Below are 144,179 nucleotides of genomic sequence, written 5' to 3' on the forward strand. Positions count from 1 at the left end.
TAATATGTGCTAAAGAAGGTATTTCAAATCTCTGGGGAAAAAGAAGTTTATTTTATAAATTTTGTTGGGCTCACTAGAGAGCTGTTTGAAAACAAAATAAAGCTGGTTAATTCACTGTCTCTCAAAACCAAAACAAATTTCAGAATGATCTGAGATTTAAATGGAGAGGAAAAAAAAAGAATCCATTCAAGTCCTGTAAGAAGTATATGTGATTAAAAAAAAAAAACTTGGCGTGGTGAAAGACCTATTAAAACATAACATAAAACCCAGAATCTATGAAGAAAATCATAAATTAGACTCTAATTTAAATAAAACTCTTAAAAATGCCCCTTCTGAAAAAAAAAACTTAAAACAAAATCTAATGTGAAGTATTCCGATTGTGTTTCTACTCAGCTATAGGCCACCAAGCGTTTGTCTCCTTCACCCCGCAAAAAGAGGGCCACATTCATCTCTTGTTTCTCAACTTCATCTTAACTTCCTTAAAGGTATACTAGATAAAGCAGAACACTGCCAATATTTTTGAAACCCTTTGGGTATCTCAACTCCCTAGGCTTCGTCCCTTCCATCCCACTCAGAACTGACTAGTCTCAGATTTTGTGTTTCTCATTCCTTTTCCTTTAGTTTCACCATCTATTTATGTATGCCTAAATAATATACTCTTTAGGTTATCCTGTTTTTCATTTTTATATAAATCACACCATACTGTATATATGCTTTTGTGGTTTATTTATTTTTTTGTCCAAGTTTATACATGTAGCTGTAGTTCATGCATTCTCATAGCTGTATGGTGCTTCACTGTATGAATTTATAATTGTTTTCCTGTTTTAATATTGATAGACATTGGGATGTTTCCACTTTTTTGTTATAATGAACAATGTAACAGAACATTCTTATTTGGTCTTCCAGTGCACAGGGGTAAGAGTTTCTCTGGGGAATATTCCTGGGTTCCTAATTGCTGGGTAGTACGGTACACACACGCTCTGCCTTTCTAGGTAGGTAAGGCTATAATTTTCCAAATTGGTTGTATCAATTTATACTCCCACATTCTTGCCAACATCTGGTTTTGTCAGACTTGCACATTTTTACCAATCTGGTGGGTATAAAAATGTATTTCATTATAATTTTAATTGGCATCTTCCTAATTTCTAATGTATGGAGAGCTTTTTTCATGTTTATTGGCCAGCCCGTCTTTCAGTTCTAGGAAATTCTGCCATCTCATTCCTGCTCTCAGGCTGGCTCTAAAATTAGACAAGAGAAGCACATATCTACATTTTGTGATATACTATTTCAACATTTTCCAAATATCTTCCTTATCTGTCAGCCAATGCCATTTGTGATGAGTACCTGTGGCCTAGTTTTCCCTTTTCCATTAGATTATCCTAACAGTTTAGCCAGTCATAGAGAAGGCACAGGGTACCTGTGCGTGTGCAAGGATAAAAAGCAGGATGGGTGAGTTGTGGCATTTGGGAGATGGGAACAGAATGCCTCTGGGTAGTCTGAGAATAGCAAGAATATTTCTAATCCTTACAATAATTCTCTAAGATGTACATTATTATCATCTCTACTTTACAGGTAAGGAAACTGAGGTTAAAGGCCACAGAACATCTTGGGGTGCCCAAAGGAGAGAAGGTCAGCATGCAATAATTCAGGAAGTCCTTTATTCATTGATTCATTTTTCACTGAGTACCAGTTTGAGAGCAGAGAATTTTATTTGGCATTGGAGGTATTTGCCATTGATGTGGCCTCTGCCAATCTATTATATTGCTCACTGGGGATGGATTGCCTGCAGCCATAGAGGGAAGTTAATGTAGTAAAAAACTGCTTGAATGGCAGTCAGAGAGACCTAAATCCCTCCCAGTTTATGTCCCCTCACCTGAATGGCCTTGGGGCCCTTACTGTACAGTATAGAGAGGATAAGGGCAATGCTCCCTCGTGGAACTGTGTCAGCTCTGCCTTCTGAGTTGGGTGACTCAGAGTGGGCCTCAGTTTTACCATTTGTAAAATGAGAATAATGGTAGCACCTACCCTGGTGTATTAGTTCCCCATGGCTGCTGTAACATTTCCACAAACTTGGTGGCTTAAAACAAAGAAATTTATTCTCTCACAGCTCCGGGGGTCAGAAGTCCAAAATCAGTTTCACTGAGCTCAAGTCAATGTGTCCAGAGACATAACAGGGCTGCTCCAGAAGGCTAGGAGAGAATCCTTCCTTGCCTCTGCAGTTTCTGGTGGTTGCTGGCATTCCTTGGTTTGTGGCTGCATCACTCCAATCTCTGCTCCAGTGGTTACACTGCCTCCCCTCTTCTGTTTTTCTCAAATCTCCCTCTAACTTCCTCTTATAAAGATACATGTGATTGCATTTAGGGCCCCCCTTTTTTAAATTGGTGGTTTTATTTTTTTTTGAATTTTATTTTTTGAATTTTATTTATTTTATACAGCAGGTTCTTATTAGTTATCCATTTTATACATATTAGTGGCCCATTTTGATAATCCAGAAGAGTCGTTTCATCTGGAAATCTTTAACTTAATCTGAAAAGACTGTTTCCATTTAAGGTAACATTTACAGGTTCTGGGGATTAGGGCTTGATATATTTGTGGGTTGTTATTGTGCCTATTACACTGAGGGTTGTTAGAAGGAGATCTGCTAAGGCTGGCAGAGAATTGAGCCCAGCATCTGCCAGTACAGAACGACGAGTAAATGTCAGTCTCTTTGCTCTTTTAAAAAAGACGTTTCTAAGGAAGCCTCCCTAATAGGGCTGCTGTAAGGTTCAAAAAAGCACAGTTGTAACACGTAGCAGGGTGTAGGAGATCAAGGAATGAGATAAAAGCAGATCTACTAACAGTTTCTCTCGCTCCCACTACTTGGTTTTGCACAACCTTCTATCGGGGCCGCCTCAGACCCCGCCTACTCACACTCTCACCCCCTCCCAGGAGGATTGATTCTCCACCACGAGGTCCCGCCCCCTTACGCACTCGCCCCCTCACCCCGCCCCCCTAGCTTGGCGTCCTCCGTCCGTAGTGTGTTGGAGGCGTGAGGGCTTTCGCGGGCTGTTCATTTTATTGCCCATCAAATCCTAGCCCATTTTATCCAATTCTGTCTCCTTTTTCAGCCTATAGTTTATTCACCCAACGAAGCTAGATTTACTGAGGTTAGTGGTGGCAATTTACCTGCTTTCAGTTGAGAAAAGAGAGGCGGAGCTTTTGGAAGAAGACTGGCGATATTCAAGACAGCCCGACGAAAGGGGCCGGGTCCTACACACCTCGGTCGCCAAGCCCCGGCCAGCTCGCCGCGCCCAGGCCAGCACGCCGCGCAGGCGCAGTGGACCGGACTCGCCATGCCGACTGTCAGCCTGAAGCGCGATTTGCTCTTCCGAGCTCTGGGCCGGACCTACAGTGAGTGCCTGTCCCACAGCCTGGGCTCTGCGCCTCTCCTCAGAGGCTGGGACCCCCTGCAAAAAGGCATCGTGGCAACGTTCATGCTGCCGCGCGGTTTTGGCCTTGGGCGTTCGAGTTCTAGATAGAGACGGCATAAAGTCCCCGGCGGCCCTGCTGGGCCGATGTAGCCTCTGGGAACCGGTGTCTCCGCGGGTGCCATTGCATCACCCGCACGTGATGGGCTCACTGTGTCATTCATTCAGCGATATCGAGCGCCTGCTGCGTGTCTGATGCCAGGGGATAGAGTAGGAATGAAGCTCCGGGTTGCCTCCCGAGTGTAGTTCATTAAGTGCAATCAGAAGAGCGCTGTGGGAACTCCATTTGTGAGCAACAGGGTGTGTGTGTGTGTGGGAGGGCGGCCTTCTTTCCTAGTTTTACTTTTATTCACGTTTACTGAGCGCCTGTTATGTGCCAGGCACTGTTCTAAGTACTTTGGGAATACAGCGGTGCACAGGGCACATAAGGTCCACGTTCACATTCTGGTGAAGCAGGCAGATAATAAAACCAGCATGTTAATAAGATGATTTCGGATAATGTTAAGTGCTAGCAGGGAAACAAAAAAGATATTGTGCTAAGAACAGCATTAGATAGGGTGGTAACGTGGGCTGAGCCCAGAGTGACAAGGAGTCTTTACTTGGTGGGTTTAGTTTTCAGGCTATGCTTCATCTCTTCAGTTTTAAAAACACTATCATTAAAAAAAAGGGAGAAGTATTAAGTACGATTATCAGTTACCCTATACATGTAGCAGTTGAAGTGATATCTGCCGTGTCCCATATCATCAGCTTGTGATAATTGGTTTGTGAGAGCTGTTTTTGGTTTTAGGGCTCAATATAACAAAAGCCTAGTCGGTTTAACAGATACTGCTTCCTACAGTAAGATATTACTGTGAAAATAAAATTAGCTTTTTAAAACGTTTCTTAAGGTGCATTTTTAGGTACTATGTGCAGTTGACCCTTGAACAATCCAGGTTTGAACTGGGTGGGTCCATTCATAGAAGGAATTCTTTTCAACAGTAAATACTAACGTACTACATAATCCATGGTTGTTGAATCCTCCCATGTGGAACCCAGGAGGGCCAACTGTAAGTTACAGAGATTTTGGACTTGGTGGAGGGCTGGGAACTCCTCATCCCTGCCTTGTTCAAGGGTCAGTTGTATTCGTAAAGTGTTAATCTCTCTAGGGTTCTGCCCTAAGTCCCTGAAAATAGAGGTAATGCTCTTGTCCTCTAAACAGGGCTCTAATTCCCTGTACTTTTTATTTCATACTATTTTATATTTTTTATCCATCCTTCTAAACCATATTCTCACTAATTGTGTATGATATACCTGAATTACACAAGATGGTGTGTAGCAAAAATTTGTTCAGTACATCTATGATCAGTTCCCACCTGTGTATCCATATCTGGGAAAGTAAGAAATAAGTCAGGTTTTAAAAAAATGATGATTTATAACCTGTTTACTGTCATCTGATGTTTTAATATATTCTCTAGATGCCTCCTCCCCTTTTCCATACTGAGAGAGATCAGGTAAGCTTGATTATCCATAAATATCTGTCGACTACTGACTCATTAAAATTTCAGTCAGGAAGATTGATGTTGAGGTGTACTTCAGATGGGTCAGAAGTAATACTTATCATTAGTTTATATTTCGCATGTTCTTTCTTGAAATCTTTTAAATGTAAATTAGGTTGAGGTCAAAGTTGGAAACATGTTTGGCAAAGCATCTCCTTTGCAAGCAGTGTGGATCGCCTTGTTTCTTGCCCCCTCCCCCCTTTTCTGTCTTCCTCTTTTTTTTCTTGTTTTCAGGTAGTGTCTCATTCACTCTTTTCTATCCCCATTCCCTCTTTTTTTTTCAGTCCCTGTAGGGCTTTCTTTTTGTCTGTCCTAAATTCCATTGTTTCATCAGTAATTGCCTTTCACCACTTATTTGCTTATCAAGGATAAGCAAAGGATATTTTTCAGGCTGCTTTTATTCTGTTCATTTTGCTCCTCTGGGGCAGTTTTGTCTCCTTAGTCTACCTTTTTTAATTGCCTTTCTGCTCAGGTGTTTTCCTCTTGCCACTCGTCTTTTTGTTAACTGGTTTGTTTTCACTGTACTTCAATTCTGGCCCTGTTCTGCCTTGGTGTAATTGCTGGCAATGCGGCCAGAGCCACCTGTGTATATCATGAACCTTGAAGATGTAGTTACTCAGGTGTGTCATTTTGTTAGAGGGAATCATTAATCATGATTTCATTGTTGATTCGTCAGTCTAAGTGCATGAAATACAGCTGAAAGGAATAAAACAAATTGTATGATAATTAGGACTCAGTTGAGGATTCAGTGTATTTTAATGATTCTGCACAGTTTGGTAAGTAACCATTTAGTTATCTATTACTGCATAATTAATTACCCCCAAATTTAGCAGCTTAAAACAACAGTCATTTGTTATATGTTTCTGAGGCTCAAGGATTGGGAAGTGGCTTAGCTGGGTGGTTCTGACTCACCTGGTTGTAGTAAAAGTGTCAGGACTCTAGTCATCTCAAGGCCTAACTGGGGCTGGAGAGTCCAATTCCAAGTTCACTCAAGTGCTTGTTGGCAGACTTAAGTTCCTTGCTGATTTTTGGTCAGAGATTTCAGTGCCTCCCACCTGGACCTCTCCATAGGACTGTTTGCAACATGGTGGCTTGTTTGTCCCAGAGTGGGAGGTCCAAGAGAGCAGGTAGTTGAGAGAGTGCTCAAGATAGAAGCCACAGTTTTTTACTAACATCTTGTAAGGGATACACCACCCCTTGTCATATTCTCTAGGTACATGGACCAATTCTGGCACCGTGTGGGTGGAGACTACAAAGGGTGTGAATACCAGGAGGCAGGTGTTCTTGGAGGCCATCTTGGGGGCTGACTACTGCAGTCTGCCCTCTGGCCCCCAGTGATTCATGTTCCTCCCACATGCCACATACACGCCCTCCCAAGGCCCCCGGAAGTGTCATCCCATTACAGAAGCAGCTCAGAATCCAGAGTCTCATCAGCTAAATCGGGTCCAGTTGTGGATGAGGCTCTTCGGGTGTAGTTCCTTAAGTACAGCTGCTTGAGTAGAATTACTCTTGGCCTGAGAGACTAAAGAGACAGTTTATCTGCCCCACCTGCACCTAACGTACAGTGGTAGGACAGGCATAGGACATTCTTCTTCAAATGGGGAAAATGGGAGACACAAAGGAGTTATTAGCCCATGGCAGTTCTGAAACCGAGCTGGCAAATGTTGCATGTTCTTGATCAGATCTCAAGGCCTGGGATCAGTGTCCATGGTTCTGCCCTACTTTCTAGGCTCTTGGTTCCACACTCGGGGTGATCCTCGTTATTTTATTTTTTGGTGAAAGAAAGCACGTGCTTTACAGCTGATTAGTTTTCTTGGTCTACTTCCCACTAATAGAATTTTGGGGGCTCAAAGACTTCATTTTGTCCCGTCTCTGTCCCTTTCAGCTCCAGCTTGCCATGTTTCTGCTTTTTTTGTTGTTGTTGTTAAACTTTGTGGGTCTTTGGTCAGTTTTGCTGGTTTCCACTTCAATAGTCAAAAGACACACCACCCACAGATGTCTGAAATAAGCTGTTTTGTACCTTGGGCTTTTGCTGATACAGTGCTCTTATTTAAGCTCAGTTGTGTGACTGAATAAATTTGTGAGACACACCTTTATTTTCTTTATGTGTAGTGCCTTTTGTCTGAATGAATAGTGCCTTTGATTTTTACTGCGTCTTAAGATTTTACAATCATGTCCTTGATTCATCTTTCGACCACGTTTCCCTGGAAATACTCTGGATTTGCTCTTTGATCAGAGGTCATTTTTTTAAACATCTTTATTGGAGTATAATTGCTTTACAATGGTGTGTTAGTTTCTGCTGTATAATAAAGTGAATCAGCTATACATATACATATATCCCCATATCCCCTCCCTCTTGTGTCTCCCTCCCAGCCTCCCTATCCCACCCCTCTAGGTGGTCACAAAGAGCTGAGCTGATCTCCCTGTGCTATGCGGCTGCTTCCCACTAGCTATCTATTTTACATTTGGTAGTGTATATATGTCCATGCCACTCTTTCAGTTCAACCCAGCTTACCCTTCCCCCTCCCCGTGTCCTCAAGTCCGTTCTCTGCGTCTGTGTCTCTATTCCTGTCTTGCCCCTAGGTTCTTCAGAACCATTTCTTAGCTTTTTTTTTTTTTTTTTACATCTGGGGAGGCTGAGGATTTTTAAAACCATTAGGTCCTGGCTCCTTTTTGTTTAATAGTCTTTCCTTTAGTTCATCTCTTCTCTCACAGTCTAAACCAGGCGACACCTTCAGCACTGGTTGGAAAGGTTAGTTAAGTCACCCGGTCGAGCAGGTACCTTTTCTCCAGTCCCCGTAACTGTTGGCAACAGTGTCGCTAAACTTTGCCTCTACATAAAAAAGGATACCCCTTCTGTCAGTTTCCAATAACACTTCCTCACTTTCCTTCATATCCTCACCTGCATCCTTATCAGAGATTGAGGCTTCTGTTAACAGCTTTGTCAAGGCACTTTAGGTTTCCATTGACACTCTCAGGGCCCACCTCCTGATTCAAAGCCTTCCCCATGTTTTCCCGTGTTTTGTTATGGCAGCGCTCTCTGTCCAGGGACTGAAGTCTGTGTTAGTTATCTGTTGCTACATAACAAATTACTCCAGTACTTAGGAGTGTAAAACAACAAGCCTTTATCATTTCACACAGTTTCTGAGAGAGGAATTGAGGGAGGAGTGGCATAGCTGGGTGATCTGGCTCTGGGTCTTTCGCCAGGTTGCAGTCAAGCTGTCATGTCAGCTGGGCCTGCAGTCATCTCAAGGCTTGGTTGGGCTGGAGTTTGCTTCCCAGCGCACTCATGTGGTTGTTTGAGACGTGAACGGTGTGAGTACCAGGAGGCAGGGGTCATGGGGGCCTCTGTTATTTCCTGCCCTAATGATACCCATTCACCCACACCAGGGACCTGGGAGCCATTGCACACGCCTCCTGCTCACTCACTGTTCCCACCTCCCAGTCAGTCCTTGAGCCTTACAGATTCTGCCCCTGACGTTTCGCACATTCTTCCTTCTCCCTCAGACTCACTGCTGGCTGCTTTAACCAAGTCCTCACTGTCTCGCTTGTCTGTGGCAGTAGATTCTCTGTTCCAGTTTGTCCACCACCATTCTTTAAAATGCAGGTCTAACCGTACTATTATCCAGCTGGAAATGCTTTATTGTAACTCCCCGTTGCCTCAGGCAGGACAGAGGGCAAATCCCTTGGCATCTTGAGCTGACTTCTTTCTTCTTTTTTCATCATATCTCTTCCGGACATGAACCTCACGCTTCATTCATATGGGACGTCCCAAATTTGCCATGTGGTTGTCTCGTTCCCCACAGTCCCTGTCTAAGGAATTCATCCTTTCTGTGAAGCCTTCGCTGACTCTCAGTGGAGTTGATTGCTTCCTTTGTGCCAACTCGGTACCTTGCACTTACCATAACTGTATTTACTCATCTGGTTTACTAGAGTAGGGCGTAGTTAAGGCAAGAATTGTATTTTATTTATCTCTGTAGCCCTGGCACCTAGTACAGTGCCGACACATAGGTGCTCAATAAACGTTTGTTAAATTGAAGTTCAGTGTCAGGAACAGGAATCTTAAGATCAGCTTCTTACTAGAATATACTAGTAATGATGGTTTGTGTTCAGTTTTTGGTAACAAGGAAACCCTGACAATGCTGTATCAGGTGGCAAAGCACAGTAGGGTATAACTTAAAAGTAAGGAAGAGAACTATTAATTATTGCAGACCTACTATGTTTCAGGGCACTATGCCAGGCCCATTATCTGCATGAACTCACTTAAGTCTTTCCAACAGTTGCATGCTACAAATAAGTGGCTGTAAAATGCTACTTTATGGATGAGGCATAGGAATCAGAAAGTTTACATGAAGTGCCAAGCTCTCAACTGGTAAGTGGAACAGTCAGAATTCGAACTTGGATTGATCTGGCTCCAAAGCCAACTGTCAGGCCACCTCAGAGAATTTTAAATGATAGGATTTATATGACATTATTCCTTTATGTTGGATCTGTGATTTGGAGCCTACTTTACATTGGATCCCTGCTTAGCAAGTTTTTTTCTTCCAAGTAAGTGTAAACTCCCTAGTGCAGGTAACCTAATTCTGTAGCTGATAGTACATGAATCAGCCCTTTTTAAAATAGTTTTGGTTTTCTTAAAAAATGTTTTTTGGTCAAGCTTTTTTTGTTTTTAAATGGAGATATCTGATGCCTGATATTTAGTATGCTTGGTATAAGATGATTAAAAAATGCAGTTTATATGCTATTTTCATTTGTACTGAACAGATTAAAATTAGCAATCTCTTACTTTTTTCTAGCTGACGAAGAATTTGATGAACTATGTTTTGAATTTGGTCTGGAACTTGATGAAATTGTATGTATTGGATATTTATTTCTCTAATATTCTGTGTATAAGTTCATTATATTTTATCTTTGTTACCTTACGGTTAGATCAAGATGGAACATTTGTGGGCCGTGGTGCTTTCTGTGTTAAGGGGCTAAGCTCTGGTTCTAAGAGTGTTACCTTGTGTAAAATCTCAAAAGGGGTTCATGCCTTATTCTGATGCAGTACCCTCAAGTCATCAGCCTAGTGCTGTGGAGGTGGATAGACCCTCTCAGGTAACCCCAGAATGAAAGCAGTCTCCCAGGCAGTGAGGTGCCATTTGCAGATAACCAGATGGAAGGGGTCCTTGAGCAGTGGGAACTTTGCTTCAGCCGGAATTGCTGTCTCCTTGGCCTCTGGCTCCCCCTCCTTCACTTGCTCTGCGTCCCACCCCACCTTCCCCCGTGCCTATTTAACCAGCGTTAATTCATTCTTCATTTATTACTCTATACATTCATCTTGTAAAATGATCTGCTACTTTTTGAAGAATTGCTTGTAAAAATGATTTTGAAACATTTTCCTGGTCTTTTGATTATATAATGATTAAAATGTTGAAAAAATAGCTTTATTTACCAAATATATTATTAATAATGATAATGTACTAGAGACACTGTACTTGTAACTAAAAAGATAATTTAATATGTCTCTGGTAATTAGTATTATTTTTTACCCCAAGCCTTCTTGATCTGTTCTGTGTTTTATAACACAATAAGGTTAAAAAAACCCTCAGACTGACAAAAACCTATATTGTTCTGCCTTGTTTTTCCTGTTGCTTCTTAACTAATGTTGCAGAAAGTTTTTTTATATTAATGAGCATCCATATGCTTAAGAAGTCACCTGAGATCTCTGTAGTTTATATTAAATTGTTATTTTTATTAGAACTCAAAATTATGCTTGAGGCTCTGTGATATCTAAGAGCATTGGACTGGATATCAGAAAAATGGAGTAATAGTTCAAACTCCCACATTTACTAGCTGTGGAACCATGGACAATTACATTGCCTCTCTGGGCCTCCTTTTCATCTGTGAAATAAGAGGTTTGCATTGTATGATCCCCATAGATCCCTCTGGCTCTGAAATTTCTGTGGTCATCGATTGGCATAACATTTTTGTTAGCATTGAAAAACCCGGTCTTCACATATGATCTTTTTTTTTTTTTTGCTGTACGCGGGCCTCTCACTGCTGTGGCCTCTCCCGTTGCGGAGCACAGGCTCTGGACGCACAGGCTCAGCGGCCATGGCTCACGGGCCCAGCCGCTCCACGGCATGTGGGATCTTCCCGGACTGGGGCACGAACCCGTGTCCCCTGCATCGGCAGGCGGACTCTCAACCACCGCGCCGCCAGGGAAGCCCCACATATGATCTTTGTATGAACTGAGATACTGAAAATGGAAGAAGGCTTAGGCAGCTGTGTCTTTTTTGCAAAGGAATTAGGCCATTTTTTTGTTTGGATGCCTTCTTTTCTCAAGTTAACCACATTTTCTTCCCTTCTTTATATGGGTCCCCCCCCCGAAATCCAGCACCCGCATGAGGTGACTTATCTTTCTTCACTAAAATGTTAGCAATTTTATTGACCCCTTTAATTGAACTCTGTTTAAATTCTGATTTCTCCTCCTACCTCTTCCCCCATCCCCCCATTTCTTTTTTTTTTTTTTTTTTTTTCCGTACGCGGGCCTCTCACTGTTGTGGCCTCTCCCGTTGCGGAGCACAGGCTCTGGATGCGCAGGCTCAGCGGCCATGGCTCACGGGCCCAGCCGCTCCGCGGCATATGGGATCCTCCCAGACCGGGGCACGAACCCGTATCCCCTGCATCGGCAGGCGGACTCTCAACCACTGCGCCACCAGGGAGGCCCCATCCCCCCATTTCTTTTCTCCTCTCCTGCTCCCTCCTCTTCGTCCTCTTCTTTTTTTATTATTAATTTTTCCCTAATTTAAAAACTTTGCCTCCTGAGTTTGAGATGGCCAGTGGAGGTGTTCCTTGGAGCCCACAGTCAGTGAGCACTGTGATCCCTGTGCAGTCCAGCATCACATGGACTCTGTGATTCCTCAGGTGTGGCTCGGGCACGTAGTGCTGATTGACAGGAAGTGAATTCTTCTGCATGCTGTGCAAGTGTAGACTATAATTCTTTGAGCAATAATTTGAACTCATATTTTGGCAGTGGGAGAGGGAGAGCATCATGTAAAACAAAAATCATCACATATTTTGATAGGAATTTGTCAGTTATTTTAGCAGGTTATTGGTGGTAAAAATAGGAGTTCCAGTTAAGTGGGGATTCCAGATAATTAGTGGGTAACATTAACTGTTGGAATATGGCTTTTAAGCATTTTGATTGAAAATTTCTTCAGTATACGTACAGTTCCCTGCTGTAGTAAACATGGAGAACAGAATTTAACTTCTTGGCAATGGTTGTTTTTAAGAAAATCTCTGTAGTGTGGTTATTGAGATAGTCTAAGCTTTTTGCTACTGCATTAAAAATCATTCTAGTGGTATTTTTCTCTCTTTTTCCTCTTGTTTGCTTTCATTCTTGCTGCTCTGTACCTTTTACTGTCATTAGATTGCTTCCCATCATACCTATAAGCCCTTCTAATTTACACCACAGCTTCTGATGATCTCTTCAAATGTTTCTTTTTTTTTTATTAGTCATTTATTTATTTGGCTGCGCTGATGGTCTTAGTTGTGGCATGTGGAATCTTTAGTTGTGACATGAGGGATCTAGTTCCCTGCACAGGGATCAAACCCGGGCCCCCTGCATTGGGAGCATGGAGTCTTAGCCACTGGACCACCAGGGAGGTCCCCTCTTCAAATGTTTTTGCTTGTTTTTATAGTATTACTCTCATTCTCCTGTTGCTTGTAGGCTTAGGTGCCCATAGGATTTAGCTTTTTAGAGTCATTATCTTATAAAAAGTTGCATATCTTTTAATTTTTTTTTCTTTTTTTTGTTTGGCCGCGAGCTGTGGCTTGTGGGATCTTAGTTTCCCCACCAGGGATCGAACCCAGGCCCTCGGCAGTGAAAGCGCAGAGTCCTAACCACTGGACCTCCAGGGAATTCCCACCATAGCTTTTATTTGGTGAATTCTCTTTACTTTGTCTCATTGACACTTTTGTCGTTGTTGCCCTATGTTCTTTTTGGTGTTTTCATTTTCTTTTAGATCAGGGATGGGCAAACTTTTTCTGCCAGATAGCAAGCTTTTGAAGGCTGTATAGTCTCTGTCACAATTCAGCTGTTGCAGTTTGTAAATAACAATAGGTAAAATGTAAATGAATAGGCTTGGCTATGTTTCAGTAACACTTTATTTACAAAAATAGGTGGCAGGCATGATTTGGCCCACTCCTTGCTTTAGATGGATTTCTGCTGCTCTGGAAAGAACATGAATAATGCAGTTACTACTTTATAGGGCTACTTTTTCAAAAGAATTTGGATTTATTTAGTTTTATTTTAATTTTTGCGTTTGTTTTAGACATCTGAGAAGGAAATTATAAGTAAGGAACAAGGTAATGAAAAGGCACAGGGGGCCTCTGATGTTGTTCTCTACAAAATTGATGTCCCTGCCAATAGATATGATCTCCTATGTCTGGAAGGATTGGTTCGAGGACTTCAGGTCTTCAAAGAAAGGTAAGGGAATATGTTCATTAAATACCTGGCTAAGTTGGGTTTCTTTTTTCTTTGCCTGTCATTATCAGCAACCCTGTTTAAGTTTCTAGAAAAAAACCTGTTGGACAGGTACACAGCTTTAGGTCTGCGAGGGATGATTGGAGCCTTTAGATTGTAGCCGTTTGAAAATTTGCCTGAATATTGAGTCATAGCCTTTCATTTTGGGAGCGTATTTTAAAGCTGGAGTGGTTAATGATTTTATGGCATCATAAAAAGCTTTTTAATGGGTTCATGTGAGTTCTTTAGTAATCCAACTGGCGTAGTTTGTTGGGTTTGTTAAAGGCTGGGAGAAAAGTAGAGGTGGTACAACTATATGCTCTTTTCTTAAGAATTCTGAGGAAGCTTGGGAATGGAGCCTCCTAACTGGACAACTGAAGACCTTATGATGGCTGTGGGCAAGTTAATTGACTTTGCTAGTTTCAATCTCCTAATATATAATGAAGAATATTTTTAAGTCCTCTTCCAACTCTTCATGTAATACATATAGAAAATGGTGAACGTATGAAATGAAAAAGAGGTGAAACAGTAAAGCTATCAAAAATAATTATTTTTGGTTTTGATTACTTATTCATTATCTAGTCAGTCGCAAAAGAGTAAGAGCCTCAGGCTGATGGGCTAGACTCTGGAACTGTGAGGCCTTCGGATGAGTGATGGGTGTTGGTGAAAGGATGATAATTAGGCATTTGGTTAATGTGGTTAAAATTTGGGGGTTGACCCAGTTGTTCTCTGCATGACAATCAGATGTTTATATTTTAGGGTCAGGGATAAGCCCTTACAGTGTGTTTCCCAAACCTGTCTGATATGTATTTCTGTTTTTAATAGGCACCTCGTATGATTTTTATGATGAGACTGAATTAGGAAAGTGACTTAAAACCTTTGCTACTCAAAGTGTGGTCCATGGGCCAGCATCATCTGTAACACCTGGGAACTTGTTAGAACTGCAGAATTTCACCCTCTACCCAAGACCTATTGAATCAGAATATGTGGTTTAACAAATCCCCCAGTTGACTGTAGGCATGTTGAGGTTTGAAAAGCACTGACTTAGAACAGTAGTTCCCACCCTCTTCTGATGATAACAGTTACCTGGACTGTGCCTTCAGAATGTACTGTCTACCAGGCCTTTCCCTTGAATATCCTGATTCATTAGGTCCAGATGGGACCAGGCCATCTGTATTTGTCATAAGCCCTATTTTTCTTAGAAGCTCAAACTCTCATGGTTGGAATAAAACTTCAAGGTGATTTAATCCAGCCCCTCAGCTGATGTTTAAATGCCCCCTATACAGTTGCTTAGTTAAAGGTTTTCTAGCCTCTGCCGAGACTCCAATGATAGGACACACATTACCACGAGGCATCCTAGCCCATTTTTATTTTATTTATTTTTTTACCAGATTTATGTTATTCATTTATTTTTGGCTGCGCTGGGTCTTCGTTGCTGCACGTGGGCTTTCTCTAGTTGTGGTGAGCGGGGGCTGCTCTTCGTTGTGGTGCGTGGGCTTCTCATCGTGGTGGTTCCTCTTGTTGCAGAGCATGGGCTCTAGGCATGCGGGCTCAGTAGTTGTGGCTCACGGGCTCTAGAGCGCAGGCTCAGTAGTTGTGGCGCACGGGCTTAGGTGCTCCGCGGCACTTGGGATCCTCCTGGACCAGGGCATGAACCCATGTCCCCTGCACTGGCAGGCAGATTCTTAACCACTGTGCCACCAGGGAAGCCCCTAGCCCATTTTTAGACATCTAGAAATGTTAGAAAGTTTATTAGGTTTGGGTTTTTTTTTTTTAATACTCAGCCTAAATTTGATTTGCTGTAACTTTAACCCATTGTCTAGTTCTGTTCATTTTGTATACTTTCTATACACAGAATAAATTAGTTTACTGAACGTTTTGGTTAATAATGAGCAAATTTGTTTTAATATTTTAGGGTAAAGGCTCCAATGTATAAACGGGTGATGCCTAATGGAGAAATCCAGAAATTGATCATCACAGAAGAGGTAATAAGGATCCATTCTTATTTTTCTTTTAAAAACATCTCTTTTGTGTATATCTCTATAAGGTGGGACAAAGGTGACCCTTCTGCCAAATGTAGTTTTCTTTGATCACTTGCTAAAATGGATGTATATTTAGCCTCTGGCTCTTAAAAATTGTCATTTCGTTTTTTACCAAGAAGTGAAAGGGAACACAGCATTTGTTTTCCATGAATAATTTTGGAAAATAACATCCAAATGTTTGGTTAAAATACATTTGCGATATAATTGTTTTAATTGTGGTATATTAATAAAATTTAGAAAAAATCTTTTGGGGAAAGGCTATTTTGGTAGAAAGATTAACTACGAGCAAACTACTTAAGGGTTAATTTTTTTCTCAGTAATTCGGTAAATTTTCAGAGATCTTGCTGAAATGTAAATTGCATGAGGACAGTGACTTTGTCTCTTATCACCACTATATCTTACTGTTGATTGAATGAATGAATATACACTTGCTTGAATGAAAATTTGCGACAGCTAACTTTCTATTACAAGATGATATTACAAAGAAAAGCCTTAATATTTACCATCTCTAATGATATAACGAATTTCAGACAGCTAAAATACGCCCGTACGCTGTTGCAGCAGTTCTCCGAAACATAAAGTTTACCAAAGATCGATATGACAGCTTCATTGAACTTCAGGAGAAGTTACATCAGAACATTTGCAGGTTTGTGGTTGCATCTTTTCTTCCTTGCCTCCCGCTCTCCTTCCTGTCCCTCCTCCTTCCCTCCCCTTCCCTTTTCTCTTCCTCTTTCCCCCCCTCTTTTCTTTCTTCCTCCACTGTAGACTTTTTTCACAGCATTTCTAAATTAATCATATGTGGGAGTAACAAGAGTTTAAAGTTAACTAAATTTAAATTTAAATAAGTTTAAATTTCACCAAACAGCTCTTTGTTACTGCTTATAGACAGTGTATCCATGGAGAAATAAGAGATATATTTTGAGTACTATATAGAGAAGAAATACCTAGTCCTAGACATTTTCTTGGGTTTTGTTTCTTGGTTCAAGTCATTAACAGTGGATTATACTACTAAATATTAAACCATGGTAATTTGAAGCATGACTTATTTTAAAAATAGACAAAAATTTTTGGCTTGATCTCATTTTTTGAGTGAATATAATTATAAATTGACAGGTGAAACTTGAGACCTTTACATAACTGAATTTTCTTATTCTGTCTTTGGCATTGCTACACATCATTTCCCACACAGCCCCCTGTAGTGTGGTGATCTTCAAACCTAATAATTGCTGAACCCCCTAAAGGTCGAGGAAGGTAACAATGGGAGTCCTTGAACTAATTTCAGTATTTCAAAAATCCTAATAGAAAATATATATTTACTGATGATAAGAAATGTCAGCCTTTAGCTAACATACCAAGTTTTTTTTGTGTTGGTACTAAAATATATAAACGTAAGTTATCTCATGCTAGTCAAAGATATGATTAACAGTTACATATATCTTGAGTAAAAATGGAAAAAATTTTTTTATATTTTAATAATTGCAGTAGTTGCAACTTGGTAAACTATGGAAACTAAAAGAGGCTTTTGTGTAAGGGGTGGTCTAGAGACAGGGTTGGGGGGACCTTGGGCGTTTTCTTCTGGTGTGAAAAATATTTAAAAAATTAAAATACTTGTGGTTAAGCTCACGAGGTTTCTTTTTCTTGAAACATTTTTGCATACATCATAGAAGAAACTTTTTCTCAGAAATAACATTTATTCCAAGTTCCTTTATAAAAATAATCTATTTGTCATCTTGCAGATATGTTATTCTTGAGCAAAACAATAAGAATTTAAATATAGTTTCAGAATATAGGACAAGATTGAGGATTTCTGACAAGCACTGATAATAGCTAGGAAGTGCTTGAGCCCAGTTATCTATTCTGGTCGTTTGAAGAATCTAATTTTTATCTATATTGGAAGGCATTTCCTTAATTCGGCTTTAAGCTCTGTTTTATGCAGTATTCCTGGAAATCATGAGCTTTTTCTAAGGGGAGAATAAATCACATCCTAGTACTCTGGTGTGCCAGAGTCAGTAAATCCTAATTTGCATTTTTCCAGAGATATATTTATTTCATTTAAATTATAAAATTTATTGGCATAAAAGTTGTTTATGATCTTCCCTTATTATCCTTTAATATCTGTAGTATCTGTATCAGTATCACCTCTTTCATTCCTGTGTCTTCTCTCGTTTTTCCCCTTGATCAGTGTAGCTAGAGATCAGTGTACACATCAGTTACTTCAGTGTGTATCATTGTGTATCGGTTTTCAGAGAACCAGCTTTTGGTTTCATTGACTTTTCTCTGCTTTTTTCCCCTATTTTTCTGTTTTCATTGATCATGCAGTGTTCTCTCTAGGGCTAGTTAGTCCTTACTGCTGAGGCAAGACTTTGTTCCTATTTATCCATTGCCATATGAAGAGTGAGGTTTTCAGTCTGTGTGAGCACTGTTGCCTTGGTTGGTTCTTTCCCTGGCCTTGGCTGGTTTCCTCACATGCACACACTGATTAATGCTCAGCTGAATTCTTGAGGAGGCCCCTCTGCAGATATCAGAGTTCTCTGTCTGAGTAGCTCTGTCCTCCCCAGTACTATGCAGTGAACTCTAGCCGTCTTGATCTCCCTAGACTCTCAGCTGTGTCTCTTCAACTTAGGGAGTCCACTGGGCTCTAGCCAGACCCCGTTTCCTGCCCTGTGGCTTGAAACCCTTCCACGCAGTCAGCTGGGCAGTCGTAGGGCTCGCCGTATCTGTTTCCTGTCTGTCATCTGCCCTTCATAGCCTGATCTCCAGTGCCAGCCATGGAAACTGTTGTCTTATGTGTTTTGCCTTTTTTGTGATTGTATCAGGCAAGAGAGTAAATCTAGTCTTTGTTACTCCATCTTGGCTGGAAGGGTCCATTGAACTTTTTACTTCAGTTACTTTATTGTTCATCTCTATAGAGTCTGTTTGGTTCCTTTTTAAAAAGTTTCTTTTTTTTTTTTGGCTGTTATTTCCCTGTCTGTTCATTATGTGTATATTTCCCACATAATTCTTGAACGCTTTTTGTAGTGGCTTTTTTGTAGTAGTAGTGGTAGTAACGTTTTAAAAATCTGGTGATTTGAAAATCTGGGTCATCTTAGCATTGGTTTTTATGGGTTGGTTCGTGTGGAGTATGTCATGTTTCCCTGTTTTCATATGCACTGCTTTTTGATTGCATACAGAATATTTTGTTATGTAAGAGGCTCTTATTTTGCTCTTTTTCTCTGAGAAGTGGTTTCTGTTGCAGGCAAAGAGTCTTGAATACTTAGCCTGACTCAGTCTCGAAAGATTTGGCTAGATGAGACCTCTGCATTTGGCAGCAGCAGAATTTTCTGCCCAGTTCTTTGAGCTGCTGCTTTTTCACAGCAAGACTTTAATAAAATTTCTGCCAGTAGAATAGGTAAAATCTTGATTTTTGACTATTTTTTGTTTTCATATCTTTTTATGTTTGGGATATTAATCCTTTTTCTGTACCTACGTTGCAGACCTTTGCTCTCAGTGTGTCTTTTGACTTTTGGGGTCTTTTGGTTGTATAAAGTTTACAGTTTGGATATAGTCAAGTTTGTCAGTCTTCCTATATGACTTTTATGTTTTGTGTCTTAAGAAGGGATGTTCTGCTCCACAGTTTTAAGCATTGTTCTCCTATATTTTCTTTGAATAATTTTTATGGTTGTGTGTGTGTGTGTGTGCGTGTGTGTGTGTGTGTGTATGTATGTATGTGTAAGTTTGCCTTTTGTTTTTCAAAATGCATAGCTCTTTGATTAATCCGGAATTTGTTTTTTTGTGATTGGTTTGAAGTTGAAATTTAGTGACATTTTGAGGTGCTGTTTCAGGATTAAGAAACCAATATTAATGTCCAAGAAAACATGGACTTTCTTACCTATGAATTTGTCAATTATTAATTTATCTAAACTTACTGAACCATGTATATTTCTACCTATGCTAGTATATAAACATGTAACTCATTGAGTAAAGTAACACTTCCTTTAGGCTTGTCAACAACTCTGTTCAATTTACCCGTATTTATTAAAGTTCTAGTCACCTGTCTTGGAGTTTGATGAAAAAAACTTTTTTTTTAATTTGTTTTATTCAGTATAGTTGGTTTACAATGTTGTGTTAATTCGAGGTTGACCAAAATTTGTTTCTTACAAATTTTAAAAACTATGTCATGGTTCATGTAATATGGACTTTAACACATTCCTTGATTACTAATGATTTTATCCATTTGATATTTAATTGTGGTTATGCATACGTATTCGAATATATGTACACATAGTCTAAAACACGTTTTAAGAATTTTTAGAACATCATTAATTCTGACCAGTTTTCTCTTTTTGAGTTGTCTTTTGGAAAGCTTAGAGCCAAATTTGTGACCCTCTGTGATAAGACAGTAAGCTTTGAAATTCTAATTTAGTATCAACATTGTTTCTGGCTTTGTTTTATATCCCTACTTCTGTTTCTTTCTCTCCTACTTTGTATCTTGCTTTAAGTTCCTAAAATTACCTGAAATCCTTTACAGATAAACTGTAGAACAAATGAAATTAATAGCTCTTGAAATTTCCTTACATATTAAATTTTAAATATAACTCACAGTTCTTAAAACTAAATAATTTTCATTAATAAAGCAATATAGCTATGTGACAGGAAATTTAGGAAAATATGGAAAAGCCAAAAAACACAGGAGTTTTTTGGTAGTTTATTCTAATTTAATAAAAGATTTCTGTTTACTTGAGGACACTGGAGGAAATAGATTAAAAGAAGGTAAAGGGTATGTTGACTTTGAAAACGTCCTAATATAGTACTAGGGAAAACATAGTGGAAGGGATTTACTTCAGCTGCTGAAATAACGTGTTTTAAGTAGCTTTATATTTATATTTCTCATAATTTTTAATGGTTGTAAAGGTGCTATATAGTAGTAACAGGCTATTTTAGAGAAGTGTCTAAAAATAAAAAACCTATACTCTATGTTATCTTTAGAATTTCTGCTTTGAGATATTCAAATCGTTTTCTGTTTCTCTTTCTCTCTGTCTCTCCACATTTAGGAAAAGAGCCTTGGTTGCTATTGGTACCCATGACTTGGACACTTTGTCAGGCCCATTTACTTATACTGCGAAGAAACCTTCCGATATCAAATTCAAGCCTCTAAATAAGACCAAGGAGTATACAGCCTGTGAACTGATGAACATATACAAGGTAAATGTTCTTTTATGTTAATGTAATAGCTCTGGATAAATCATGAAATTCCTCCCAAATCAAGTCTTAATTAGGGCAATAAAATGAGTGCTTGAAAAAATAACAGCGTCTGGGCTCCAACCCAGAGATACTGATTCCTTTGATCTAGAGTGAGGTCTGAGCATAGTATTGTTTATTATTACTTTTATTTATGTATGTATGTATGTATGTATGGCTGTGTTGGGTCTTCGTTGCTGTGCACAGGCTTTTCTAGTTGCGGTGAGCGGGGGCTACTCTTCGTTGCAGTGCGTGGGCTTCTCATTGTTGTGGCTTCTCTTGTTGTGGACCACGGGCTCTAGGCACGTGGGCTTCAGTAGTTGTGGCATGTAGGCTCAGTAGTTGTGGCTCGTGGGCTCTAGAGTCCAGGCTCAGTAGTTGTGGCGCACAGGCTTAGTTGATCCACGGCATGTGGGATCTTCCCGGGCCAGGGATCGAACCCATGTCCCCTGCATTGACAGGCGGACTCAACCACTGTGCCACCAGGGAAGCCCTGTTATTACTTTTTTATCCTCTCAGATGTTTTTAACGTACAGCCAGGATTGAGAACCACTGAAGCAGGTCATACCGCATTGTAATATTCATATTTAGGTATAACTAAAAACTCATTCAAATATAAGGAACAATGAGATTTAGCTAGTTTTTTTGTAGCATGCACTATTAAAAAGCGTCTGCCTCCCGTGATTAGCACTTTAGAGTCCAGCAGTGAAAATGTATTCAGTAGTCACTTTAAATTGCATTTAACAAATAGTAAAAGAAGTGGGTATCATTTGGAAAAAGCAACTATTATCATCGACCTGATTTGCAAGTGATTTCTTCCTATTTATCTAAATAGTTTTGTATGGTTTGTGTTTTGCTTAAGGTGATTCAGGCTTACTCTGCAAGTCAGAGTTTTCAGTCTTGAAAAACGATTGCGGTCTTATCTTTCCCCAGTAGGAAATGAGGCTGTATAAGGATTCTGAGATATTAATTTACATTAGAAAATATTATACATTTAAAACTTTGGGGGCTGTTTTATTGTTTTTCTGAGTTTTCCCCCCTCTTTTTATGCTAGGTAGGTATGTAAACTAATTACAGTGACAGAAATAAAAAGCTAATTTTGTTTGACTTATTTTTTTTTCAGACTGACAACCACCTTAAACATTATTTACATATAATTGAAAATAAACCTCTGTATCCGGTTATCTATGATAGCAATGGTGTCGTCCTTTCAATGCCTCCAGTCATCAATGGTGAGTTATTTCTTAAGCACCATAGGTTTTTTGCTGTTTCCCTCTTATTCTTTATCATTTCTGTGGAATTCTCAGTAGACTTGACTGAATCAATCAGATGACTCAATCTGAGAATCTCAGGTCTTTTGTGGATTTTATTGTAATAGTTCTTTTCATTCATTTTTCAATATTTTACTGGTGATTTTTGTGTAATTTTTAAATGTATACATATTTATAAGTTTATTATAAATATTTTCTGGTGCTAGTCTCTGGATTCTGTTATATTCCTCCAAAGGGTGTTGATATTGTGGTTTTAGCAGGTAATTCATTTAGTTAAACTTAGAGTCAAATTTTGTCTGGCCTGCTGTTTTATAGTTAAATTAAAATTTTAAAACTGAATTTTACCCTCTTAACTCCTTTCTGAAGCTTTTGTTGAAGAAGCAACTTGAACATATTTACAAAATTTAGTGATGTCAGAGCCATAGATGTTTGCCCTTCTGGAGGTGAGAAGGGGGTTCAGTTGACTCATGATGGGAAGGAGAATCTTTTCCTCCTCACGATCTTGGACTCTAGTACTTATAGTGGGCTTCGGAGTGAGCCAGATCCAAACCCAAATCTTAGCCTTGCCGCTTAATAGCTGCAATCGTGTTCAGTGAGCTTAATCTCTGAATCTTAGTTGTCCTGCCTGCAGCCCTGTCATAGATCGTGGTGAAAATGAGATGAGACAACTTCTGTTAAGCACCTTACATATGGAATGCACTCAGTAAAGCCTTGTTTTTATTTTATCTTTATTCTCCAGCTTATAATGGGAGCTTAGAATAAAAGTTGTATATCTCCTTACCTTACCTCTGAGGTGTCAGCTTATATTATGTTCTAAATTAAAATGTAGTTTCTGTTTTGTAGAGCTTTTTCGTGCACTTTTATTTCTGAAACGGATTGTTTTGTCATTACTGTTTTGTGTTTGTTGTAGGAAATCATTCCAAAATAACAGTAAATACTAGAAATATATTTATTGAATGCACAGGGACTGACTTTACTAAGGTAAATACAACTTTTTTTCTATTTTTGTACTGTCAGGGTAGATTTTTACTTCTGGGCCAAGACCATGTGGCTAAACTTTAAAATATGTTTATTTTGTAGGCGGGGACATACTTTAGCCATTTAGAAAATTAGGAAGATGTAGCTATTCTGTACTTTGGTTAAGGTGCTTTCATTCAGTTGACAAATGTTTCGTGAGCACCTACTATCTTTCCAGTGCCATGAATTTAATAATGAGTTACATGTTCTTGACTTCAAGGAACTTGTCATCTTGTGAGAATTAGCCAAATACATTACTGTAAAACAGAGAATGGGCTATACATTGTAATGCCATCTGTATAAAGTGTTCATCTTAGTTGGCTTAGTTTGAATGCTAACTAATTTCATACCTTTGTGTACTTGATAAAAAAAAATTAAAACCAACTGGCTATCAAGTTTTATTTAGCAAATTGATAAAGGGTTTGTACACACAAAGGTGTCTAGAATATGTAGAATACTAATCGTTCAGTCACTTTTCGTCCCCATATATTAGATTGGATTGTTACGAAAGCTTTTTTTTATGTCATATTTTTTCTTTACAAATGTTAAGTAAGCCATAGAGTGAGGTGGCAGTTAAGCACATTAAGAAAGGTAAACTTGAATGGCAGAAGGCTGGAGTATAGAAGCAGGGCAGATAAATGGCATTCACATATGTCTTACAGGATTGGAGATCCTTGTAAGATAGTTCATTTATAACTCTTATATACCATATGTGCCTGCAGAAATATTGTCAGGGTAATAATATAGCTTTTCCTGTTAAAAACTTTTTTAAAATTTGCATATTAGGAGACCTTGGATGTCTTTTCTGAAGCTTGTAAATGAATAAAGTATATATAAAAGCAAAGCATATATCCCAATAAGGTTACTGTATTTTTTCTTTTAATTAAAAAAAAAAAATTAACAAATCTATACGGCCTTCACTGTGTACCAGGCATCGCTCTATGTGTTTTATACACACACACATTCATACTCTTAATCCTTATATTAACCAAATGAGGTAGGAACTTTTATTATCTCTACTTAACAAACAAACAAAGATACAAAGACAGTAATTAAGTAACATGCGCAAAATCAGACTGCTAGTAAGTGCTTGGGCCAGGAGTCTGGCATCTGGCTGCAGAAACTTATGAGCCTGAAAAGGTTTACTGCCATATTTAGCCATCTGTCTTTCTTGAAATTTGCTCAGCCCAAGGGAGGGGGTGGGGAAATAGATGATTTGTCTCAGTCATGGATTGTAACTGTCAGAGAACCGCATAAATGCAGAACACCTGAAGATAAGGTCAGGGCCTCTCAAGCTCAAGAGTTTTTACTCCACTTCTTTCTTTAAAATTTATATATACAGATACAGTTTTAGATGTTTGGAGACTAAATTATATTAAATATTCATTCATTTCCAGCTGATGGAAGAAAGTATATTTATGGGTTACCATAATATTTGTTTTTTTCCTTTGCAGGCAAAAATAGTTCTTGATATCATTGTCACCACGTTCAGTGAATATTGTGAGAATCAATTTACGTAAGTTCGTTCGACATCTTTATCGATGATGGCCTGTTGTTCTGAAGTCAGAGCACTAAGGCCTTGTGCTTAATATAAAGATGAAATATGTGGTTCTTGTAACTAGAATATATAATCTCTTTGGGGAGCTAAGACATGAACAAATAATATATAAAGTAAAAAGTGATAAGTACCTTAAAAAGTTTCAGTGATGTTCTGGCCGTTTGTAAGGGCAAGTTACTGCTCGCTGGGGCAATCTGGGTAGACCTCATGGAGGCAATGAAATTTAAGCTGTATTTAAGGATTTGAGACTGAACATGGAGAAACAGCAGAAGGAACAGCTAAACAAAGATAGAGAATCATATATAAGAGTGAAGCATGTATCCTGTGTATACTTATAAGACTACTGTATTTGTTCCAAAGCTAATTTTTTATTTAAAAAATTGCTTATCAAAACTATATGGCCCTTACTGTGTACTAGCATCATAGTTTATTCTGGAGTATTATAATTCAAAATAAATGTATAACTGTAGAAAGCATGACTGACATTGTATGGGCAGTGTTGGTTATTTTTTTAAATTGATTTGCATTTTAGTGGTTGTGTCAGTCAGCTTTCATTGTGTAACAGCGTGACCTTGCTAGAGCCTGGAATGTGTGTGTCAGTATTGGCAAGGTGTTCATCAAGGATGCATGCTTTGCAGGACTGGGAGATAAACTTATCAAGTGGGTGCTGCCTGAAGAGACATGGGAGCCACAGGAAATGGAATAGTAATGTTGTGTATGGGAGGATTAATCCAGACAGCAGTGTTGGAATGTGAATAGATTGAGTGTGTTGAGGCTGCAGTTGTAGACCAAGTGAAAGTTTTGTTAACCACACACATTTTTAGAATTTATGGCCCTTTTTTCCCCTTAAGTTTTATTTTATTTATATTTAATTTTATTTCTGGCTTTATTTTTGTTTTCAGGGTTGAAGCAGCTGAGGTAGTTTTTCCTAATGGAAAATTACATACCTTTCCAGTGAGTATAGAAGAAGTGACTTGATGATGATGATGACTTTGACAACAGCAGTAACATTAATAATAATAGCTATAGAGTGCTTTTGGTCTTTCTATCTGTGCATCCACCCACCTACATGCCAGGCACTATACTGTATGTATTCCATGGATTTAATCCTCACATTAACCCTATGAGGGTGGTTGCTATCATTAGGCCCTTGACCTTGAGATGTTAAATAGCTTGCCTATTACTATTCAGTGGTGGAGCTAGGATTTAAGCCCAGACAGTCCCAACCTACTACATTAATACCACAGCATTATATGGCCATAATTCCTGTGGTTTATTTCCTTATTAACTAGGTACCTAGGTAATTTATAGTTTCACCCCTTTTAAGGTTAGTCAGCCCTCCAAACCACTGGGCTGCCAGGGAAGTCCCAATAGCAGTTTTTTTTTTTTAATTGATTTTAGTTGCTGTTGTCAGTTAGCTTTTGTTATGTAACAAACCACCCCAAGGTTTACTAACTTCAAACAATGATCGTTTGTTTATATCATGATTCTGGGGGTCAGCTGGGTAGTTCTGGTCAGGACTGGCTGGGCTGATCTCTGCTAGGCTCCAGCTGGTTGGTCGGCTAGCAGCTGGATGACCTGGGATGGCCTCACTGACATGTCTGCGTCTTGGCAATGAGGTGAACAGGTCAAGTGCCTCTCATCCAGCAGGCTAGCTTGGGCTTCTTTACATGGTGGTGGCCGCACTCAGGTGATAATGATGCTTCTGCTCTGAGAATTGCATTTTGAATAGCAAGCCCATTGTCCTTACCTGAGTCCACACAGGTTTTTAAATTTATGGCCTTTTTGCTAGTGGCGGTTACAATTTTGAGAGTAATTTTGTGATAAGAAATACTCATAGGTATGTTTCCAACATTGCTGAAAAGCCTGGACTTTATGTGTGTTTGTTCCTGTCTCACATGGTAGAGTTACGTACTGTTTGAAGGAGAGTGAGTACTAATTCATGAGATGCTCCCAGCCTGACTGTCTCCTGGAGCAGATTGATAGCTAGGACTGGGTCATAGTTGCTTTTCCCCACCTGAAAAAAATGGTAGGAAAGGAATGAGTTGATAACACTCTTAGATTTAGTATGATGGATAGTACAATATGGCACATGAATTATTCTTCCTTGGTCATAAACACCTACTTGCATGAGGTGAAATTGAAAATCTTCAGCAGGATTTGTAAGCATTTTAGAAATGATGTAATGCACTAGTGTTTTGCTGAAGAGAATGGTGATTGACCAAGTAAAAGAGAAAAATGTTTGGCATTTTATAATATTTCCAAGCAGTTCCAGTTGTCTAGCAAGTAGAATGTTCATATATGAATATAATGTAGCAAATAATGTCCTGAAGCGCCCTGAGTTTATTTTTGATATCTGGCTCTAATGACAACTTCTTGGGAGGGTAATGAAACCACAACAATAATGAATTGAATTAGAAAGAGGCTAATGCTGTGTCTGGCAGGACTGATTTCAGCTTCTCAAACTCTTTTTCTCTCTAAGGAACTGGCTTATCGAAAGGAGATGGTGAGAGCTGATCTAATTAACAAAAAAGTTGGGATCAGGTATGCTCTGAAAACTTCATTTATTTCTTTACTGTTGAAGAGAATTCAAGAATGAAGTACACATATGACTACTTAATTTTCCCTGAGAAAATGCTTGGAGAGAATTTTGATATCCCTTCAGAGTAATAAGTGACAATAGAACATTAGTTAGGATGTCTGGTGTCTATTGGAATTCACAAAGACAGGTTTCAGGTAGTAGCATATTTTAAAACAAAATATAAACATGTTTTAAATAATCCAGTGAAGTTTATGGTTTGTATGTTCCTATTTCAGAGAAACTCCAGAAAATCTTGCCAAGCTTCTGACCAGGATGTGTTTAAAGTCAGAAGTCATAGGCGATGGGAATCAGATTGAAATTGAAATCCCTCCGACCAGAGCTGACATTATCCACGCCTGTGATATCATAGAAGATGCAGCTATTGCTTATGGATATAACAACATTCAGATGACTCTCCCGAAAACATACACCATAGCTAATCAAGTAAGGTTGCACCTTAAATAAACATTCCTTATTGTTAGAAACTGATTATTGAATGCCAGGAAGGCTTCGAGAAAAACAGAACATAGGAATTAAGCAGTACTGGCCATGCTCTGCTCTGAGAGGCATTTGCTGTGGAGAGGATGCAAAACAGATGCCTGATTGATTAGAGTACGTTGAAAACCTGTGATGACTAGTTCTTTGAAGAAAGACAGGTTTCGAGTTTGGAGCCCTTTTTGCATCTCCAAGTAGGAGATTCGTTTTCTGATCCTGGGCCTGAAGGCAGAAGTGGTGTGTGGGAGAGGTAGAAGCGGGGGGTTTGTATGTCTGGGTAGGAGTGTTGGGGTAGTGAGGTGATGGGGAGAGGTCTGTGTGGTGGGGAAATGGTGGGCCGAGCAACATACTAGGATGGAAGGGTGGTTTCCTTTAAGTGACAAGTTTTCTATAAATCTCTCTTTTTTATTCTAATTTTAAAAAAGTGGGAAATTTTATTGAGGTGAAATAATTTCTTCCCCCCAGTTTCCCCTAAATAAACTGACAGAACTCCTGAGACACGACATGGCAGCTGCTGGATTCACTGAGGCACTTACCTTTGCTCTGGTATGTTGTACATGTTTTTTGTGCCCTGCTGATTGTTTTCTTTTAATCTCCGAATTACTTGTTCTGTGATTCCTTATATGAATTTATAAAAAGTTATAAAGAACACTTTGTTACCTGAGATTGTGTAATTTCTGGTAAAGAAATGAAGATTTCTTTTTTTTAGTCACAGAAAAGCACAAAGGACTAAATTTTAGAGTTTCATGTAATTGTTGAGGGTTCACAATGAAGTTCATAACCAAATTTATTAAGTTAGAATTTTTAGTCTTAATTTGGTTGTGGCTGTACCCACTAGATGCCGCCCTGGTTAAGGGCTTGTGGACTGCTCCACGTTAAGCCTGTTTCTTTGTCTTTGAACATGTTCACAGACATTTGCTTTGAGTTGAAAAGCTGACATGAAAGGCCTAAGTCAGGAAATGAGTTTTATTACAAAATCAGACAGAAATCTCCCTCCCCCAGCAGATCGAGCATTTGAAGATATCGAAATGTGTCTGCAATTTGTAGTTTCTTTCTCTCTCTTGCTGAGCTGTGCTCTGGTGCCCACAGTGTACTTCTTGACTATTCAAGTCCGTTTCAGCTTAACGATGTAAGGCAAAACCCAAAACAGCTAGGAAAGCTCCCCCCAACGCAATTCCAGCTCTAAACGTCTCACTCTTTTAAGGTGTTTACAGAAGGCAGTGGTGGGAATCACGACCAGTGCACAGAGGGCTGGTGAGGAGATGTAGCCTCTCTCTACGTCACTTTATTGAGCCTTTGTAATTCATAGAATGTTCTTATTGGAAGGGACCTTCCAGATCTAGTTCAACACCTTCCTTTTGCTTTTTTTTCTTTAATATTTTTTTAATTAATTTAATTTTATTTATTTTTGGTTGCATTGGGTCTTCTTTGCTGCGAATGGGCTCTCTCTAGTTGTGGTGAGCGGGGGCTACTCTTCGTTGCAGTGCGAGGACTTCTCATTGTGGTGGCTTCTCTTGTTGTGGAGCACGGGCTCTAGGCGTGCGGGCTTCAGTAGTTGTGGCACATGGGCTCAGTAGTGTGGCTCTCAGGCTCTAGAGCGCAGGCTTGGTAGTTGTGGTGCACGGGCTTAGTTGCTCCGCAGCATGTGGGATCTTCCTGGACCAGGGCTCGAACCCATGTCCCATGCATTGGTAGGCGGATTCTTAACCACTGCACCACCAGGGAAGTCCCAACACCTTCCTTTTTCTGGTTTAGAAATCTTTTATTCAACAACATTTATGGAACATCTGTTATATGCCAGGCACTGTACCAGTGAGGAAGCCCTGGAGGCTGAGAGAGGATAAGTACCCAGCAAAGTTTACACAGACAGCAGGAGAACCATGACCAGAATCTGGCCTTTTGACTTCTTGCGGAGTGCTTTTCTGTTATGTCAGACTGAATGCTAGGTTTGAGGACCATGTCATTCATACACAGACCACATATGCATATGCAGTCAGGAGCAGCAGTGATTTCATGTGAACTGATGTACAAAAAATAGCACAAGGAAATGTATTCTGTTTTTCTAGAAATGTATTCTATTTTTTATAATTAAGTGGCAAAGGAATTGATTTTGTAACTGTGTAGCCCCATGCATCTAAGGGGGAGCACGTTCTCTGCCTCCTGACAAGTAGCTACTCTGCAGAGAGAGTTTGTCTTCCACAAAGGGCTTTACGTACATGATTCCATCTCTCAGTGCAGCCCTGTGAAGTAGGTGTTTCTGTCTTACACAGCAGTTAATTGAGGTAACTTGTCCCACTTCGTGCAGCCAGTTGGCTGTGGACCAGGGATTCCAGCACAGGTCTGTCTGTACCCCAGGCCTGTGACTGAACTGTCCCACCACGAGTGCCAGAAACAGTCTGTTCAATTGCCCAAGGTCACTTCAACACTTTATCACAGTGGGGCGGGGCAGGGTGGGGGGTCAGAATTAGGTGCTAGAGAGTTTCAGATTTGTAGTAACAGTTTTCCTATAGGAATTTCAACATGAAAGGTATTTATAAAGTTACATACTTTCTAAGCAAACCTAAACATCACTGAGCCTTATATCTAGTTTTGCACAAGAGTAACGGCCCTTCTCTTCCTAAAACCCAGCCCTTGACTTCGCAGGTGTAAGTAATTCACATCATCATCATGATTTTTGCTGTATCTGCATACCAGTTGTAATATTTTCATTTAAATTAGCTCACTTTTAAAACTAAAAACCTACTTCAGCCTTATTTAAGAATAATATTTGTAAATATTATGGGCTTCGTTTACTTATTCTATTTTTTATAACAAGTAAATGTGTTTATTTAAAATAAACACATAAATGTTAACACTTATAAACATTTCATCCTGTATACCAGCTACTGCCACTTCAGGATACCTGATTTAAATTGCTTCTTACCTCTATCCCTTATGGTCCATCATCATGATAAAGTGCAAGGTCATTCAGATACCTAGCTGTGTAGCTATGTGTCTGTGGGCCCTTTTTCTTTGATACAGACAGTACTAGTTCTGTTTGAGAATAGATCGCATCATGTAAATTGCATTTCCTAATTGGTCACATTATGTCTAAATCTTGTTATTAAAACTCCTCCATGTTATGGAGGAAAAAATGGTTATTCCCAGCATGCCTGCTGCCATTCTCCACTGCTGCAGCTATGGCGATGCAGGGAGGTCTTTGTTGCTGTGCCTGGATGTGTCTTCAGAATCCTTCCTGAAAGAGCAAGGCAGAAGTTGTTAGAACTGGCATTGGCATCTAAACCCATTCTTTTTTTTCTAAGTGAAATACAGACCACTAGTCCTGAGGACAGTTTTCTATTTTCCAACCTAATGTTGGAAAATAGAAAAGAGTAACTGATGGTACATCAGTTTTCATGTTAAGTTTTAAACTCTTACAAATGTTAACATTAATATATGTGATAATTGGGGCTTCCCTGGTGGCGCAGTGGTTGAGAGTCCGCCTGCCAATGCAGGGGACACGGGTTCGTGCCCCGGTCCGGGAAGATCCCACATGCCATGGAGCGGCTGGGCCCGTGAGCCATGGCCGCTGAGCCTGCACGTCTGGAGCCTGTGCTCCGCAACGGGAGAGGCCACAACAGTGAGAGGCCCACGTACCGCAAAAAAACCAAACAAACCAAAAAAACCAATATATGTGATAATTGTTTATTCTTAATAATGACATTAATTATCATCATTAATATTTTTTGATCACTTAGTTTGCGACAGGTATTGTATTTGCTTTATCTCATAGTCATTAAATAAAGACTTGCTGTATCTCATAGTCATTGAGTTTTATTTTCAGAATTCTGCCTACCATCCTGGTTTTTGAGGATGACAGGCATCTTTCTCTTTTTGGTGGGTGAGTGCTTAGGAGTTTGCTCATTACCCAGAGCTTTATCAAGCACATCTGCATGGAAGTTAAGTGACATAGTTGAGGCCATGTGAATTCTGCTCTTAGTCCCACCATCCTGTCACAAGTCAGTACAGATTTTGCAGAGGTTACAATAGTAGTCAAAACAGAAAGTCATATGAGCACCAAGGAGGGAGAATTTCTGACTGGAGTCATTAGGGTTATTTTTATGGAAGTGGTGCAAGAGATGTCTTTTAAGTAGAATCTTTCAGGGGGCGGGGTGGCAGCAAGTCGGGCAGGCAGGGCATTTCAGGTGAAGGTAGGGAAAAGTGCACAGTTCAGGGAATGAGTAGGGGATTGTAGGAGACTCGACTGGTGAGGTCAGTGCGAGGCTAGCTTAGGGGGGCCCAAGTACAGGTTATACCAGCAGCTCCATGTGAAAAATGTACTTTAGCTCTGCATCATGGTTAGAACTCATTGTAAGAGAATTATTAACGTTAAATTGCATCTGCTGTGGACCTGAATTTAATTGATATATGTTTATTCTCAGCTTATTCTTAGCTTACTTTATATAATCTACATTGCCATGAGGCCATCAAAAGTTGTTACAGCATTAAATACTTTTTTATATTGGATTTAGTCATTGCTTTTCCATATTGATCTATTTTTGTGTATTTCTTAGTGCTCCCAAGAAGATATTGCTGATAAACTGGGTTTGGATATCTCTGCAACAAAGGCAGTCCTCATAAGTAATCCTAAAACAGCTGAATTTCAGGTAAGAGTTTTAAGTAGTTAAGAATCTGGGTAAAAACTGAGAGGCAGTGCATGAGTTATGAAAAGTCTCTTCAGTTATTTTATCTCAAATGGCAAAATCATAGAGCTTCTTTAGAATTTCTTCTTGGATAGGTTTATATTTGGTTCTTACATACATTGCTGACAAAAATTCTTTAAATATTTTATAGTCTTTTCTTGATTAACCTTATAGGTGGTTCTTACTTGCTTTGTGCTACCTATACCTAGCCCAGCCTTTCTTGTCTGAACTTTCCATTTCACAATTGATTTTTTTATTTAATACTATTTTCAGGTTTCATCTCTTTTCTATCCGTTTGTAATAAGTGAAACTACACCTGTTCCCAGTACCTCCATTAAGTCTTTTACTTTGAAATAAGTCGTTATGCCAGTTCTGGACTATGCTGACTGTGCCTTTCATTGTAATTGTCTAGTTTATTGGCAGTTTCATGTGGAGGTTAGGAATATTTAAATGAGAATGATACTCCTTTAATAGTAAACATTAAGTGATTTACATGATAAATTCGGACCTTAACTATAAAAAGAGAGCATTTCAAAGTTATAATACCTGCTTATTAATGACTTTGAATCGTCTTATCTCTTTCATATAATAAGCTCATTCTATTTTCCATGTATTTGCATTTCAGTGTTTTTTTAAACAGGCTTTAGAGAAGATCATGTCTTCTAGAATCAAGGGGAATCTTAGAATTGGAAGGAAATGCTTTTCAGAAAGTAAATTATAAAATAATACATGAACTTTGATTTGAGATAGTTTCTTTGGATCTTGGTTTTCACTTTTGTAAAAGTAGTGTCTGGATTAGTTATAAAAATTCTGAAAGTTCTAAAAATGTTCAGATTTAGATTTTTTAAAGTTAGATTTAATGTATAGAGCTACATACTAATGTGGCAGATTAGAGCTAGACTAAAGAACTAATTGCTAATAATATACATCAAATACATAAATTCTTTCTCCATATTCAGTGTCAGAACTTTGAAGAATCTTTACGCTAGTTTAGAAGGATTGTGATAATTTTTATATTTTGATTTCTGATGCCCACTAGCTTTTCTAAGACGTCTGAGGTGTTCTCTTTAATAAGAGATGTTCAAATTCATTTGGATAGAGAAAATTTTCAGTAAGTCTTAATGGATCTTTTTTTCTTTTTTTTGCGATACGCGGGCCTCTCACTGTTGTGGCCTCTCCCGTTGCGGAGCACAGGCTCCAGATGCGCAGGCTCAGCGGCCATGGCTCACGGGCCTAGCCGCTCTGCGGCATGTGGGATCCTCCTGGACCGGAGCACGAACCCGTGTCCCCTGCATCGGCAGGCGGACTCTCAACCACTGCGCCACCAGGGAAGCCCTTAATGGATTTTTATTTGAGTTTTTTCCAAGTGTTTCTTTTTCTCCCAGTTTTATTTCTCAAGCTTGATAGATTTCTTACAATGTGGTAATGTTATGTTCTTTAGGGTTTACATCGTATCTATTTTATATAAGTGGAAGGAAAACAAATCAGAAACACATTAAATGTCACTCTAAATAGCTGTGGCTCAGCACACGTAAGACTCAATATTTCTGCATTAAATACTACCTAAGAGGTGAGAGTCTGTCTTTTAGATTTGACAGATTCTCTATTTTACTCCTCCTTTATGAACAGATACATCCTACCATTACCAATGTGGCTAACAGGTTTATATTTATTTATGGTTAAAATAAGTGTAAGTTGTTCATGATCTTGTATCTCAATTTGTTGTCTAAGCTTATTCTTTCTTTTGCATAATTCTTAACTTTGGGCTATTTTATGGTAGTAGTTATACTAGAGAATGGATGAAATAAGAGAAATGTTATTTACTGAAGTATGTAAAATATTACTATAATTATTGTAAACATAATTACAGAAAATTACCATATCCCCCTAAATTAGCAATAGTATTCCTTAATACCCTCAAATATCCAATTAGTGTTCAAATTTTCTCAGGTGTCTTTTTTCAAATAGTTTATTTGATTTGGGGTTCAAATGAGGTTCATACATTAAAGTTGATTGATGTGCTTCTTAAGTCTTTTAATCCACAGGTTGCTCCTCCAACCATTCATCTCTTTCCCTCTCTCCCCCTCCCCCTTTCACTTTGTGGAAGAAACTGGGTCACTTATCCTGTAGAGTTCTCACATTTAGGATTTTGCTGACTATATTCCTGTGGTCCCCTATATTTTCAGTAAATTGGAGCTAGATCTAGGAGCTTGATCTTATTCAGGTTTAATTTTTTGTGTTGCTGTGAGTTTTTAAGTAAATAAATCTTATCTATAAAATAAAGTGAAAAAAAAACCTAAAAAAGTCATCTACAAAAGTGGCTTATTTCCATTCTAATAAGTTAAGCTTTCTTTAAACATTGTAGTTTTGTTTTGTGAATGGTTTGGACACTTTCTCTCTGGTTGGGAAAGTGACCCATATTTCAGAAAGCACTGAGTTGAAGGCTAATAGCAGCTTTCTGGTAGAGTGAATATAGTAGGAAAGGTGTTCTCTCTTTTTTTTAAAAAATATTTATTTATTTATTTGGCTGCTCTGGGTCTTAGTTGCTGCAGGTGGGCTCCTTAGTTGCAGCATATGGGCTCCTTAGTTGTGGCTCCCGGGCTCCTTAGTTGTGGCATGCGGACTCTTAGTTGTGGCATGCATGTGGGAGCTAGTTCCCTGACCAGGGATTGAACCCGGGCCCCCTGCATTGGGAGCATGGAGTCTTATCCACTGCGCCACCAGGGAGGTCCCTGTGTTCTCTTCTTTCCTCAACACAATCTAGCAAGTCCTTTTAAGGACTTACTGTTACATATGCAGGATCTGAGAGGGGCTGTTGTTTTAGCCAGGGTGGGCAGGGCAGGCCCATGTAGGACCATGTAGACCTTTGAGCAGAGACCTGAAGGAAGTAAGATAGCTACATACAAATCTAGAGGAAGAATGTATGAGGCAAAGGAAAGAACACGTGTGGAGGCCTGGGATGGGATCCTGATGGCTGCGTGTGGCTGGAGCACACGCAGTATGCCAGGCGGAGTAGCGGGCGTCGGGGTTGGAGAGGGGGCTAGGGCCAGATTCACATAAAGCCCCATGTAGGGCATGGGTTTTATTCAAAATCTGATGGAAGTCCATTGGACGTTTTTGAGCAGGAGAGTTCCATGATCTGATTTAGGTGTTAAAGGGTCACTCTGTGGGGAGAATAATAGATCATAAGGTGGCAAAGTAGAAGCAGAGAAATCATCCTAGGAAGCTCATGCAGAGTCTGGGCAAAAGATAATGGTGTTGGAGTCTGACTGCAGATGTAATACCGTTGCTCATAAAACCCTTCTGGTAACATGATGTGTTGAAAGCTAACATATCTCATACAGCTTAGAATGAGAAATTTATTTCACAGACAAAAGCAGGGGAAGTTTTGCCCTTTTTTTTTTTTTTTAAGAATTGGAATGTGTATTTGTATTTCTTACGAATATTAAGAATGAAATAACTATACGTTTTCCTATTTGTTTTGGCTACTAAGCTGAAAACTGCCCATAGCAGCTGTGTGGTTTTTTAGTGCCTACGTGTTTGTGTTCTGTTTTTCTCATTGTCCTGGTATTTTAATTGCATTTACATTTTTTCCCTGGTCCTAGTTTTTTAAAATTTGGTTGATTCATGTTAAAACTGTTTAAATATTTGTATTTCTTGTAATTTACTTCAATTACTTTGTGAAATGAAACAGGATATGAAGTACTGGAATTAAAAATTAAAAATGACTTGGATGTTTAGGCATTGCAGTTTCCAAAAGTGTCTTCCTGTGAGACCATGATTAACCAAGTATGTCTGGTTCCTATTTGGTCAGTGCAATTTCATGTCTTCTCCTGTAGGTGGCACGCACTACCCTGCTTCCTGGCCTCCTAAAGACCATAGCTGCGAATCGGAAGATGCCCCTTCCTCTGAAACTGTTTGAAATCTCTGACATTGTAATAAAAGATTCTAGCAGAGGTAAGAATGAGTCACCTTTGATTTGTATACTTAAAGCATTTTTTATTATGAAAACTTCAACGGTATATAAAAATAGAGGAAATAATGTAATTACTCCTGTGATTCCAGCACCCACCTTCAAGAGTTATCAACTCACACATGGCCAGACTTCTTTCATCTATACTCCAACCCACTTTCTCGTATTTGTTTAGTATAAGTCTTAGACATCACATCATTTTATCAACAAACACTTTAGTTTGTATTTATGAAAGGTAAGGGCGACCACTATTTTTTTTAATAATCCAATGCCATTATTATATCTTATCATCAAATATCCAGCTAGTGTTTGAATTTTCCCAATTATTTCATAAGTTTAATTTTCATGACTGATTTATGTGAATCAATCCAAGCAAGGGCCAGACATTTGATTGCAATATCTCTTACTTTTAATGGAAAGCAAATTTTAACAGAGAATTTAATAATATTTATGAAGAATCCTATTAAAACCTCAACTTGAAAAGCACTATGGAGTATTTCTTTTTTTCTTGTGTCATGTGATTTATATGCATATCGTTTTGACGTACTTGATACCTTACTACTCTAGTTTAACAATGATTGTTCATACTACTGTTGTACCAGTGATTGTAAATGTGTTTTACCATTTTTTGCTTCTTTTGAGGATGGTCTGGACCAGTTAGTACAGCAAGTTGCTTTGTCTAATATTTGGAATGTAGCTGTTATTTAATACATTACGTATTTAGTAAGTCCTTAAACCTGATTGCCAAGAAAGCCTGTCTCGTTCAAACTTTTCCATGTCTTCAACTTATGTAAGTCCGAATGACTGTTCGAGCTGCATCTGTGGTATCTCTTGGTGAGCAGTGCCCTCAAATGACTAAATTACTGGCAGTATTTCTTTGATTCCCTGGATTTAACAGTTGAAGTCCTAGCAGTATTTATTCAGTCTTACTCCAGACTCTGCAGAATTCAGAATGTGTTCTTTTGAATCAGTTGACAAAAGAGGGGGCCTTTTCCTCAGTTTCTCCTGAAGAGGACAACATGGCGTCATTCTAACTACTAGAAAGTAGCCAAGAACTATTGACTGTAAATCGGCCTGTCTTAGGAAATAGATTCTATAAAGGTACCCTGTGGACTGTCCATTGCAAACCTTTCAGCCTAGGCTGGATTCCATGTGCTCCCAGTATGCAGCCTGTCTTCAGTTAACAGTGTCGTGTCACCTTGCATTTGTATGCTGCTTTTTGCTTCCCCCCCAAAATTTTTTAAGGTACTTTTTCTTTTTTGATTGTTAAAACATCTCTTGGAGGCAAATGGGACAAAATATTGTCCCCATTTAATATACTGGAAAATTAAGACAGAAAAGTGGTAATTTGCTCAAGGCTGCATAAAATAAGGGACTTAGAGCTAGGGCCAGAATTTTGGTCTCAGTGCTTATATCCTTAGAGAATAAAAGTTCTATGTAGAATTTTCCTTGGGTGATAAATCTGCTGTAATAGAAATCAGAAAACATTTTCAGTGCCAGCTGCAAATAGTTTTGAGGGTTCTTATACCTCAAATCATCCATTGGTATAGATAACTGAGAATTCGTTGTAATTCCAATGTCAGGTTTTTCTATTAACTTTGACTTGTTACCTTTCATCCTAGTTCTTTGAGTTTTATGTTGTTTTGATCCTTGGTGATCCTTTCATATTTCTAAATATAGGATTAGGTTAATTACTCGAGATTTCCTCAAAAGTTCTGTAATACTGTTTCAGCAATAGGACTCTTCCCTAATTGCAAAGGCTCCCTGCAGGGCCGGGCATGCTCACAAGCAGGCAGCTCAGAGCCTGGACGGTGAGGGTGAGGCACGAGCTGCGGTCCCCACAGTTGCCCAAGGGAAGGTTTCGCTGTAGGCATGGAACACCACTTTACTGTATTGCAGTCCTGGGTAGAGGTGCCTTTGCTGGTTTTCTTTTCCTCTGTGTTTCTTGGGAAGGCCCATGATTGAGGTTGAAAGAGAGCTATTCTTTTTTTTTTTTTTTTTTTCTTTTTGCGGTATGCGGGCCTCTCACTGTTGTGGCCTCTCCCGTTGCGGAGCACAGGCTCCGGACGCGCAGGCCCAGCGGCCATGGCTCACGGGCCCAGCCGCTCCGCGGCATATGGGATCCTCCCAGACCGGGGCACGAACCCGCATCCCCTGCATCGGCAGGCGGACTCTCAACCACTGCGCCACCAGAGAGGCCCGAGAGCTATTCTTAAATACAAGTGCTATAGGCCATCATTTAACAAATCACCCTGGTGATAGTTCCAGAAACCCCATCCATATACTTTTTAATTCAAAGATTTGTCTTTCTGCTACACTTTGTTTCATCAGGAAGAGTAGTTCTTATCTCTGTAGCAAACCTCTTTTATACCTGATTTTAGTTGTGATTATTCTGCTCTGTTTTCCCCATCAATCCATTTTTAACTGATAATACTTTTGCCTGTTGTCTTACACCATCATGGTTTATTGTTTTTCTTTAAAATTTTCTGTCATATCAACGGGACTTGAGTAAGAGCAGGTAGATGCACTTAGTAAGTCTACCATCTTGAAAACATAGGTTTGCTTTAGTTTACGTGGAGTGTGTTTCCTGTTTAGGTAGGCCTGGATTTTATTTCATAACAGAAGAAGCTTTTCTGATGGATTATTCTAAATATGGACCTGTGGTCTCCCTGCCTGTCATCTGGTGTACAGAGAGGACTCTGCAGGAGAGGCAGCCCAGCACCGCGGTTCCATGAGCGACTCTGCAGCCAGAGCGCCTGCGTTTGAGTCATGGTTCTGCCATTTACCAGCTGCTTAACTTTGGACAATTTATTTAATTTCTTGGTGCCTCAGTTTCCTCATCTGTACAGTGGGAATAATGATAGCACTTATTTCAGTAGACTTGTAAAAATTAAATGTATTTTGAAAAGTTCCAGCCACGTAATAAGCACCGTTTGGTGTTTGCTCTGACTATCAGCATATTAGCAATCCCTAAGGCCCAATACCTAGCTTCTTGGTCTCTGGAAATTTTCTTTGAGAATTAATTGAAAAACCTTTGCTGGCCATTAAAGGGTTAATATCACCTTGCTAAGGCACTTGGGGCTCATTTCTATCCTAACTTTGAACTTAATTGGTTTTTCTTCTGTTGTGCACTATTTTTTTTTTATTTTTTTTTTTAGGAAAAGAAAACCAAAACATACTAATGTGGGAATTTACTTAAGAAAGTAGGAGTGTTGGGTTTTTTTTTTTTAATTTATTTTTTATTTTGGCTGTGTTGGGTCTTCGTTGCTGTGCGTGGGCTTTCTCTGGTTGTGGCAAGTGGGGGCTACTCTTCGTTGTGCGCGGGCTTCTCATTGTGGTAGCTTCTCGTTGCGGAGCGTGGGCTCTAGGCGCACGGGCTTCAGTAGTCGTGGCACGCAGGCTCAGTAGTTGTGGTGCACGGGCTTAGTTGCTCTGCAGCATGTGGGATCTTCCCGGACCAGGGCTCGAACCCGTGTCCCCTGCATTGGCAGGCGGATTCTTAACCACTGCGCCACCAGGGAAGTCCAGGAATGTTTTTTGAGCAATTCATCACCCACTTCTTTTCAGTGAATTGAGCGTATATGTTTTTACCGTCTCTCAAACCAGGAACCATTTTTCTGTTGGATTTACAGTAGCCATTTCCTCCTAAATAATGAAACAATTTTGAAGAAAAAAAAAATCTAGACCATCAAAAGTGAAATGACAGAGCAGTTTTTTAGGGACTATGAAAATGTCCCAAATTTTCACTAGTGAGGGCAGTACTCGAACTGCTGGTTTTAAAAGGGGTGGAAATGTATGGCAAGACAGTCTCATTTGTTGTACTGGGAGGAAGTATCTTTTTTTTTTTTTTTTTTTCTTCTTTTTTCGGTATGCGGGCCTCTCACTGTTGTGGCCTCTCCCGTTGTGGAGCACAGGCTCCGGATGCGCAGGCTCAGCGGCCATGGCTCACGGGCCCAGCCCGCGGCATATGGGATCCTCCCAGACCGGGGCACGAACCCGTATCCCCTGCATCGGCAGGCGGACTCTCAACCACTGCGCCACCAGGGAGGCCCAGGAAGTATCTTTTAGTTCCTTTTCTTTGCCAGGGGCTGCTTGGAACATGAGAGAAAAGGTTGCCAAGGGAGTGTACAAGGCGCCCTGATAGCACAGAGAAGGGAGTGACAGCTGCCACTAACTTGTTTCGTAACATTAAGGAAAACCCAACACTCTCAGCCTCATGGTTTTGTGTAGGCAAGTGTATCTTCCAAAATGGAAATGGAAGAGGAATCTGTATTGGATTTCAATATGCCTTCCACAAATTCTGTCTGACTTGCGTTCCTGTAAGAGTAGACAAAAGTCTCCTAGCCCGTGTTTTTGTGCTTGACCTTATCGGACAGTTTCTTAAGCTAATGTGGACTTTCTATCTGGCCATCCATGTCATGAGGCTGTCAGGCTGCCCGGTGAGGGACTGAGGCACCCTCCTCAAGTATGAGGATTTCCACTCTGAGCCAGACACAGTCCTGTTCTTAGAGGCTGAGCCAGTCACTGCATTTATTGAATTGTAAGATCTGAAGTTGCTGCAACATTTTAAAAAATTAGTCATGACTCGAGGGACAAAGCTGATTTATCCCTTTTGTTGGGCAGAGTGGCAGTGTCTTTGGAACGAGAAGTTGAATGCAGACTCTGCTGTGGGGTAAATTTTCAGCTTTATTATAGCAGGGAAGTCCAGTAGAGGCTGTACAGAAGCTATCAGATCGGGCTGCTGTGTGAGTAACTGGTTGGTTTCAGTTGTTATGTTTGTCTTTTCAGTGTGGAGGAGAAACTATCAACAAAATAGTAAAAATTACTTCAGAGGAGCAGTTGTGAATTTCTAATCTTCATGCCCAGAAATGCAACTATATTTTGCAAAGTCCAGCCTTCTGGCTTTTTATTAAACGCAGATTGAATTCTGCCATCACAGTTTATTCCACAATGGTCACTGAAGCTGCCAGGATGCCTAAAAGCTCACAAAAATGGCAGGAGAAAGTGCATCATGGGGTTGAATCTGAGTTTAAAAGGAATGATAGCCTAAGAAGGAAGACTTACTTTGGCTTCATAAGGCAAGTATATAGGGTGTTTTAAATTTAGCATGATACAGTCATCCAGTTGTCAGTTTGACATTTATCGGTGGAGAACCCCGATAATCTTACTGCCCCTTAGTTTTAACTACTGCATTTTAATAATTTTAAAACTGCTGGTTTTTAATAATTATTGTATTGCTCAGGTTGTTCCTGCGTCTCCAGAGCGTTGCTGCAGCCCTGGAACAAGCCACCTTTCCTCTGTCCCCCAAAGTGCTGCTTAATTAGTTGCTAAAATTTCTCATTCTCCCTGAAACTTTTCTAAATCTGAAAGATCTACTTCTTACCTTGCCTAGTTTGGATATGGAAATCTAGAATTTTTTTAAAACTTTTATATTTAAAGTTAATTTTTTTTAACTTTAGTATATTTAAGATTCTTGTTCTTTTCTCCTCCTGGCACCATGGCCACATAGAACAGCTAATTCACTGTTCTTTTATGATTTGGTTTGTTCCTCTGTTTGCTGTCGGTTTGTACCTTTCATGTATCTCTCTTATTTTGTAACCTGCTAAACTCTAGGGGCCCAGTCTTCGTAGTTTTTTGTATAATTTTTTGCTTGATAAAAAGCTCAATGAAAGCATTTTCATTATGAGCTTGTGAAATACTTCAGCTCTAAGAAATGGTCCATTAATTCTGCAGCCATTAAATAATGGAAGATTATCTCACATCCACATGTGGAATGTGGCTTTCTGAAGAGAGCTTATGTCATCAGTCTAGATTAGTTTAATTTTACTACTTCATATTTTTGGCATGTAGAATTTCCAATTAATAATCCAAAAAATATGGGTGTAAGGAACATTGACATTAACAGTATTTGAAGTAGCATCATTCACATATGTGATGGCATCGTAACTGTGTGAATACCATCATTTTGAATATAGAAAGTTATTTTAGTACGTTTCGTTCACATAGTTAAGATCTGCTAACATGAGTATAATGTGCTCTGTCATGCATTGAATATCGTACTTTTTTAATAGATAAAAATCCATTCCAGGTTTATGTTAACGAAATAAAAGCCAACCCACAAGGATGTAACCTTTTCCTTCATGCATTGAGAAGGTCATAGATTTTTCCTCACATTTGTTTCTTGGCTTTCAGCATTATTTAAAAGAAGAAAAGTCTTTACCTCAGTGCCATAATATAGAAGTGTTTTAAGGAAAATTGTTCTTAGGTTTTATTATGTTTGTTTTTAAAATTGAAAATGTATTTGTAATATCTTTAAGAACTTTCACAAATATGTATTAAGAGTAATTCTGTTGTTTTCACATTAAAAAAAAAATACACATATCCAACTTCTCCCAAATCCTACTCTTAGAATTAGTTGCCAGACATTCTATGCATATGCAACCGTATGTTTTACATTTCTCTATATAGCCACAGATACAGGTAAATTCTTTTTAGTGTTTACACAAATAGGATTATGCTTTTTCTGTCTTCTGTACTTTTTTCCTGTGAACACATTCTGTCCACCTCATTCTTTTTTTTTTTTTTTTTTTTTTTTTTTTTTGCGGGCCTCTCACTGTTGTGGCCTCTCCCGTTGCGGAGCACAGGCTCCGGACGCGCAGGCCCAGCGGCCATGGCTCACGGGCCCAGCCGCTCCGCGGCATATGGGATCCTCCCAGACCGGGGCACGAACCCGTATCCCCTGCATCGGCAGGCGGACTCTCAACCACTGCGCCACCAGGGAGGCCCCACCTCATTCTTTTTAATGGCTGCATAGTATCTCATTATATGGATATACTGTAATTTATTGACTCAACTATTATGACGACTGTTTAGATTGTTACCAGGTTTTTGCTAAAATATGTCTATTGTAATGAATATCCTTGTACCCTTATACAAATATGTGTTTTTAGAAATTGAATTGGTCAGTCCATAGGTATGCATATTAAATGTTTGGCTACCTTGTCAAATTCTCTTCTAAAAAGGATTTTTTACAAATTTGCAGTCCTACCAAGAGTGTGTAAAGGTTCCTGTTCTCCCATATTAGATCTAATTTTTTAAAGTCTGTGTCTTGACAGGATTCTTATAGCTTTTGTGAATCATTAGGCCTACTCTGAATTTCTTCTGAAGATAAGTAAAATTTGTAATATAAGCTATACTAGTCTCATGGGTACCAATATTAAAGAAATTTGTTAGATGGAATAGACTAAAAATCAAGGTGATTTTTTCATTTTCTGAACTGGCCAGGCTATTATTCTCAAGCTCAGTATCAGCCACCAATTGCCCTGGGAGCTCTATTGGTTTCCCAGTAGGCTTTCTCCTAGCATCTTTTTTTTCTTTTTTTAAATTTATTTATTTTATTTTATTTTATTTATTTTATTTTTGGCTGCGTTGGGTCTTTTTTGCCGCATGCAGTCTTTTCTCTAGTTGCGGCGAGCGGGGGCTACTCTTCATTGCAGTGTGTGGGCTTCTCATTGCAGTGGCTTCTCTTGTTGTGGAACACAGGCTCTAGGCACGTGGGCTTCAGTAGTTGCAGCACGCAGGCTCAGTAGTTGTGGCTCACGGGCTCTAGAGCGCTGGCTCAGTAGTTGTGGTGCGCGGGCTTAGTTGCTCCGCGGCATGTGGGATCTTCCTGGACCAGGGCTCGAACCCGTGTCTCCTGCACTGGCAGGTGGATTCTTAACCACTGTGCCACCAGGGAAGTCCTCTCCTAGCATCTTCATTTGGGCTTCTCGGTGAATGTGAGAATAGAGATGGAAAGCTTCTCTTGAAGACTCTTATCCTTTTGCATTCTGTGCCACTTACGATAACATTGCCTAACACCCCTAATTTGCTTTTAATCATTGGTACTTTGGTGAGAGAGAATCTACACTAAGCAGAAGACTGTTTGAAAAATTTGAGTTGTATGTGATAGTCATTTACTAAGGGACATCACATATCACTTTTTTTCCTTTTTTCTTCTTTTATAAAATCACTTGGCGTGTTCTTTCAGCTTCCAGAATCGTAGCCAGCCACCCCTTCTCTGGGTGGTTTACATCAGCCTCTCCGGGCAGTACTTTGAAGTCTGTGAAAGACACTGGTAATTTAGGCTGACATACTTGGCAGGCCTGTTTAAAAAGCAGAATTGTTTGATGGCATGACACAAGAGGTCTGTTAACTGAGTTATAAAGAACTGAGGCATTTTCAACAAACCCTAGTTTTGACATGAAATTTAAATAGTTCTTATTTTGCGGCATGCAGTCAGTGAACTTCCTGTGATGTAATATGGTCTCTCAGTGCAAAATACTAGGAAGTGGGAATTTTATTATGCCTAGCAGTTTCTCCAAGGAGAAATTCTGCGTGGAACTGAGTATGTGTTTATTTTCTCTTTTAATTCAATCCAGCTAACTCAGAGGGAATGTCTTAGCAAGATGTGAGGAAGCAAGTCTAGAGGGAATGGTAGCACTTGGAAGAGATGTGAAAAACCAGCCAATCAGTGGTGGGAGCTGGGAGGGGGCACCTAAATAACATATTTAATCTAATTCTTATGGTGGGTTTAGTATAAAGCCCTAAAAGTCAGTGGCCTTTCCTTAAAATACTGCAAAATTGAGTTAAAAAATATATAGCTCATTATTGTATATGCGTGTGCTGTAAACATCCTGAAACCTTTCTTGAATGGAGTATAATTTTTTAAGTCCTGTATTTTTTATTGTAACTTCATTATTCTGATCATCAAAATCACTTAATTTTTTTTTTAATTCTAAGTCTTTAAACCAGATGTTGCTCCTCTTATCAGAACGGCAAGTTTTACATAATTTGGAGATCAGGACAGAAGTATTCCAAGGCAAAGGTTACCAAAACAGAGCTTCCAGTTTGTGTTGCTAAGCTCTCTGAATGATGGCATTACTGTTGGACTCTTCTCTCACAGCAAAAATGGGACTACAAAGTGGTTTCAATACGTGTCTGTGTGTTAAAGTGGAAGCATGTGACACCAACAAATGGGTACCACATGGCAGAGATACCCAGGAGCAAGTCTGTAATATGAAAGGGATAAATTAGTTTTGTTTCATTTCATTTTTTTCCCTTCAAGGGAAGGGGGGTGGGGAGAGGGGTTGAGCAGGGAGGGAGAGGGAGAGGAGGGGGAGAGGAGTGTGTGTGTGTGTGTGTGTGTGTGTGTGTGTGTGTGTGTGTGTGTGTGTGTGTGTGTGTGTGTGTGTTCCTACAGAGCAATCAGGCCCCTCATTTTAGTTAATGCATGTGGTTGATTTAGTGACGTTTGATGCCTGCCTGGTTTTAATATTAATCTTTATTCTGACACCTCCGATTATAGCTTTTAGGTACCACATTACTTTATTCTTGCACATGGAAATGATGGAGAGTGAGAGTGGCACAGTACTCACTTTCCGACACCAGCTGGCTCTTGTGCTGACTTAGAATGTGGCCACTGTCTTGTCCTGGCCTTGTTTAATGATTTTTTTGTGTATGCTTAGCTTCCTTTCCAGGCTTTATTCATTTATTCAGAAAATAATTGTTGAGGGTTTAGTCTGGGCAGGCTGTATGCTGGCTTTGACCTCTACCCTCTAGGGATACCTAGAGTGGAGTGCTTTGAACATAGTGGGTGCTAAGAAATGTTACATGGCAAGAACAGTTATTTCTCTATGTATGTTCACTCCAAAGTTTAATTCAGAATGTACTTCCCATGAGTTACAATACTGTTGATGGCTAGAAACTTTAGTTAACTGACTTCTTAAAATAATTTATTTCAGTTGCTTGACTATAATTCTTAAATATGAAAACTTTTGAAAATGAAAACATCTGTGTATCATATCAAAAACATTTCAAGAATGCACATCTTTGACTATGCTAATATATTCATACATAAGCTTGCCCTTATATTGTTTATTTTCATCTAAATCCTTCAGAGATTTAGAGATCTCATCTAAATCTTATAGAGATTTAGAGATTTCTACTGTATAGTAGAGAGGGCATGGATTTTAGAGTTAGACAGTCCTGGTCAAATCCTGGTTTTGTAACTTATTAGCTGTGTAATTAATTACAGTTATCTCCAGGCAGTTAGCTTGACTTTGGGCAAAACCTTTCTGAACTTTTGTTTCCCCATCTTATTTTCCCTATCCACTTTATAGGTACAATAAAACCTAGCTTACATGAGTGTCTTGAGAATTAAGATGACAGATAGGTTGATAGAAAGATACTAAGTTCTGGATACTAAGTTTCCCTTTCCTTTTACCCCATTTATTGGCTAACTTTTATATTACTAGCAGTAAAATACAGTGTTTTAAAATACTCATTTGTTTATTTGGATATCTGGAAGGCAAAAGACATTCTATATTTTGTGCAAATTATAGTATGGGAATAAGTCTGTGGAAGAACTTTTGCTCAGTACATGCTAATATGAAGCAGCTTTTTATTTTCAGTTTGTTCTCCCAGATAGACATTAGTTTGTCCTTTCTCTTTTCCTGATTTGAATGGCAGAACGAAGCCAACATTCATTTATTGTTTGTGTAGAGCAGTGGTCTCCTCCAGAATTTATTAAGGGGCCACAAGTGTATCTTCCTGTTAAAAAGTTAAATGATCTCCACTGAATTTGAGTCTGTCTTTATATGCTATGCATTTCTTTCTTTTAAAAATGAGTTTTACTAAAAATAGAACTACCGTACGACCCAGCAATCCCACTACTGGGCATATACCCCGAGAAAACCATAATTCAAAAAAGAGTCATGTACCACAATGTTCATTGCAGCACTATTTACAATAACCAGGACATGGAAGCAACCTAAATGTCCATCGATAGATGAATGGATAAAGAAGATGTGGCACATATATACAATGGAATATTACTCAGCCATGAAAAGAAATGAAATTGAGTTATTTGTAGTGAGGTGGATGGATTTAGAGTCTGTCATACAGAGTGAAGTAAGTCAGAAAGAGAAAAACAAATACCGTATGCAAACACATATATATGGAATCTCAAAAAAAAAAATGGTTCTGACTAACCTAGGGGCAGGACAGGAATAAAGATGCAGATGTAGAGAATGGACTTGAGGAGCCAGGGAGGGGGAAGGGTAAGCTGGGACAAAGTGAGAGAGTGGCATGGACATATATACACTACCAAATGTAAAATAGATAGTTAGTGGGAAGTAGCCGCATAGCACAGGGAGATCAGTTCGGTGCTTTGTGACCACCTAGAGGGGTGGGATAGGGAGGGTGGGAGGGAGGATTTATGGGGATATATGTATGCATATGGCTGATTCACTTTGTTATACAGCAGAAATTAACAACATTGTAAAGCAATTATACTCCAATAAAGCTGTTTAAAAAAAAGTGAGTTTTAAATTTTTGTAACCATCACTGCGGATACAGAACAGTTCTGTCACCCCCAAAACCCACATGTCCCATGTTGTCACATTTTATCCCCCACATCTAACCACGGGCGACCACTATCTTGTTCTCTGTTGGTATACTTTTGCTTTTTCCAGAATGTCATATAAATGGACTTACATTGTCCACTTATATTGCCTTTTAAGACTGGCTTCTTTCAATTAGCTTCATGTCCTTGAGGTTCATCTAAGTTATCAAGTCTCCCTTATTGCTGAGTAGTATTCCATCGTATGGGTGAACCAGTTTATCTAGTCACCCATTAGAGTTCACTTGGATTATTGCAATTATTTTTTTAAAATATTACATTGTATAAGTTTGTCCTGATTTTCAAAGTAGAAAAAATATACTAATCAAGGAAAAATGGGAAAAAAAATATTCCTGCCCAAACAGAACCTCTATTAACATTCAGGTATATTTCTTTACATTCTTTTTCCTGTGCATGGAGTTTTTTGGCTTGTGATTATATTTACATAGCTGTGATTCTTCATAAATTGCTTTGTTTTTCATGTTTTAATTGTGGTATGTATATATGACAAACAATTTAAAAAGATGATAAAACAAACATTAGTGTAACCATCCAAGTTAAGACCCTTCCCCATCAAAACTACCTTCCCTTTACCTAGAGCAATCACTATCCTAACTTTTGTGATAGTCATTCCCTTCTTTGCTTCATAGTTGTCCAACCTGTGTATATTCTTGAGATAATATAATTTAGTTTTGACTATTTTTGAACTTTGTGGCCTCCTTTTTTTTTTTTTTTTTTGCGGTATGAGGGCCTCTCCCTGTTGTGGCCTCTCCCGTTGCGGAGCACAGGCTCCGGATGCGCAGGCTCAGCGGCCATGGCTCACGGGCCCAGCCGCTCCGCGGCATGTGGGATCTTCCCGGACCGGGGCACGAACCCGCATCCCCTGCATCGGCAGGTGGAATCTCAACCACTGCGCCACCAGGGAAGCCCTGTGGCCTCCTTTTTTTTGTTTTGTTTACTATTGTAAGTATTCTAGCTCTATTATGATAAATCTTTATAAAGCTGCCTTTTAGCTGCGTAGTATTCTGCTGAGTGAGTGTGCTGTACTTCATGTAGCCATTTCCCAATTTGGGTTGTTTCTAATTTTCACTATTGGAAATAATGCTTTATGTAGAAGTAATATCTTTCTACATGAATCCATTTTTGTATTTAGAATTATTTCTTTTGGATAGTATTGTAAATAAAAGAGTATGAAATTTTAAGGCTCTGAAAAATGTTGCTAAATTCTTTACCAACTCGTACCACGATGAAGCCTTATTGTTCCTGGGCCAGCATTGAGGGTTTTCCGCATCTCCCCCCAAGTAAATCACTTCAGGGAATTTAATGGTTGAAAAACCATCTTATCTCGTCTTTCTGAGGTTGATTGGTTCTACGTTTTCTAATTGGTTTCCTTTTTTGTTGATTTTGCTTGAGTTTATGTTTTGGGGTAAATCAGCTTCTTAAGTGATGGTCAGTGTAGCCTTGTGACCAATTCTTTTATTTTTTTTCAGATGTAGGTGCAAGAAACTACAGGCATCTCTGTGCTGTTTATTACAACAGGAATCCTGGGTTTGAGATAATCCATGGGCTTCTGGACAGAATCATGCAGCTACTTGATGTGCCTCCTGGTGAAAAGAAGGGAGGATATGTGATCAAAGCATCAGAAGGTGAGACAGATCAGCTGAGTCTAGAGTCAATGATCCCATAATGAAGAGGCGAAGCCCTATTTGTGATAAAGTTTTTTTGGTTTTGATTTAGGGGGGAGGTGAGAGATAGAGCTTCATATCAATGAATTGTCAGTATTTTCTAGAAATATCCTTTTTCCCTCCAGCATTTTGAGAAGATGCTTTTCAGAGCTTTTGTAGTGCCACACAGTATACTTTTGTTCCAGCTGAGTGCTGGTAACCCCTAGTTACTGGCACCATCAAGTCATGGCCAACCCACAATCCAAACTGGAAGCTGAGAGAACCAAAACTCATGACTTGTGCTCAGAGCCTCCTGCCTGAAGCCTTTAAGGCAAAAGAAAAAAGGGAGACATTGGAAGTTAGGCTAACTTAATTGTTTATATGCTCCTAAAATGCTAAATATAGGAGTAATGCTAAACTCCTAAAATGCTAAATTGTATTTATACTCCTAAAATGTTTCTTGTTGTCTGAGGAATTCTGAAATTTTTGCTTTTCATATCCCTATAGCTTGAATCAGTATTAGACAAGAAATCCAGAGACAACTTGAAGGAAACATTTTACCACTTTATTTCCACTGTTTACCTGACAATTTTATAACTTTTTTTGGCATCTTAAATTTCTATTGGAACGTTCACTTTTTTAAAAGTGTTATTTAGCAGTACTTATGGTGGTGTGAGGTTTGGGGGGACATATTTTTGTTTTCCCCTAGTTTTATTTTTCTTAGTCCTCAGGGATGGTTTTTTATTGTTGTTTGTTTCAATTTTTTTTTTAATTTGGAAACTTCTTTGAAAATGCAATAACCCTAAATATATGGCCTTTTTAGGTTGAAGATTTGTGGAGTTATCTTTTTTTTTTAATAAAAGTGAAAGATTAAATATTGCAGGGAGTTACCGTTTTCTACCACATCTCTCAGTAATCATTCAGTAAAGATATGTGTGATGCTTATAGAATTTTAGAGTGTTGGAACTGGGTCTTAGAGTTCATTAAGTCCAGTTCCTTGATTTGACAAGTGAAGGAGCCAAGGATAGGCAAGCTAAGTGGGTTGGCCTGGGTCACACATGGGGACCCCAGGGCACCTGCCTCCCAGTGTTCTTTCCACAAGACCAAGTTGCCTATCTTTATAGTGGCTTTACATTTTACTCATTCACCAGTTGACTCTTCTGGAATTTCTGCTTTAAGATCTGGTCATCCAAGTTAATGGCAACCTGAAAGCTGATGTGACACATTTTTTTTAACCTTCTTTACAGAGTCTTTTCTCAGAAATTTTACTTCATATAGAGATTAGCTGAATAAAAATCTGTTTCCTGAAACAGATTATGCCATATATATGAGATATAATTTTTTTTCTTATTTGAAATGTTGCAGAGAGCTGAAATGGTAAATTGGAACATAATTTGTTGTGGATATGATACTTTTATATGTAACTTTTATATTAATGATGTTTCTATAAGCCATAAACCAGTGTCTTAATATTATGACTCTCCTGCCTCAGTAAGTTCCTTAGACATGTTTCTCAGAAGCCTCTAAGTTCCCCTGTCATGAGACAGGCTTCAAGAAGACAGAATAAGTAGGACACAGATCCTGCTGTCAAGGAACCTACAGGGGGAATGACCACTGCATACCAGCTTTCACAGTAAGCTGCTAAGGCAAGTGCCTTGAAGTTTCCAAAGAGGGAGATGGTGCGGTTTCTTAAGAGCATATGGGAAAGCGTTAGTGAGTTTCTGGAAAGTGACATAGGCCTTCAAAGGAATAGGTGGGAGACAGGGGAAGCAAGGCAAACCACCAGAGCAAAGGCAAAAAAATGATGGGAAACATAGCCTAGTGCAGTTTGGTTTGACTACAGGGTGAGGAAGAAGCTTGGGACTACATTTAGAGTCCTGAGTACTAAAATAAGGAGTTGTAGCTAATTAGCTGGAAAATATTGAAGCTGCTGCTGCTTTTTTTTTTTTTTTCCTTAAACGAGTGATGTAATTAGATCTGTACTTTGAAGGAATTAATCTGGCAGCAGTATGTAGGTTGGGCGGCATGGAGAGTAGAGGGGAAGAGAATGGTTGAAAGGTGTTATAGTGAGAATAAGGACTTGACTTTGAATGTCGGCCAAGGCTATACCAAGGAGAAGACTGATTTAAGAAACCTTATGAAGGTAGAAGCTACAGCATTCAGCATTTGGAAAAGTTCCACCTGGAACCTTTTGTGCCACTCGGAACCTTTTAGGATACAGCTCATATGTGTTGATCTTTTTTTTAAGTTTTATTTTCATCATTCTAAACCTATGATATTATAATTTTAATCCTTTTATATTTTAGCACCAAAACAATATAATACTTAGTACTTAATTTCCCTATTATGTAGATGTCTTATCATTTTGGCTTGGAGTGTGTGTGTGGGGGGGGGTGTTTTGAAATTAGAAAATACATTCATAAACTGTAGCCACTTACGATGTGGTTGTAGGTCTTTATGTTCAGTTTTTTAGGCCAAATTGTTACTGGTGTTTGATTTTGTATGAGGACAGAGGCCATTTTGTGTTTCCTTTTGAATTTACTTTGGCTCTCATAGTAGAATATTGTAATGTTATATTTTAATTATCTATTTTGATTACGTAATGACAAATATGATTACCTTTTTTAAAATGGTTAAAGAAACCAAGACCTAAAGAAGTAGCTTGTCAAAATAAGTCAGCAGTAAGGTTGGTATAAGTTCTTCATCTAAAATTTAATTCATATATAATATGTATATATATATATCTCCTAAGTAAATCCCTACACAGGAATTTGGTTGCTGGGGCATGTTTAGCTACGTCATTTTCTCAGATTTATTGTTATTTTGCATAAAGCTTTTTCTGCTTCAAGAAAAGGTCTTCAGAGTATCAAAAAAGTCAAGAAGAAACAGATTAAGAGCTACCGTTTCCTGCCATTCTTGATTACTGAGTTGTCTTCTATTACTCTGGCATATGGTTTACCTTTTAATAATTAAAAGTCCGTGGTGGCTTTGCCATTATAATTGAGCTAAGTCTGTTCACCAGAGAGTCTTGCTAATGTCAGTTCATTGGCAGATATACCTAATCTCTCTCTGTCCTTTCTAATGAACACCACTGACTTCCTTTTGTGCTGCTTTGTTTGGTGGTAGAGAGTGGAGCAGAACTTGATTCCCTTTTGAGAAACTTGGCCCTGTCCACTGTGAGAGAAATCTGGTAACTCATTTCATTGATCATCACATTGATCTCAGGGAGTTCTGTTGACATTGGCGTGTAACCTGGCTTCTCATGCAGACAGCAGCCCTCTGCAGCCTGTGGATCTCTGAGAAGCACTCCCAAGTCCTGTGACTGCAGCCACAATTAGAAGCCATGGTCACTTAGTCTCACAGAGTTTTTATTTGCTGAGCGCCCTTGCAATTAAGAACACAAGGTGAGCTAGAATGCCACACTGCTTATAGAATAAGGGCAGTCGTTGAGTAGAAAAAAGAAAGAAGAACCTTTAACTTTTTAACAGACTGTAGAGCATTTTGAGCACTTGGAACAACTCATCATGTTTTAGTGGCATTTGATCGGATCATTACAGCATATGTATACGCTTTTTTTCAGACTTCTTTGTTTTTGTGGTTTGTTGCAAACTAAATTATGTATGTTAAAATGCATTTATCCTTTTCAAAACCACTTCTGGGCAAGGAAAATTCGCAACATTTTTGTGTTTAGAACGGTTATGTGGTTCCTGGGCAAATCAGTGGCGAAAATAATTTCTTAGGGAAGGTAGTAGGCTTTGTGTGGGATTGGCTGCATTGACTTGAGTGTGTATTTTTTCCCCTTGAATTTGTTACTATTTCAGTTTTGTTTATTCACAAATCTATGGAAAATGTCAGTTTAACCTGAGACAAGATTCCTGATGGAAAAACAGAAGTTTTAGTACTTTTAGTTTTGACAATTCTAATTTTCATGCTGCTCAGAATTCATTTTGTGAAATGAAAAATAACCTTGTAGGTAATAGGCACATTTAATCCTGCACCATATGTACCCACAGAGGTTATTTAGATACCTTCTGTTACAGCATCACCTAATGATCATTGACTTGACCTGTAGGTCATGACCTTTTTCCTCTTTTAGGACACCTGTGAAAGATTTCAGATGCTAAAAAGTACGGGTGAAATTGTGATGTCTCCCCAGCCTTCACACTGGTTTTTAGTGTAACATGAGCTTGGAAATATATGAGAATATGTATTGAACAGCTTGCTGGAGTAAAGGGTTCCGTTTATGGTCTGATTTACACAAAAGTCTAGGCTGGAAAAAAGGGGGGATCTGTATAGTGTCTCCACATTTTTAGTTACCATCAGCAAAGACATTACTCTGTTAAGGCACCACATTGAAAAGAAAAAAGGTTTGGAAGTTTTTAAGCTTCTGACCTTATTACTCTGTGTAAAAAATGTCCTTAATCCTCTGATTCTCTGGTTCTTTTCGGTGTTTGAGGCAAGCTTTCAAATACTACAATTTTTGTTACCTTCTTTGAAGGCTTTATTAAGAGCAATATTAAACACATCTGCAGTGATCACCACAGCGGGATGACATGGGGCCACAGTGCCCATTAAAGCCTCAGCAGTTATCATGATTCGCGTAGCCCTGTATTGTTCTTTAGTGTGTTTTATTTCCTTGCCTCACTCTCATATGTGTGAGGCAAACTTCTCTCCACTCATGCTCACCACCTCGTGCTTTTGGTGTGCCTTGGTACCCACTTGACATTTCAGTACTCAGGGTCGGAGTGCGTGCTCCACAGCAGGTCCCACTTGAATGACTTGGTCAGCTCACTTTCCCATCTGATAGGTCTTGTAACACAGTGTTTCTGAACTTCTTTTTTTTTTTTTTGCGGTACGCGGGCCTCTCACCGTTGTGGTCTCTCCCGTTGCGGAGCACAGGCTCCAGACGCACAGGCTCAGCGGCCATGGCTCACGGGCCCAGCCGCTCCACGGCATGTGGGATCTTCCCGGACTGGGGCACGAACCCGTGTCCCCTGCATCGGCAGGTGGACTCTCAACCACTGCGCCACCAGGGAAGCCCAGCATGCATCTCTTAATCCCATACTCCCAATTTATCCTCACCCCCTTCCCCTTTGGTAACCATAAGTTTGTTTTCTATGTCTGTGAGTCTGTTTCTGTTTTGTAAATAGGTTCATTTGTACTATTTTTTATTTATTTATTTATTTATTTATTTTTTAAAATTTTTAATTTTTTTAATTTTTTGCGGTATGCGGGCCTCTCACTGTTGTGGGCTCTCCCATTGCGGAGCACAGGCTCCGGATGCGCAGGCTCAGCGGCCATGGCTCACGGGCCCAGCCGCTCCACGGCATGTGGGATCTTCCCGGACCGGGGCATGAACCCATGTCCCCTGCATCGGCAGGCGGACTCTTAACCACTGGGCCACCAGGGAAGCCCGGCACTATTTTTTAGATTCCACATGTAAGTGATATATAATATTTGTCTTTTTCTGTCTGACTTACTTAGTGTGATATTCTTTTGTCCATCCATGTTGCTGCAAATGGCATTATTTCATTCTTTTTATGGCTGAGTAGTATTCCACTGAATTTATATGTCACATCTTCTTTATCCATTCATCTGTTGATGGACATGTAGGTTGCTTCCATGTCTTGGCTATTGTAAATAGTGCTGCTGTGAACATTGGGGCGCATGTATCTTTTCGAATTAGAGCTTTCATCTTTTCTGGATATATGCCTAGGAGTGGGATTGCTGGATTATGTGGTAATTCTATTTTTAGTTTTTTAAGAAACCTCCATACTGTTTTCCATAGTGGCTGCACCAATTTATATTCCCACAATATGACAGTGTAGGAGGGTTCCCTTTTCTCTACACTCTCTACAACATTTATTATTTGTAGACTTTTTGATGATGGCCATTCTGACCGGTGTGAGGTGATACCTCATTGTAGTTTTGATTTGCATTTCTCTGCTAATTAGCAATGTTGAGCATCTTTTCATGTGCCTGTTGGCCATCTGTATGTCTTCTTTGGAGAAGTGTCTATTTAGGTCTTCTGCCCATTTTTTGTTTGGGTTATTCATTTTTTTTTGTTTTTGTTGTTATTGAGTTGCATGAGCTTTTTGTATATATTGGAAATTAATCCCTTGTCAGTCGCATTGTTTGCAAATATTTTCTCCCAGTCTGTAGGTTGTCTTTTCATTTTGTCTATGGTTTCCTTTGCTGTGCAAAGGCTTCTAAGTTCGATTAGGTCCCATTTGTTTGTAGCTTTGTGTTATTGTCTGAATGCACTACTCAGTTCTGATCTTACATATGTAGGTTTGGTTTGCCTCAGGGAGGAGCAGCTTTACACGCTGGCAGCACCCTGGTTTTGGCACACTGGTGCGCTGCAGCGACCGCTCTCCTCTGAATTCCTAGAGAATGATGTGTTCTGGTACACTAAATATTAACCCCCTAAACAGTCAATTCAGCTTTAATCCAGAAGGATTAAAAGGATGGATGGGTGGGGCCTCCCTGGTGGCGCAGTGGTTGAGAGTCCGCCTGCCGATGCAGGGGATACGGGTTCGTGCCCCGGTCTGGGAGGATCCCATATGCCGCGGAGCGGCTGGGCCCGTGAGCCATGGCCGCTGAGCCTGTGCGTCCGGAGCCTGTGCTCCGCAACGGGAGAGGCCACAACAGTGAGAGGCCCGCGTACAGCAAAAAAAAAAAAAAAAAAAAAAAAGGATGGATGGGTGGAGAGAAAAAGAGGTACACATATTGAATACATCTCTAGGTAGGGTTGATAAATAAGTGCTCCTATCTGAAAAATGTGCTTTTCCCCTTGAGGTATTCACATTTAGTATTTCCTTTTCTTTCAAGGTGTAGGATGAAGGCAATAATTTTTACCCCCCCCCTTTTTTTTGAGAATTGATGGAAGAAACTCCTATAATGTAAACACCATTTTATTAACTTTTTAAAATCTTGAGACAGTTACGAGCTTATTAAAACAGGTGCAGGACAAAAAACTTTCCTGAACTGTTTGAGAATAAATTGCCAGCCTGTACCCCTTAATACATTAGTGTGTATTTCTTACAAACAAGGACATTGTCCTACATAACCAAAATATAATCGTCAAAACCAGGAAAATATTATTCACGTTAATGTTAACCCCATCTAATCCTTTTACCCTGGGCAAGTTTTATCAGTTATCCTTTATATCAAAGAATCACTTATTGCCTTTAGCTGTCATGTCTCATTAGCCTCCTTCTGGAGAGTTATAGAATAGTCTCTCCTTGACTTTCATGACCCTGACACTTCTGGAGATTATAGGCCAGTTATTTTGTAGTGTGTTCCTCAATTTGGGGTTGTCTAGATTCAACTTGGGCAACTTTGCAGGAATGTTGCAGAAGTAACGCTCTCTTCTCAGTGCATCCTGTCAGTGGCACCCGATTTCCACTTATAGCTGATAATGTTCACTTAATCACCTGATCAAACTAGTGTCTGCTAGGCTTCTTTACTGTCAAGTTACTCGTTTCTCCATTATCATCAGTAAACATTTTGTGGGCAGGAACTTTGAAATCATGCAAATGTTCCATTCCTAATCAGTCCTCCTATTTATCTTAGTATGGATTCATTATTTTCTGTTTTATTCAGTGTATCTTAATCCATTATTCTGATTCTCACGTTGTCCTCACTTTGGCCAGTGGGAGTCCCTTCAAGCTGGCTTCTGTATCCTTTTAACATGTTCCTATTATTCTTTATTATTGTTAGCACTCTCTTGCTTTAGGCACAAGAAGATATTCAAGGCGTATCTTGATCTTTCCATTGTCCCATTTCTCCATCCTGGTTCCTTTTAGTGGGGAATGATGTCTACAAGTCAAGATGTAGGGTTCTAGTTGCACACAGACACATACATATACTAACTTACTCCTATATCTATACATATTTTAAAGACCATAAGCCCCCAGCAATACCTCCATTCCAGTCCAACACCTTAGGGTTCATACCAGTTTTCTCCCCTTCTGTATTTGTACCTCACTTCTCCAACAGTGAGGAACCTGGTTCCCGTGATTCATAATTTATCCACTTACTTGCTCATTGCTCCTGTTGGTAACTAAACTCCATCTTGTCCCCTGCGTGTCTGCCCTGCCCATCACTCACTCTCAGTCTCTGACTGCCCCCTCGGGGCTGTTCCCCTCTCACCTGTGCATGCCCTCCCTGCCCCCTTTAGCTCTGACACCCAGTGCCCACACTTGAGTGAGAGGATTTCTTCCTTCCTCAGCCCCTTTAGGGCTGGATTGTTCTGGAAGGGAAGGAGAAGACTTTTTAAGTCTTGAGAAGCTTTTATTGGTAGGGAGGTTCTTACTAAAATGAAAGGGAGAAAATAGTTGTATATGGTGATGCTTTTTTGGATGTGGGTGATAATATAGGAAATATATTTCTGGGCTCATCTTATATAGTTTCTGCCTCAGACCTGGAATCAGCTATATTGCCAAGTGGCCCTGGTTCCTTTTAGTGAGAAATCAAATTTAGATCACAGTCTAGGTGCTAAGGTTGCTCATTGCTACTGAGTGAGTCATTGTTTCTAGGACTTTTTGGTACGCAGAGGAAAACCTTTTTAAAAAAAAATTTTTTTTTTTTAAAGAAAAGCCTTGAGTTCATATGGGTAGTTCCAATTTATATTCAGGATTAGAGGATTTTTACTTAATATGTTTGTCTTTATAGTTAGCTCTTTTTCTTTACATTGAAAATCTTGGTTCCTAATGAATTTACATTATTACCTATTTATCCATCTTTGTTTCAAAATATCAATATTATTGCTAATAACATGATTGTTAGAAACAGTTTAGGCTTTATCTTCAGTTCTTTTTGTACTTAGAAAATATTCTACAAAATAAAGTACATTTTGACCAACATATTCCCAGTATTTCTTTTTATCAGGCAAGACTGTAGAAGCCTTAAATAACTAATGCTTGCACTGATGTTTTAAAATATTATATTAATTCACAGTCTGCTTTGTTTAAAAATTAGAAATGCATATTTTACTGTGGACTTTGGGGCAGTGGGGAGGCAGAACCTAAATCGAACATCCATTAGGTATCTGTCTTCTCTGGAGTTTCTTTCATCTGCCAGCACATTTCTTCCCTCCCCGTTATGCTGCCTTTAGAGAGACAGTCTTCAGTATATTACAGCATTGCAGGAATCCCACAGATTGACATTCATTTAAAGCATTCCTGCTACTTCTATATAAATGATAGGCAGACCATCTGACTTCATTGAGGTCCCAGTTGTGGTTTTGATCTTGATGGATTATTTTACTTTACATTAGTGTTCAGTAGCTGTGGCCTAATCTCCGCCTGCTTGAGAAATAAATGCCAGTAGTCACTTGGGTGACGTGGGCAACCCATCCCCCTCCTGGAAATACCTCTGAGCACCTGCTGGCCCTGGTGGGTCGTGGGTCAGGAACGTTGTCTTCCTGCTGAGGGTTCTTCTAGGCCAAATAGGCCACATACAAGGCCGGCAGCTCGCCTTCAGACCCCAGCCCTCCACACTTGCAGCCTTTGCGTCTTAGTTGTTCCTTCTTCTGCTCCTCCCCCTTCAGGACCCTGTACTCTCATTGTTCCCATTTTACCCTTTAAAAAAAAAATTTCTTTTCAGGAAAGCATCTGACTTGAAGTTCAGTTGATACATATCAGTGTGAACTTAAGACATGCTTTAATTTTTGGCATTCTTTCTCATTGTGAAAGGAGAAAAATTTGGTCCCTTTATGAAAATGTCAGGTTATTAGCTTTAAAAAGGGTGGGGCAAATTTAGTGGAATAGAAAATCCTCTCCATCTTCTGAAACCACACCCAGTTGACAGGCGCGCGCGCGCGCACACACACACACACACACACACACTTCCTTATGTGAAAAGAGCATGTTTGGAAGAGGTGAAAGAAGAAACGTGGGAAACAGCAACATGGCCCAGTATATTAGCAAATAGGTAGACATTAATTACCTGCCTTTCTTTAAACAATAAACCGTGTGACTGTAGTTACAATAATTTTATTTCTTTTGAATGATGTTGAAGCCAGCCCATAAAGAGTAAACAGTTGAGCAGAAATATCAGATAAAATGCCTTGCTCTAAATGTCTCCAGAACTTCCTGTTGTCTGTTCTGTGAGACCTGTTTTGATGTGTCCAATATTCATCAGTAGCTGTTAAATATTTTATCAATGTTGTTTTTGCAGCCACTACACTTTGACACTCTTCTTCCAGAAGGGAAGGGTTTCTGCTTATTCTGTTAATCCCTAAAGGCCCCTAGCTTGTTTGTGAATTGCATTCTCTGAACAAAGATCTCCTTTTGGAATTATTTTCCTGGGCTGCATTGATGCTTCCCCCCCCCCCACCAGTGGAACTGAAAAAAAAGGTAGTAAGTAGTTGGTACTATGCAAGGGCAAATTTTTAAAAAATCAGTGTTGTACAAAATAAGATCAGTATAATCTTACATTAAGTTTGTGGTTGGTTGGTACAACCATTGCTAGAAGTCCACTGTTTAACATTTTGATATGTAATTGAACTATACAATAATTGGCATTGTTTTACTTGTGTGGTACTATCTTTGGCAAAAGGAAGAAACCAAAAAAGAGCAACAAGTAACATACATGTTACAGGAGCCCTATTTATAACAGTGGATAATTGGAAACAACTCCAACATAAAATACTTAAAGAACAATTTGGCAAACTACTACATATAACTATAATGGCATATAATAAACGTGAATTATAAACTAAGTTGAAAAAGCAGATGTTAAGATGGTAGAGACTCTAATTAAAATGATAGGGAAGAATACATTTTGTTGAGCCTTAGGAGGCATGATCAACTGTGATGTAGTAACCGTAACTCTTGTGTGTTGGGTCAGGTCCTTCTGTTGTGTTAGCCCATGTGATTTAGGACTTAATCCCTTTATGCCAGTTTCTTCATCTGTAAAATGGGGATGATAATGTCTGTCCTGTCTGTACCACAGGGTTGTTGGGAGAGGCAGATATAAGAAGTTGGGACAGCATTTTGGAACGGGTGATCACTCTCCAGAGTACCCTCTGGGTAGATACTAGGTCTGCCCTTCAGAAAATCAGCATTGGATAAAAGAGTCACAGACTGGGGTTCAAGAAGCAACTGGGTTCTCAGCTCTGCTGTTACCTGGCTGTATGGTTTTCTTAACCTCTTTGGTATCCATTTTCTCATATTAGAAATAAAGGCATGGACAAAATCACTGCCAGGGTCATTTCTAGTTTGAAGATTCTGCAGGAGTTTATTTTTTTTTATTTTATTTATTTTTTTTTTTTGTGGTACACGGGCCTCCCACTGTTGCGGCCTCTCCCGTTGCGGAGCACAGGCTCCGGACGCACAGGCTCAGCGGCCATGGCCCACAGGCCCAGCCACCCCGCGGCATGTGGGATCCTCCCGGACCGGGGCACGAACCCGCGTCCTCTGCATCGGCAGGCGGACTCTCAACCACTGCGCCACCAGGGAAGCCCTCTGCAGGAGTTTAAATGGTTCAGAAGCAGTCTCTGCCTGAGGGTCTAATGTAGCAGCTCTTTTTCTTCGCCCTTTTAGGTGGTGTCACTGTGGTGCTTATTTATCTGTTTAAATTATTCCAGTGTTGTTTCAGGAATCTGGAACTTATTCTTTAAGGATGCCTGTGTTATATGGGATTTTTTTAAATGTAGTTCTGTCTTCCCTGGAAAGCTCTAGGTTTTGTCTATATCATGTTGTGTTAATAATATTGTAGAGCATACTTGGTTATGTCCGAAGGCTAGAGGTTGTCAGTCTTTTTTTAAAGGTTTTGTTTATTTAATTTTAAACCAGAGGAGGTTTGCAAACATGAAATGGACAGCTTGGCCAAAAGTTTGAAAACACCATTCCCTAGGCCTTCTGTGCCTCGGGGCCACACACAGAGGTGGTCACTCTCTGGCCTGTGCTATTGCTTGCTTCGGGCAAGTCCCCTAATCTCCTTGTGCTTCACTTTTTCCATCTGTAACTTGCCTGTCCTTGGGGCTTGGCCAGGGCTGCACTGGGACCAAGTCACTCCCTTTACTGGGGATGGAAGGAGATGAGTAGAAAGCAACATACTTTGTTTTCACAATCTCATTATTCTCTTCTTTGTCTTCTACACTCCCTACTTGTCTGCTGAAGTTTAATTCTGAAACTACAGCACATCTATGATAATGACATGTTTGAGGTTATGTTTATTCCATGCTGGCCAAAGGTCTCAGTTGAGTAAGTTAACTAATTGTGAAATTACAGATGCAATCTCAAACACTCAACATTTCCATTCTTTCCTTTACTTAGCCCTAGAATAGTCTCCTTATTATTGTTGTTTTATTATTTTACTATAACTGTGGAGAAAGTGTTGATAATAAATTGCTTATATTTGGTTGGAGAAATTGTCCTTTAAAGGTTTTTATCAGATGAAAGACTGGGAAAGACCCATTTTATTGACCCAGGAAGGCAGGATGATAATCCATACCTTTTATTTTTGAGTTGTTATTCTATATCTGTCCTGTGAACATTTAGGAAATGTGATAATTTGGGAGGAAATGATTCAAGTGCCAGACAAATGTAGGATGGTGGCATTATTTTGGAATAGGAATTTTCAAAACAAGCCAATAGACAGGGCACTTGTTAACCTAGAGTTAAAAATCCTTTGGTTTTACACAAATTAATTTGAGACAGATTTAAAATTGCAACTAGATGTATCGTGTTTAAGTTCTCCTAATTTTTTTTTTAAATATAAACTTTCAGGGCATGTATTGCTTTTTTTAAATAAATTTATTTATTTGTTTGTTTTTATTTTTGGCCGTGTTGGGTCTTTGTTGCTGCGTGGGCTTTCTCTAACGGCGGCGAGTGGGGGCTACTCTTCGTTGTGGTGCGCGGGCTTCTCATTGCGGTGGCTTCTCTTGTTGCGGAGCACAGGCTCTAGGCATGCGGGCTCAGTAGTTGTGGCTCTTGGGCACTAGAGCACAGGCTCAGTAGTTGTGGCGCACGGGCTTAGTTGCTCTGCGGCATGTGGGATCTCCCCGGACCAGGGCTCAAACCCGTGTCCCCTGCATTGGCAGGCAGATTCTTAGCCACTGTGCCACCAGGGAAGCCCCTCTCCTAACATTCTTGACCCTCTTCAGGTTATGAAATATGAGTATGCGTGTATGAGAGACAGATAGTTAAGATCAGACTTTAAACTGGATCCTAAGGGCTTCCTCCCGTGAGCGCAGGCTCCCTCTGAGTCCGTGCAGTGGGTGTAGGGGGACCCGGTGCTCCTCTCCCGTCCAGTTACCTCCACGTGAAGGGTTAACAAAGTCTGCAGGTGTGTTGGGATTAGCACTGTAAAGTTGTGTAAGGGGTTTTTCTTCCTTTTGATCTTCAGAAAGGGATGAAAGAGAGCCATTAAACTCAAGGGATTAGGTCCCCTCTCTTTAAAGACTTTAGGTACCATAAATATTTCACTTCAGATATAAGGTGAAGACTTGTATATATCTGGGGGGAAATGGGTGTTTTGTATTACCAGTTGGAAATTATTCAGTCTCCATTTACAAATTAAATGGTCTTTGCAGAGAACTTCTCTTCCAACCCGGAGTGTACTAAGATCTGGAAACAATGTGTGTGTTTATATCGTGGTAGTTGTGCCAGTTTTTCCTCCCTCATATTCCTAAACCTTTTCTTTTTATAAGCTCTTGTCTTATCTACATTGTGCCTTTTCCACCCTGGGTGCTCCCTCATTCCACTGAGGCACTCCAAAACTCCTGGTTCTAAAACTTAGAGAACAACCACCCTTAAGAATGATACCCCGCTCACGTTATAAGTGTGTGGTCGGAGTTTTTTGGGTTTTTTTAAAGCCCTATATATATATTTTCCTTTAAATTAACATTATTTAGAAAAGGAAAGTGAGGTTGATGCGCTGGTGGCACAGTTAGTTATGGTTACTACAATTTCAGAAAGTGGTAGGAGACCAGAAGAAAGTCCTGCGTGGGAAATTATCATTGCAGCCCCATTCTACTCTTGGCCGGTCACCTACTCTGTCAGTTTCACTCCACAATGGAACAGTGGGTTTTATTTATTTTTTTTCCCTTTGTGTGATTTCCTAGGATGGGTTACTGGACGGAGGAATGGATAATTTTATATGTATCTAATTGTATTAGAATTAGGGCCTCGGGGGAGGAAAGGATAGGGTTTGGGTAGAGGCCAGCCCTAGAGTCAGCCTATTAAGTGATTATTCCTTCCTCCCACCCCATAATACATCATCAGTCATTTAGAACAGATTTAAAACACATTCTGTTGGCCCAGTGGCTTACTATATTTACATAATTCTGCATTTTGTGTTTCGTCCCGGAATTTGGGGACTTATGTGTGGTTATTTTTATTAAAGCTCATGATGATAGCTTCTATTATTGGCCATGATGTATGGGATACACTGACATTCCTTCTCCAGTGTTCCCCACCCTCCTTTTAATTTTGTTCTTTTTATTATGGAAAATTTGATAAAGTACCAGACTGAAGGCAGTTACAGTATGTGGATTTGAACCCCAAAGTATGTATTAGTAATGTGAAGAAAGGGAAAAGTGAAATTGTATGAGTGGGTAATTTTTAGAGATGGATTAAATAAAATACCAAATGAATTAGTTGAAAACAGTCAATGGCAGGGGTTTTAAAGATTAAGGAATTAAGCCTTATGCTTGATAACACCATGGAGCTTTCAGATTAAGGGTCTGCTCAGTTACCGCCTTAAGCTTCTACTTCCGATGCTTCACAAAATTATAGGAATAACTCTATGTGTAAAGCTTATCCAAACTTTGGGCTTATAATATTACTCCAAAAGAAAGACGGGGGCAAAAAGAAACTGTGAAAGGTGTTTGGCAACGAGCAAGAGAGGGAGCTCACAAACTCTTTGAAGGTCAATTAGCCAGAAAATGTGCTAAAGACTGGGTGCTGTGCTGGATTACGGGCCCAAGAATTGCCCCCAAGGTCCTCAAAGTGGTCCTGCCGTTTGAGCACAGAGAGACAATTATAGACCTTGAGGAGATGCTACAAAAGCTTTAATTAAGGGACTTACTTACACCCCACTAAGTTCTGGAAATTAAATTCTTGTTTGTGCTTAACTGATGTTTCTTTTGTCTGGGTTTCCACATGTACTTCAACAGAGGACACTATTTTTCCCAAGTCTGTTTTCCGTTCGAAGCCATTTTGCTGTGACGGATACCAGCAAAGCTGAGGGTTTAAACGGTATAAGGAGCTAGGTAGAAAAGTGGGCTGAGAGGCTTTTTGCTGGAGAGTGTTTTGGGCACAGGTTGAAAATTGTAGTCTTTATGTACCTTGGTACAACAGTAAACCAGAACTCTGTTTGGGCCTAAATGCGTGATTAAAAGAAAAAGAAGGTACTTTGTAGAATTTGAATTTTAGAAATCCCATTCACAACGCACCATGATTTCCCTTGAATTGGCAGCTTTATGACTCTGGACACAGCAGGATGCTCTTCTCCAGAAATACTTCTGTTTGCTAATGAGAGAAAAGTCGCCTCTGGCTACCATCCAGGTCTGATTTTTTGTAAGCCTAGACCCATATTTAGGTTCCATTCAGATGTGACTTCTTTTACTTCTGGAAAGACTCTGATTTAAGTTGCCTTGGTCCTAACTAGAGCATTGTGATCACATTGATGTGCTGAGCTCCCCTCCTGCTGATGGGGGAGATGCTCTCATCTTTGAACTCGGGCCTAATTGCTGCCTTAGTGGGGTGTGTTCCCTTTTTTTTTGTTAGTGAAGCAATTCTCTTTCTCTTATCTGCCCTTCTTTGAAGCCATTCACTTCTGTCTGCAAAGTTTGGCTTGAACCATAAAGATTTTTAAAAAGCACTGAGAAATGCTTATGTTCTAGTAACTTAAAATTGTCTTTCTGTATTTCTAGTTCACATACAACATCCGTCAAGTGGTACGGTTGCTCTCTGTACCCGTTACAAACTTGAAGGCACTTCTGTGTGCCTCTCAATTTATGTCTGAAGAAGAGACCTTTAGCCTTGCTCTAACTCAACAGAGGCATCCATCAAAAAATCTTAAGACCTTGTAGAAATGAAAAATGGCAAGAAAGTTAAAATCGTCATCACAGGTTAAAATGTGCAGTTTTCGGCAAAGAGGAGTTTCTACGGAAGTCGCATTATTGGGCTTCATTTTCACATGTGGATGGGAAGGGGAGCGTTAGCATCGGATGAGAGGACGGAGGACCCCTTTGGTGCCTGCTTCACTGGGAAGCAGCTCCTCTGTGGGGAGGGCCTCTGACCCGGGGCAGTTGAGGATGCTGTAGTGACTGGGACGGGTCTGTGCTGGGCTGAGAGCTTTTGATATTTGTGTCATTCAGAATGTTCCCACACCTGGATATGTTTTAAATAATGCATAATACGAATTTCAGTTCTTTTTGCTTTTCTTTGGAAAGGGAGAAAATTCTATTTAATGGTATGAATATTTTTGTTTGTGACCAAGTATTTAGCTGGTTAGTGAGCTTCAGCAAAGTTTGGTGCCAACTTCTGGAGAGAGGTCCAGCTGGCATTATCGTGCTTGCTAGCTGAAGAAGAACGTGACTGAATTTTGCTAAAAAAGCTCTGATTAAAAAAAGTTGCTTTATGACGTAAAAATTCTAAGTTCTTATCTCTTGGGCTTTATTTTGCTAACACCGTCAGAGCTAGCACATGTGGCTTAGATTCTAACATAGTTTGGTTTTATGCTTCAGTTAAAATGGATCCAATCAAATTGGAATTTGAAGACAGATAAAAAGGAAGGATTTGGGTACAGTGAGGATTCTTAAACAGAGCAAGGTTGTCAGGGAGGTTCTTGCAAACTTCCGCTCTGAATGGCCTTTAAAAATAATCTGGGTCTTTTTCAGACAGTGTAGTTTATTCAGATATAATTCTGTACAAGGGGTGCCAGGGGTGATGGAATAAATGACTTTGGGGCAGCCCTTTCAGCTCTGATTCTTGCTTATACCACTTACCACCAACACTTTTACAGACTTGTCATGTGAATATTTATTTGGTGGGAGAGGGGGGTGGTCTTTTTTTGGGGGGGGGCACACTGTACGGTATGCAGGATCTTAGTTCCCTGACCAGGCATTGAACCCATGCCCCCTGCATTGGGAGCACGGAGTCTTAACCACTGGACCGCCAGGGAGTACAACTTACGTGTTTTTTTTTGGTCTGGTTTTATCTTTTAAGTTAGGTTTTTTATTTTGACAGACTTAAAACATGCCATCTTTGTCAGATTTAGCAATATTTGTCTCTCTCTTAGGCTATACATTATCGATGCAGTATGGTTTCTGTATTATTTTATTTGATCCCTCTCTCCAAGTGTGGATTAATGCACATAGCCAAACAATTATGAACTTCAAATGCAGTTCACTGAAATTTTTGCTTTAATAGTGAAGCAGAATTATTTAGTTTGCGGGCATGTGAGAAACAGGCCACGTTATAATTCAACCAGGTTGCTTTGGGGTTATTTAAGAATGACAGTTAAAAATATTTTTCAGGAAAACATCCTCTGTAGAGTCATCCTGTGTCTCTGTGGTGTGGCTGGTGCTGACTTAATGGTAGCGCGCGCGCACACACACACACACCCCCCGCCAGTTCTGTGTTTCTTCCTTATGCTGACCTTGGAGCCATTAGTAGAGACTCAGAAGTTTACTCTTCCATAAATAATGCACTCACTCTGAAATGGCGGGCTGGAGGCTTGTGGCTCAGCCTTTTATAGTTCACGCCAGTAGATGTTTTGGTTGAATCAGTCAGGAGCTGTGGACCTAATCCCTTTACAAGTTGGTGATGAGAGAAATGAGTCAGCATTGGTTTTAACCTCAGTAGAGTATGGAGCGTTGATGCATCCCTGTGGCACTGGTAACTTAGTGACTATGCAGTGGGCCTGTACGTTTGTCTGCTTGCTTGTTTTTAGCTGTTTAAACCTCAAGAACTGTTACTGGGTTAGTAAGCCATATCCATGCCTTGGCACCCAGATGGCGAGGGAACCTTCTGCCTGTCTTGAGTAAATCAGAGGTCAACCCAGCCTTGTTCTGGGGCTAGCCTTTGCTGTGGGTTTACAGTAGATGTGCCAAAACTGCTTAGGAAGTTCTCTTTCCCACGGGAATGTGGGTCACGTTCTGGTACAAGGCCTCCGCCTGCCGATGACGGTGCAGCTCGTGTTTCTCTATGGAATGAGGTAGAAAAGAGTGATGTTTTGAATAGTAGATGAATTCGGTGTATGCTTTTAATCCAGCAAGTATTACTATGGAAAAACCTGTTTCAAAACAGGTTCTTCCCAGGCAAGGTCGTTGGTTTTACATTTCATTTTTCCCTTTGTCCTCTTTAGAGCAGTTCCGCGTCGGCACACTTCCCAAGTCTTCTCCCACCTCTGGTCCTTCAGCCTCCTTTTCTTCATCCTGCCTGGACTGCTGTGACAAAAAACACAGGGCCCTGATTTTCATATTTGCCCCTAAACTTTTCTTTCCTTATAAGAGTGTCTTCGTGTAATAGCAAATGCTTCTTTTTAACATCTTTATTGGAGTATAATTGCTTTACAATGGTGTGTTAGTTTCTTGCTTTATAACAAAGTGAATCAGCTATATGTACACATATAGCCCCATATCTCTTCCCTCTTGCATCTTCCTCCCTCCCTCCCACCCTCCTTATCTCACCCCTCTAGGTGGTCACTAAGCAGAGAGCTGATCTCCCTGTGCTATGCGGCTGCTTCCCACTAGCTGTCTCAAATGCTTCTTTTTAAGACCAGAAAGTGTGAGGGAGCAGTCTTATTTCATGGCCAGTAGTTTAAAGAAGAATAGTTATTTTTAAAGTAGACTAGTGAGCTTTCAATGTTAAATGTCTATTGACTTTTTTTTCCAGGAGAAACGTTGATTTTTCTCTCCCTGTTTTTCAGGCCCTGCATTCTTCCCCGGGCGATGTGCTGAGATCTTTGCCCGGGGTCAGAGCATCGGGAAGCTGGGGGTCCTTCATCCTGATGTTATCACCAGATTCGAGCTGACCATGCCCTGCTCCTGCGTGGAAATCAACATTGAGCCGTTTTTGTGAAGATGGGTCTCGTGTGGTTCTCGCCCCGAGGGTCCCTCTCTCCTCCTAGGTGCCCTTTAGTTGTCCCCACAGTAAGTAAGTCCACTTGTGCTTGTGCATTAATGTTGAATAAAGTAGAAAGCAGTTTCTGGCTCCGTGGGTGGTACTGCCATCCCTGCATCAGGCCAGCTTGTACTGCACAAATGCGGCATCTGCTTGTCCATGAGAGCCCAGTGGGGGGCCAGGAGCTGTTCTGAGAAACAGAGAAGCTCTCCACACATCAGAGCCTCTCACCGTCACCATCACGTCTTCAGGACAGAATCCTGTTCTTTTCCCTGATGAAACGAGATAGCTGATTAGAGCACACGTACGAGATTAACTAAGAACTTTTTGTTCTTATTTTCTACGTTTGATGCATGTTCATCACTGGGAAACAGTAACAGCATTTTTAGAAAACTTCTAAGAATTAGTGATGGTCTAATAGTTGCAGCCTTTGAAGTCATCTTAAACTGAAAGAAAAATCTACACGTATTCAAAATATTTGAGGGTGCATCGGTATTGGCTACTCTGTCTGTGATACTCAGAGATGGGGTTTGTGGACACACAGCACAGATTCGTTCTGCTAGAAGAGTTAAAAGGGATACACTGGTACCAGTGCACTATGAACGTTAGGAAACAATGAAAACTTATTTTTGCCCCAGGCCATCCATTTTATTGTTGTCAGTGTTACAAGATCATGGTTTTAAATAATTAGTAGATCTCCTAGTCTCTGTCTTATTTCATAGGGAGGTATTAGGTCTCTCCTTCTCTGAAGCTAAGCTTCTGCCAGTCGGCCTTGCCTGAACCTCCTAATTTACTTTAATACTTTGATCTAGAATCCTCCAGTAGGTACCGTGTATTGAAAAAAGCTGGGTGTAATGTTTGAGAAAAGTTCTCGGTTACTGTTGAGATGATATGAAACACAGTAAATTGTAAAACAACTTCAAAGTAAGTCCCCGTAGAAGTAGCTAGTAAGGATAGACAAGAATTATGTTTATGGAGCTTTTGCTGCACCTAATACTAAGACTATATTACTACCTTGAATCAGGGCAGCAATGTCCAGCTTAGCAAGATTTGTGAATGTACAGACTGCCATCTCTTCCTTCCCAATCCCATTGTAAGCTGATCCTTGCATTTCAGTAATGAAGTGAGATACGCCCATTAAAAATAAATAATGCTTGTCAAAAGGTTTGTGTCCAGCATTCATAAAGATTTCTTATAGCTTAAGACAACCCAGTTTTTAAAAAACGGACAAAAGATGTGAACAGACATTTCCCAAAAGAAGATAAATGAAATAAGCACATGAAAAGATGCTCAACATCATTAGTCGTCAGGGAAATGCAAATAAAAAAATATGAATTAAAATGGCTAAAATTAAAAAGACTGACTATATACCAAGTGTTGGTGAGACTGGAACTTTCATGTGTGGCTGGTGGGAATGTAAAGTGATATGGCCACTTTGGAAAATAGTTTTGCAATATGTTAAATCATGAAACATACATCTGCCATCTAGACATTCTACTCCTAGGTTTACTCTACTCATATGGTCATACAAAGATTTTTATGCAAATGTTCACAGCAGTGTTATTCAAACAGATGAATGGATAAACAAGTTATAGTATATCTATACTATGGAATGCTTCTCAGCCAAAAAAAAAAAAACAAAACTACTGATACTCAGAACAACATGAGTGAATCTCAAAACACTACACTAAGTAAAAGAAGCCAGACACAAGACTGGTGTCACACAAGTGATTCCATTTATATGAAGTTCTAGAAAAGTCAAAGGCAGATTGATTGGCTAGCTAGAGCCCGTGGAAGGGAAATTGACTGCAGAGAGTTAAGAGGAAACTCTTTGGGGTGATGGAAATATCTATACCTTAATTAAGGAGGTAGTTAAGATGTAGGTTACACCTCAGTAATGCTGGGAGAGAAAAATTAATGCAACATGTTGTATTTTAATACGAACACCAGCAGATGCACACATAGGGTAAAAGAGCATGAATTTTAGAATCGGCATGTCTGTGCATGATGGCTTACTGGTCCACTACCATTAGTGAGACATCCTCCGCTAGTTTCAAGTTCGCTGTGATTGAAATCAGGGTTTGTGACTCATGTGATAGCCATTGTTGAAGTGGGTGGAGCCATTAGTCCTGTTAGCAGCCAGCTACCCGGATAATTTTTGGATGGTCAGAAACAACTTGTAATGAAAAACCCAGTGATACCTAACTGTATATCCCAGCATGAAAGGGGAAAGATCAACTCCATCCATCATGTGGAGGTTTCTGCCCTCTGAAGCAGGAAACAGCAGGAAGAATAACAATATCGGGTACATGAGAAGAAGAAGAAACGAACCTTCGGCTTATGAGTGGAGGCTCCACAGCCAGATCGTCTTACACTCGTCCCCGTGAGGCATTTGAACTGGAGCCAGAGCAGTCTGTGGGCACTGCCTGCCAGAAAGCTTTTACTGGAGAAGACACACCTATGTAGTAAAAACTGGGAGCCCTCGTGTTAAAAGAGAAATTAGATATAATTGATTCCTGTTCTAGCTTACAGATAACTTCTACAGCCTGACATTCCTGCATTACTCTTCAGTTTATAAAGTATTTTCACATGTGATTTTGTCTCAACATTTTAATTTCTTGGTTTAACAATTGTAGGAGGGAGTTAGAATAGGGATTCTCCCTGACTTATAGGATGAGAACAATTGACAGAGAGATTCATAATGTGCCCAGAAGTCACATGGCTAAAAAGTGGGTTTGTGACACCTAGTAAGAGTGACATAGAGCCCATGGATCACTCAAATGTTTTGCATCATTTACCTACTTACCCAAATGTTGAGGTTTTCTTTTTTTTTTTTTTACCAGTTTTGTTTTTTATATATAAAATACTAAAAAACACAAAAAATTAAAACTTCACTACTTTAAAAAATTGTACAAAGTAAGACCATCCCAACCTAACTTACCCTTCCTCCCACAATCCTCTAAAGTAACTAACCATTGTTAACAGTTCATGTGGTTTCTGACATTTTCCTTTTTAGACAGTCAGACCCATACACATGCTCACAGTTTTTGGGTCATGCTTTACTTACTGGTTTGCAGTAACTTTGGGTTTCTATTTTCTATAGTGTATATCATGACATTTCACTTAATATGTCCCATTTTTCCAGGCCTGTACCTTTAGACCTACCTACCTTTTAAATGATACAAAATCCTATTGCATGGACGTCCATAATTTGTTCAGCTGTTCCTCTGTTGATGAACCTTCTGTTGTTGCCAACTCTGCAATTACAAAGAGTGCTCCAGTGGACTTCCATATGCCTCCCCCTAAAATAGGACTGGCTTAGGGACCATGAAAAACCATCCCTAAAGATGCAAGACTATAACTATCCACATTTGGTATTCTCTTAGATATTTGAATACCACATTGGAATATCTTAGATATTTCTTAGATGTGACTTTTGTTCTTGAGCAGTATATAATCTCAGTACGTTAGATTTCTCAATGCAGGGCATATGAAATTCTGCTATTACCTTTTACATAGGAATAGCCTAACTAGGAACCAGCTCGCCTAGCCACTGCTTCTGCCCTCAGTAGTGATGGGCTCATCACACACAATCTTTTGTCTCAGTGTTAGCCTCTGTGCTTGGTGTTTCCTGTAAATGTCACTGACCCCAGTGCTTGGTATTGACTTGGCTCTTTTGTCTGTTTCATCCAAAAGCAAACAGGTGGCCTTAAAGCAATACAACTGCCTTCAGCAAAATATTTCCTCTAAATAAGAAAAGCATTTGACATCTGATCTTCTGAGTTGTGATTTATTATAAGAAGCTTGAATAATTTTATGTATATACTTTTTTAAAAAAGTAGAGGATGGGGCTTCCCTGGTGGTGCAGTGGTTAAGAATCAGCCTGCTAATGCAGCAGACACAGGTTCGAGCCCTGGTCCGGCAAGATTCCACATGCAACAGAGCAACTAAGCCCGTGCACCACAACTACTGAAGCCCACGCACCTAGAGTCCATGCTCCGCAACAAGAGAAGCCACCATGACGAGAAGCCCACACACCACAACGAAGAGCAGCCCCCACTCGCTGCAACTAGAGGGAGCCCGCGTACAGCAACAAAGACCCAACGCAGCGAAAAATAAATAGATAAAATAAAACAAGCAAAAAAACAAAACTTTAAAAAAAAAGTAGAGGATGGCATACGTAATCAGATTCAAGGCAGAGCTCACCTCTGGGACAATCTGTGAGCAGCTCCCTAAGGCCCCTGACCAGAGTCCACGTGGGGCGATCGGCCTCCTTGGACAAAGGCAGAGGAGCCACGTGGCAAGTACCTGACAACAATCCGGGTGATTTTCATTTCCACTACCGCCTGCTTTGTTTTCGGGTTTCCTGCCCACCTTCAACTTTCTAGTAAACAGAAAGGATGACTGTAAACATGTAGACTGTGGGTTGAACAAACACCTCCAGCAGAGGGTTTAATTGGATTATGAATGGCTAAAGCCCTGTTTCTCCCCCCTCACGTGACCCGTGCAGTGCAGTAAAAATATACTTGAGGCCTGCACTCAAGTTCTTTACTCCTCATCCATAGGTTTGGGCTTGATTGTCTCTGTTTAAGGAAATCAGGAACATGACATGTTCTGCATTAGAACACATTTTGAAAAAGCCCTCCCCCACCCCTTCCAGGTGTTAGGAGGCACTGGCATGAGAGAACTGCTCCAGCATTTGAATTATAGGACTTGTCAGACATGCAAAGCAAATCTGCTGTTTCTTTAAGACAGAAAAGTGAGGATGTTGAGGAAATGCGCCTGCTTGGTTGCAAACCTGGTAGAAAAAAAATTTTCTTACATTCCGCCCACCCCTAAAATGAGTACCTCCTTAGAGCCAGCAAGAAACCAGTTGTAATGGAGGCAAACCCGTGTGGACATCCACACTGGTGCTGGATACATGGGTGAAAGGCTACTCAGAGACGGATGGGACTCACTGGAGATCTCTTAGCTGTGATTGCCGGGCACAACATTTAAACATGGAGCACTGGCGGTGAGCCTGCGGCAGATGAAGCAAAATAAGCCAGACAGAAAGGTGCCCCAAGAGCAAACCATGCTGTAGGGAGGAGAGAGTGTGTGTAGGTGAGACAACCTGTGGGAAACACGGCACCACACCTGTCACGGGGAGGCCCTGGACAGGGTTTGTTCTGGAGCATAATAAAAACAAGCACGGATCAGCTGGACCTGACCTCCTCTCGTCTTCAAGTTAGTTCAGCGTCTTGCATCCTAGTTGATCCATACATGTAGTCTTTACTTCCTTCTTCCCAAGAAACATTTTCCTCCTCTGCTTACCCATCTACAAATCCAAATGAAAGACGTAAAGCAGTGGTTTTCAACACACTAGACATCAGGCAACGAAGGCCAGTGATTCCCCGAGAGATAGAAAAGAAACAAGGTGAGGCCTGTGATTCTCCAGCTTACGGCCTGGAGAGAGTCCAGGCTGTGGTGCAGCGCTGGGGTCCCAGGTGGAGGTCGGAGGTCTCCAGAAGTTGAGGAGACAGAGCTGGGAGTCCACAGAGGCCGAAGCGGCTAGAGTTGGCAGGGAAGTGGGAAGAGCTGAGGAGAGAGAGGCAGAGGCCCCCGCCCTTGAGTCTTCCGTTGAACACTGCCAGTGCGTGCATGTGAGGGAACTGCTCAGTTAGAGGAGACCGCCTGTAACATCCACAGACGTGAGGGAACCGCCCTGGGAGCCCACACGAGGTGGGCCGGAGCTAGCAAACCTCGGAAACTATGGGGAGAGTACCCAGAAGGGCTTTGCCTCAGAAGTCGGGAGACCAACTCGAGACTAAGCGTTACTCTGGTTCAACCAATAAAGCTTAAAAATAAGGTCCAGAAGAATCAAACTATTTCCAAGGAATGAACTGCATCCTAGAACAAAGAATATGTATAGTGATAAAAAAAAAAAACCCAGCACCCAACACTGTAAACTTCACAGTATCTGGCATCCAATAAAAAAAAATTATCAGACAAGCAAAGAAAGTGGCAAATACAACCAATAGGAAGGGGAAAAGTGAATAAAAAACAGACTGAAAAATTACATAGCTGATAAAATTAATAGACAAGGATATTATAACCCTACCCCATATCTTTAAGAAGCTAGAGCGAAGATTGAACAAGTACAGACGTGGAAGATGGATATTTTGAATTTCTATCAATGAAAAAACTATGATGTTGGAGATAAAGTAGAAAGGGATACCCTGATGAAAATACTATTACCTATTTAATAGCAGCAGAATTGATTGACTCACATCATGAAGAATTTACGTTAAGCTGTGGTTTTATTCCCCCACAGCAAAAATAGTTTTCCAGCCAAATATTTTTATCAGTACGTAATTAAGATGGCTAAAATGGTCTGTGTTTAGTGTGCCCTGTGCACAGTTTCCCCTGTCACAGGGTCATCCACCTGGTTCCCACGAGACACTGCAGACTGGAAGCCCAGGAGATCCTGGCTCCTATTTAGGCTCACGGATGCAGGTAGATGGCATGATGGCAGTACCAACGGTCACCCTGCCCCACCCGCAGTGCTCTAAGGCTGGCTTTGTGTGCATTGAAGAGGCATTGACATTCTTTGAACCTCTCCACTGAGAAAGAATCTGGCTTGTGCTCCAACCAAGGGGACCCTGATGTCATAGCAAGAGAGTGCCAGCTACAGGTACCAGCAGGTGTGTTGAGTGTGTGCAGCAAAGAAGCGTCCCAGCCGGAACTCCAGCTACATCCCTGCTTGTCTTGGTGGCTTTTGCTTGCTATACAGACAGGCGTGGAAGAGGAAAAAGGATTTTGGCTTCGTATAGATCTCCCTTGTCTCATGAGGCTACAGTTTTAAGAATTTAACATTCTATTCATGGTCCACATTCAGCTCTCATTCTTCTTTTTTTTTTTTTTTTTTTTTTTTTCCGTACGTGGGCCTCTCACTGCTGTGGCCTCTCCCGTTGCGGAGCACAGGCTCCGGACGCGCAGGCTCAGCGGCCATGGCTCACGGGCCCAGCCGCTCCGTGGCATGTGGGATCCTCCCAGACCGGGGCACGAACCCGTGTCCCCTGCATCGGCAGGCGGACTCTGAACCACTGCGCCACCAGGGAGGCCCTCTCATTTTCTTAATATGCATCCTGTAAATAGTCGAGTCTGCGCTACAGGTGTGCCCCATTTGAAGAAAACAGTGCGTGCGTGGTGTATCCCAAATAATCCATTAAGGAACCTTATGTTTACAGAAATGAAGAATTGCCATATGATTTTCAAACAGCAAATCCCTCGATGCACTTAAAATTCACATTTAAACAATCAAAACACAGGCAGCTTTTAGGGAAACATCTATCCCGTAAAACGAGATACGTCTACGCTCACATTCCACTTGGTTCTGGTTAATCTCTCTCTTACTAGAGAAACAGGGCTTGGTTCTTGATCATCAAAGAGCAACATGGAATATTTACAGGTCCTGGAAAGAGCCAGGATCATGAAGAGGGAAGAGGCACGGGCACCAAGGGCACAGACTGAGTCCCTCGCTGCCGTCCCATCTGCTGAGAGACGGCAGAAGGGGAAGGCACCCACGGGTAAATATTCGAATGAGGAACAGTGAAAGGAGACGAATCACCTGTAGATGTCAACTCCCCTGGATGGTCCCATGTGGAGGCAAGGAAATGGACTGAAGAGCTTCTTCGGCTTCCTTCCCGTCTCGTGATTCGGTTCTGCAACATCAAAGCCTCTTGCTCACCGTCTATCCCACCCCTGCCACCACTGTTGTTCCCACACACACTCACCAGCACGGGTGTGGTCTGTCTTCTCTTTGTTAGAGCTGGAGGCTTTTGGAGAAGTGTCTCTGGCAAGCTGTGCCCTCACCATGGAGTACCATCTCATACCTGCTGTGCATCACATCCCTGTGCAAACCCCATCTGTTCTTTAAGCCTGGCTCACACACTACTTTTCCCACGAGCCTCCCTTGAGTCACAGACCTCAAAGCTGGAATTCCTCTCTCCCTCTTCTCAATTCACACTACAAAGTTATCTCTTCCCTACAGCCTTAACACTTTGGGTCTTGGATTGTAATTTTCTGAGCCTGAGTCTCCTCTCTGGAGAGAACTCCACAGGGCAGATGAGGTCTCATCCGGCCTCAAGTATGCAGCATATTAGGTATCATGAAATACACAGCATTCAAGGCACAAATAGGTCCTAGCCTCAGCCTTGCAAATAAGAGCGTCATCAGCCTTTGGCACCATTTCAAATAGCAAGGGACGCTTAAAGGCAGAGCATATCGTTGCAATGATGTGAATATGAAATGCGGTCATGTCCGTTTTGTTCAGCAGACAACATACTCATCTGTAAAGCATACTCATCTGTTTTACTTACCTTTACCAGCCTCACCTTTAACATTTACCTGTCAATACATAGTGACATTTATCTCTAAGTATGGTAAGAGGATGCTCTTTAGTATCAAGGAGTTGAAGGAGGGTAATTAAGCATGCAATCTTACCCCTTACTTCCTGTTCATCACCTGTGGCTGCTATGATGCTCACCAACATTTGCACGTGACTGAATCATGACAGCGATAGAGAATTGTACAGCCTCCTGTTTATTTTTGTTGCCTCTTTTCAACTCAGGTCGCATGAACCCTGAGGATCTGGGGGAAAAAGATCTAGGAAAAAAAATTCCAAGGTAGCAGAACACTGGCTTTTAAAGCATTTAATCTTAAAGAAAAATGATTTTATTTTAAAAAGAATAAATTTACATATGGTACATAAGCAAGACAGCTGAAAGTTTCCAAAATAGAAACCCGGAGCCTATGGCCCCGAAACACCACATGCTTTGGTTACACTCGGGAAGCATGAGTCGCCTATTTGGGCAAGAAAATCCTGTGCTACACTGTGATCTGCAGGCACGTGGAGGGACGATTTCAGCTGTTTAGGGTTTTTAGTTCATGGTCTCATCTGCGTTTTTCTTTTGCATATTCTGTTATGGTGCAGGTCCGAGCAAAGCTGGCCTGAGATGGCTGTTTAAAATGACAGTCACAGGATGATGTCCTGGTCCAGAGAGGTGGTGGGCTGGGGGCAGGATGAGGACCGCCAGGAACAGGGCGTGTGTTCTTCCTGGAGGGGCCAACGACCCCGAGGGCTCTGCTGGCACCGTTTCCAAGTTCAGGACTGGCCAGACCGCAGGTCCTAAGCTTAGATTGGATACATCACGGTGAGCTGGATTCTGAAACTCTTCATCTCCAGGACTCCGGCTCAAGAGAGAGGCTCTGGACCAAGCCTGACGCAAGCCAGCAGGGGGCAGTCTTTCTCCAGAGAGAAAATCCAAAGGTCAGAGACAGAAGGCATAGTCTTTGAAGGGGCAAGTGTGTGTGTGTGTGTGTGTGTGTGTGAGAGAGAGAGAGAGAGGGAGAGGGGGAGAGGGAGAGAGGGGGGGAGGGGGAGAGGGAGAGAGGGGGGAGGGGGAGAGGGAGAGGGAGAGGGAGAGGGAGAGAGGGAGAGGGAGAGAGGGAGAGGGAGACTCAGAGAGACTGAGAGGGTGTGAGGGTCTAACAGTGAAGCGCTGTGTGAAGTGAATGAAAAGGGCTGGCCAAGCTGCGGTTTGAATCAGGTAAGGACTTTTCCAACCAGTTTATAAGCCACGGAAACTGGCTGAAAAACTAAGCTTGGCCTCACCAATATGCACATTTTATTCTTCAGATGCTATAGCAAGAGACTTTGAAAAGCGACCAACCATGACAAATCCATGGGTCTTTCCTTAACGAGCTGTGGCTAACATATTCATCCTCAATCCAAATTGTGTAAATACAGCCTTAACTATATAATACAGCTGATCGCAATCCTATTGTTGGGACTTAAAACGAAAGGACAGCAGTAAAATGTACACACACAAATGAATCACCCACACCCATTGCTGTGACAATAATTATGGCCCTTCTCAAAAGATACAAGTGGAAAAGGCGGATCCTTTTGCTGGTTGGCTTCAGAGACATCAACTAAAATCATTTCGCGTAAATATTAGCACTGTGACCTCGGGTTTGGCAGCCTGTGGGGTCGGAGGTACAGGGAAGTGCCCCATGCACTGCATTGTGGGGCGGCCTAGGGCAGGGGTGCCCGTGAGCTGGGGCATCTCCCCATCACGGTGCCACAAATACTGGTCAGAGTAGGATCTAAAAACAGGCAAACGGCAGGTCATTTTGACCCCTGCCTTCTAACTATGAAAAATGTCAGAAGAGGGGCTTCCCTGGTGGCGCAGTGGTTGAGAACCTGCCTGCCAATGCAGGGGACACGGGTTCGAGCCCTGGTCTGGGAGGATCCCACATGCCGCGGAGCAACTAGGCCCGTGAGCCACAACTACTGAGCCTGCGCGTCTGGGGCTTGTGCTCCGCAACAAGAGAGGCCGCGATAGTGAGAGGCCCGCGCTTGCCACAACTAAAGAAAGCCCTCGCACAGAAACGAAGACCCAACACAGCCAAAAATAAATTAAAAAAAAAAAAAAGAATTTGAAGGAAAAACAGGATGTCTTACAATTATTCTTTTCAACAAACTGGAGCATTAAGTCAAATACTAAAGATCGTCACAACCAAAAGGCCAGGGTGCGTATTCAAAATCAGGAGAAACGGGTGTTCAGTTTTCACACTGGATGCAGAGGTAAGGGCTTAACTCTCCAGGCAGGCTAATTTTCCCCCAAAGTGTGTGCATGGTGAGGATGCATGAGGGTTATAAATCGTTGGCTTCAGCAGCTCAGGCACGACCCGCAGAAGACACTGTGTTAATTACATGTTGATACTCACTTTTAAGAACATTGTTGATACCTGTTCATCCTCATTCTTAAGAACTGAAGAGGAGGGCTTCCCTGGTGGCGCAGTGGTTGAGAGTCCGCCTGCCGATGCAGGGGACACGGGTTCGTGCCCCGATCCCGGAAGATCCCACATGCCGCGGAGCGGCTGGGCCCGCGAGCCATGGCCGCGGAGCCTGTGTGTCCGGAGCCTGTGCTCCGCAACGGGAGAGGCCACGGCAGTGAGAGGCCTGCGTACAGCAAAAAAAAAAAAAAAAAAACTGAAGAGGAGCCCCTGCAGGGGGTTGTCTGCATAATGACCACCTTCCTAAGTCTAAGGACTCTCCTGAGATTTAAAGGGTGTTGTATTTGGTTGGCTTGTTTTCCTAAGAGAGGCTGATGTTCTTGCATTAATTACCCTTAAAATTGCTAAGAGGTAAGAAAGAGGTGGGAAGATGGAAAGGGAGCCGCTGATTCTATTCAGATGAGAAAACAGATTTAGGAAAAGTAACTAAGTGGAGGAACAGTGTTAGGGAGGGAGGCCTATTCCCTCTGTGTCAGGCCCCAGGAAGGATTGTGTTCATCTGTTCTTCTACTGATCCACTTTCACAGACAGACGACACTGTCTTCCCAGTTTGTAAGGAAGCAGAAAAGCTGAAGAAGGGCAGAGGGCTTGTCCCAAGTCACTCTGATGCAGGAGAGAGCAGGACAGTCAGAGGGACCCAGATGAGGTGAGAAGGGAGCAGCCAGTTGGGTTCATGGGTCAGAAGAAGATAGAAATGGTGCCTGGAATCCTGCAAAGTGTACAAACGAGGGGGAGAGGATCCCTATTCAGTATGCACCCGACAAGAGACCAGGATGCATAAGGAAAGCAGGCTCGTGCCTGTGGCCTCGCCAGCTTTGCCCCTGCCTTTCATGCTTCCCAGCGAGGTTCACAGAGCTCTTTCCCCACAAGCAGGCACTGTCTGATGTGATCATCATGACAAGAAAGTCGTCCTGTCCAGGGAATGCAGTTTCACGTGGTGCCACCCTTTCTCTTGGACCAACATTCCAGTTTCGGAAATGAGACTCAGCGCTGGGCAAGGTCACAGCTGAAAAGGAACGCCCGACGTCCAGCCTCCTGGATCATGTCCGTCTCTGTAGGCTCTCCAGAACCCGGGGGCGCTTGTGGCCGTTCCTAAGCCAGGCCACAACTCCTGCCAGCCCAGGACTGGTCCAAAGTCCAAGTAATGGACAGGGTGGGGCGCCTTAAAGAACTCAGCTGTGGGTTTGCCTGGCTTCATCTGCAACATGACGCTTACAGGCTAGTGGTCACCGTGAGATCATTTTTCCTTCCATAAAGCAGCAACATTTATCTCAGGTATCAGCAAAACAGACATGTGACTTAGGGAATTTTTTTTTTTTAAAGAAAAATGTGTTGTCAAAACTTCCCCACTCAACAACTTTTTGACGTCTTGCTCTCATGTCCAGTGAGCTAATTTCCGACCACTTGAGGCTCACCGTAATCCCAGAAACCTGTGTAGCATTGGCACGAAGGTGGTAGCACAGATGCCAACTGACGTGTAGGTGACAAACTTGTAAGGCACTTCAATCTCCAGCCTCCGCCTGGCCTCCTTGTTTCTGGTGACCACCTTGAACCAGGAGTACAACGCTTGCAGTGAGAGATTTTGTACAAGTTGACGAACCAGGAGAATCAGCACAATTCCCACAGTAAACCTGGTCAGACCCAAAACTAACAGGTTGCTCGTGAGCGGTGGGATGTTCCGAAGAACAGAGGGAGATCCCGTGGGCTTGGACACGAGCTGGAAAAAATGGTTGATCCAAAATCCTATGGTCACCCCGGCCCCGGCAGCCATGATAGTGGTGGTGTCCGCTCTGGTTGGGCTGTAGTAATCAGACACGGGGTAATTGTAACACAGGAAGAATGGCACCACCAGGACACACACAGGGAAGAGGGGGCTGGCCGAGTCCAGGTGATCGATAAGGGTCCAGGCGGGGTAGGTGAGGACGATGAGGATGGCGGTGATCAGGATGCCACCTAGCACATCCTGAGGGAGAGAAAAGGGTGATGTAAGTCAAATGAGTGCTCCCCTGTATACAGGTATAATTTTGATGCAAATATAATTGATTTGACATTCAAAATACAATTTTTATATTGTTTTATTTTATAATACATATTTTTAAAAGGTACAGTTGTAGACATTTGAAAATAGGAAAAATACAAACCACAGTCACACTATTCATGCTATGTCTTTTCTTCCAGTTTTTCTGTCTTTTGGAATAAATTATTTTCTTAATGCATAGCTATAATCACACTGTTCCTTCAATCTATTATTATTTTTTTTTTTGAATTCTGTACTTTAAAAAAACTTGTTTTGGCTGCGCCACACAGCTTGCAGGATCTTAGTTCCCCGACGAGGGACCAAACTCAGGCGATGGGAGTGAAAGCGCTGAGTCCTAACCACTGGACCGCCAGGGAATTCTCTTTAATGTATTATTATTATTTTGTGTGTGTGTGTGGTATGCGGGCCTCTCACTGTTGTGGCTTCTCCCGTTGCGGAGCACAGGCTCCGGATGGGCAGGCTCAGCGGCCATGGCTCACGGGCCCAGCCGCTCTGCAGCATGTGGGATCTTCCCGGACCGGGGCAAGAACCCGTGTCCCCTGCATCGGCAGGCGGACTCTCAACCACTGCGCCACCAGGGAAGCCCTCTATTATTTTTGATTTCATCGTATATCACAAGGGTTGTCATGATCTTCACAGAGGTGGCATCATCCTTTCTTGGCAGGCAGGGGTCGGGGCTGCAGCTGGCTGGAGCAGGAAGCTGGCTGCTTCGGGAGCCACTTCCTAGCAAGCACACCGTCATTACTTATGGAGCACGTTTATTTGGGGCGGTTTGAGAAGATGCTGTAGATGTGGTGGTGCCGAAGCTCCGCCATGCCCGTCTGGGTACTACCACTCTGTCTTCAGAGACAGAATTTCAAATAGTGTACAGATTTCACTGGGTGCGTGCACCATGCTTGATTTAATCAATCCTTCTTTACATTTTAGAGTCTGGTTTTCTTTCTTGCTTCCTCTGACCCTCCTGCCTTCCCTATTTTTTCCTCTTTCTCTCCCTCCCTGCTTGCTTCTTTCCTTAAACTCCTGTTTAAAATATTTTTAACTCCTTAATATCATCCACTTTCTTCTTCCTTTAGCGTTCTCGCAGCAAAATTCATTAGGTGAATTTTTTTTTTCTCACACACACACTGTATTTTACTTTTACAAGAGATAAATGAACTGACGCCAAGCATTGTAAATGGATGACCACAACAAAAGCAACAATGACTGCAATTACCAAACACGAAACACGCTCACACTGTGTCATAATATTGACATTCAGTCCAGGAATCCTCCACTGTAACAGCTCCTTTACTTTCAGTGAAAATTGATTTGTACATTTTTTGCCTCTGAGTCCCTGTGGGATTTTTTTTATTATTATTCAAACAGAAAGTCACAAAAACTATAATCATCCTCATCAGTTCACTCAGTCCCATGTAATTATTTTTTTTAGTCTTGATCTTTTATGAATTCATCAGTTTTCCATTAGAGTTCTGAAAATGCTTATTCATTCAGTTCAGCAGTATAGTCAGTTACCAGAAACCTGTACTTGTCAGAGTCTTTTGCATGAATTCCTTTAAGATGAAACCCTTTTATAGGAACATTTTCGCAAAAGCATTAGAGTACACCCAGAACTGTCTGAGTGACAAAAGACTTAAAAATGACCACGGTTAAAGATTTGATGAAAGTTCATAATAATGCAATTGACAAGGAAATTTAGTTATTTCTGAGATATACATTTTAAAGTAATAACTAGAATTATGACTTATAACATTGTACCAGAACATAAGATTTTTAGAAATTTCATGTAATGTCTGAAACATTTATATTAACCTATTTCCATACAAATAAGGTGAATTCTTAATGTAACCAAGAGATGAATACATCTAAGTCAGAGAATGAGGAGCTTGCTGTGGTTTTGTTACAAAGTTTCACATGGATTATTTTGAAAGTTTACCATTGGAAAATTCAAACACTTTCCTCAATGTATTGGAAAATCTAGGAAACACCAAAAAGTAAAACACATGCATTGTGGAAAAACTGGAAAGCACTGAAAAGTATAAGAAAAAAAAAAATAGATCCTTATTTCCACCACCTACAGTTAACGCTGTCTGTATTTCAGCATGTTGCCTTCCACTCTTTTTTTTTTTCATATAAACATAAAATAGAATTCTAAAGGCTTAGGTTTTGTTTTTTTTTTCCTAATAGCTTCATTCATTATTTCTCTTGTTTAGTTTCTAATAAAATGACATCTGATTTGAGTGAACAATGGGTGAGAATCAGACCTTAGACATAAACATTGAGGCTGCAGCCAATTTCACAGATTAGAGGGCATCCATCCTTCCTTCCAGTGCCCATGTGTGAGCGCCTGCTATATGCCAGACACAGTGCTAGAGGATTCAGTCTGAGCCAAACAATCACAGCCACACCTAGGCAGAGCTTACAGCTTAGTGGAGAGACAGAGGATGACTGTTGTTTAAGAGGGAGAGGGATAAGCCTGTGGACCTTGATGGTCCCTTGGGGCTGGAGAGTAAACACAGGTAGGAGACACTTACCACAGGGCCCTAGAGTCCAGTCCGCTTCCTAAAGCCTGCATCCAGGGAGCAACGTGAAGCCACTGGTGTTGCCCTCACTGGGTACCAACATGAACAGAGTTTCTGACTGCAGTGAGGAGAACACATAGGAGAGGGGCAAGAGTGGGGGAAAGCCTTGTGTTGCTGCATGTCCTTCACGTGGCACCTGGGCTTTACCTGTTCTTACTTCCGCCATCATCCTTCTCTTCAAATATCCCTCAGGCTTCACAGTCTCCATGATCTTTCTCCCCATGACCTTCTCCTGTGCTATGATTATGCACGAATGTTACTTTATTTTTGGAAAATAAAAGGAACAATCCTTCATTTAAGTTTCCTGGTTACCAAAACTTGAGCCAAACTCTTGAATTGAATTTTCTACACCTGTCATCTCCACTTCTGCACCTTGAAACACAAGTGCTGTCAACCTAGACTTAGATGATACACCATTCTCAAAGGCCACTTACTAGACATTTGCTGGTGGTTTCTTCAGCATCTGTCTTTGAACCAATAGCCTCATACCTCCCCTTGGGGATCCATGAAGTTCTGGAAAATTATGGAGTTGGAGCACATGACCTAGGTAGGCCAATCAGTGCACTGTATCTCCTGGTCACTGTGATTGGTGCAGGGGTGGTCATGTGACCTACACCAGTCCAATCAGACAAAATTGTGCAGGTTTTGCTTGGAACTCTTGGAAAGAGATGTTCTTTCTCCTTCTGAACACTGGGCCCTGTGGACTGACACCCTTCACTTAGCAGACCTTTAATATTCAGCATTTATTAATATTACCCTGCACCATCCTGGCTCTTCTCTGACCTCTAAGAAGTCTCTTTCTTGGTTTCCTCCTTTAGATCCTAATAGATCCTAAACAGGCATTTTCACAGATTCTGTCTTCAGGCTCTGTGTGTTTTTCTCTGTTGAATAGTTTGTGTAGTTTCTATGTTGTGTTAGTTTCTACTGTACAACATTGGAGACACAGATTTGAGTGTCACGCTGGTAGAGAATGGAGAGATGAGGCCATGGACCTACACAAACTTTTCAACAGAGAAAAACATGCAGAGCCTGAAGACACAGTCTGTGGAAATGCCCATGTTTAGATGCTCCAATAAAAATTAATTTTAAAAAACTGGTCAAATAAGCTATTGTACAGTCATTGAGTGGAATACTATGCAACAATAAAAAAGTAAAAAAGCGAAGTACAAAAGAAAAAAAAACAACTATGTCTCCAGGCATTTCTCTCAAACTTTAGTCCTGCCTCTTTAAACTGAAAGCTAGACATTTTCATTCAGACGTCCTGTCAGCCCCCCCCAAACCAACTTGGCTAAGATAAAAGTCACCAAAATGAAAAATGAGTAAAGGAAATGAGCACTTTATAGGAAAAGAAATATGAATGCTTCTTAAACATATAAAATATACCTAAATTTACTCATAATAAGAAGTGGAAATTAAGCTATGCTGAAGAGAAATTAAAATTTGCATTCACACAAAAATCAGTACACAAATGTTTACAGCAGTTCTATTAATAATCACCCAGAACTGGAAAAAAAACCCCAAAAAACCCAATGTCATTCAAGGGGTAAACAAACTGTGCTACTTTCATACAATGGAATACTTCTCAGCAATAAAAAACAACAAACTACTGATGCAGGCAACAGCTTTGATGACATATCCAGGAAATTATGCTGAATGGAAAAAGCCAGTCTCCAAGGGTTACATGCTGTGTGGTTCTATTTATATGACATTCTCTAAAAGACAGAACTACAGGGATGGGGAACAGATCAGTGGTTGCCAGGGTCTAGGGGCAGGGGGAGGGTGTGACTCCAAAGGGAGAACATGGGGGACTTTTTTGGGGTGATGGAGCCATTCTGTGTTGCGGTGGTGGTTACTCAGATCTATCCCAGTGTTAAAATCCAGAGAACTATACACCCAAAGCAAAATCAATTTCACTGTTTGTTCATTTAAAAAAATAAAATAAAAAATGACATTTTAAAACAAAAATAAAAAAGCTGGTGGCCTCTTTTGTTTTCTCTAAATAACAGTGTTTTGTGTGCTGTGTGTGAACCAGTGCTCTGGAAACCCAGAGGTTCCAGCGTGACCCCGCCCTCCCTCCCCTGCCCCACAAACCACTGAGAATGTACCCCTCACCTATCAGCATTAACAAACTCCAGAAGTTTGACAGTATTCTGTTGATGAAACAGTAGTTGGGGCAAAGGGACTCTTGTCTCTCGATCATATGAATGCAAAACGGCACAATCCTTATGGGGAGGAACCTGGCAACATTTTAAAAAATTACACATTCATATAACCTCTGACCAACAATCTCACTCTAGGTCTTGACCATAGAGATACACCTGCCTGTGTCTGTATTTACAAGCTGTCCATTGTAGTATTGTTTGTAATAGCAGGACCCTGGAAAAATGCCAAGCTCTACCTAGAGGGGCCAGTTAAATCTAAGCGTGGTATATTCATACAATGGAATACTCTGCAGCTGTAAAAAGGATGAGGAAGCTCTGATGTGGAAGTTTAAAACGCATGGTACTGAACAATACGTATAGTATGCTACCATTTTCCATTGTTACAACGGTGGTAGAATACATGGATACATTTTTACATGATACACAAACAGGTTCACTTGAATGGCAGGGGATGCAGCTGGCAAGGAGGCTTTTCACAGGATACCCTTGTGTACCTTTTGAATTTTTTTTTTGGCCACACCACGCGGCTTGCAGGATCTTAGTTCCCTGACCGGGGATCAAACCCGGGCCCCCTACAGTGGAAGCGTGGAGTCCTAACCACCGGACCACCAGGGGATTCCCCTTTTTGAATTTTATATCACATAAAGGTACTGCCTACTCTAAAAAATTAAGTGAAAATAATTCGGTCTCTCCTCTTCCAAACAGGATCTGCCTTTCAATTCCCCATACGAAGTGGGGATCTGAGATGAGTCTAGTGGTGTCCTCCCCAGGGGATTGGGCATATATGGTGATGGGGGCATGCGACTGTCCTGCCGAAACATCACCTGCTGAGAACTGAGGGCATCTTTCTGTGAGTGTTAAAGGAACACACAGTTTGAGGAGAGGAGCAGGGCCAGGCACAATGAACTCGATACCCCACACAAGCCTCTACTTTCTCAGTGGGGAGACGAGGTTCTGCCACTCTGAGTGTCTCCTGGCAGCCCCACTGAACTCGAGTCTGAGCCCTGAGGAAGTCAGAGAGGATGGAAGAGTCATTTTGCCTCCATCTGCAAAACACAGAGCTAAAGAATGCTGCCTGGGGCTTCCCTGGTGGTGCAGTGGTTGAGAGTCCGCCTGCCGATGCAGGGGACACGGGTTCGTGCCCCGGTCCGGGAAGATCCCACATGCCGCGGAGCGGCTGGGCCCGTGAGCCATGGCCGCTGAGCCTGCACGTCCATAGCCTGTGCTCCGCAGCGGGAGAGGCCACAGGGGTGAGAGGCCCGCGTACCGCAAAAAAAAAGAATGCTGCCTGGAGACCCTTCTGGCAGAGGGCTCTCCAAAGGGAGGAACCCATTCTGCCTCATACCTCCAGGCCACAGCGCCCCACGTGGGCACTTTATGACACCATGACAAAGGTAGAGCATCTGTATCATCCACTGTGACCCTTGAATTAGAGTCATGGGCACAGATCTGCTTTGCCTGGTGAAGCAGCCAAAGAGTCACTGGTGACACGCAGATCAGCAGGGAAGGATGCTGATGGGGCAGGGACTGCGGAACTCAGAGCAACAACAGCATATCCTAGACCTGCTGGCGGGACAACGTCAGAAAGCTGCTGGGCCTGGAGGGCAGCGGGCAAGACCAAGATGCTCAAGGTCACAGCCTGGGCAGAGAGCAAGGGACCCAGCAATGTTACCTTCACATCATGGCGTCCGACAGGCCAACCGTGGTGCAAGGGGCTCGGACTGGTTCCTGAGCAGATGTGAGACTCCTTTTGCAAAGTCAAGACAGTTTTCATGTGGGCATTTCTGTTAGGGTTGAATTGTGTTTAACGCCCCCATTTCTGTAGGGATTAAACACAATTTGGCAGAGGACTATTGGTTCAGAGTGACCCTGTAGGGCTCAGAGAAATTCATTACTTATACATATTTCTGTTGATGGACAACCCCCCACCCCCAGGCTCCCTGGTTGCAGAAGCTCAGAGTCCGAATGACTTCCTCTCACTACCTCTGACCAGCAGTCACAGACCCGCCCCCTCCTTCATTCACAAGCTCCTGCCGTCACCTCTGAATGCCCACTCCCCAACCCAGACCTTCAGTTCCCTGCCTGCCAGCCAGTCTCCTATCCACAGCATTCACTGACCGCCTTCCTGGTTGCTGTTTCAATAACCAATGTTTGCCAATTTTAGTGTGCATTGGAATCACTTAGGACAATTTTTAAGATGTAGAGTTCAGAGGACTGCCCTCTGATTCTGATCTGCCGTGTGGCCCAGGAGCCTGCATCTTAACACCTCAACATAATGCTGATGTAGTGAGTCTAAACAGAAACGACTCTGAGAAATACCAACCTCTCGACGGACTGAGTCCTGCTTCATATGGGTTTAATTAACCTACCATTCCAGGGTTTTCTCTCACTCCTTTCCCATTTGAACATTCCACGCCAGTCAGATAGGTCTACTTGCTTTTCCCAAACATGCCTTGCACAATTTTATCATAGTTTTACGTTCCTTTTATGTATGGCACATTTTAACCATCTCTATCTATCAAGATCTTATCAGCTCATCTAAAGCTCAGCTCAAAAGCTACTTCCTTTCCAGAATATCTTCCTGTACCTCCACAGTTGGAAATAACCTGTGCCTGAACTGAATGTAAAGGCACTTGTATAACAGCACTCAAAAAGCTCCTCTCTTTTTTTTCTTTTAATTTTATTTATTTTTTTTATACAGCAGGTTCTTATTAGTTATCCATTTTATACACATTAGTGTATATATGTCAATCCCCGTCTCCCAATTTATCATACACACACCCCCTCCCGCTGCTTGCTCCCCTTGTTGTCCATACGTTTGTTCTCTACATCTGTGTCTCTATATCTGCCCCGCAAACCGGTTCATCTGTACCATTTTTCTAGGTTCCACATATATGCGTTAATATACGATATTTGTTTTTCTCTTTCTGACTTAACTTCACTCTGTATGACAGTCTCTAGGTCCATCCAAAAAGCCCCTCTCTTAAATTGCCTTTGCTGTAGTTATGTGTCCACATGCTTTTCTCCTGAGTTGATTATGACAGTCTGATCAGCAAGGAGGAAGTTCTCTTGCAACTTGACATTATTCCTCAAAGCTCCTAGCACAGTGCCTAACAGGTAGCAGATATTCAGTTACACAGATTAGGAGAATTTAATGCCTTTCTCTTTCCGGAATATCCATAATATTTAAAACCCATTGTTACCATACATAAAAGAAAATGTGCCTTCCTTCCTTCCCTCTGTCTTCCTTTGTTACCAAATTCCTGGACATCTGGTTGGAATATTAATCATAAACTAATTCTGTTCCTCTTCAGTGCATCAAGAGATGAGACAATTTTGGTCCACAGCCCTAGCATTTGAGGCGAAAGTAATTTTGGCCAACATGGCTGCTGCTGTACAGATTTTTCCTTCTAGCCACACAGTTGGATTTTTAGCCATAAAAGGTGGCATTGTAATAAAGACAATTTAGTTTTTTTTGTTTGTTTGTTTTGTTTTTTTTTTTTTTTGCGGTACGCGGGCCTCTCACTGTTGTGGCCTCACCCGTTGCGGAGCACAGGCTCCGGACGCGCAGGCTCAGCGGCCATGGCTCACGGGCCCAGCCGCTCCGCGGCATGTGGGATCTTCCCGGACCGGGGCACGAATCCGTGTCCCCTGCATCCGCAGGCGGACTCTCAACCACTGCGCCACCGGGGAAGCCCAATTTAGGTATTTTTGTAATAAAAATACTTGAACCATTTCTAATGAACCTTCTCATTTGGGGCTCTATGTTTCTAATAATAAACTTATTCTAAACAGCTCCTAAAAAATAAGGATGAGGGTTTCCCTGGTGGCGCAGTGGTTAAGAATCCGCCTGCCAATGCAGGGGACATGGGTTTGGGTCCTAGGTTCTGGAAGACCCCACATGCCGCGGAGCAACTAAGCCCGTGTGCCACAACTACTGAGCCTGTGCTCTAGAGCCCACGAGCCACGACTACTGAAGCCCGCGCGCCTAGAGCCTGTGCTCCGCAACAAGAGAAGCCACCGCAATGAGAAGCCTGTGCACCGCAACAGAGAGTAGCCCCCGCTCACGTGCAGCAATTTAGACCCAACGCAGCCAAAAATAAAATAAATAATAAAAATAAAAAATAAGGACCAGAGTGCTTGAAAATTCAAGGACAACTTTTTTACACTAATTTTTTCAAGCTACTAAATTCACAGAAATGAAAAACTCACAAAATCTTCATCTCAGGATTGGATCTGCTGTTTTGATTTTAGCAAGTTCTAAATGAGGAGGTGATTTCTTTGGAACTGCACAGACATGTGTTTGGCACAGTGCATGGGTCCAGAGGGAAAAGAGTTCACAGTTCTCTGGAATGGCCAAGGTGAGCTCAGGGGCAGAGGACAGTGTACAGAGCACAGTACAGACGTGTGGAGCCACTAGCCAGCCCTGGGATAATTCTGTCCAGAAAAGGTGGATTTGTGTGGGGGGGGTGGGTGGAGAGAGAAGAGTGTGTGTGGTTTATAAGGAGGTAGGAACGCTATGGAAGATGGGTAAAAGATAATGATGCAAAAAGCATGATAAAAAAAAGAAGTGAGGGCAAAAATGGTGGAATAAGTGTGCTTTACTTTGCAAAAAACACATTTAAAACTCCTTTCCAAGAAGAACATAATTAGACTACAACACACACAAAATATTCAGCACTTAGACCCAGTTATTCCACTCTTAGGAATTTATTCTAAGACAATAATCAGAGAGGGACTTCCTGGTGGCGCAGTGGTTAAGAATCCGCCTGCCAACGCAGGGGACACGGGTTCGAGCCCAGGTCCGGGAAGATCCCACATGCCGCAGAGCAACTAAGCCCATGCACCACAACTACTGAGCTTGCACTCTAGAGCCCGCAAGCCACAACTACTGAGCCAATGTGCCACAACTACTGAAGCCTGAGCGCTCTAGGGCCCGTGCTCTGCAATAAGAGAAGCCACTGCAATGAGAAGCCCACGCACCGCAATTAAGAGCAGCCCCGGCTCACCACAACTAGAGAAAGCCCGCATGCGGCAACGAAGACCCAACACAGCACCCCCCCAAGACAAAGAAAGAAATAAATAAAATAATCAGAGAAGAAGCTACTCACAAAGGTTTTTGGATAGGGATGATTCTTGTTGAGTTATTTCAACCTATACTGATGAAGTCCAAAAAGTAACTAACACATGCTCCACCACAGAACAATCAGAAAACACAAATAAGCAAAAAGAGCATAAAGAATGGAGCATACATCATAATAAGGAAAAATCTGGAAAGACATAAATCAGGCATGGTATAACGTTGTTTTCACCAAAAATGAGTTAAAAATACATATTGCTTTCTTATTTAATAACATAGCAGGAACATTTTCCATTTGAAAAGAAACATTTCTGCAACTTTTTTTGTGGTTTCAAAGTATCCATAAGTGAGATAATATTAAGCAGAATACAAACTCTACATAAAGGATGATCCTAATTCTATATAAATATACACTTGCATGCATGGATAAAATATTGGAAGCAAAGAGACTAAAATATTAATAGTAGATTTTCTATTTGGATATCACAGATGATGATTATCTTCCCCATGCTTTGCAAATATTTTCTAAATTTTCTAGTCAACACCTTTTTTATAATAAAATATAATCAAGGCAATAAATCAGGATGTTAAAATCAGAATGTTTCAAAATAGACGAGCATGGAAATAATAAATTGATGCTTGTAAGTTTTCACATCATGCAAAAAAAAAAAAAAAATGAAACGCCCCCAAGAATCTACATGATAATCAAGATACCATTCTTCCGTGATGTAAGTAACATTTAAAATAAAAGCATATAAGGTGCGTTGCCAGTGCTACCCTACAAATCACACTGAAACATAATAAACCTTTAATTCAAGTTACCATCAAGGTTTAAATGAAGCCTTTTAAATTATTTGGGGAAAAAAATCATTACATGAACCTAACCTTTTCTAAAGTTAAAATGCAGAAAGATCTAAATGCCTTTCATTTTTGTACCTATTCTCATTTTCAGTTATAAAAGTTAGTATACAGATAAAATCTTGAGCTTTATTATACCTCTTTACCGAAAATAATAATAAAGACAGGCAATCTAAAGTGTTTAGGAAAGAATCCTAATGGAGTTATCCCAAATGTCAGAACAAATTTTAGTGAATGCTATATTAACACATAAAATAGTGTTTTTATTCTGAGCCAAAAAGAAACACTCCTCCTTTTGGGAAACATCTCTAGATATTTCAACAGCAGCCCTAACCCTGAGAACTCCCAGCTGTTGTGAACTCTGACCCTATATCACATTCCCATATGCGGTTTACAGGGGAAAATTTACATTCTATCTCCAAACATCTTCACTGAAGAATGCTATTTAACAGACCAAAACAACACAGGGTTAGCTCACCAGAAAGAAGAGGGGAACAAACCCATTCATTCAATTGTTCGGAAAGAATGCATTCAGATCTTGGAACTATTTATGCCGAACTCGATGATTCTGGCATCTTCCACTCTGCCAGGTCCCCTGCTGAGAATGTGAAGGGCCCTCTCTGCCCTTGGCTGCCTTCAGAGAGCAAGCTGAAGCCAGGAACAGAGTAAAAGCCAAGACCGACTTCTTTGTAGATGCAGTGAATGCTCTGAATGCAAGCAGACTCTGACATTAAAACAAACTTTTAAAAAACCCCAAAACCCTCAAACCCTCCCTACAATTATTTTAGAAAATAACTTTTAGTTATAGATCAATGTTTCCTCGTTAATACACTCAGAATACTGATTCTTTTCCATGCTAGCTCACAATTCATTCAATTTCTCAGAATAATGCAGATGAGTTCAATAGAAGCCAAATGGTAAGAGGGAGGCAACATTGTTCATGAATATGAATATAAATGATTACAGAGAGAAACCTACATCTTATGTAATTAACATATGTATAGGGGAGAAAGAGTGAATGCCCAAGTTCAAAAATATTAATTTCCTATTGAAACACACCAACGTCCACAGGGATCAATCAAAAGCAGGAAGCAGATTTACCTTGCCACGTGGTGTAAGTGTAAGCAGCAGAATCTCCCGATATTCACAGCTCTTTGAGTGGGCACTCTGTCATGCCTGTTCTCTGAGCCACCTCAGATATCCAAGCACAAATCAGGGGCTAAGGATCACTAGGCATGCAAATATACAGTTGTTCTGAAAACCCGCTGGAGATCAGGAGTAAAGATAGGAGGTAGAAAAAGGTATGCCAGCTTTCACCTTCTGCTGTGTTAGAATAAATGCCCACTTGGAAAATGAGCCTATATAAACCTTCATTAGAAATCATGTTGACATCTTTAACAGAAAATGGTATTCTATAAGCGTAAGAAAAATTATATAGAACTTGGACATAAGGTAGAAAATCTCTTCTGGGGGCAAAGCGCTGGAGGATAATAGAAGAAATAATACTTTGTTCACCTCACTGCTTGCTATTTTTTTTTAACACCTTTATTGGAATATAGTAGCTTTACAACGGTGTGTTAGTTTCTGCTTTATAACAAAGTGAATCAGCTATACATATACATATATCCCCATATCTCCTCCCTCTTGCATCTCCCTCCCACCCTCCCTATCCCACCCCTCTAGGTGGTCAAAAAGCACTGAGCTGATCTCCCTGTGCTATGCAGCTGCTTCCCACTAGCTATCTATTTTACATTTGGTAGTGTACATATGTCCATGGCACTCTCCCACTTCGTCCCAGCTTACCCTTCCCCCTCCCCATGTCCTCAAGTCCATTCTCTACATCTGCGTCTTTATTCCTGTCCTGCCCCTAGGTTCTTCAGAAACATTCTTTTTTTCTTTTAGAGTCCATATATATGTGTTAGCATATGGTATTTGTTTTTCTCTTTCTGACTTACTTCACTCTGTATGACAGACTCTAGGTCCATCCACCTCACTACAAATAACTCAATTTTAATTCTTTTCATGGCTGAATAATATTCCATTGTATATATGTGCCACATCTTCTTTATCCATTCATCTGTCTATGGACACTTAGGGTGCTTCCATGTCCTGGCTATTGTAGATAGTGCTGCAATGAACATTGTGGTACATGACTCTTTCCGAATTAAGGTTTTCTCAGGGTATATGCCCAGTAGTGGGATGGCTGGGTCATATCGTAGTTCTATTTTTAGTTTTTTAAGGAACCTCCATACTGTTCTCCATAGTGGCTGTATCAGTATACATTCCCACCAACAGTGCAAGAGGGTTCCCTATTCTCCACACCCTCTCCAGCAATGACTGGAGATTTTTTGAAGATGGCTATTCTGACTGGTGTAAGATGATACCTCATTGTAGTTTTGATTTGCATTTCTCTAATGATTAGTGATGTTGAGCATCCTTTCATGTGTTTGTTGGCAATCTGTATATCTTCTTTGGAGGAATGTCTACTTAGGTCTTCTGCCCATTTTGGATTGGGTTGTTTGTTTTTTTGATATTGAGCTACATGAGCTGCTTGTAGATTTTGGAGATTAATCCTTTGTCAGTTGCTTCACTTGCAAATATTTTCTCCCATTCTGAGGGCTGTCTTTTCATCTTATTTATGGTTTCCTTTGCTGTGCAAAAGCTTTTAAGTTTCATTAGGTTCCATTTGTTTATTTCTGTTTTTATTTCCATTTCTCTAGGAGGTGGGTCAAAAAGGATCTTGCTGTGATTTATGAGTGTTCTGCCTATGTTTTCCTCTAAGAGTTTTATAGTGTCTGGCCTTACATTTAGGTCTTTAATCCATTTGGAGTTTATTTTTGTTTATGGTGTTAGGGAATGTTCTAATTTCATTCTTTTACATGTCCCTGTCCAGTTTTCCCAGCACCACTTATTGAAGAGGCTGTCTTTTCTCCATTGTATATTCTTGCCTCCTTTATCAAAGATAAGGTGACCATATGTGCGTGGGTTTATCTCTGGGCTTTCTATCCTGTTCCATTGATCTATATTTCTGTTTTCGTGCCTGTCACTGTTTGCAGATGACATGATACTATACATAGAGAATCCTAAAGATGCTACCAGAAAACTACTAGAGCTGATCAATGAATTTGGTAAAGTAGCAGGATACAAAATTAACGCACAGAAGTCTCTTGCATTCCTATACACTAATGATGAAAAATCTGAAAGAGAAATTAAGGAAATACTCCCATTTACCACTGCAACAAAAAGAATAAAATACCTAAGGACAAACCTACCTAAGGAGACAAAAGATCTACATGCAGAAAACTATAAGACACTGATGAAAGAAATTAAAGATGAAACAAACAGATGGAGAGATATACCATGTTCTTGGATTGGAAGAATCAACATTGTGAAAATGACTATACTACCCAAAGCTATCTACAGATTTAATGCAATCCCTATCAAACTACCAATGGCATTTTTCACAGAACTAGAACAAAAAATTTCACAAGTTGTATGGAAACACAAAAGAGCCTGAATAGCCAAAGCAATCTTGAGAAAGAAAAATGGAGCTGGAGGAATCAGGATCCCTGACTTCAGACTATACTACAAAGCTACAGTAATCAAGACAGTATGGTACTGTCACTGTTTGCTATTGATTGAAGGTCTCAGACCTTGTGAAGTGACAAGCTAGCTGACAGATTTTTTGTTGTTGTTAGAAATGCAAATAATTCCCGTTCAGTGGAAATGATGACCCCCAAAGGTAACAGCTTGTTGCCCTGTAGCTCAGTAACTAGTTTTATATAACCTAGCAATCTAAGTAATATTTCTTTATTAAGTTGTCTGTAAATATTTAGTTCTTTATATCTGACTAGTTCCTTCATTAATAAATCAGTTGAATAAAATCTTTGACATTTATGTTTGGACAAGAGTTATGATTTTACCATTTAAAAATCATACTCTAGGGACTTCCCTGGTGGTGCAGTGGTTACGAATCTGCCTGCTAATGCAGGGGACATGGGTTCGAGCCCTGGTCAGGGAAGATCCCACATGCCAAGGAACAACTAAGCCCATGCACCACAACTACTGAGCCTGTGCTCTAGAGCCTGTGAGCCACAACTATTGAGCTCACATGCCACAACTACTGAAGCCTGCTCATCTAGAGCCCATGCTCTGCAACAAGAGAAGCCACCGCAATGAGGATCCTGTGCACCGCAACAAAGAGTAGCCCCCGCTTGCCGCAACTAGAGAAAAGCCTGCGTGCAGCAACAAAGGCCCATCACAGCCATAAATAAATAAATAAATAAATAAATTTATTAAGAAATAAAGTAAAAAAATAAAAATTATACTCTAGCGAGTAGATATTTCAATGTTTATTCATATGACTAATTATTTTGAATGATTGAATATGCATATCCCATGTAACAATTGCATTTTTTATGTTGTTTTCCTTTGTCTACTGTCTTTATTTCTATTTTTTATTTTTTTTAATTTTATTTATTTATTTTTGGCTGTGTTGGGTCTTTGTTGCTGCACGCGGGCCTTCTCTAGTTGCGGCGAGCAGGGGCTACTCTTTGTTGCGGTGTGCAGGTCTCTCACTGTGGTGGCTTCTCTTGTTGCGGAGCACGGGATCTAAGTGCTTGGGCTTCAGTAGTTGTGGCGCACAGGCTTAGTTGGTCTGCAGCATGTGGGATCTTCCCAGGCCAGGGCTCAAACCTGTGTCCCCTGCATTGGCAGGCAGATTCTTAACCACTGCGCCACCAGTGAAGTCCCTGTATAGTCTCTTTAAATGGCACTGGTTTGCTCAAAAAGTAAATAAGGCAGGTGTTATGCTTCTTAATGTGATGATATAATAAGATATTATTGCATGCTTTTTACAATATCAATATTAACTAGAAAGGATTTAGGTATACTATATATTTCTAAACTCTAGTCCATATACAGTATGATTTGGGAAATAATCACTTGCTTGTTTTGGTTTCACAAAATCTAACAAGTCCAAACAGGAGATCTTCATGAAACAAAGTTTCCCTACCCATAATTCACATTAATATGAGCAGCTCTAACTATAATGAATCACAGGGCCTGGCAGGTCAACAGGATTATGACATTAGATCAAACAAGCTTCACAGGCAGGTTATAACATTGTCTTTGACAACTGTTAAGCAGCCTGCAAGAATGACAAGTATAGGGAAGGGCAATCTGCTAGAAGACACAAAAGACACTGTCAAACATTTAAGTGATTTTTCTCAAATCTGGGTGGGCAGAGGGGCCTCTGAGCAACAAGAGAACAGAAGAAAGTCATATTCAAATGTAATATAATTGTTGAACAGGCCCATGCAGGTTGAAATTTAATTGGCATTGTCCCCATATTGGCTGGGATGTTGTGTATAGACTATTTCAGTGTTTTTCAAACTGCATCTTGCATAAGAGCCAACTGGGAACTTGTTAAAACGCAGAATCTAATTCAGTAGGTCCAAGTGGGGCCTGAGAGTCTGCATTTCTTTTAATTAATTAATTTTTAAATTAATTATTTATTCTGGCTGAGCCAGGTCTTAGTTGCAGCATTGCTGCATGCAGACTCTTAGTTGCGGCGTGAGGACTTCTTAGTTGCGGCAATGTGGAGTCTTAGTTGTGGCATGCTTATGGGATCTAGTTTCCCGGCCAGGGATCAAACCCTGGCCCCCTGCATTGGGAGCGCAGAGTCTTACCCGCTGGACCACCAGGGAAGTTCCGAGTCCGCATTTCTAACAAGGTGATACTGCGGTTGCTGGTCAGGGGACCACACTGTGAATGGCAAAGACTATCTCACCTCGCTAAATTGCAGAGGCTGACACAGGCTCCCCAAGCTGAACATGACAGGTCAGAGCTTCCTGCGTGCTTTTTTGAAATACACATTAAAAAAATAAAACCACCTGAGGGAGATGGGGGTAAGGGAGGGAAGGAAGGGGAGGAGTTTGGTATTAGCGGAGGCAAACTATTATATATAGGAGAGATAAACAACAAGGTCCTTGTAGAGCACAGAGAACTATGTTCAATATCCTGTGAGAAACCATAATGGAAAAGAATAGGAAAAAGAATATATATATATATATATATATATATATATATATATATATATATATATATATATATATGTATGTATAACTGAGTCACTTTGCTCTACAGAGGAAATTAATACAACATTGTAAATCAACTATACTTAAATAAAATTTTTAAAAAAAGACAGGCCAAAAAATAAAAAAAGGATTAAAAAAATAAAACCTTCTAAATTATATGAGCACTGTAATATACTCATATAATACTTGAGTCAGTACTGTAAAAAAGTGATAGTATAGTTTTTGAAAATCTTAGAGTGATATTCCAACGAAGAAACATTGGAGTGTAAAGAGGTCCTAGAGAAAGATCTGAAAATTCTTTGTAGACTTGGTGACATGACTGCTCACATTTAGAGGAAAAATAATTCTGCCCAGTCCTTTGTCACTGACCCCAGGGAATGTTGGCTTGAATCCTTGAGTCCTGGCTCCCTGTGCAGAAACAAAACTCCCTGAGGGGATCTTTTGCGGCCCTTATATCACACGAGGAACTGGAGATTACTGGAGACCTAAAAAATATCAGTCTTGCTCTGCAGACTGTTCTAGGTGTGTCTGATATGGCCGCACAATGTTTATGATGAGGCTGGACCATCTCAATCACAGAGATTGTCACTTCCTTGTTATTGTGTGTCAAGTGAGAAGACAGTAACACCACATAACTATTAAAATGGAGAAATGGGATTCAAGATACAGTGAAGCACAAGACTGTGGTACGTGCATAACCCTTTGTTTTCACACATGTGGTGAGAGCTCAGGGGTGCGGTGTGGAAACCAAACTGTGCCATAACCTTATGCATGTGGAATAATTTTATGGAGGTTTCAGTGTTGGAAAAAAATCAAATAAATTATAGCACTTACAGGAAGCCCTGTGTGCATTTAAAAATATGATTCATTAAGTGTTTATTTCCTTTCCCCAGTGAGCATGGTTTAAGGAACATTCCCACAGACATACACAAAGACAGACCTCAGTCATATTTTACGATTAACATTAAGTTCTAGACTTTTAGCTGATTTTCAGAGCATAAGATGCAAGGCAGCTAATTCACTACTCTACATCTGTCTGCTGTGCCCCAATTAGTGTTCATTTCGATCACCAACAGGGCACAGTTTGGTAATGAGACCAACTCTCAGGCAGTTTTATATGGATGGTTTATGTGATGGATAAACCATCCATTTGCCCTGTATGGCAAGCCAGATGCTGCTATTTCTCTCCACAGTCAACTTAGCCTACCTCAACTCTCTAAACCCTTCAAGGTGTATTTCTTATTTTGAAACAGCATCACAGAGAAGACGGATGGATATTAATTCTGTGGAGAACTTGGTTCCCTTTCTTAATCAGATTTGGTAGGTAAGGTTACAGCGACTAAAAGGAATTTTGGAAATCAATGGTTTGTGAATTTTTAAATTGATTCCCAAACAATAAAAGGACCAAAGACAAAAGCACTTGGAAATGCAGGTATTTGTTTTATTGCCAAAATCCACATTAAGTGTTGTTCTGTTTAAAAAAAAAGAAAAAAGAAAAATAGACACAGTGCAAGGGAAGATATAAGAAATGCAAGAGGGCTTCCCTGGTGGCGCAGTGGTTGAGAGTCCGCCTGCCGATGCAGGGGATGCGGGTTCGTGCCCTGGTCTGGGAAGATCCCACATGCCGCGGAGCGGCTGGGCCCGTGAGCCATGGCCGCTGAGCCTGCGCGTCCGGAGCCTGTGCTCCGCAGCGGGAGAGGCCACAAAAGGGAGAGGCCCGAGTACCACAAGAAAAAAAAAAAAAAAAAAAAAAAAGAAATGCAAGTACCCAGTCAATGAAGAATTATCATTCATCACAGCAAAGTCTAGAAACTTCCTTCTCTTCTAGGAAATCCTTATGTAAATAATAATGGAGCTCAAATATTTCTTTATTAGTTCATTCAATAGTTATCACATGCTATTATTTTTGATTGGTTATTACACATCAAAAAATATACTAGGTAGAAAAATAGAAGAGATTAAAAAAAATACTAGGAGGGCTTCCCTGGTGGCGCAGTGGTTGAGAGTCCGCCTGACGATGCAGGGGACACGGGTTCGTGCCCCGGTCTGGGAAGATCCCACATGCCGCAGAGCGGCTGGGCCCGTGAGCCATGGCTGCTGAGCCTGTGCGTCCGGAGCCTGTGCTCCACAACGGGAGAGGCCACAACACTGAGAGGCCCGCGTACCGAAAAAAAAAAAAAATACTAGGATAGAGGAAGAATAAGATATAGTGTCCGTCCATTAAATAAAAATAACTTATTGTTTTTGTCAAAAGCAATTCAGGCTCACTATTAAAACTGCACTTCTGAGTCTTCTGTCCATAACCAACTCCTCTTCCCACACACATAATTTTACAACTAATGGCACCATACTGGAACCTGTTTTTCATAGACTATATGTCATACACATCTTTTTGTGACTACAGAACTACATTATTTTAATGGCTATATCACATTCCACTCTATGGAAATACCAAACTTAACTCCATCTGATTGGTGGACGTTTATTCTCATTGTTTGCTACTAAATGCATTAATGAACACCCTTGGAGGGGCAGTATAGAATGTTAATTAAAAGCATGGATTCTGGGGGAAGGGTAAACTGGGACAAAGTGAGAGAGTGGCATGGACGTATATACACTACCAAACGTAACATAGATAGCTAGTGGGAAGCAGCCGCATAGCACAGGGAGATCAGCTTGGTGCTTTGTGACCACGTAGAGGGGTGGGATAGGAAGGGTGGGAGGGAGGGAGATGCAAGAGGGAAGAGATATGGGGATATATGTATATGTATACCTGATTCACTTTGTTATAAAGCAGAAACTAACACACCACTGTAAAACAATTATACTCCAATAAAGATGTTAAAAAAAAAAAAAAGCATGGATTCTCAAGTCAGACTGCTTAGTTTTAAATCTCAGTTCAGTCTCTTACCAACTGTATAACCTTGGTCAGTTTACTTAACCTCATCTGTAAGACTGGAATAACAATAGTACCTCCCTCATAGGGTCACTGTTAATTACCCTGATGAGGTAGTTAATACATGTAAAGCACTTGGAATGGTGCATAGCAGATCGTAAGTGCTTTATAAATGTTTGCTATTATTTTTACTTTTATACCTGTGCAATTATATGCGTTAGGGAAATGGGCTAAGAGCCTAGAAGGCTCTGAATGTACACTTTACATCTTAATACAGTCTACAAAGTGCCCTCCAAAAAGCTTATACCAATGGTTTATCCATAACTTTGAAAACAGACATCCTTGCTTGGCAGGTATGAGATCTGGAAACTCACTGCCAGTCTGACCAAACTGGCTACATTGATTTCAGTGTATACCATGGGCAAACGGAAATGGCAAGATTCCAGTTCAGGGACATTGGAGGAAATGACATGGAGCATTCTAAGCCCAGCAAAATGAAAGTGAAACAGAGACATTTCCAGGAAAATGAAAACTGAGAAATTCATTACCAGCAGAACCACGCTAAAAGAAACACTGAGTAGAGTAATTTAGGCAGAGGGAATGAGACACCAGATGGAAGAACAAAACTGTAGGAAGGAATGAGGAACAACAGAAGGGATAAATATGTGGATGAACTTAAATATATATTAAGTATACAACAATAAAAATAAGTCCTTGAGGGCTTTAAATATTTGTAGAACTAAATTTTATTTAATAACCCACTCTTCCCAGGAAGTGATAAAGTTACTAATTTGCATTTGACGCTCATAAATCAAGGATACATGTTGTAATTCTTGGGGACCGCTAAAAGAACTGTAAAGACTTTATAACAAGTTAATAGAGGAGGGAAAAAGGGAGAGTTAAAATACTTGATTAATACAAAAGAAGGCAAAAAAGAGATAAAGAAGAACAGGTGGGGAAAAGTTAACAAAGCAATATAGCAGATTTAAATCCAAATATATCAGATTATATTAAGTGATAATAGACTATATACACCAGTTAAAAAGCAAAGCTGTCAAACTAAACTAAAAAACAAAACCCAACTACATACTGCTCATGAGAATCACAGTGCAAATATTAGGATACAGAAAAGGCAAAAAGTAAAAGGATGGAACATGCTTTGCAAATGCTCACCAAAACAAAGCTGGTGTTGTGATATTAACATTAGACAAAGTAGGCTTTGAGGCAAGAAACATTGCTAGTGACAAAAAGGACATTCCATACTGGTAAAAGGGCTAACCTATCAAAGAGACAACCATTTAGAAATTGTATGTATTAAATAATATAGCTTCAAAATATTTCAAAATATGTGAAGGAAAAATTGACAGACTAAAAGAAGAAATAGACAAATTCACAACCACAGTGAGTGATTTTTATATACCTCTCTCAGCAATGCAAAGAACAAGCAGGAAAAAAAAAATCAATGAGGATACAGGACTTCAAAAAGTACAATTTAAAAAATGACCTGACATATAAAACACCATATGCAGCAATTACACAAAATACAACCATATGTGGGGAAATAAAGTAAATCTCAACAAATTTCAAGAAATGGAAATCATATAGTGTACCGTTTCTGATTAAAGGGAAGTTAGGCTAGAAATAAAATTTAAAACAATAATTAGAAAATTCCCAAATATTTAAAATTTAAGTAATATACTTCTAAGTGAACCTTAGGGGAAATTAGGGAATATTTTCAAATAAATGACAATGAAAAATAATTTGTTAGTACTTGTACGATGCAACTAAACATATTTTTAGAGGTAAATGTAGAGCCTTAAATGATATATTGGAAAAGAAGGAGGACTAAAAATCAATGATTAAGAATCTACTTCGGGCTTCCCTGGTGGCGCAGTGGTTGAGAATCTGCCTGCCGATGGCGGGGATACGGGTTCGAGCCCTGGTCCAGGAAGGTCCCACATGCCGCAGAGCAACTAGGCCCGTGAGCCACAACTACTGAGCCTGCGCGTCTGGAGCCTGTGCTCCGCAACAAGAGAAGCCACTGCAATGAGAAGCCTGCGCACCACAACGAAGAGTGGCCCCCGCTCACCGTAACTAGAGAAAGCCCGCATGCAGCAACAAAGGCCCAATGCGGCCAAAAATAAATAAGTAAATAAATTTATTAAAAAAAAAAAGAATCTACTTCAAATATACTAGAAAGATAACAGCAAAGTAATGCTGAAAGAAGGATGAAAATAATAAAGAACAAAAATTAATACATGTACAATGGAGAAAATTAACAAAACCAAAAGTTGATTCTTTAAAAAGACTAAAATTGATAAGCCCCTATAAAACGGATCAACAAAGAATATAGAATCAAGAATGAAAAAACAGAAATCATTACAGATCCTACAAAGATAATAAAGAGACTTATAAACACCATTATGGCAATTAATTTGACAACTGAGATAAAATGGACAAATTCCTAGAAAAACATAACGTATAGAGAAAACAGAAAATTTGAATAGTTTTATATATATATGAAATATATCAATATAATTAAAAGCCTTTTCTCAAAAATAACTCTTCCAGATCTAATTGGGCTACTGATGAATTCTTCCAAAGATTAAAAAGAAAAAAAAAAGTATACAAATTCTTCTAAAAATAGAAAAAGAGGAAAATAGTTCCCAAATCAGTTTATGAGGTCAGCCTAAACTTAATACTAAAATCCACAAGAAAAAGATATCACATACCAATCTCACTCATGAATATAGTTATAAAAATCTATAAAAATCACATTAGGAGAAAGTGAATTCAGTGATATAAAAAAAGGTAATATATAATGACCAAGTTGAGTTTATTCCAGAAATGCAAAGTTAGTGTAATAATCAAAAATCAATCAGAATAAATCATAACATTAATAAAATAAAGAAGAAAAATCATAAGATCATCTCAAGAGATGCAAAAAATCATTTAATAAAATTCAATACCATTTAGGATAAAAAAAAAACCCAAAACTCATAGCAAATTAGGAATAAAAGTAAACTTTCTAATGCTGATAAATGGTACCAACAAAAAAAATCTACAGTTAACGTCATCCTTAAGGATGAAATATAAAACACTTTCTCCCTGAGTTTAGAAACAAGGATGACCACATCATCATTTCTATTCAGTATCATAATGGAGATCTAAGCCCATGGGATGAGGCAAACAAGGGAAATAAATATTGGGGAAGGAGTAAATTTGGCATTGTTCACCAATTGCATAACTGTGTTAAGTAGAAAATCCAGGGCTTCCCTGGTGGCGCAGTGGTTGAGAGTCTGCCTACCAATGCAGGGGACGCGGGTTCGTGCCCCGGTCTGGGAAGATCACACGTGCCGCGAAGCGGCTGGGCCCATGAGCCATGGCTGCTGAGCCTGCGCGTCCGGAGCCTGTGCTCCGCAACGGGAGAGGCCCCAACAGTGAGAGGCCCGCGTACCGCAACAACAACAAAAAAGAAAATCCAAAAGAATATACAAGCAATTAATGGAATTAATAACTGGATATTCTAAAATCACTGGATATGTCAATGTATAAAAATCAATTGTATTGGGCTTCCCTGGTGGCACAGTGGTTGAGAGTCCGCCTGCCGATTCAGGGGACATGGGTTCATGCCCCAGTCCGGGAAGATCCCACATGCCACGGAGAGGCTGGGCCCGTGAGCCATGGCCGCTGAGCCTGCGCGTCCGGAGCCTGTGCTCCACAACGGGAGAGCCCACAACAGTGAGAGACCCGCGTACCGGAAAAAAAAAAAAAAAAATCAATTGTATTTATGTATATGGGCTAATTAGAAATAGAATAATTAGAAAATGAAACAAATGCAATTTTTAGCAACAAGCCTACCAACACCTAGGAATAAATCTAATATATTATACGCAATACCTCTACACAGTAAACTAAAACATTACTGAGATAACTAAAGATCTAAGTAGAGGAATGTACTATGCCAATGAATTGAAAACCTCAATATTGCAAAAGATGCCAATTTTCCCAAGTTGATCTATAGAGTCAATATAATCCCAATAAAAAGTCTAGCATTGGGGCTTCCCTGGTGGCACAGTGGTTAAGAATCCACCTGCCAATGCAGGGGACACGGGTTCGAGCCCTGGTCCGTGGAGAAGATCTCACATGCTGCAGAGCAACTAAGCCTGTGTGCTACAACTACTGAGCCTGCGTTCTAGAGCCCTCGAGCCACAACTACTGAAGCCCATGCTCTGCAACAAGAGAAGCCACCGTAATGAGAAACCCGCAACGAAGAGTAGCCCCTGCTCGCCTCAACTAGAGAAAACCCGCGCACAGCAATGAAGACCCAATGCGGCCAAAAATAAATAAAAATAAAATAAATTAATTTTAAAAAAAAGTCTATCATTGGAGAAAATGACAAGCTGATTCCAAAATTCGTAGGGAAATCCAAAGGGCCAAGAATAGCAAAAATAGCTTTGAAGAGCAAAGTTGGAGGACTTTTACTAGCTGACATCAAGACTTATCACAAGAGGGAATGTAAAATGATACAGCCACTATGGAGAACAGTATGGAGGTTCCTTAAAAAACTAAAAATAGAACTACCATATGACCCAGGAATCCCATTACTGGGCATATACCCTGAGAAAACCTTAATTCAAAACAAGACATGTACCACAATGTTCACTGCAGCTCTGTTTACAGTAGTCAGGACATAGAAGCAACCTAAGTGTCCATCGACAGATGAATGGATTAAGAAGATGTGGCACATACATACAATGGAATATTACTCAGCCATAAAAAGAAATGAAATTGAACTATCTGTAGTGAGGTGGATGGACCTAGAGTCTGTCATACAGAGTGAAGTAAGTCAGAAAGAGAAAAACAAATACCATATGCTAACACATATATATGGAATCTAAAAAAAAAAAAAAAAAAGGTTCTGATGAACCTAGGGGCAGGACAAGAATAAAGACACAGACATAGAGAATGGACTTGAAGACACGGGGAGAGGGAAGGGTAAGCTGGGACGAAGTGAGAGAGTGGCATGGACATATATACACTACCAAATGTAAAATAGATAGCTAGTGGGAAGCAGCCGCATAACACAGGGAGATCAGCTCAGTGCTTTGTGACCACCTAGAGGGGTGGGATAGGGAGGGTGGGAGGGAGACTCAAGAGGGAAGGGATATGGGAATATATGTATGTGTATAGCTGATCCACTTTGCTATACAGCAGAAATAGCACATTGTAAATCAATTATACTCCAATAAAGATGTTTAAAAAAAAAAGACTTATTACAAACCTACAATAAATAAGAGAGTGTTATTGGCATGAAGATAGACCAGTAAACTAATGGAAAAGAATAGAGACTGTATGTACATATTAATATATATAAAGAGTGTATAGTCACTTGATTTATGACAAAGTTGTTATTTCAGTTGGTGGAAAAAAGACTATCTAAATTTTCAATAAATAATGCTGAGTATATTAGGTATTCCTATAGAATAAAAGTGGATCACAAAATCAACTCCAAGTAGATTGTAGATCTAAATAAGTCAAGCAAAATAATAAAACTTTTCAAACTAAGAGAATATCTTCACAACCTTCTGGTAGGCAAAAATACCTTAAACAGGACACAATAAGTTATAAACACAGGTAAAGATTGATAACTGGAGTATGTTAAAATTAAGAACTTCTGTTCACTTAAAGATACCACCAATAGAATAAAAAGGCAAGGCAGAAAATGGGGAAAGAAATTCTCAATACATACATCTGACCAGTGACTCACCAATAAATCAGTAAAGAGAAGACAAAGACAATCCAATAAAAAAATGGTCAAAGATAAACAGGCACCTCACCAAAGAGGTGATCAGTAAACATGAAAAGGGGCTGAATGCCATTATTCATCAGAGAAATCAAAATAAAAGCACACAGAGATACTACTACACACCCACTAGAATGGCTAAAATGAAAATGACTAACGTTAGCAAGGGCTGGCAAGGATGTGGAGACCTGGAAATCTCATATACTACTGGTAGGAGCATAAACTGGTACAATTCTACAAAACACAACTGGACATCTGAAGACTGAACATACCTTATGATCCAGCAATTTCACTTCTACATTCATATTCAACAGTAAAACACACATATGTGCTCTAAAAGGCACATTAAAGAAAGTTTTGCATCATTCATAATAGCCTCAAACTGGAAACAACACAAATATCCATCAGTAATAAAAGAGACAAGTAAAATGTGGTATAGTTCTATGATTTAATACTATACAAGAATAAAAATTAATGAACTAAAGCGACATACAATATGGGTGAATATGACAAACAAAATAGTAAGAGAAGCCCAGGGCTGAAGAAAATATACGGTATAATTCCATTTATGCGAAGTTCAACTAATGTATGGTGTCAGAGACCTGGGGAGTGGGTACTTTGGGGGAGATGCAGAGTAAAGGGCACGAGGACTTCTGAGGTACTGGTAATGCTATATTTACAGTAACCTGGGTGGTGATTCCTTGGGCGTGCTTACTGATCTCTCCTTATCCTCTAGGTACGACTTATACACCTATACCCAAGAACTAGGGAGCAGGTTTTCTATTTATAAAATTCTCAGGTCCATTAGGAACTGAAGAATTTCCTCTCCATCCCTGGCTACATCAGCAACACATTTATAAAATGAAATGTGTGAAACACTGAAGCAGCATGTCTTCAGATACTCTTCTCCTAAGAACTGGTCCCTCAAAGAGCCTCAAAGCTTCACGCTGCAGACCACTGTTCCAGGGTCCCTTTTTACATGTCAAGACACCTGCCACATTCAACTCTGGGAGTTCTAGAAGCTCCAAAATGGAGCATCCGTGCCTGAGCAGTATTTACTTTTGCATGCCACTTTCTATTAAATTTTTCACAAGTTTATTCTTATAGGCAAAACAAAATAATGCTGAAAAAGAACATTAGACATGTGATCTTGCCTGGTCTCCTATAGTGAATGCAATATTCAGACTAATGGCTGAATCTTGTCAAATCTGACTCAATAAAGTACAAAGAAATAAAAAAGACTGATTTATGAACAGATAACAGATGATATCCATTACAATCCACTCCACATTTACTGTGAACTTACTGTCAGACACTCTGTTGGGAACTCTGGGGCAAACAAAGGTGAAGAAAATAAGATTCTTAGCCTCAAGGCACTCACAATCTAATGGGAAGACAGACATGAATATAACCAATCATACGCTTATATTATAGCCTGCTCTTACTGATATGAAAGTGATATTTCTACATTAAAATGTTAGGTGACCTAAGGGACTTTGAATGAAAATCTCTCAAGTGTCCTTTTATCTACTGGAATAGAAATATTTGTATTTAATGTTAAAAGAAACAAATGTCAGGAAATTCACATTCTTGCTTTTTCTGCTGGTAAAATGTCATAGCTTTCCCTAGGATGCTCACTTCTAGGAAATTATCCTAAGCAGAGTTTCCCACAGTGTGCTTAGAAGAAACCAGATGACAATGGGAAAAGGGATCCCAAAGCACAATGTAAATTTTCAACTAGCACCCTGTGTCCATTCCTGCCTCCCCCTGAACTTGAGATGTGGGAAAGATAAAAAACTACATTCCCTTGGCTCCTCTGGAAATCAGGTTCCACCATTTAGATGCATTCTTGCAGAATTTGGAAAGTGGAAAAGAGGTGGAGGCTACCTTCCTCCTGCTGTTCCTGGGATCCTGCAACATCACAGGAAGGTGAGTTGCAGCAATAGGTTGGGGAATCCAGCTCCTGGTTTTCTAGAGGCAAAGTCAGGTCACAGAGGCTCCAGTCTAGCATCTGCTCATTTGGTTGGTGAGTGCCCAGAGGGGAAGACCGTGAGCACGGTGGTGACAAGTCGCAAGCAGCACTTCGACTTCTGGGTGACAGGGAGAGCAGTGGGCTCTCCCTGCTCATCAAGCCCTTCCAACATTCTGTAAGCACCATATTTCCTGTATTAAATTCCACTTTGCTTAACATACCTAGAGTTGATTCTATTTCCTACTCTAATGTAGAATCTTGGGCTCTTGTTGTTTTTAAATAAAATTCTGTTGTTTAATTAGCATTTATCAAGCATCCATCAATAGTTGCTAGGGAGGAGTCCAGAAACATACAAAGCAGGAAAAAGAAAACAATTTGAAATTCAGAAATCTCCAAGGGAATAATAAAGAGTTGGCCAGAGACCTACAGTGCGTTTTAAAGTAAGCACTCAGAATTTCCTGGACTGGGTTAAATGGGATAGAACCTTGGGTGAGCAACATTATACTGGTTTCTTTTATTTCAAATGTTTAAGAACCTTTATATACTACTGTGTATTAGGTTGAGGAGGGGCAGAACCCTTGTCACAGACTGCTTAAGGAATCCTTTTATTTTCACCAGGGAATCTCATGGGACAGCTGTTTTCAGGAGCGTTGTGCAAAATGCACCAGAGAGAAATACCCTGCTTTTCTCACTCAGTGATATATTGGAGCAGATTTTTGTGTTACAGTTTTTTTTTTTTCCTTAAAATTGGAGCCTTGGGCTTCCCTGGTGGCGCAGTGGTTGAGAGTCCGCCTGCTGATGCAGGGGGCACGGGTTGGTGCCCCAGTCCGGGAAGATCCCACATGCCGCGGAGCGGCTGGGCCCGTGGGCCATGGCCGCTGAGCCTGCGTGTCCAGAGCCTGTGCTCCGCAACAGGAGAGGTCACAACAGTGAGAGGCCCGCGTACCACAAAAAAAAAAAAAAAAAAAATTGGGGTCTTTTTAGCCTTTATTTTTCTACAAGTTGTATTTCTCTCCCTCTCCCCAGACCCCTCTGCCTTTTCTTATATTTAAGCGTATAATTTAATATTTAAATTTACATACACTAAAATTCGTTGTTTTCATTTACAGTTTTATGAGTTTCGACAAATATATAGACTTAGGTAACAACCACGACCATCAGGATATGGAACAATGGCATCATCACCCCCAAAACTCTTTCGCTGGTCCTTTCCAGGCAAGCCTTGCCACCACCGTAACTCCAGGCAACCACTGATATTTTCTCCATCACCACAATTTTGCCTTTTCCTGACATAATATAAATTAATCATATAATATGTAGCCTTTTGATTCTGGCTTCTTTCACTTAGCATAATTCAAAAGAGAACATCATATATATATGGATATATATAAAATATATATATAATAAAGAAGGAAAGCCTGCCTTTTTCAGCAACACTGATGGACCTTACAGGCATTTATGCTAAGTGAAATAAGTCAGACAGAGAAAGACAAATACTATATGATCTCACTTATAAGTGAAATCTAAAAAAGCCAAACTCATAGAAATAGTAGAATGGTGGTTGCCTGAGGCTGGGAGGTGGGGATAATGGGGAGATGTTGATCAAAGGGTACAAACTTCTAGCTATAAGGTGAATAAGTTCTGGGGAATCTAATGAACAGCATCATGTCTATAATTAACAAACTGTATTATACTGTATTATACAATTGAAAGTTGTAAGAGAGTAGATCTTAAATGTTATCACCACCAAAAAAAAAAAAAAAGGTAATTATGTGAGGGGCTAGGGGTGTTAATTAACTTTTTTGTGGTTACCATTCTGCAATATATATGTATACCTAATTATCATATTATACACCTTAAACTTACATATGTTCTATATCAATAATATCTCAATAAACTTATAAGAAAAAACAAGACAGGACCATCCAACATATTACATGAAACAGTAGTTTGTTCCTCATTATTGTGGAGTATAATCCATCGTGTGGATATACCAAGGTCTGTTAATCAGTTTACCGGTTGAAAGGCACCTGCACTGTTTCCAATTTTTAGACGTTATAAACAAAACTGCTATTATCAATAAATATTTAATTACATAATGTTCAACAGCTGAATATTGTTCCATATCCTGATATACAATTAATTCAATCTGGCAGTTCCTTATTGTTGCACATTTAGTTGTTTTCCATGTTTTACTGTTTTAAATAACACTCTAACCTTATTCAAATGTATGTATTTGTTCAGTTGTTCTTCAGGAGAAATTCTCAAAGAATTCCTGGGTCAAACAGTAGGCATCATACATTTTACTGCTTTTGATACATATTACATGAAAAAGTCCCTTAGGAGAATATCCCATTACTCAATCCCTTATCAACATCGTCTTTTAATTTTTTACCCATCTCACAGGCAAAAATTTTAAAATGACATCTCATTTTTATTTGTACTTGTTTTATGACTTTTTTTATATCCCTGTAAATACAGGTGGAATTGGCTCCTTATATTTATTGGACATTTTTATTTTTTCTTTCGGGAACTGCCTGTTCCTGTCTGTTTGTATGCTGGGCTTTTGCTTTATTATATTAATCCTTTGCCTGTCGCTTAATATATATTTTTTTATATACAGAAGCTTTTAAAAAATGGATGTAATCAGCTCTTCTAATCTTTTCTTTTGTGAGTTATCACATTTAATATCATGCCTAGAAAGGTCTTTCTCTATTTTATGTTTACATAAATATTCACTTATATTAATTTTTCCAAGTGTTTGTTTGGAAAAACAGCATGAAGAATATAGGAGGCTTCCTGGCTGAGGCAGACAAAAAGTCACTTCACCCCAGCACGTTGGGTTTGCTTCTGCCTTCATGGCTTTGAACTACTGATATTAAATATGCAGGATTCTTCTTTTCTAAGGGGTTCATCTGCCTTCTGAAGAAGGTGAATAGTTTATGAAACTAGATTGAATTTTCTTCCTATGATTGGATTTGGTTCAGAAATACAGTTTTATTCTCTGGTTTCAGTGGTTAGTTGAATCATGGCAAAGCATTTCATATCCCTTTCTCTTTGTTCCACTAGTAGGACAAAGTAGTAATGACTTAGAGAGCTGAAATGAAAATAAAGTGCCAGTGCATGCCAATATTTTCAGGAATGTCACAGCAACAGTGAGAATTTATGGCAGAAATTTGTGTATAAATTTCCCCAAGGGGCCAAAGAATTTTTTTTAAAAAATCATGTAAATAAATGGGAAGGTATGATTCATTTTACAAACGTTGATTTCACAAACAAATTTTGAAGACAGTGCTTTTTCCATTAAGAGAGGCATACAATTACAAGATGGAAAGAAGCCAGATCCCCAACTGACCCACCAGTCTGGACCACTCTGGTTTCTGGTGTGAGAAATACATTTAATTTTCTTTAAAAAAAAAAAAAAAAGAGGCACACGATTATAAGCTTACAGAAAAACTTCACCCTTCAATGAGACTGTAACACACTATATGATCCAAAAAGCAATAACCTAGGAAAAGAAAGAAAAATGGAGACTGGCTTCTACAGAAGGTTTAATCTGATCCCTTACTCTTATTTTAGTAGTAAATGGGACTCATGTAGAACACAAATACAACCCATGGTAGTGCTGCATCTCAAATCTGTACTCTGTATCTGAATGTGCTTGTTTTTCATGAGTAGTTGGGAAAAGTGAATGCATTCTCAATACACTCTAGACCTTAAGTATTTACCTGAGCTCCCTCTTCAGCAATCTGGGCTGTACAGGTACTTTGGTGTCATTCTCACTGAGGTAAACTACCTGCTTCCCCATCACCACCTCACCTGCCCAACTCAGCCTCAAGGGACCATCTCTGTAGCTGCAGGCCTAGTCCATTTGGCTAGGCTGCCCAGACATTGGCTCCCCTCCCCCATCAGACTAACTGTTGGTTGTCACACTCTGGCAGGCCTGACAACACATCCTACTGGAGCAGCTTCTGAGGCTCCAGGCCACAGAATGTTAGAGGCCAACAACTGCAGGAGGAAGGACATATAAGTAGCTTCTGGTCTGAGGCAAACTGGCCCAGGACCAGACTGTGCCTGCTTCAGCCCTTTAGGGCTTGGCCCACTGCCCCTAGGGACCTGTGAACTCTGCGTCATTCTGGTGCTTTGACCAACTTCTATCTTTGTGTATCTTCTGTGGGCTGTACTCAAGGCTCAGTCCAGCTCCCCGTCCTAGATTTAGGGCATTTCCAGTAGTCGATGCACCTCACACTTACACAACAGGTGGAAAAAGTTACCCCAACTGTGGCTTTTTAGACGGCACTGAGAAAGGAGATAAAAAATTAATTTGCCTATGTTTGTTGTTAGGAATACAAACCATGAGCAGTTCTTGCTGGAAACTGTGCAAAGTCCTAATTTTGGTTCAATTAATATAGAAGCATAAAGTGCCTTCAGTCTCCCTTTGTATCGTCCTAACAAATGGCTGTCTGAACTCCTCGTGCGGTGGTTTGATTAATGGCAATTTATTTTGTCTTAAACACACACACACAACAACAACTTTAAAAACAAGAGGGCAAGAGTGTTCTACCGTGAGTACTTATGACTTTTGAATCCAGAAATAATCCTCTATTTTAATGAAAGGGTAAAAATATTTCTCTCCAAGGTAAAGAGAAAAGAATGTGTATAATATTGTGGTGACTGATGCCTAGAAGCACAACCAAATTCCCTTTTTATCTCAGTAACTAACTCACCCAACAGGGTATAACAAAGTAGATCTTTGTAGGGTGTAATTTATATTACAATTCGCTTTCTCTCTATGTTAAGTAAGGCAGTTTGAAGTAAGTTTTTTTTTTTTAAAGTAGTTTCAAAGAACTTGAAAAAACACACCCAAAATGCTCTAGTCCAAAGCCAGAACATAGTTTTGTATGGTCTGCAGATAATTGAATATTTGAGAAACCTTTTCAACATTCTCCAACTCCAACCAAAACTAAAGCAATATTTAGGGGGAAAAAATGAGTAAGCAAATAAAACCTAATATCTATATAATTATTCACAGATCAAGCAATTTAGGGACAATAAAATAGAACAGCATCTCAGCTAACTCAAGTTTAAAATAACGGAACTATTCACTAACCTAACAACAACAATAATTCTGGCTAATTTTACTGCTCATATATTAGGGATGATTGCGTTATCAGTTAAAAGACTTAAAATCAATTCCGTATAAGTTGAGTTATTTCAGGTTTCACAAACACAGTACGATCAGCCTTCTTGATTTTCTCTAGTCCTCCTTTCCCCACAAACATAACGCCCCATTTTTGAGTCTTTCAAACAGTAGGAAAATGCAATGATGTCAATGCACAAAGTATGTCACTGGTGCTTTGCCTGCCGTCTTCTGGCAACAGATGCATTTTATTTTGGAGAAGAGGCCCTCTCACACGCCAGTACTAACCCTAACCGTCACTGCCAATCAGCCCCTGTTCACAAAGGCTGGCTTCTGGCCCAGCTCGTCCAATCACAATCCCCTGCAACCCCTTGGACAGTGTTTGGTACAGCAAGAGACTCATAATCCAGGCCAGGCCAATGAAAGTCTCCACTAGAATATTCTCAGGAGTAACGCAGAAAGAATTTAAGCCTTGGGTCTAGCATCAGAGAGAGGGCAGCCCAAGAGGATGGATCCACCATGTAGAGAGATATAGAAATGACCGAGGGGGCTTCCCTGGTGGCACAGTGGTTAAGAATCTGCCTGCCAATGCAAGGGACACGGGTTCAAGCCCTGGCCTGGGAAGATCCCACTTGCCGCAGGGCAACTAAGCCCAGGCGCCACAACTATTGAGCCTGAGCTCTAGAGCCCGCAAGCCACAACTACTGAGGCCACGTGCCACAACTACTGAAGCCTGCATGCCTACAGCCCGTGCTCCGCAACAAGAGAAGCCATGACAATGAGAAGCCCGCGCGCCGCAACTAAGACCCAACACAGCCATGAAGAAAAGAAAAGAAAAGAAAAGAAAAGAAAGAACCTAGGGAAAGAGTGGCGGAGACTTGCAATAGAGATCTAGACCCAGAGTCCCACACTCCCAGTGGCCACCTGCACCTCTGCCCTTCCTACAGTGTGGTTATAAAAACCAGTGTATGGGCTTCCCTGGTGGCGCAGTGGTTGAGAGTCCGCCTGACGATGCAGGGGACACGGGTTCGTGCCCTGGTCCGGGAGGATCCCACGTGCCGCAGAGCGGCTGGGCCCGTGAGCCATGGCCGCTGAGCCTGCGTGTCCGGAGCCTGTGCTCCACAACGGGAGAGGCCACAACAGTGAGAGGCCCGTGTACCGCCAAAAAAAGAAAAAAAAAACCCAAAAAACAGTGTATTTCCTTTCCAGCTTCAACAAGTTTGTGCTGGTTTCTGTTATTTGCATTCAAGGCATCCTGACTCATGCACAAGGTAAACACTTGAGTTTGGGCATTCTCAATCATGGTGAACTTACTTACTGGGTTGTTTTTCCAGTTCCTGTTCTTTGGGCACTGCCTTTGCAGCCCACAGGGGTGGCTTCTGGGGCCCTGTCTCTGCTCTGCAACCCTGCCTCCCTGTCAGGCTCCCATGCCCAAGGGTAACGCCCAGTCCAATCAAAGTTTCATCTCTGAGAGTGAAGGTCTGGATCTGAGAGAGAAGTTGTTAGGATCTGCGTTCTGTGCACCGTGGCACTCTGCAGGGAGAGGAAGACACGTACGAAGCTTAGTTGTTCGGCCCCATCTGTGTTGGATCCCACGGGCTACCCCACCTTTCCAGGCCATTCTACCCTCTCCCCTGCCCCTTCAGCTGGCTGTAATTGGCTTACTTTTCAAACCAAGAGAACATGAAATTATACACCAAAAAATTATTTCTGTAAATCATTGGTTAGGATGCTTTTTACTATGGGAAACACAATTTCAATAAAAATCAGCTTGGGCAAAAAGGAACAGCCAGCCTAGAGGTAGTGTGGCCCCAGGTATGGTACAAGAATGTCATCAGGGCCCCTGTGTTTTATTTCCATGTTTTGCCATAAACAGTGCTGACTTCTCTCAAAGGTCGATTCCCCCAAAGGCCCCAGTTGGGGCTACCTGTGTTGTTCCTCAGGAGATGGAGAAACGTTTCCATGCATGGAAGAGCATCATCAGATTTGGAAATAGTATCCTGGCAGTGGTGTAAGAAAAGCTTTAAGACATCTTTAAGAGTCAGAACTAATTTGACTTGATGACTCCCTGACTGATGGGTGTGGGAAGAGAAGAGCTTAGCACAGTGCCCAGGTTTCTCCCTTGGGCGTCCTGGTAGATAGAAGCAATGCCAGAGCTGGTTTGGCCGGATGGTGACACCACGTGCCGGTTCAATGTCTCCCCATGCTTCACTCAGATGTGCCCAGGAGTCAGCCAGAGCCTGTCCAGAAGGCTGATCTCACAGCAAACCACTCACCTTTGACAAGAGAGATTTCTTAACAGGCGAGATAAGCAAATGACTGCTTCTCTGTGAACTGTTCTTCCTCTTTATGCACGGAGAACCATTTATATGAAGCTGGCAGCCACCTGAATGACTCAGTGTGCTGTGAGCCTCCCAGCTGGGTGCAATTAGAGCCATTCACGCTGTGAACACAGTGGCTGCCTATACAGCACCTGTCCCCACTTTCCTTCCAACTCTTCTTTTGTCCAGGTTTGTGCCCTGGCCCAGCTCTAAGGGACAGTCTAATAGATGGCTCTCAACCCTGGCTGCACACTGAAATCAACTGAGGAACTTTGAAAAAACACCAATGCTTAGGACTGTATCTTTTATTGTGGTAAAAACCCCACATAGCATAAAATTTACCATCTTAACCGTTTTAAAGTGTACAGTTCAGTGGTATTAGGTACATTTACATTGTTGGACAACATCACCACTGTCCACCTCCAGAACTTTTTCATCTTCCCAAACTGAAACTCTGTACCCGTTAAATGATAACTCCTCATTCCCCCTCCCCTCAGGTTCTGGGAACCACCTTCTATTGTCTGTCTTTATGAATATAAGCAAAATCATAGAGTATTTGTCTTTGGTGATTGGTTTATTTCACCTAGCGTGATGTCTTCACGTTTCTTCCATGCTCTAGTGTGTGTCAGAATTTCCTTCCTTTTCAAGGTTGAGTAATATTCCACTGTGTGTATCTATCACATGTTATTTATCCATTCATCCATCAATGGACACTTGGGTTGCTTCTACATTTTGGCTACTGTGAATAATGCTGCTGCTATGATCGCAGATGTCCAAACATCCCCAAATATTTTCTTTAAAGTTTTCCATGGGATTTGAATGTGTAGCCAAGGTTGAGAACCACCAGTGTATGGCAGTCCCTAGAGAATGTGAAGAGTCCAGAGGAGAGGCACGCCACCTCAGTTGGCCTGATCCAGCTGTTCCATGCTAATTATAATTCTTATCATAGCCAGCAATTAGTAGCTCATACATCTGTCTCCATGAATAGATTTGGACACCTGGGAGGGTGAGGTAGGTTTTGTTTACCTCAGTATCTTCTAGATGTAGCTCCAAGCCTGTCACCCTGCAGAAGCTTATTAAGTTGCTGCTAAATAAAGACAACCAATCCATAATTCAACTCCATCTTTCTATTAAAAGGAACCATTCCCCTTTGCTACTAGAAATTATGTACCATTCTACCCTGGGCCATGTCTTTGGCTCTGGAGCCTGACTCAGACCTGGGCCTGAGTCAGGGTTTCAGATCTTTTTTTTTTTTTTTTAATTTTTTTTTTTAATTAAAAAATAAATTTTTTTAATTTGTTGTTTTTCTTTTAAATTTTTTTTTTTTTAATTTGTTAAAAAAATTTTTTTTAATTTGTTTTTGTTTTTGGCCATGCTGTGCAGCATGTGGGATCTTAGTTCCCTGACCAGGGATCGAACCCACACCCCTGCTTTAGAAGCGTGGAGTCTTAACCACTAGACCATCAGGGAAGTCCAGGGTCTCAGGTCTTTATGAGACAAAATTATACGTGTGAAGGAGTCCTGCACGGCAATGGTGGAGCAGGATGGGGGTGGGAGGCATAGTTGCTACTGCCCCTTGTTCCAGTTTTTTTTTGGAACGGATGCTCCAAAATGAGTGGTGGGACCCATTCCTTGCATCTCAAAGAGAGGTCTAAACGATCTTCCCCACAAATCTGTGCTTCCCTACCCCCTAACCCACTTTTAAAACTAAAGACAGACACGTAGCTGGATTTTTATTGAGGTGGGTTTTCTGTGCCCTCTATTCATGTCTGCAGCTCCACATTCTCATGTTTACTTTGGTTTTAATTTTAACCTGAGTTCCTAAGATCGCTTTTTATTAAAACCAATGGAAATTAAAAAGTAGCCCCAGATAAAAGAAATACTCAAACACCCGAGAGGGTTCTGCTTCATTCCATATTTAAGTCTGTGGACGTATTTGGAGAGAACCCTTTATAATGAGGAGCAGCGGTGTAGCAAATTGAGAATGCTCTTTCCCCTTTCCCCTTAAGTCTTAGAAGCCATGAGACACACTGTGCAAGGGGACGGGAACAGCAGGGACGTGTCTTGGTAGGTAGATAATAAGGCTGACCCCTAACTGCTCCCGTCGTATTTTCAAAATCTGGGCCCCCTTGCACCGGGCAGCACTCCAGGATCAGGGTAGGGCAAAACCAGCAACGTCACACAAATGCAGGACTTTACTGCAGGCTGCGATATTTTGTTCATCATGGAAAGTTTCTGCATTGATTTTGATTTTTTAAGTGTCATGTGAAAATCATTTCTTTTGATTTTGGAGTTGTTTGGCATCCCTTCAATTTCCTGCCTGACTTGCCTCACCCTGGGTCCAGCCCTGACTCCACTCACGTCCCCGCTTTCCTTGGAGTTATAATTTGTTTTTGTTTTGTTTTGCGGTACATGGGCCTCTCACTGTTGTGGCCTCTCCCGTTGTGGAGCACAGGCTCCGGACGCACAGGCCCAGCGGCCATGGCTCACGGGCCCAGCCGCTCCGCAGCATGTGGGATCTTCCCAGACCGGGGCATGAACCTGTGTCCCTTGCATCGGCAGGCAGACTCTCAACCACCGCGCCACCAGGGAAGCCCTAATTTGTTTTTTTCTTAAGAGGAAAGCATGATGTTGCTCCCTGAATCTCATGCAGCCACAAACGTCTTTCTCCGGGTTTACTTCCTCCCTGTTTTCTTCTGTCCATTTCGACAAACTCTCTCCCTAAATCTGTTCACCTCACCTCTGCGGCTTCTGCCATTCCACACCTCCCCCCACCTTTCCCAGGATGACCAACATCAGGGTACCAGGAAGAGAAACAAGAGGGCCAGTGAAGGCCGGCCTTTCCCTCTGAGGTCTGTTTTTTTTTGTTTTGTTTTTTGTTTTTTTTTTTTTTACGGTACGCGGGCCTCTCACTGTTGTGGCCTCTCCCGTTGCGGAGCACAGGCTCCGGACGCGCAGGCTCAGCGGCCATGGCTCACGGGCCCAGCCGCTCCGCGGCATGTGGGATCTTCCCGGACCGGGGCACAAACCCGTATCCCCTGCATCGGCAGGCGGACTCTCAACCACTGCACCACCAGGGAAGTTCCCTCTGAGGTCTTTTGCTAACATAATTTTTCAGCTTCACATGAAGAGTAACACAATGAGCAAGGACCTAGTCCTTTTTAAAGAAAACTTTCTTGCAGCAATTATGATGATAAATAGTGGCCTTGGTAAACCATGGCCAGCATTATGCGCTGGAACTCCAAGGTAGCTGGCTGCAACACTAGGAAATAGAACTGAGTAATTTTAACTGTGCTAACTATGGAAGCCCTGAAAAAAATTCCTAATACGGTAAAAACATGGACAGCTCTTTAAATGCAAACCCAGTATGGAAGGAAGCAAGCTCATGATTTTGGGCTCTTTTGACCTGGTGGGACTCCTACCCTGCAAGGGCAGCTGAGACCCCCAAATTTCACACCCACATCTTCGAGGACCAAGTGGAGAACTTCATCCATCACTCACATCCCTGACCCTGGGTGTTTTTCTGCACCTCGTGTTGCATCATCAGTGAACCAGCATGTAAACAAACTACCTGAATCTTTGTTACCATTCTAGCCAATCTTCAAAGTCATGAGGGTCTAGCCCAGTTCAGCCTCCTTCAGATCATCTTAATGATTCATTACTATTATTATACATGTGCCATATGATAATAATTCCTTAATTCATTGGCCTGATGGGAAATATAATTACATATGCAAATAACTTAATAAACACATACTAGCCACACTCCTATTCAGATAATCACCCCAAGACCTGCCCACAAAGGCTTACCAGTACTGTGTGCATCCCAGTGTAAAGTCTGCTGAGACTCACCAACGTGGAAAACACCACAGCCATCATCAGTCCCAAAACAAAGGGATACTGCAGGGGGAGAAGAGAAAACAAGGACATTAGGTCAGGTTCAGACACATACAATTTGATGCTGTGGAAGGGAACAGGATTTCTGATCCCGTAACACCTAGTCTCAATCTCATATTCCTTAGGCCAGCAGTCTGATGATCGAAAATCACTTGAAAAACGGGAAAACTAAGGAAAGAGAAGGGGAAGGTGCCTAGGAATATAGTTCTGGAAGGAAGTCTCACAACATATTGACATGCAAATAAGACACAGCAGAAAACTTGACCTTAGCTATTGTGCTACAAGTTTTAATGGAGTAAATAATGTTTTATTTCTACCTATTTTTAGATGAAAACTTATGAAATATACAGTATTTCCAAGAGGCAAGGTAGATAGACAGTTCTGTAATTTGGAAGTCCAACTAGCTACTTCCCCATCATGTGCTGTGATGATAAAGCTTGGCGACAATCAGCTTCTTGAGGAAGCCTGGGAACAATGGCTGCATGTTAAGACTGGGCATATTTCTGTACAGATGTCAAGGCAAGAGTCTAGACTTCACTGAATCTTGACATTTGCTCGTGAGTAATGCAAACAGCTGGAGGAATCTGGCTAACGACGAGTCATATAAAGAACACACAAGGGCTTCCCTGGTGGCGCAGTGGTTGAGAGTCCACCTGCCGATGCAGGGGACGCGAGTTCGTGTCCCGGTCCGGGAGGATCCCACGTGCCGCAGAGCGGCTGGGCCCGTGAGCCATGGCCGCTGAGCCTGCGCGTCCGGAGCCTGTGCTCCGCAACAAGAGAGGCCACAATAGTGAGAGGCCCGCGTACCGCAAAAAAAAAAAAAAAAAAGAACACACAAATATTCTGCTTATGAGCTAGACACAGAGCTATAATCCAGTTGCTTCAAGTACTAACGTCTGTGGTCTTAAGGATAAAGACGATAGAGAACTGTCTGTATTATGTGAAGTGATTTATGGTCACTATCTCATGTATCTTCACACAACCGTATGAAATAGGTTCTATTACTAGCCCAGTCCACAAATGAGGAAACCCTTAACCTTGATAATAAGTTGCATTAGTACTGAACTTTAGCACAAAGATGCTTGCCCATCCATCACCCCTCACAACAGGAGCCGGGGCTCAGAGATGTGCAATGACTTGCCCAAGGTCACACAGCCAGTAGTGACACAGTCCGAACCAGAAGCCACATCTTCTGAGTACAAGCCCAGCATGTTCTTTCCAATGCAACATCTGAGTATAATAACACAGGGTTGTGCATCTTTTCTTAAGATTTATCATTAACTGGGTCTCTGATTTTAATTGAAAAAGTGTTGAAAATTAATGAGTTAATGCATTCAGAATTTAGAGGTTGGTATTCGCCTGAACACATATTTATATAAATAAACCCATTTTTAGAGCTACTCATGAGTAAATAACCCCAAAAGCTGAATATATTTATTATTAAAAGTTAAATAGGAAAGAAGTGCATAACAACTCAGGCCTTAAGAAAACTATTGTGGGACTTCCCTGGCGGTACAGTGATTAAGACTCCGCACTTCCACTGCAGGGGGCACAGGTTTGATCCCTGGTTGGGGAATTAAGATCCCACATGCCGAGCGGTGTGGCCAAAAAAATAAAAAGAAAAAGAAAAAAGAAAGGAAAAGAAAACCGTTTCATCACATAAGCTGTAAGACATTTTTAAGAAGATTCAGGTGGCCTTAAAATAGCATATAAATGATTGTTGTTGCTTTCCTACAGTCAGAGCCACTCGTTGCTTTTTTCCTAAGAGAAGCATGTTCACAGGCTTCTCTGGATGCTGACAGCAGCCTGATGGGGGTCAGTGTTGGGCCCACTATGTCCTTCTGGGGCAGATGGCACGGGATATGACATAGCTCAGCAGTCTGCATTCAATTAATTCCGATAGTACGGGGCAGCTCAGACATTGTTTGATCCTGGCATGATATTTAAGTTACAAAAAAAGATTATACCTAGTTGGATATAATACTATACTTGTCCCTTTCCCATTTAGGAAACTGAGATCTGACCCCAGGTGACCAGGTAGAGGACCAGGTAGAGCCAGGACCTGACACTAATCTTATCCTCTTCCAGTCACATCAGGCTGACACCCCATTTCTTTTTTTGTGTGTGTGTGGTACGCGGGCCTCTCACTGTTGTGGCCTCTCCCGTTGCGGAGCACAGGCTCCGGACGCGCAGGCTCAGCGGCCACGGCTCACGGGCCCAGCCGCTCCGCGGCATGTGGGATCTTCCCGGACCGGGGCACGAACCCGCGTCCCCTGCATCGGCAGGTGGACTCTCAACCACTGCGCCACCAGGGAAGCCCTGACACCCCATTTCTGTACAACCTGGAACATGGAACATCCCTGGGTTTCTGGTGTAGAGGGACAGGAGAAGCAATACTGTCATTTACATACAAGACTGCTAGAGTTAATGAAATCTAAATTTTCCAACGGGTAAAAGGTAAAATTTCTGAAATTAAGCACAAAATTAGAGCAAGAGTTCTCAGAAAGGAAAAATAAATCTTCATTGCAGTAATAATATAACTTTTAAAAGGTCTTACTATAATTGGCATTTAAGCAGATATTAAGTGAAATTCTTCTCTTTTCAACATTTATTAATCTCCTGTCATTTAGACAGCTTTCTAGAAAGTATGGAATGATTATTTCTAACGGTTGAGCCCCCGAAAAAGGCAGAGACATCTTTGGGGGCTAATTTGGGAACAGACTATTTCACCCTGGGCCCTGGGACATGTAGCTGGAGGATTTGGTGAAATCATCTCAGCCCTGGAGGATCATTTACTAGGATCATAAACCCCTCGAGTCTCTTGCAAACAGAGGATGAGAGCACCTATTCAAGTGCCATCTGGTCGGGCAGCTCAGGGTGAAAATGCTTTCGGAAGCGGGATGCCACACACCCTGGTTATGTCTGTGGTGCTGTTGTCATTATTATTTTTTTAAATTAATTTATTTATTTTTGCTGTGTTGGGTCTTCGTTTCTGTGCGAGGGCTTTCTCTAGTTGTGGCAAGCAGGGGCCGCTCTTCATCGCGGTGCGCGGGCCTCTCATTATCGTGGCCTCTCTTGTTGCGGAGCACAAGCTCCAGATGCGCAGGCTCAGTAGTTGTGGCTCACGGGCCAAGTTGCTCCGTGGCATGTGGGATCCTCCCAGACCAGGGCTCGAACCCGTGTCCCCTGCATTGGCAGGCGGACTCTCAACCACTGCGCTACCAGGGAAGCCCCTGTTGTCATTATTAATGGTGTCCCCTTTCACTCTCGGGCACAACCTGCTTTGGGTACTAAATCATATGGCCACTTCATTTATAAAGAAATTGTCACTGACTGCTCAATACATTTTTGTTCCCCATCTTTATTTCATAAACTTCAAAGTCCTTCAGAAAAAGAAAATCCTGAAGGGAAACTCTCTGCTGCCTCGTCGTACGGATGGTGTTACACGGGAGGAAGGGGAGTGTGCGCCTTACCTGGTATCTGTCCGTGGTAGAGATGAGGAGGGTGAAGGAGATGGCCGTGGCTGCCATGGCGTGGGTGGACGGCATCCCATACTCAGCAATCACTCTCTTCTCCAGTTTCACAACAGGAGGGGAGAAGGGGCGGGGCCACTTCAAGACATCCTTGGCCACCTGGCCAATATACATCACCAACTGCCAAACCAAAGGATGGAGGTAAGTCTAACCAAATGAGCAAAATAAATAAACTCCTAGGTTCTATGAATTTATTTTGAGGTTTCCTGTTGGTTGGCTGAAATCACCTTTCTCTCTGACCTAGCGGCCTATGGGGAAGTCTTGTAGGGAGACATTTTAGTTGTTTAAAAGAGAAACAGGCCGGGACTTCCCTGGTGGTGCAGTGGTTAAGAATCCGCCTGCCAATGCAGGGGACACGGATTCGAGCCCTGGTCCGGGAAGATACCACATGCTGCGGAGCAACTAAGCCTGTGCTCCACAACTACTGAGCCTGCGCTCTAGAGCCCACGAGCCACAACTACTGAAGCCTGCGTGCCTGGAGCCCGTGCTCCGCAACAAGAGAAGCCACTATGAGAGGCCCGCGCACCGCAACAAAGGGAAGCCCCTGCTCTCTGCAACCAGGGAAGGTCCGGGCACAGCAACAAAGATCCATCACAGCAAATAAATAAATAAATACATAAATAAATAAATTTCTAAACAAAAAAGAAAAAAGAGAAACAGCCCTTCTGGATTCCAGAGGCTCACTGGGCAACTAAGATATGACACTAACACATGTCTTACTTATTTTGGTCATATATTTAACATTTGTATAGCTGGTATGTGTGCCAAGCACTGGTCTAAGAACATTACAAATATTAACTCACTTAATCCAATAATACCTGTAGAATGCAGACCCATTTTACAGAGGGGTAAACCGTTGTACATAGTTAGTAAGTGGCAAGACTTAACGGATTCAAATCCAGAGAGTTTCGCTTCAAAAAATATGTGCCTTAAACTACCACGGTAATACCTTCGGGATGGTCCTGGGCAAAGAATCTAATACTCAAATCAGACAGCACTTCTTTTCAAGTTTTAACCAAAAAAGTGACTTCTGGAACTTCTGGCTTAAAAGTTTTTGAATGCCACTGTTACTCCTGATATATGTAGGCAATATACTGGATATAGTTTAACTTTTTTCAGTAATTGAGAGCATCATACAATAAATTGCTTGACTATTTTCAACCCTAAAATAAACACAACTCAATCTGGAAGTTTTTTAATTGATTTTTTTTTCCATGATGCCATTAATGAAAAAATCCCTTTCTCTTTTTCCCTTAAAGTACAACACAGGTATCAGAATTGATTTCCATACCCTCCTGAGATGAATAGGACTGTTAACAATAGACTTATTTACTTTGTCAGAGAGCTTCACAGGACATTTCCGTGATCTGTTATAAAAGAGGGAGAAGCAACCCATTCACTTAAGTCTCTGCATTTGCAACCCAAAGTGTGGTCTGAGGACAGGCAGCATCCACACCACATGAGAGCTGTTTTAAGATGCAGAACCTCAGGCCCCAGCCTGTACCTACGGAACTGGAACCCTCATTTTCACAAGACTCCCGGGTGGCTCATGTGCACATGAGAATTTGAGAAGCACGGCCGGCTTTACACTGTATTCTTGCACAGGTCACTTTGTCATGGGCTTTAATTATAAACCTCCTCATCTTACCATGATCGCATTGATCTTACTAGGGCTTTATTTAGCTTGTGATGGATGGAGTTACTTGGCTTTGGAACAAAACCCGCTATGAAGGACTATTTCAAAATACTTTTGATTAGTCAGCCAGATTGCTTTAGAGTTTCCCACATTGTGGTGCTTTCTTTTAACTCATCTAGTTGCCGGTGAATTCTGAACATTAGCCCAGCACACTCAGCATCCCCCAGAAGACGCTGCATATGTTTTTGTGCTCTGCGGCCACTTTGCTCTGGGTTAAAAATCAAGAACCACTGTCTGTGCACAGCAGGCCAAATCCACAGGCTTTAAAGCCTCAGTGACAATCACTCCAAATTCCATAGCTGCGATTTCTAATCAGACTTTGAAACTTAACCTCTTTACCATCCCCTTATTACCAGAAACTACTGTTTTGGAAACCAGCTTACTCTTTTATGTTTCTGCCTCTCCCTCCTGTGAACCTATAAAAACCACATCAGACCGACTATTTTCTGGGGAGTTGGAAAACTTGCAGATGTTGTTGACTACTAAGAATTTCTCAGAAGATGCTAGGATAGAAATGTTTCTCAACCCTGCCCCTTCCCCACTCATCAACATCAAAAAGAATATTACAGGCATTATGACTAACTCTAGTTCACTCAAAAATACACAGAATCTTCAGACAGGAAACGTTAAAATCATAGAGTGAAGACAGACTGTGTGACCCTCACTCAGACAAAATTTAATTTCCTTGAAGTCCATGAGTTTCTTCGACTTCATTTATCTTTTGCCTTCTATATCTGAAGGATGTTTTTAAGAATGAGGACCATTGTTCATTTTATTTAAAAGTGTTCCCATAGCAACACACTGTTTCTGATCAATAAGTTTCAAAATAGCAATCACTGTCACGACAGAGCTCTTCAAACCAGAGAAAGTGGAGCTATGTTTTTCAGGTTGTAGGGAAAGAGTACCACTCACAGGGTGACAAGTCCTGTCTCTGTCAGTTTGCATTCATTACAGCAAACCTACGATGTGCCCAGCCCTGTATTAGGTCTCCAACCTTGAGTGGGGAAAACAATCACACAGAGCATCTCTCATAATGCAAATATGCTTTGGAAAAAAATTATACACAGAATTACATGGGTATGTATATATGTAGAGACAGACTTTGGCTCAACCCAAGACACCAGGAGCACTGAGGTGGAATGTTAAAAGAAGATTGTTTAAGACGAGGGGTGGATAGAGAAGCATCCACTTCGCAAGAATAGCATGAGCAAAGACTTAGAGAAGGGATGTTGGGCGGGTGGTATATAGAGGGACCTCCGAGGCAGTTAGGACCAGCAGAGTTTGAATTGTGGAGCACACCATTACACATCAGTTAGAATGGCTGAGATGAAAGGAACTGACCGTACTAGGTGTTGGGAGGATATGGGGAGTAACTGGAACCCTCACACAGCCCTGGAGCAGGTGCAAAATGATACAACCACTTTGGAAAAGCAGTTTGGCAGTTTCTTAAAAAGTTAAAACATATGATTTCCATATGACCCAGCCATGCCAATCCTAGGTATTTACCCTCAAAGAGTGAAAGCGTAAGTCACGCAAAGATTTGTATATGACCATTGATGGCAGCTTCTTTGTAATGGCCCCAAACCGGCAACAACCCAATTTCCATCAACAGGTGAATAGATAAACAAATTGTGGTATAATCATACAACTGAATACTTCGCAGCAAAAACAAAAAAATAAACTATAGATATCATGCTACAACATAGATGGATCTTAAAATAATTATGCTGAATGAAGAAGCCAGGACAAAAACAAACAAAAGTACATACTCTATGATTTTGTTTATATAAAATTCTTGGAAATAGAAATGACTCTATAGGATAGAAAGCCGATCAGTGGTGGCCAAAAAGGAAGGAAAGAAATTACAAATGGGCATGAGGAAACTTCTGGGTAATGAAGTTTTAATTATGTCTTAACTATGTTTTAATTATGTCTGTCTTAATTATGGTGATAATTTTAGGGGTATGTATATATATCAAAATGTGCCAAGTTGTACATTTTAAATATGTGTAAACTTTGTGAATATACTAAAAATTATTGCATCATACGCTTTAAAGTTTACTGCATGTCAGTCACATCTTAAAAAGCTGTTGTCTTAGCCAGCTTGGGCTGCTATAACAACCAACCACAGACTGGGTGGCTTATAAACAGGAATTTATTTCTCTCAGTTCCGGAGGATGAAGTGCAAGATCAAGGCACTGGCAGATTCAGTATCTGGTAAGCGCCTGTTTCCTGGATCAGACAGTCACCTTCATAGCACTAAAAGAAATGAGCTTTCAAGCCATGAAAAGACATGGAAGAATCTTAAACGCATATTACCAAGTGAAAGAAACCAATGTGGAAAGGCTACATACTGTATGAATTCATCTATATGACATTTTGATAAAAGCAAACTATGGAGATGGTAAAAAGATCAGTGATTGCCGGGGGGTGGGGACATGGGTAAGTGGTGCACAGAGAATTTTTAGGGCATTAACACTATTCTGTATGATACTCTAATGGTGAATACACATCATTACACATTTGTCCAAACCTATGGAATGTACAACACCAAGAATGAACTCTAATGTAAACTAAGGACTTTGGGTGCCAGTGTAGGATCCTCAGTTGTAACAAATGTCCCACTCTGGTGGACAGGATGCATGTGTGGGTGCGGGGGGTATACAGGAACTCTCTATACTTCCTGCTCAATTTTGCTGTGAACCTAAAACTACTCTAAAAGTAAAGTCTATTAAAAAGAGTACTGTGGCAGAAGAGAACTACTTCTCCATTTAGTTCACAGTAAAAGAGTATAATGATTAACTCAGTATGGCTTGCCCTCAACGGAGGACTTTGCTCTGTATTGTTGAAAGGCCCTTCTACCCAAAGGGACCAAATTAAGTTCCATCATCCATCAAGCTCCTTTGGGCTGAGGCCCCGAAGGCCTATGTGTAAAAGCGAAAATCCACGGGGAGGCAAGGCAGGAAGCAATTATGGCTCATTAACGCCTCAGCAACCTAGCTGGGTCCCCTGCATGGTGCTGATGGTGCAGGGGCCCCGTAGCGTTTCAGGATGAGGAATTAGCCTACTTGCTTACTTCTTCCCTAATTAACGTATAGGTGGAAAGAAAATCCAGTTCTCTGGATTGTCTACTGTTGACCCCATGCAGACAAAAGGCTTTTCTAGAGAACCAATTCTGTCAAAATGAAATGTGTCTTCACAAGTTAGAAGAATTTCCAATCTGGGGATCTGTCCTTGATGCTTGGGCTCTTTGGGGCCAGCAGAGAAAACTGTGCCTTTTCTCTTAATGTGGTGGGCCTCCCTAGTTATTACAATCCAAAATGACAATTTTTCTGTGTCTAACACAGCTCTGATGAACAGAATTTAGTCTTCACGCCTGGATAAATAAAACCTAGATAGTTTAGGAAACAGAAGGTCCTTGAAATAACATTACTAGTAAAGCAGCCACGGGATTTTAGAGAACAGCCATACATTTATTGTTTACGCTCTGAGACTGCTGCCTGCCCCCACTGCCGCCTCTGTCCGCCTCCCAAAGCATCCCCATCCCATCGTGTGAAGGCTCCACTGTTATTATAATCAAAGCTGAATCCTCTGCAAAAAGAAGGGAGCACCGAGAGGCTCTTTTCAAATTACACCCGCCACCCCGCCCCCGCCGCAAACACACAAATTATGCTAAACTCTAACATCTTTCTTCCCTCTGGCTACACCCTCAGCCCACTTCACCATGGGGAAATCACAGTGCAAGCGATTAGCTAACAGGGAGGTAAGGTATCCCTCAGGTCTCATGGGACAGAAACACGGTGAATGACTCGGATTTATAGTCTATCCGTGGATTTGTTTTTAAAAAGTCAGGAATTAGTTTCATCATTCTAGAGAACAATGAGATGTAACGCAAAGACCACAGCTTCTCTACCCATCCCGTTTCTTCATCTGTCCAAATTAAGCTCATTCCCCTTGCTCTCAGGTTACTAACATGATAATTTGGATGAAGAAAGATCAGACACCAAACTATCTCACTCTTAGGTACATACTCAAGAACACTGAAAATATATGTCCTCACAGAAACTTGTACATGGATATAACATTCTTAACATTATCCTTCACAATAGCCCTGAAGTTTAAACAACCCAAATGTTCATCAACCGATGAATGCATAAACAAAATGGGGTATATCCCTACAGTGAAATATTATTTGACCTTAAAAAACGAAGTACTGGCCTTCCCTGGTGGCGCAGTGGTTGAGAGTCCGCCTGCCGATGCAGGAGACACGGGTTCGTGCCCCGGTCCAGGAAGATCCCACATGCCGCGGAGCGGCTGGGCCCGTGAGCCATGGCCACTGAGCCTGCGCGTCTGGAGCCTGTGCTCCGCAGCGGGAGAGGCCACAACAGTGAGAGGCCCGCGTACCGCAGAAAACAAACAAACAAAAAAACAACAAAAAAAAGTACTGATACATGCTACAAGGATGAACTTTGAAAACAGTGTGCTAAGTGAAAGAAGCCAAACCAGAAAAGGACAAACATTGTATGACTCCATTTATATGAAGTGTTCGGAACAGGCAAATCCACAGAGATGGAAAGTAGATTAGTGGTTGTCTAGGGTGGGATGGGGGTTAGGGGAAGGGGAGTGAGTGCTGGTAAATATGGGGTTTCTTTTTAGGGAGATGCAAATGTTCTGGAGGTAAACGCTGGTGATGGTTGCACAACTTTGTGAATATACTAAAACCACTGAACCATATGCTTTAAAAAGGTTAATATTCATCGTAGCCCACTGAAAAAAAGATAAACTAGACATAAAGATGGATTCTGGGGGCTTCCCGGGGGCTTCCCGGGGGCTTCCCGGGCTTCCCGGGGGCTTCCCTGGTGGCGCAGTGGTTGAGAGTCCGCCTGCTGATGCAGGGGACACGGGTTCGTGCCCCGGTCCGGGAAGATCCCACATGCCGCGGAGCGGCTGGGCCCGTGAGCCATGGCCGCTGAGCCTGCGCGTCCGGAGCCTGTGCTCCACAGCGGGAGAGGCCACAACAGTGAGAGGCCCGCGTACCGCAGAAAACAAACAAACAAAAAAAACAGGGCCTCCCTGGTGGCGCAGTGGTTGAGAGTCCGCCTGCCGATGCAGGGGATACGGGTTCGTGCCCCGGTCTGGGAGGATCCCATATGCCGCGGAGCGGCTGGGCCCGTGAGCCATGGCCGCTGGGCCTGCGCATCCGGAGCCTGTGCTCCGCAACGGGAGAGGCCACAACAGTGAGAGGCCCGCATACCGCAAAAAAAAAAAACAAACAAACAAACAAAAAAAACGAAAAAAAGTACTGAGATGCAAAAGGGAGGGGATATGGAAACATATGTATATGTATAACTGATTAAATTTGTTATAAAGCAAAAATAAAAATAAAATAAAATAAAAAAATAAAAAAAAAAGTACTGATACATGCTACAAGGATGAACTTTGAAAACAGTGTGCTAAGTGAAAGAAGCCAAACAAGAAAAGGACAAACATTGTATGACTCCATTTATATGAAGTGTTCGGAACAGGAAAATCCACAGAGATGGAAAGTAGGTTAGTGGTTGTCTAGGGCGGGATGGCGGGGTAGGGGAAGGGGAGTGAGTGCTGGTAAATATGGGGTTTCTTTTTAGGGAGATGCAAATGTTCTGGAGGTAGACGCTGGTGATGGTTGCACAACTTTGTGAATATACTAAAACCACTGAACCATATGCTTTAAAAAGGTTAATATTCATCGTAGCCCACTGAAAAAAAGATAAACTATCCATAAAGATGGATTCTGGGGGCTTCCCTGGTGGCGCAGTGCTTGAGAGTCTGCCTGCCAATGCAGGGGACATGGGTTTGAGCCCTGGTCCGGGAAGATCCCACATGCCGCGGAGCAACTACGCCCGTGAGCCACAACTACTGAGCCTGTGCGTCTGGAGCCTGTGCTGAGCAACAAGAGAGGCCACGATAGTGAGAGCCCCGCACACTGCGATGAAGAGTGGCACCGGCTTGCCACAATTAGAGAAAACCCTCGCACAGAGACGAAGACCCAACACAGCAAAAATTAATTAATTAATTAATAAACTCCTACCCCCAACATCTAAAAAAAAAGATGGGTTCTTCTCTGTGCCCTTGAAGGCTTTTGCTCCCAAATGCTATTAACAATGCCTTCAAATATTGAATCAATAGAAGCAGCTATGGCTTCCATTAATATTCTCTTCAGAAGTGCTGCCCAACTCTGTTCCACACCCCAGTTCTACAGGGCACTGACATGGCGACCCCACAGGACACAGAGAAAGCTGCTGAAAATCTACCTACTCAAACCCATAAGTATGGGATTCAGTTTAAGAGCAATTTTAAGCTCTGGAGGCTTTTCAGATGCACAGTTTTACAAAAAAAGACTGACTGCACTAGCCTGTGTGTGTTTTTGTTTATTCAGTGTTCAGTCTTTTTTTTTTTCTCCCTAGAATACACACTGCTCTGTGGTCTCCTATTTGGCTTCAGGGAGTGAATTAAAAGCAGGTCTTTGTTATGGTTACTTGGGAACATTCTAGAGACTACTGCTTACCATCCAGTGTAAAAAGTTGTTTTCATTTGGTGAATGCCCTCTCCTCCTTGTGGCATTATTTTTATTTACTTTTTTAAATTCACAGCCCTTCTACAGTGTATGTCACGTGGGTTTGTGTGTGTTTGTGGAGGGTGGCGTGATGGTGAGTCACTGGGACAAGCAGGTGTAATTTCAAACTAATAAAATTTCATTCCACGCCTGAAACACCAAAACAAAGAAACTACAGAGCAAACACCGTAAATCACAGAAGACTCTCAGCAAACTGGTCTTGACATATTCCAGGTTCTGTAAAAATGGAGATACAATAATGAAAGCAAATGGCAGGTGAGAAAAATAAAATGATTAAGTGACATTTTCCTGTTCTTTCTAATGCTCCATTTTTTCAAGCTCAGATCTGTGTCTGAAATTTTTGAAGACAAACACTAAAGGTACAAAGATTAGTAATTAAGTCATAGATGTATGCCTGTATATCTTTAGGAAAGTTACTTTAAAACAGTTGAGGTTTCTTTTCGTTATTAAGGAGGACTTCAGTTAAGTAATAACTAATATTTGTGCAGTGACTTTTAAGTGTATTTTCATAGACATTACTTTAATATTCATATCATTCCTGTTTTACAGATGAGGAAATTGAGGCTTAAAGAAGGTGAACGTCCTCCTAAAGAAAATACAATGCGTGTAGAGAAGCTGGGCTTTAATTTCGCTCTGATGCCAAATCCTATGGTCTTTTCACCACGCCCCCCCTCCCCCAACCCGTCATGACAATTATTACTGAGACCAGATACCTATTTTTAAAGAACCCAAATTCTGTGATCCTAACCCATTATATCCATGTAACACTCACTAGAGGCCACCTGGCTGCCCTTGGGGCTCAGAGATTAAGATGTCACAACTGATGAGACAGTTGCTAAATTCTTATCCACACCATTCCACCAGTAACAGTCCAGCAGAAGTCTGGGACCAGTGTCCTTTACTCACCACTGGATAGATGTCACATCCAAAATGATGCCCATTGAAGGAATTGGTGTCTTCAGTCTTAGGAAATGTAGAGCATACAAAAGTTAAAGTCATGCATAAGCCCACCTTCCTTTGGACAGCTAACCAACCACAAAAACCTGGAAACAACTCTAAATATTCATGACAGGACACCAGTTAAATTATGCAACTGTTAAGAAAACATTGTGAGATATACTATTAAATGAAAAAAGCAAGAGGCAGCAAGAGTATATTTTGATCCCATTTGTAATTTTAAAAATGTATTTATAAGTAAATGCATGTAGGTTACATGAGGAACTGTGGATATTGGATCCACTGAGGGTTAGAACTGAGGGTTGGGGTGGGTGCCTTGGGTGCCATTTGAGTTTTGCATGCAAAAACAAATAAGCCTTGCTTCAGATAACAATGTAATCACTGCTAAGCAAACTTACTATTAGACTCCTCCCTCACATTTCTAATATATATTTTGTTCAATTTTATTTATTTACTTTTATACAGCAGGTTCTTATTAGTTATCTATTTTATACACATCAGTGTATACATGTCAATCCCAATCTCCCAACTCATCACACAACCACCACCCCCGCCCCCCCCCCCCCCCGCTTTCCCCCCTTGGTGTCCATACATTTGTTCTCTACATCTGTGTCTCTATTTCTGCCCTGCAAACCACTTCATCTGTACCATTTTTCTAGATTCCACGTATGTGCGTTAATATATGATATTTGTTTTTCTCTTTCTGACTTATTTCACTCTGTATGACAGTCTCTAGGTCCATCCACATCTCTACAAATGACCCAATTTCGCTCTTTTTTATGGCTGAGTAATATTCCATTGTATATATGTACCACATCTTCTTTATCCATTCATCTGTCGATAGGCATTTAGCTTGCTTCCATGTCCTGGCTATTGTAAATAGTGCTGCAATGAACATTGGGGGTGCATGTGTCTTTTTGAATTATGTTTTTTTCTGGGTATATATGCACAGTAGTGGGATTGCTGGGTCATATCTAAGTATATTAATTGTCAGTCCTGCTGACCCTAGAAAAAAATAACTGCAAAATAATACTGAAAGATCAAAACCTTTATTTTTACAGACCCCTGAAAGCACAAATGCAATAGACATTAGCCACATGCCAGGTTCAACTTTCTCATCTGATTAAAACCACAAACTATTCCCATCTCCCAGCGTGCTGCCACAGGTCTCTGTGGATAACCCAGCCAGCCAGCCAGCCTAGGCAACAGCCGCACACACACACAAAGGCACTTAAGGACAATGTCAATTAAATATAGTCTCAGATTTTGATGCTGGCATGGGTACTGTCCTCAACAAGCACGTCACCAAAGGTATTCCTCAGTATGACCATGAATCTGGCCAGAGCAACTGCATGGACGATCTGATAGCCCACGTGGCCTCTAAGGAGTCAGAGTCCTGGACTGTCCTCCCCTGCAAAGGCGTGAGGAGCAGAGAGAGGCTCTCAGCCACGGAGGAATCCCTGCCTCAATTCTACCCCCAATATGCCAAGAATCTTCCATCCTCTCTATACAGGTACCATTAGGAGTGGTGAGAAAGGGGGGACTTAAGAGTCTTCCTTTGTTGTGTACCATTGGTACCAACAATAAAATCCACACTGTGCACAGTGAGGGCACAGATGAGGAAATAAAACCCATGGCGACACATAAAATTGATATGATAATCACTGACATTATAATCTCGCACACTGTAATCACCAAAAAACCCCAGAACTAAACAACAACAAAAAAACCCCGGTGGTCTGTAATTTACACATTGATCCGAAACAACCAGGGACTGAGCCCTCCATCAGCTTCCAGTGGGAACAGTCCCAAAACAGCTGGCCTCACATCTCTCTTGAAGGTAGACTTGAGTACCGAAGATAAGTGAACCAATATAAAGCTACGCTCTTAACACTTACAATAAAACAACAAGAATTCACCACCAGCTTTCTCCTCTCTTTATATTATTTCAGCCCTAAGGCATTTGAAATCTTTCATAATATATTTAATAAAATGTATGATTCAACATCATTTCACTATATAGCTTTTGCTATAACAGAAGGACTTCCTGACCATCCTCATTGTACTGCACAATCATGCTCTTGACTCTCATCCTTTTTTGTCTATTTTTTTTTTTTTTGCTTATTTTTTAATGGGTTATTTGGTCTGAACAGAGATCATTTTTACCAGAATCAAAATAAAAAGTCTCAAAATTTCCCTGGGCCTCCCCAAAGCAGAATGTTCCAGAGTAGATGATTAGGGCAAAGGGAGCTCTAAGAGATGTCCTTTGAATGGGCATCTTTTCTTCAACTAGAAATAAATCAATTATGTATCATTTAACATTAAGTTTCAAAATAAGACAGAGTACTTCAACATTTTATGCCCTTCTATGCATATTTTTAAAAGGCAATTCAACTCTGTAATTGAAGAAGTCTCAAAAGACAGAACTTCCACAGAGTAAACCCTTTGTCAGTAGTGGTTCCATTTTTAATACTAACCATTTCTAATATTAGCCTCCAAAATGAGCTATCATTCTCCCCAACACTCTTGTCTTTAGCAACAGCAAGCTAGAGATTTTTCAGCACATGCATTAATAATGAGCTGCTGGGCTTCCCTGGTGGCGCAGTGGTTGAGAGTCCGCCTGCTGATGCAGGGGACACGGGTTCGTGCCCCGGTCCGGGAAGATCCCACATGCCACGGAGCGGCTGGGCCCAGTGAGCCATGGCCGCTGAGCCTGCGCGTCTGGAGCCTGTACTCCGCAACCGGAGAGGCCACAACAGTGAGAGGCCCGCATACCGCAAAAAAAATAATGAGCTGCTGCTCGCTTGATCTAAATCCTCACTTGCTTATACACACCTCATCTTGGGAGCCATTGAGATGTTAAAAACTGACATTGCTAACAGCAGCCTAAATATGATGTGTGTTATAAAGCAAATATGAGCTATGCTCTGGCAGTAATTCAGGAAAACACTATTCTCCACCTTCAAAGGACCCTCCCTGGAAAGTCACTCTCTTATTTTTCTGCATAGATGTAATAAGAAGGGGATACTGGTAGGTTAAATTTAAATAATAAATTTGACCTGTAAATTTTCCCAAGACATTTTCTTGTACATATCCTGATTCCTGGTGATTTAAGGAAAAAAAACTTAATTGAGCAACCCTAGGCCAACTTCCCTGTTTCACCATATTTTACAAATATTCCCACCATTTTATCACCTATGTTCTATGAGCGCAGCTATTTGTACCTCACAGCAGGAAAAACTTATGAGAATGGTATAAGGAACAGCTGCCCAGACCTTTTTTAAAGCTCGGGTCATTCTAGTGGTACCCAAGTAAACCTGTGTTTCTCCATAAAGACTGAGAAAGCATTTGTCTTAAAAATGATGGTCATAAAAACAAAACAAAATGTTTTAACCTGTCCTTCCCACCTTCACCATCACCAAAAACCCAAACCCACAACAAAAGAAAAACAGCTCTGTAGAACTAAACCATTTGGGTTTTTGTAACGTGTCTCATAATTTCCTGGAAAAAAAAAATCCCACTGGAAAAAGCACAGACATCTTTAAAATGGGATTCAGGCTCAGTATATCCTCAAATACATCTCACCTTAGAGAACGTCTAGGCTTGAATTACCTTGAGAAAAGAGAAAACATGACCACGCTGCACTCTCCTGTCTTTCTACGGAAGCATCTGCGTATGAGGTAGTCTCTGGACGTGGTGTAAGGTCGGAGTGGCCGTCATGCTGACCTGGTGAACCATGAACCACCCGATATTAGGCTAAAGGTCATGGACATTCCACACCTAGTTTTTCAGGCCATCACAGGCTCTTCTTACACATTCAGTCAAAGTTGGGTCATTTCTCACCTTGACCTCCGGTCTACAATCTTATAGAACTCAGAAAAGATTTGGGTGGTGGTCACTCCGAAGAAATAAAAAAGATTTATATCTGGAAGGGTTAAAGACTTTACGGAGTCAAGCCACACAACTGCATCCACCCAAGCTCTGAAGGACCATCAACCACATCTCCGTGGCTTGCCTTCTGAGTGACCAGTCAGCTGTACTACATAGAAAGAAATGGATTTGCAGCCAGGCTCGCACAACTCTTGCTGTAACCCCAGGGAATTAAAACCATTTCTCATTGGGAAAGCAATGTCAGAGAAGCACTCGTCCTGATGACCCTGGTTGGAGGTAGTTCCAGGGTTAGGGGCCTTCCGTCTGTCTGGATTTGGTCCCCTTCACACATACCAGATCTTCTCCCTTCTCTTACTTGGCAAGTAACTTAACATTGAACTGGCTGGTGGTAAGGACGGCAGATAATTGTCCCCAGTCCTTCCGGTCGAGGTGTTCTTTGTCTCTCAAGGCTGGTATTGCTGGCTGCACTTCCTTGTGCTAGAACATCTGCACATATGTGGAAGGTGGGGAGGTGAGGAGACACACCACTTCATGATGAGATGCTCTGTCATACAGCAGTCCGTGAGCAAACAAAATTACCAGTTAAGAGGCCGGGGAGGAAATGGAGAGCTGAGGAAATGCATAAGAATAAAAACTCAATATGCAGGCTAACAAAATTATAGGAGCCCTAATCACAGGATGTAGGAAAGAAAATTCACTTATGACCACGCAGACGATGTTGGTTGTCGGTGAAGGCGCCCTGGATATGTATCTACTCAACTCACTGGGGGAACAGCCAAACGGACTCTCATATTACTTTACACAACATCCATTTCCATTCTCAGGTTGACGTCAAAGGCTGTGCTATGAACACTTGGCAAAGCCAATATTCTACTCTTTTTTTTTTTTTTTTTTGGCGGTACGCGGGCCTCTCACCGTTGTGGCCTCTCCCGTTGCGGAGCACAGGCTCTGGACGTGCAGGCTCAGCAGCCATGGCTCACGGGCCCAGCCGCTCCGCGGCATGTGGGATCTTCCCGGAGTGGGGCACGAACCCGTGTCCCCTGCATCGGCAGGCGGACTCTCAACCACTGTGCCACCAGGGAAGACCCCCACTCATTTTGAGCGACTGTCAACATGATGACCGTGAACAGGGGTGGCTATCAACTCTGTGTGCCAATGTCGGTCTAAATTCTAGAGACCCGAGTATACTATTTCCATAACACCTTCAATCAGCTGTATGTCTATCAGTACCCCCAACACTCCTCACTACCCTGCCCCCCACCCTTCCTGGTTATCACTTCTCTTCCTTCCAAAAGGAAATCAGAGACACTCCAGTAAAAGTTAGGCTCTACACTGTGATGACAGCACTACTCTCCTCCACCCCCATCACCACCACCAGGAACCCCGACTTCACCTCTCACTTGGGAAAGTAACGGGCCCTGGTCTGAGATTTAACCTCCCTCCTGGGAAGTGTATAAACCTTGTGACAATCGCTTTGGCATGGCCGTGAAGTTCAGGTGGAGGCTCTCACAACTCAGGAATGAAACCTCTCAGCCAGAGTGCCCTGGAATTTAATTCCTCCTGTTGGTAACACATTTCTGACAAGCCAAGGTTCCGACATACACCTGGTCAGGCCCAAGGTGAGAGCTCACCATTCTCAGTTCTGGTCCAGGGCACCAGCATCCTGATTCCTTAGCCTCCCTGACAAAAGACCGCTGGTCTAGTAAGCCCTATGACAGGGCCCGTTTGGGGTAAACTTAATGACATCAACTTTTAAAGTGCAACCAAAAAAAAAAAGTAACTCACCACCTCCTGAAAGGAAAATATTCTAAAAACTAAGATTACAGTGCATTTGACAAGGGGTTGGAGACATGTAAATATTCTCTAGCCCATCATCTCCGAAAATCAAGTTTCCTTTTCATTTGGCTACAATCACGTCTTTCCTCTGAAAGACTGTCTTTTTTTTCTCGCCCCTTATCTCCTGTCTTTGCTGCTCCCTTCTCATCTTTGACACGGTATCTTCATTACAAGGTTTCTCCCAGGCAGAGAAGAATGGGTTCTCCTCCCCTGGAGTTAGATGACTGTCTTCCTGTAGAGCCAGTCTTTGAGCAGGAAGGGACAAGAGTCCCCGAGAATCCCCTTCCTGACGCCTGGTCACCGCAGGGAGCGAAGGAAGGAGGCTGGACCAACACAGGCGGAGTGGAGGGGGAGAGGGTAGGCCGCCATTGATTTTCCAGTCGGTCAGTGAGTGATTAACTCTAGCTATTAGAAGGCACTGTTGATCATGCCGTCAGCACCTCCCCAACAGGACTGTAACTGGGGCTATAACCTCCCTGTGACCCTTTGTAATGAGAGAAGCTTGACGTGAGCGGACGAGCCTCAGCCTTCCGGGCCAACAGGCACTTCCATGCTCTTCTCTCGGAGCCCTTTCCTCTGCAATTTCCACATACCACTGTCAGGCTGGGGTCCCTAGGATGGTGAGCAATGCCAGCAATTTTACAGAACTGTTTCATGAGGTGGCTTACCAGATATGAATCAAAGCAAGTGTTTGGTGTCAGAGTTGGAAAAGACCAACTCGAAGGTGGCTTTCCACTTAAAATCCAGCTGTCTTCTTAGAAGGCTTACTTGCCATTTTGACTGCTTGGGAACACTGGTTTCCAAATGAATACAGAAATCAATCACAAAGACGGTTGATACATTTTGAACATTCTAGATTTGCCACAAGCAATTTAAACGTGAGTTATAAGTAAATTATAAGTAAAATCAGCCCCGTGTCCAAAAGCCACCTCCATGGAAAGGCCTTCCTTGACCACTCTACCTAAGACAGCTACCTCTTACCACTCTGTCTGCATACCCCACTTTTATTTTTCTTCATAGAACTCTACCCTGCCTGCACTTAGACTATACATTTTGATTTTATCAGCCTCATCCCCAGCCCAAGTGGATGCTCGGCCCAGAGTCTGGGACAGTGCCTGGCTCCGGCTCAGTTTTGGACCTTTGCCCTTTCTGCTTATCTCATCCTGAAGCCTTGTCCCCCAACCCCTCAGCTGGCTGGCTAGTTTTCATCCTTCAAGGCTTAAGTGAAACTAGCACCAAGTACCCTTTCTTGACCACCTTCTCTAAAGTAGGTCTCTGCTCTCAACCTGACGTATCCCAAACAACAATCCTATAATCTTTAATTTCTGTATCGATTTACTTGTTACTCTCTGTTTTGCCTACAAGTAAACCTCAGAAGAGCAGGATGGAGTCTGTCTTGTTCGTTGCTTAATCCCCAGCACTTAGCATAGTATTTCATAATAGGCCCTTGTCAGATGTTTCTTAAATGAATGAATGAAATTTAATAGTTGTTGCTCATCAATTACAAGATAAGAAAGAGACCTGAGGCTCTTCTTAAAAGGCAAATAAAATCTGGTTTCTGGTTCAAAGATCCCTTCACAGTTCAGAAACATATAGAATTACTACTTTCATACTGAAAAAACCTTGGTGAAATCTTGACCAAATTTGTGTCCTGAATTTCCATCAGGGCCACTGGGAAACCACTCAAGATAGGGAACAACCCCATTTGAAAAAGCTCTCTAGGATGCTCCCTTAGCACTCTGTAGAATTTTCTAATGTATCTTTAGCACTCTGAACTGTAATTACTTCTTTATATCTGTTTCCTCTACGGGGACAGCTCTTAAATCCTCTTTGTAGAAACAGGCTTTATTTATTTTATTCAATAATTATTTATTGCCTTGCTACTACATGCCAGGTTCAAGGAACAATAAATAACCATCTAGTAGGGAATATAGATACAAGGTTCAAGGTGGCTTATCTAGAGACAATGCCTTTGCTGAGACTTGGAGCAGGTGAAAGCATGCAAGGCAGTAGCAACAGTAGAAAGGAAGTATAAAGTAGAGCGTGGATATGTCTGCAGAGCAGGAACTGGCGTGGGAGTGGGAGTTGTCAGCAGTTCTGTGATTCCAGAGAAGAGAACAGATAGGGGGAAGGGTTAAAGGTAGAGATTTAGGCAGAAGTCCAATTATGAAGGCCCTTATAGGTAATTTTAAGGTGCTTGGACATTAATATGTTCTAAAGAGTGGTTCATGGTCATACTTGCATCTGAGATAGGTCACTCTATATAAGTACCACACGCTATACCGATTGTGACACTGCAGCTCCTGAGACAGGTCATTCTACGTGCTCTGGGGAGGATGGATTTGAAGGTCATAAGATGGCTGGAAGGAGATTCATTAGATGGTTAACATGAGCATGCAAAATAAAGATGATGCAGGCTTGAAGTGAGGGAATGTTTCCAGAATTGTCGGAAATCTAAAATTACACGTGCCCAGTACAGACCAAAAATCTTTACTAAATGAATAAATGCACAAACTGTGGCTCCCTGGAGAATTACACTCTGTTCACTACTCTATCTGAGAAGTGAAGACCTAATGGACATGAACTGATTTAAGTTGGTTGTCTTTATTTTGTAGCTTTTCTGTTTCATATCTTCCTGTGTGAAGGAAGATCATTCAGATGTTTTGGCTTAAAAGTCCTGCTTTTTGGATCTCCCAAGCTCATGAAAAAATTAGAGAAAAGAAGTCACTTCTATTGGTAAACAACTTGGGACTTAACGGCTTGTAGCCAGTATACAAAATACTATGGGACAAAAAAATAATAATAAAATAAAAATACTATGGGACAACTTCTTCAATACTATGTAAATCCTAGCATATAACTTGTAAGTTTAGGACTGAAAAAAATATTCCATGCTTCATTACTACAGACCTGATCATACAACTGGTTAAATTAAGGTCCTTGAATTAACTGGTACACAAAGTAGAATACATATTTGATAGAGTTAATCAACAGCCTAGGTGTCCTAATAGAATTAAAACTGACTTTCCATGTATTATTTTTAAATGATATAGCACTCCTTAAAACCCATATTTCTTGTGGACTATTTATTCCTTAGAAACAATAATAAAACAAGGTGACTGACTGGACCAGCTGAGAAGGAGGTACCTTACAGCAAATTCTCAACGTCTCCAGTTAATGCTGGGAAAGCCAGCTCTAAAACATATAAAGCGAGAGAGAATAAAAATAAATATTGGGGGGTGGAAGTTGCTTTTGTAGTTACATTTGAATATAGTTATCTCTAACGCTTGTGATTTGGAGCTATAACTACAAAGTTAGGAAATTACTTTGTGTTTGAGCAGCAATCTAGTCTCAAGTGTATGTGAAATACTAGCCTAAGCAAAATGCCTCCTCCTCAATTTCTTTGTTTTTCAAACGGTGCTTTGGTTAGAGGAAGAATTCAAATGCCTTCCTGAAAGCTATTCTGCAATACAAAAGATTGTATGTTGCATAAGGGAAGTAAACACAGACTAAATTTTGCTGCAAATGATCTTGGAAAGTGAGAGGTGTAGTACAGCACGTGAAGGGACTCCCAGGTTGAATTCTCTGCTTCCTTACTGTCTTTATCAAATAAAAAACAATGTGGATTCAGGCAAGGATAGTTTTAATTGAAAGGACTATTGCAAGTGAGAGACCTCTCTGATCATAAGACCTGTGAGTGTTCAAAGACCGGGCAGAAGAGGGCTTCTCTTTTATAGGGAGGGATGATCAAGGCTGGAAAGATGTGTCCTGGGTGTGGGGAGGTAGATAGGACAGTAGATCAGAGCTTGTTTACCCTGAGGTCAGCTTATCCTCGGGAGGGGCTGTGTGCTGGCTGCTCGAGAATGGGTCAAAATTCAGGGGTGTGGCAATGGAGAGAAGCTTAACTCGAGTTTGGTCAAGTCAAGGTAGCAGGTATTTTGTCCAGATTGGCCAGTGGGGATGGAGTTCAAATCATTTATAAAACAAAGAGTGGGAATTGGAGGGTCCGTGACTGACCTTGTCACAGGTAAACAAGGGGGGCGGTGGGGGACCTGTAGGTCTTGTCTAAATCACATGGGGAAGGACGGTTCCTTGTAGTAAATCACTCCTAGAACACAAGAGGGTGGGTGAATTATCTTCATGGTTTCTGTTTTCCAGGAGCACAGACAGGACCCAGGTAAAATTCAGCAGGGTCACCTTCTTTCTTTTATTTTTAAGCAAAGAGTGTATTTAGGGCTTTATCTAATCAGGTTTTGATTTGCAGGAGAAAATATAGATGTAAAAAGGGTGAAAGTACTTTAAGATAAACTCTGACAATGGCAAACCCCTCAGGCTCTCAAACCATCAGCGACTCTTAGGCTGAGGGTGTCACCTACAAATTGGCACTTGCCATCTACCTCTACAAGGATTAGATTAGGAGCCACTGCAGATGCTGACCTTCAACACCCCCTGAAAGCAGTTCAGGGCGGAGACCAGGAATGAGGCACTCTGTGCTGTGGGAAAACTGGCAAAACAGGCCTTCAGATAGTTAGATATTTTCAGGAGAAGATTTTATGAGCCCAACTCTTGCATCTCCTCAGATCTAGAAAAGCACTAAAATCCTTCACGGTGACGTCTCCTCCTTGTGACTAGCAGAAACCTTCTGCAAAAATGTGTCCTTGATTGCATGGACTCCCCCTTCACCAAAATCACATCTATACTCACCTCCCCCCAACCTCTTTGGAGCACTTCCTCAGAGCTATCTGAAATGCTGTCTCCCGGGCTACAGTCCTCATTTTGCCCCAAATATAACTTAACTCACAACTCTCACATTGTGGTTTTTTTTTTTTTCAGTCGACAAGGGCCAGCTGAGGAAGAGATGTCAGGAGCTTCCTGAGAAGCTGATACGAGGTGAAGCCAAGACTTCCAGCACTGAGTGAAAGGAGCAAACTTTCCTTTAAAATTAGAACCACCTCCCACCCCCCAAAGTGGTCCAGTCTTTCCTGAATGTTTAAATGTCTTTAAATCCTGCTCAGCTTTATGCAACATATCTTCTGACGCTAGCTGTACAATTGTTTTCCTTTCAACTTTCATGAGGGGTGCATTTTCCCACCCACCAATATATTCTCTCTAAATCCACCACCCACTGTCTAGCCTATTAGGCCCTTTTCAAAGATTCTTCATTTGCTTCAAAGACAGCCTTTATTTTAGGCTTGACACAGGATGATGAAGTAAGAAGAGGCTGGAGTGAGAATGAGGTCTGGGTGATATTAATATCTCATCCTTAGTTTCATCGTATGTAAATGTAGATATTAATAGCTTACAACAATGATGTTGGATTGAGATAAAAATATGTTTGGAAGTGTTCTGCCATCTGTGGAGTTGTATGTTTTTTTAAAAACCTTATTTTTAGAAACAATGACTGACTCATGGAACTTCTTTCTTATTT

The 144,179-nt window shown here is 41.1% G+C and overlaps 2 protein-coding genes across 2 annotated transcripts in view; one reads left to right on the top strand and one right to left on the bottom strand.

The window, feature by feature from the left end:
* Nucleotides 1-3,282: 3,282 nt before the first annotated feature.
* On the top strand, nt 3,283-68,616 carry FARSB (phenylalanyl-tRNA synthetase subunit beta). The gene is made up of 17 exons (XM_082631071.1): nt 3,283-3,390; nt 9,799-9,854; nt 13,321-13,475; nt 15,427-15,496; nt 16,084-16,199; nt 20,584-20,734; nt 21,894-22,002; nt 22,952-23,022; nt 24,513-24,574; nt 25,519-25,570; nt 27,099-27,160; nt 27,434-27,641; nt 28,158-28,238; nt 32,246-32,338; nt 36,214-36,331; nt 49,278-49,433; nt 68,340-68,616. The coding sequence occupies exons 1-17, from the start codon at nt 3,333-3,335 to the stop codon at nt 68,489-68,491; spliced, it is 1,770 nt and encodes a 589-aa protein (XP_082487197.1). The 5' UTR covers nt 3,283-3,332; the 3' UTR covers nt 68,492-68,616.
* Nucleotides 68,617-80,786: 12,170 nt separating this feature from the next.
* The window catches only part of SGPP2 (sphingosine-1-phosphate phosphatase 2), a gene marked incomplete at both ends in the record, with an annotated part of 127,440 nt that continues 64,047 nt past the window's right edge, over nt 80,787-144,179 (bottom strand). Inside the window, 3 exons of the mRNA XM_082631298.1 lie at nt 80,787-81,338; nt 120,136-120,225; nt 123,696-123,875. Of these exons, the coding sequence (XP_082487424.1) occupies nt 80,787-81,338; nt 120,136-120,225; nt 123,696-123,875 (822 nt within the window). The remainder of the gene's footprint in view (nt 81,339-120,135; nt 120,226-123,695; nt 123,876-144,179) is intronic.

Source organism: Mesoplodon mirus, assembly GCF_964341445.2.
Source record: "Mesoplodon mirus genome assembly, chromosome: 8".
Taxonomy (NCBI): domain Eukaryota; kingdom Metazoa; phylum Chordata; class Mammalia; order Artiodactyla; family Ziphiidae; genus Mesoplodon; species Mesoplodon mirus.

What these genes read in the sequence shown, in the direction of transcription:
- FARSB (XM_082631071.1), top strand. Translation starts at nt 3,333, where the DNA reads ATGCCGACTGTCAGCCTGAAGCGCGATTTGCTCTTCCGAGCTCTGGGC. An exon ending in TTACATCAGAACATTTGCAG is followed by an intron (nt 16,200 to 20,583) that starts GTTTGTGGTTGC and finishes CTCCACATTTAG; the next exon opens with GAAAAGAGCCTTGGTTGCTA. An exon ending in CAGGGACTGACTTTACTAAG is followed by an intron (nt 23,023 to 24,512) that starts GTAAATACAACT and finishes TTTCCTTTGCAG; the next exon opens with GCAAAAATAGTTCTTGATAT.